The sequence below is a fragment of the Pipra filicauda genome, unplaced genomic scaffold (genome assembly GCF_003945595.2).
Source record: "Pipra filicauda isolate LSUMZ 115617 unplaced genomic scaffold, ASM394559v2 scaffold490_size440907_pilon, whole genome shotgun sequence".
In the NCBI taxonomy this organism is placed as follows: Eukaryota; Metazoa; Chordata; class Aves; order Passeriformes; family Pipridae; genus Pipra; species Pipra filicauda.
In genome coordinates this window covers 158,841-294,452 of record NW_024104632.1, presented here as the reverse complement: position 1 = coordinate 294,452, position 135,612 = coordinate 158,841, and the positions used below count along the sequence as shown (strand labels likewise).

Below are 135,612 nucleotides of genomic sequence, written 5' to 3'. Positions count from 1 at the left end.
CGCCTCCTCATAAAAAGCAACACACCAATCACAACCCCTACCAATATTAATCTTTCATTAATACTATCAAAATAACCACAGAGACAAGTCAGGTAGAGAAGCCATTAAAGCCAAAAGTCTGTTACTTTTTTAAAGTTCATATTGAATTTGTCCACCCCTCTGCTCCTCTCTTGTGAGACCCCACCTGGAGTACTGCATTCAGTTCTGGGGTCTCCAGCACAGGAGGGGCAGTGGCTTGTTGGAGTGAGTTCAGAGAAGGGACGCCAAGATTATTAGAGGGATGGAGCTCCTCTCCTGTGAGGAAAGGCTGAAAGAGTTGAGCTTGTTCAGCCTGGAGAAGAGAAGGCTTTGGCATGACCCAATTGCGGCCTCCCTGAAGGGAGCCGAAAAGAAAGATGAAGAGGGACTTTTTATAGGGGCATGTGACAGAGCAAGGGGGAATGGCGTCAAACTGAAAAAGAGTTGGTTTATATTGGGCATTAGAAAGAAATTCTTTACTGTGAGGATAGCGAGGCACTGGAACAGGTTGCCCAGAGAAGTTATAGAGTTGTGGATGCAGAGATGTTCTGGAAGTGTTCAAGGGCACGTAGGATGGGCCCTGAGCAACCTGGTCCAGTGGAAGGTATCCCTAACCATGGCAGGGACATTGGAATTAGATGACCTTCAAGGTCCCTTCCAGTCCAAATGATTCTATGAATTTCGAGGACAGCTCAAACAAGGGAACAAAGAAAAGAGAAACCATTTAACTAATACTTTAATACTTCCATAAAAATTGCAGGAATGATCACTTATGTGAGCAGCCAAGTCAGTTCAGTGTTGGTTCTTCCAATTTTAATCTCAGATAATGTTACTTTTGATGCTGTAAATGAAATTTGAGTTTGATGGATAAGGCACAGATTTTTTTTTTTTAAAAAGTACATATTCTTATCCAAAGTCTTTGAAGCCTTTATTCTTTCTTACTCACACTAGTACATCTTTGCCTAATTATAGCACAGACAGTTATCTAGCAAATACCCACCCTCTGCTCTTTCTTTTCTCCAAACTGACTGCAACAACTAACAGTTTCTCAGCAGCTGCCTGTCCCCACATCAGATCCTCAAGCACATCTGCCGCTCCAATCAGAAAGGCTGATTCCACTTCCCCTATTCCCCACATACTAAAAAGCAAACATTAGTATTGTCAGAAGTCCTCAGTCACTCACTATTTCTAATCACTCTACTACTCATTACACGTTTTTTAACCTTGGCAAACCAGAGAGTGAACAAAACCATGTATATTTTTACCAGCTGTGGACATACTAATGGCCTGATAGGACCTTATCATGTATGCTTTATTTAAGCACAAGAGAAACAAACTTAAGATGCATACATCTTAATTAATAACCAAATGTATAAATCCCCTCCTATTGCTTTTACATGTTTTTCTAAACATCTGCTTCTACCTTCATTGTTAGACAAAGCTGAGCTCTTCTACAGCTCAGCTGGGGAACTTATTTCTCTCTCTCTCTCAGAATGCAATTATTTCATGTCAAATTTCTTAATTGGAAACAAGCTTAACTCATTTCCCAATTACAGCTCCAGCTTATTAGAACAAACAAACTCTCAAACCTCCTTTAATAAAATAAAACAAAAAGCACCCCCAAAGAACAAACCTAAACTTTGGTAACAAGACATTCAAAAGAGGACTGAATAAAAGAGCTCTGATAAATGAAAGAATGAGGAAGCTGGTGCAGGGACACGAGGAGATAGTGTGTGTCCAGCTGGCTTGGTCTCTGACACAGCATTCCTGTAATTCTGTTTACTGGCAGCTCACAGAGGGAGCACTCTACAGCTTTTACTCATTTCATGTACTTTTCTCCCCTCACATACCAAGGTGTACCTGTCAAAACTAAAAACCAGAGACAGATGCACCTTTGTTTTGCCACTGCTGAGCATTTTGATGGCCCAACTTTTTTTTTATAGTTGGAACCAGGTTCTCTCTGTCTCCTTCTTCTCACACTGGCCCCAGACTTTAAGTGTCACGTTCAAATAGACCTGAATGTAATACCTATTGCCAAAGGCAAAAAGCCTAAAGAGAAAAAAGGAATCCAGTGACGAGAGGGCCAAAACACCTGTTACTACTACGAATTATGGCTCAGATAGCTGTGCTTCTTCACATGGCCTTCATTCTTTTGCTTACACATTTTTTTGTTACAGTGTCAAATGCACCAAATTTAGAGTTTCCCACACCACACATATCCTTTATTACACATGTGTGAAGACAAATAGATTTCAAGCATTCTATTTGGCTTCCCATGGATGTCATCAGTTTTTTGAGAGGCACTCACCTTTTATGCACACACTGCATACTAGCCTAAGAAGCTATGTGTAGAAATTATTCCACACATTATGCTATCTACTTGCACAGAGCACAGGATATATGGGTCAAATATTTAGTTTACAAAGTTGTAATATTCTTGCCCACCTACAGCATTTGCCAGGTACTGATCCAATGATGAATATTTCCCCCTTGCCAATATCGCATGTTCAGAAATATTGATTATGATGCTACTTTGGTTTTGTTGTTTTCTGGTATTGTCAACATTTCTCTAAACAATTTATATGGTTGTTTTTGAGAAACAAAGAAAACTCAAAACTACACTTTGAGATTCACTGCTCCAATACCTTAGTATTTAATCAACTTGTAATATAATATTGATTACAAACACCCTGGAGACAAGAGATTGGTACTTGTGTTTGGAGAAAATACTTCATATAGCTCTTTATTGCAGTAAGAGCCTTTCAAATGTTTTGCTACCAAATATCCATCTGGCCCACAGGCTTGCACACTTTTGCAGTCAGAATTTTATCATTGTTCCTGGCAGAAGGGAGATGGGACTCCTGAAAGACAATACAGGTTAACTGTTTGATCACCAGCATGAAGTGCAGCAGAGGACAAAGGGACTCGGATTATAGATGTTGCTCTTGTGGACTATGAAATAAAAGAAAACACACTGAAACAAAGATCTCTGGCAGGAAGACCACAACATATAAAACATTGTGCCAAACATTCAGCATTTTATGTTATTGCCCATTAAAAATTACCTTGCAAAACTGAAACAAAAGCTTCATTGTATGTCAGCTGAGACATCATCAAAACCTGTCAGCTCTCTGCCTTCTCTCTCTCAATTCCTCTCCACTGGAAGGTCACATCCCTCCTGCAGGCAGTGCTTGTTTTGCTCCAGGTCTGCCAACCCCTCCTGCATAAACAGCCGCCAGACCAACTGCACCAAAGCTGAACTGCAAACTTTATTTCATTCAGCTCTTGTTCTTGCATCTCCTTTCTTTTATCCTCTGGGTAACCTACATACATTCATAAACATTTACACTCTATACTAACTATTTTATATATATATGAAGCTGTTATGATGATGATTACTCAGTCTTACCATCTTACTCTTTCTTGTCTTTTGAAACCCCGATGGGTACTGAGCCTATGCTCTGATTTACCCTGCAAGTGCGAATGGACTATTTGCATTTCACTGATATAGGTAGTTCTGGGCACTCATTAGGTACCTTTTAATCATTGGTAAATTCCAGAAGAGCTTTTCTATATGTGCAGTACTGTCAGCACAAGTTAGTCCTGTTATTGCCAGAGCTAATATGGTGATGAAGTGAGAAATTACAAACTCTGGAAGATATTTTGATTACTCAAGGGAAAACACTTTCCACTTAGACTCCCTTCTCACTGCCCAGTCTCTTTGGGACAGCAGTAAGAGACCACCAGAACTAAGCAAGATTCATACCCTATTTATTCAAGTCTTGGACAAAGATTCAAACTCTGATCAGTCTGAACTGTCATTTGAAAAAACACTTCCACACTTGTGAAGATATGCTGATATGCTCCAGGTATGAGAGTTCATACTTGTGACAAAATTATCAAAGGTACTGTTAAGCATGTCTATCCCAGTCCTCAAAAACGCGGCTGCTTTACTGCATTAGAGTTCTCATCTATTTCCTGTGGTAACTTTAAGTAATGTGCTATGAAGTCAGAACAAGAATACTTAGAGAAAGAAGGTTTGGAGACAACTCAAAACCAGGAATATACTCTAGGCATTAACTGTGTTAATGAACCCATATTCACAAACTTGCTCCACCGGAGGGGATGGCTACAGTGCTCACTTCTTTGAAATCAGCTCCATACAAGTGTACTAGTGTATCTCTCTGCAATAAATGACAAAATTATGTTCTGCTTAATTACCTATTATGTTCTGGATTAATGCAATACCCTACTTTGTTGCCAGTGATTCTGCACCTGTAGGAGAATGCTTGTCTAATCAGATGTTAGTTGCCATGTCATGGTTTTATGATGTTAGCTTTGTTCTGTTGTACGGTAATTATATTTAAGTTGCACTAGACTGCACAGTTTAAATGAATAAATGACACTTTGGCATATATTGGTTGTAAAAGGTCTTGGAATTAGCTTGTTTAGAGGAAAGGAGGAAAAGGAAATTAAGTCCTCAGTCTCCTCTTACAGTGGGTGTAGAGATCACTGCATCTGTGAAGAGTGACAGAGCAAGCCAAAGAATAATTTACTGTGCTATCAAAGAGGAAGAAATACTGATGGGACCAAATACTTAGTGTTACTGAAACATTTATAGCACCATCATACGAGCTATTCTGCACTTGAACGGCCTAAAACACACATATTTAGGTGTTGAGGTTCTTTCTGTTACAGGTAATTCAAACTCAATAGTCACTTTTAAAAAAAAATGTTTTTGTCAAGGAAAAAAAGGCCAAACTTCTTGTGTTTTCTCATATTTACTTCTATATATGCTAGAAAAAAATGAGTCTGCCAAGTATAGAGACACACTTTGTGACTCAGACTTGTTGATAATTCTATGGAGACAATGTGAATTTGTATTTTGAGCTTCCTTATCTCTGGCTGAATTGAAAGACTAGATTCTTAATTTAAAGTGGTTATTTATTTTTAAAATAATTTTAGACACTCTAAAAGAAAAATTCCATCAGGGAAGCACTAGCAGTCTTTTTAACTAGAGTGGAACAAATAGTATCTTTATAATGTGGTGCCTATTGTACTTAAGGCTTGAGCTACAATAGGCACAATGCTCCTTCCAATTCCCCCATCTAAAAGAAAGGTGGTTTTCTTTATTCAAGCCTCTTGAACAAAGAAAGAAAAGGAGAGGAGATAGATACAGCTCTTTGTAGTACTGCTTAGATGTAAAGGTTAATCATAAAGTGCGGTGCTGTTTTTAAATGTTTCAAAATGTAAAACAGATGAATTCAGACCTTCCTCATAAATTGACCATTCTAGTTAAAACTTCGAGAAATGAATTCCTAGCTCTGCTTCTTTTTACTGAGAAAGAAAACACAGTGGCCTTCTGGGGCAAGATCTTTAAAGATTTTCAATGAGATTTATGTGGCAGAAAGAGCTCTCAGAGACAAATCGATATAACTAAGTACAGCGCTCTCATACAATCACGCTGATCAGGAAAACTGGCTGCATCATCAGAGGGCTGTCATTTTCTCACTTGCACTGTGTGAGATTGTCTGAGGTTTCTCACAACATTGAAATCAAACCCTCCGGTTGACAGCAGCCAGTGACAACAGGGGTTTCAGGGCAAAGGAACTGCATCTTCTTGAGCTCGTGGGTTGTTAACCACATTTCTTTTTCTGACAGACTCGAGATTCTCATTCCCTGGCATCGTATTACCTGCACAGACACATTCTTAGACTGCAGCTGTCCTTCTAATAGATAATCTTTATAAAGAAATGTGAGGCCAGAGAGTGCACTTTTTATACATCCAACCTCTTTCTTTATTTGGGAGTATTTTTAATCAGTCTACTTGCAAAGAACAGAAAGACAACGCCTCTTCTTGAATTGCTAAGGTATTTCTGATCCTCATTGCTTCGCTCTCTTGTTATCAGATGAACCAATTGCATGGAATCTTTTTACTTGGCTCCTTGTACTTCATATTAATTCCCACTGCACGTACCCTCGGTATTGCTCTGGTTTTGTTCTGCTGCTGTTGGGCACTGTCAGGTTTGTGCTGCTGAGGAACTGGTCAGAGCACGGCTCTGCTGTTCTCAGTACTGCATGGAGAAAATTCCCATGGCAGCAAACTTTCACAGAATAGGTAGCAAATATCTGAAGGAATTCATGTGTAAACCAGTAACATCAGGAAATGAAGAACTCAGCCCGCCTAGTCACTTCTGAAAATCCTGTTAGACAACTACACATAGGTCAATGTACTTAAATATATCTGTAAACCTGGACAGGCATCCAAAAAGCATCCAAAGGAGGACATGCCAGCTGAATGCCATTCCTATGTTTCTTAGCTGAGAACAAACTGCGTGTTTGTTTAAGTGTACATAGCGGTTTCACTTATGCACCACAAGTTATGCAGAACCTGTGCAAGTCTGGACAGTCTGAAAATAAGATATGCACCAGTGAGATATTAAGAAATGGGAATATAAAGTCCTACTTGAAAAAATGAAGGCTAGAGATACTTATTTGTGTGTGTGTGTGTGTGTGTGTGTGTGTGTGTGTGTGTGTGTGTGTGTGTGTGTGTGTAACTGTGGCAGCTGGCTTAGCAATACAAGTTTGCTGCTGATGGACATTAAAATCATGAAGCACTGTGAAAAAGATATTAGGCAGTATTTTTATGGAAATATCCCTCACAGCTTTTTAAGGTCAGTTCTGCTACTTAACTATTAATCTTAAATATATGAGAAAAAAAAACCACATGAAAAATTAGTCAAAATGTTAGCTCTACTGGTAGTAAGAGATGGGGAGCATATAAATTAGGGAGAGAGAGGGAAAAACAGAGGAACTGAAAAGATCGACACAGGGGAAAAGAGAAACCTCAGGAAGAAAATGAAGATACCCTGTAAATATCTTCAAGGTAACAATGTAAATGAAAGCAGGAAATTACAACAAGTCTCAGAAGAAAACAGAGAAGTAATGGCCATAAGCAAAGAAAGAAAAAGTTTAGGTTAAACATGAGCAAAAAACTAAGAGTAATGAGGTTAGTGAAAAAGTTAAAGATAGCTGAGGTGCAATTAATGCACATATTCAAGAACACTGGACCAAAAATGAAATGATGAAGAGAACAAATCTGTAAAATTTAAGTTTTGAGAGGAAACAAAGAAGAAAGTCTTTCCTGGCACCCCATATGTGATTTTTCTCCACAATGATCTGATCAGCTTCAGGTTGTCACTGTGTTCAAATTGTTAGTTGCAACATACCTGTTTTCTCATTACATCTCCTTGTTCGTAGTTTTTTTTCTTTTGTGACAGCTGACATCAGTCCTAGTCTTTATTCTTTTTATCTTATTTGACATCTCATCAGTTTACTTCAGCCACCACATGTCCTCATCTCATCATTTTGTTCCCTTTCCATCCAGCTCCTCTAATAAAGTATATAGACACATTGCTTTTACAGTGAGCACTGATTTGACTGTATGCTCCTTCAGTTGCATTTGCCTCAAGCATTTTGAATTCTCTCATGTTCTAAAAGAGCCTGTAGCTGTTCAGGTGTAGGTGACTGTTAAAAACTGTGCAAATGGATGACCCTTGTTCAACATTGGGCAGGTTTTCTATAGGCCTTTTCCTTCAAGAGACATCTCTGTTTCACTAAGTACATTATGATTAAGACGCAGTATAGATGCTGTTTCATCTTGATATTTTGACAAGCTGTAAATTTATATTTTTAAAGTCTCAGTAACCTGCATGCCAAATTTTCATTTCGAGGTTCAACTTTCAGCTCAATAGACACTTATTAAAGTCAAGGGAGAGACCCTACTGACTCAGATGAGTTTAGAATGAGACCTTACACTTTATTCAAGCTTAAGTAACCCAGGACAAAAACTCGTCATTTGGATCCTTTACTGTGCAGCCTGTAAAATAGCCTCCAATTCTGCTATCATAGATGGCATTCCAATTCCACAGTCTGTTTTAAGTCCTGACACAACTCTCCATACGTTCGTATGCAAGTGTTCAAAACCCCGTAAGAGACTTACCCTTCCAATAGTACAATGTCAAGAAGTGCTATTTTCCACTTTTGCAAATGGACAATTGACTCTTATTTAAAAAGGAGCAGGGCACCTACCTAACCTTGGTGACCTGTGCCAAAAGGACCTAGTAGCTCTTCAGTTTTCCCTGGAAAAATCACTGGAATCCAAGTTTCCTAGTGGGTGGTTGTAACAAAAAAGAAAGCTGGGTGGAAACGCAGCACTACTGTGGATACAAGGGCAGCTTGGCTCAGCAGTAAGGAACTTGTGCCAGCCCAGGGACACTGACAGGAGACAAAGGGAAAGAAAGAAAGAAAAGAAAAAGTTCGCAGTCCCTTAACATTTTTCTCCTCATTTTGCCATTCTAAAGTTGCCCTTGCTGGGGTTAATTAACAGCTATGAATTCCAGTGCTAGAGGAACAAAGTAGATTGTAGTTTTTACCCCTCTCCCGCATTTTCCATAGCTGTGACCAGACCTCGGGATGTAACCTCTGTAAATGCTCCCTCATTACTTTCTTACTAATTAGTCTCATTTCATTTATGAGGTATATTATCTGGGGATTTTATATGGTTTAACACATTAAAAAATAAAGCTTCTTGACATTTGAAAATACTCTCACTTCGGAGAAACTGTCACTCCTCCTCACATCTGCACATAAGGGGATGGTTGAAAGAGTCATCTGGGGATAAGAAAGTGTTCTCCTCACAGCAATGGCTATGTGAAGTGTTAAGGAGGCCATGCCATGCTGGCTTAATGTGAGCACTTGTGTCTTATTATAGCTATATGACACAAATGTTTAAAGCCTAGATTCAACTCATTTATGGGCATTAGAATGTTCAGAAATATAAAAGAGTTGTCACCCTTTGGTTCTCAGACAAGAGGGGTGATTCATCCTGCCTAAGCCATGAAGCAGTCTCTGGAGATGTGGCTGTCTCTCCCCACTTATCACAGCAGGGAGTTAGAGGGGGCCATACCTATGACTTAGTGTCTGCTACTTGGTAGGAGACATTTCAGCCTTAGAGTTTAGTATGATAAATGAACTTGCCAGATTACACCTTTTCCTATAGGTCCAACTGACTGCAAGTTCTAACTTCAAACATGGTCCTTAAAAGCTTGTTGTACCAGCCTATGACCAGCCTATGCTTCCTTCCACCGCTCTGTATGCTTACATGCATGCAAGCTGAAGGAAAATATTACTGCAAATTCATCCTAGAGCAGCAGAAGTCAAATCAGCATACTTCCCCCCTATGTTGGCTAAGATACTTGAAAAATCAGAGGCTATTCTACAGAGCCAAGTACATTCACAGGTCGCTGGTATTCACCTCTAGCAGCATAACAGCCTGTTCTCCACTATCACCTCCTTGGAAATGTGAGAGAGATTACTGAGGATTAAACTTCTGAAAGTGCCATGCCAGAAGTCAAAAGAGGACCCTCTTTATCTTTGTTCACTGGAACCTCTTCTGATGGGGTATCTCCTCCAGATTTGCCTTCCCTACACATGTCACCTTGTAGAAAAAAAATTGCTGAACAAAAGAAACTGAGTAAGGTGAACAACTTGAGTTGTATTACAAGTTTTAAGACATAAGGATGTGATCCATTCTGAAAATCCCTGATGATTTATTTAGTGGGCATATTTTTACATTGTTTCCTTTAACATCAGAGAAAATGTGCCTTTGGAGAGGCATGGCTTTTATCTCATCTCCTTTAAAATTGCACCACAGATCTCAAAAGAAAGGCTTTGCCGTGTCAGAATTTAAAACATTCACCTTATGGCTGTCACCCAAAGTAGATGAAATATGTGCCACAGAGTTTTAAACGACTGCTTATGCTGCCAGTCATAGTCAGATTTTGAATTGAATGATATAAGTTCCCTCTGTTCCCCTGAAAGTGATGAAGTTGAATCTTTTTACACCATAAAAGGATTTGGTCCTTAAGTTTCAGTGTCTTCCGAATCCAAAATAATTTTATCCACTTGAATAATTTATCATCATAACCTATTTTTCATTAATTTGACTATGCTCTCATTCCTCTCGGGCTTGGTACTTATAACGTAGCTCTAGTGTGAAAAACAACAATGTGAAATTAGCACTTTCTTACTCAGCAGATCCTTTTCCTGTGTGAAGTCAGAAAGAGTGTTGTTTAACTTACCATAAAGAGTACTAAAATCTCCCTTTTCCCCCTTCCCTGCTTTTCATCCAACAGGACCGGTGCAGCAGGGGGGAAGCAAACAGGACAGGATTTTTGGCTTTCGTATTTATGTGACTATCAACTGAACTCTAGGGCCACCTGGGCAGCATGTGGGTCTCTGGGCTGTGACCAGCATGACCCTCCCGCTGCAGACAGCGGAGGGCTGTAGCTTCCAGCAGACCTTGCAAAGCTGCTGCCACTGATGACATGCAAGTCAAAACAATCCGATTTCCCACTTCCAGCAAATGTGCTCAACTCAACAGAGACAGTTGCAAGTTTAAAATTAATCTTTGGCATAAGAATTGCAAGACAATGGCCACTAAGATTCTAGGGACTGGAAACCAGATGAAGCTGTTCCTTGATGTGCTGTAAAACATGTCAGGTTTGAATCCTTCTGTGCTAATCCTGAGGGATTTGCTTAGCTAAAATAGATTGTGGAATCAAACTGAGGCACCCAAAATCAAATAAGATTTGGGGACAATTTCTTAAGAAACTGATTGTTCATTCAGAGACATAAGATCTCTTGTGGAAGACAATACAGTTTGAGGCAAGGCTCCCACCAGTGTATCCAAATTAATTTTTTTCTGCTTTTCAAGGAAAGTCCTTTCTAAAACTTCATACTGCAAATTCAAGATTTGTTTCTCCCAAGAAAGTACATGCAATATGTAATAAAAATAGGAACTTTCAAAACAATTTTGAATTTTTCTTTGCCATAGGATATCATTTATTTCCAGAATATTCTTCAAATTTAGACAGCCTCTAACATATGACTAAGTCTGAAGTCACTTTGTCTGTCAAAAGATAAAGGGCAAATGAGTTATAAGGGCAGCTGGGTCATCAGAAGTCATTCTCTTTGGACCCAATGTAGCAAAAAATATGCTCAGTCTTCCAAACAACTAAAGTCCCAAAAGGCTACAAATCTGAGCTTTGCAACAGGCCAACCTATTCAACACCAAAGGTCAGCATCATTAAACAGAATAAGAAACCAATCCTATAGCCAGAAATGACAGATCTGCCTAGGAGGCGAAGGAGTCATGCAGCTGTCTCTCTGGGCCTCCTTCACTCCCACACTTGCACAGTCCCAAACTTCTTTGTATGCACGCTCTTCTCTGTTTAACTCCATATACATGTATGCCTACATATGCCTGTACAATATGTGCATGTGTGGGACCAGACAAAAATCCCTCAAAACATGTGAATCCACAAGATCAGCCATTACCAAACAGTATGGAAGCAGCAGCTGGTGGAACTGAGCTCTTCTGCACATCTACTGTCCTCTGGAGTTCCTCTTACTCCTCATTGCTTTGCAGGAAATAATGTTTTCATCAGAGGTTAACCACAGCTTGTAAAATGAAGGACCAGTTTCTACTTTTAGCTCTCACTACCATCTCAACAGTTTCTGCCAGTCAAGGCCAGGCTAAACCCCATGCTCATTCCTCTGCCTGCCTTCTAATCACCTGAAAACGCACTGGATGCGTTCCCACGAGCCTGCCTCGGCATCAGCACACAATGCCCGCAGCCCAGGATAATACTCAAGCTGCCATCTCCACCTTCCCATTACTGCCATGGGAGCTGGCAGCCACTAACCCTCCTGCAGCAACAAGCATGCATGGCAGCACAAGACTAAGAAGAGAAGACGTTCTTTTCTTTTTGTGATGTCAACCCATGGCCCCCTCTACCTATCTGTGGCCATTTCTGGAAGGTTTTCATTCTTTTCAGGAGACCACGGAAATAGCTTAGGCACTTCGAAGCCAAGTACTTTTCATAAACAGAGAGTACAGCTGTTCATCTACTTATTCCCTTTTGTCACCATGCTGGAAGTATATCATATGTGCTTAGAGTCATACTAACCTCTAATGGATTTGGTGAGGATACAATCAGGCTTAAAAAAAACAACAGCCATTAACACCGAGCTGTGAATCCAGAGGAGAAACCTGCCTTCTCCTGCCTGTGTATAACAGGACCAAGCTCAGCTCTGATGCAGCATGGCAACGCAGCTTGTTACTACCTGAGTGACGCTTGTCACACACACTGCAGAGACGTGCTGAGCAGTGGACCTTGAAGCTCCGAGTTTGAGCTGCCGCAGCAGGAATTCAACAGCAAAGGCAAGCAAAGGCAAACGTGGAGGCTCACACCATGCAGGGCCAGCGACTTGAATTTTTTTTCACTTTTTAAAATCACTTTTATAACCTTTCAGTATGAAAGAGATTAGGTAAACTCCCATTCTAGGCTGCTGTGCATGAAATTTAAAATACCCATATTAATGCAGAAATAAACTAACTACAACATCTAAAGCTAAATGCTGTAAATAAGTAGCTATGCAGTATGAAGAGAGGACAAATCTCAGCTGAGACTTGACAGATTCAGGTTTTGTTCTCATTTCTACCCTTGACCTGTTTGGTGACTTTGAGTAAGTCGCTGCTTCCTTTCTATTTCTTTCTGGGTCAGGAACTGCCTATTATTTTGTGTTTGTAGTGGCTGGCATGAAAAGACCCAGTCCTAGGGAAGATCTCTGGACACTGCTTCAATATAAACAATCTCTAAATACCTGTTAAATAATAAGCACAGAGAGAAGACTTCTTTTTTTATCCTTGGTAAAGAAAGTATCACACTGCGGTGAGTGAAAACTTCAGATATTTCATAAGTAAATACATACATACATACATACATACATATCTGCATTTACACGAAACACACATATTCAAATATGTTCCTAATTAAAATCTAAAAACCTATCACAGCTTTGCTAGATTACTTCCCCCCTCTGTATCTCTAAGATATGAAATTTTTATTGCCTCACTTGTAATAAGTATAGATTTGTTATATCTTACCTTTAAGATTTATTTTCTAGCTTTGCATAAAACTAAACTCTGAATTCATTTTTTTAAATCTATCATTATCTCAAGTACATGGCACAGACTTGTATTTATGTTACAATGAAACCCCATATTTTTCAGTCTGCATTTGAAAGTAGTTAACATTTTTCTATCCCAATCAATCTGTTTCTCGGCAGTCAGTGTTGAAATAAGCCTTTTTGTAGTGTTTCAGGCATCTGCTTTGCCTTTTCTTAACCTTTCTCTCCTTGCTTACATGTATAAATGTCCATTTATAAGCTGTCAGCTGAAATAGATGCCAAATTTATTCCAAATGCATAAATTCACAACATAAGCTGGAAAAAGTACATCACTACGTGCCTGAAGAACTCAGAGTCTCTCTTAAAACGAAAGATTCAGTACTTTACTTCCACGGGTGTGCAGTGAGGCTTTCGCTCTTGCTGTGGGCACTTGATTTCTGATATAACTGTTGAGGTATGGCTTGCAAGGGCAAAGAGTTCAAGGTCATTTATATTCTAGTCTCACAGTGAGCAAGCAATTGATACCATATCTGCTAAGCAAAAGTAAGGATCAGGGAACCTTGAAATAGGAGGCAGTAGTGCTTCAGACCAAATTAAAACCAAATAAACAAGCAATGAAAACATTAAATAATAATAATAACAGTAGTAGTGGTAATAATAATAATAAAAGCATTGGGAGCAAAAGGAATGGGAAGTTTTGACAACCTGTTTCTGAAAGTTTTGAGGGCTTACAAGGTTGGCACTGTCCCACCGTTTTGGATGTCTGGTCAAGCCCTGGTTCAAAAACCAGTAAGCAGTAACACATAGATTGATTTTGGTTGTTAATGTACAGACACCAATTGAGATGGGATATTGGCTGCAATATCTGACATATTACGACAGGTGAAACATATTTAAAACACTTTGTTTGTTTTTTGGAAGAAGGAAGAAGACAACAGCATCAAATGACAGGGAATTGGAACATCAAAGACAAGGAAAAAATGGTTTTTTTCCTTTGGATGGTATGATATTTATTTTTTCACAAGTTAAAAGACTCGTGTATTCGACAATGTTTTTTATCACAAGAGCAGAAGGTAAGAGCAGTAATTTTGGATGACTTATCCAATGAGATCACTAAAAATTCTTATCTTACAGAATTTTAAATATTTTTTTTTATAAAGAAGAAATTTATAATTGGATATTGAATAACACTAGCATTTTCAAATGTTGCTGATTGAGAAATTGCTTTTTGTTTGCCAGTTCAAGTATCCCTCTGGATACAGAGCTGCAATATTTGAATTGTAATTCCAGTTGGCAGCAAAAACTAGTCACCATGTCAGAACTGTTCTGACACAGTAAATGACCGAAGTAATGACAGGAGGAAATCTGTAGGGAAGTAACTTTATTTTTTTCAGAAATGTTGGCTGAGTTTGCATCAGTGGGGTCCCATGGGCTCCCACGACCACCATCTCCATCCTTAAATAAGTAACAAGCTACGTCCAGTGACAAACACTTACCCATCACTGCTGCATCACTTCTGGACCACTGATGTACGAGTTGCTTCTGCCTCCAGTGAAAGTTCAAAATTTGTCAGCTCAAGACTCTGTCCTTTGCTAATGGATTACTTTTGAAATGTCTGCTCTAAGCAGAAGGTTTTATTTATTTATTTACTTTTTCTAAAAACAGGTACAGGCAACCAACCCACTGTTTGGGCTTTGGCTTCTCATAGGAGACTCACCAGTTCTATAGATCTTGATCATTGTTTTCCAATCCTCCACAGCAAAAGGGGATGAGGGGGACAGTGCCTGCACGGCCAAGTTCTTTTTACTCCCTCACAGACCCTCTAAGGCATGTCAAGAGGAACACAGCAGACCTGCAAAGATACTAAAGACACAGACTAAGGCATCCACTGGATGAGACATCATTGCCCTACTACAGATATCGTAAGGCCTGGACCCAAGGGAATATTTCATCCTAGTTTTCATCCCTGAGCAATAGAATAAACAGTCCCTTATTCCCTCCACAAAGGTGCTGTGAAGAGCTTGAGGCATTCAGGTATGATTGTACTGTAAGTCACAGGTATATGACATACACTTATTCATGAAAGACTTTGAAATCCTTTTGAGAAATGCAGTGAGGATTTAGAAAAAGAGAAATATACCTAGTTAGCAAGATTTTGGGAGTAAGTTGGTGCTCCCTTTGTTACCTGCAGCAGGCAGGTGAAGAAAAGGGCCTCTAAGGTAAACCTGCTCCCTGATGGATAGGGAAATATGCATAGCTGGAGCATCTGACCTATTTAATCTTAGGGTTTGAGAAAGAACATGAATCTGTGAAGTGTAGGGTTGGATAGGAAGGGGGAGAAGCACGGTAGGATTTATGGGTCACAGAAATTTGTTGCAATGCTATCCTCATCAAAGACAACACAATGGTAAATGATATAGATGAACAATTCCCTAAGCTCTTACAGGGCTTTACAAACTTCCACCAAACAAACTTTTCACAAGTGAACCGCTTACTTCATTTAAATATGCAGCCTGTATAATCAGAGTCTTTGAAGTAGGGAGACAGATGATCAGGATTTGCCTTTTGATCTTTCCAAATTGTTTTAGCAAGTAACAACTATGCCTGAAGTCTTTTCTGGGAAACTTTATTAGCAACGATGTTTACAACAGTCTTAGAGACCACGGTTCTCTTAGTATCGCTGTTAAATAATCCTCCAAAAACTGAAATCTTACAAAGTAAACTTAGGGTCTACAAATAACAATCATGAACTTTATGTAAATTCAATTAAAATCCCTAATCAAATCAGCTACAATTCTATTAAATGCTCTGTACATATTTACATTAAAAATAAAATAAAAAAAAAAGTGCTTTCACAGGATCTGTTGGATTCATGAAGCTCTCAGTCTTGTTCTCCATTCATCTACTTGTATCCAAACCAAGTCAATGGTTCTGGCATGAGAACCTCTAGAGCAGAACAGATCAGGCCCTGGAGCAAACAAAAAAGGACCTGACTTTATCAGTAAACCAGAAACCCCTTCACATTTACAAAAAGCAGCCCAAGTTGCCTAGTTAAAAGCTACAGCTGTCCCACTGATTAACATGAGAAAAATAATAATTTTTATCAAAGGCTTCCTCTCCTTGGTGTCTGTTATAAAGGACTGTGCTCACTTTACACAATCTATGCATCTCCTGAAATTCACAGAAACATTCATAGCCACTGTTTTTAGACAGTGCATACACAGAAAGACACTGCAGTTTTAACACAAACAAAAGGAACATGAATTTTTTTACCTTGTGTTTTCTGTCCTCAAGACAAGGAAAACAAAATTGCTTCAGACAATTTTCCTAGCCCGCGCTTATACAATGAAAAAAGGGAAGATAGCCTGCTTGTGAAAACATGGTTATCATCCACATTTTGAAGAAGTCCTAACATTCATTAACTGCAGTAACTGGAATGCAGAAATTGTTTTAGAAGTTCATTTTTTTCAGGCAATTTCTGGGTCAAAGAAGAAAAAAGAACAGTTCTGGGTTCCTCCCCCCAAAGACCCTATCTGATAAATTCAATCTGTTTTTATGAAAATGTTTATGAATAAGCTTACAGTCTTCTTACAGCCGAAAAGTGAAATGTTGTATAGGACAAATTACAGTAATGTTAAACTATGAGCTGAGAATTCCACTGGGGTACTTTGGTGATATCAGATATGCTGAGAGGCATTTGCTAAGAAACCATACACCTGAAAATGAAGTCACTGCACTCTCTAATTGTTAAATACATAAAACTGGTCACAGGTAAGAAGGAAAGATATAATAATGGTATGCACAGTAACATTTAACCCTCACCACCACACCATTTCGACCGCTAGAAGCAGATGAGTGATTTTACAAAAGCACTTGGAATACAAAAGACTTAAGGACAGGGGAGTTGCTGCTGCTTTTCAAGCTTGCTACTAGTGAGAAGCATTTCAGCTTTTTATTTACAGACTGAAGCTATAAGAAGTTACAATCACTTCTCAAAAGTCAAATGGCAGCAGCATTCAGCAGAGAGCAGTTCTTTGCCTTCATCTCATTGTTTTTATCTCCTCCTTTATGTTTTAATGGTTTATTATCACTCTCTAAATTACAGAATGTGTTTTTTTCTTTTCTCATCCTCTGAAATGGATTTAAAGCACCAATCCATTAAGAAAAGGCAATCACAGAGATTGGGAGAAGTGAGGTAGTGCTGTGGGTTCAGGTTTTAAACTCCCCTCCACATTTAAGTGCATCTCACATTGCATGTGTACAAAAATGTGCGTATTAAAATACAAACTGATTAGCTCAGAAGTGAAACTTTGGGAAGACATTTGGGTAGTCTGAATTTTTCAGCTTCATTTGTGTCTACTTTGGCACCCGCAACAAAGTGCTTTTGTGGATGCCCATCACACACCTACAGAAACACACTTCAGACAATTGCCAAATTAGTTGCTTGGCGTAGTGTGGACGTTGGGCAAAAGTTTTCTTTCATGACTCCCTTTGAATTCTTTGGGCCAGACTCGTGCATCCATGCTCACAAAGCTGCCCAGTATCTTAACACGTAATTCTATATTACACCAAAAAAGATGCATAAATGACTCGCCAAAAAGGATCTGAACCAGGAAGAAAACGCACAGTTAAGGAAAATAAGGATTGCATCTGTTTCAGTTATCAGAAAAGAAAGATAAAAAATGACTACACAATATGTACGAAGGGACCATTTTAACTGAGAACTGAGGATAATGGGAATGAATGGCTCGAAGCAGGCAAATTTAAAGTAAAAAAAATGCACCAACAGCTACAGTGAAGCTGGTAACCAGTGGGAAAAACTACCAACAGATTTTCATTTCTGGTGCCACTTAGCTTTTATAGAAGAAACATCTGTCTAATACAAGCCACAGACACCAAAAATTCAAGGAAACTGTGTGACTTCAAACTGTACACCACCTTTGAACTACACTTCGGGGACAAATTCTGTCCTCCTTTTAATAAAAACCATTTTCAATGAACCTATCTGGAACAGCACCTGTAAAGAGTTTCTAATACACTATTTCACAGTTATGGTCATACTGGTATCTTCTCGACAAATTAATCCATTAGACAGCAGCCTCATAGAGCAAGAAGCCAAGAAAGAAATTAAACTTGTAACTGTAAACTCAGTACATTCTCTGCAAAAACAATTGCCATTCTCTTGCTTCATAATTATCTTTTTCTTCAAGTTTTATGACACTGATTTAGAAACAAAAACCCTCATGCTTCCACACACACCTGTGTCACGTTCCAGTGGATTCCAGATGTGGAATCCACTGTTTAAAGCAAAACTTATCTCTTTTGCTTAAAGTACTGTACCATTTTCTGTAAAAGGACCTGTAGTTTACAGGTCTGATTTAGCAGAATCAAGCAGTAAATTTAGCTGCAAAACTTAAGTTACATACGTGCTTAAGTGCTCAGCTGAATTAGTTTCTCATGACTTTCCTCCTCCACAGCAGAATTCATGCAATAACTTTGTTGGTCACTGACAAAACAGCATTTAGACATAGGAGACAACTGCTAAACAGCTTTTCCTCCTACAAGATTTTGAAATTAATACTTTATTACTTCATACAACACAGTAAAAATAATAAAAATAATCCAACAACTTTTCATAAAAATTAAAAAGATTTAAAACTAAATCTTATTAAAAAGCCACACTTAAAACCAAATGAAAGAAACACTATGTGTGCACACACTTTTTAAAGAAGAGATTACAATTTTCTTTTTGATATCAACAGGCACTCTTCATTCACCATCTGCAAGAAAGTAGGTTAGGTCTCCATAGGCCACAGTCAGAGTTATTAAGTAAGTAAATATGCCACTGCTGCTGTGCCCTCCTTTTATTTCCTTGCTTCTTCAGTCTCCTCTGGCTCTCTCTCTTGATGCTCTCTTTCCCACCTCAATTCTTTCAACTCTTGTCTGTACTTCCGTTCAATGAACCGTTTCTGATGGGCCATCTGGGGAAAGTTATCTGATACAAGGAGAAATATTTTACATTAATAAACAAACTGGTAACACAGAAAGTCTCAGCTCTTTTTCTTTTTTAACTTTGATGAGATTAGAGGCAAGGGAGAATAATGTTATTACCATTTTCACTCATTTATTTCTAATAATACATAGTAAACCAAGACTGTGTCATAGGACTTTGGTTTCTTTATGATTTCTTTACATCTGTTTCTCCGGCTACAAAGCACTGCCAAATCTAATACACTCACAAAAATAAAATATAAAATTCTGGTATAGCAACATAGCCAGGTATTACCTGGATTTTACATTCTGTTCCCTTAGCAACAGGTGGTCAATACTGAAAAACAAATGTGAAACTACTGTCAATGCTGTCAGGGTTTTTTGTCTTGTTCTCTCTCCAAAAAGTATGAGCCACCAGTTCCAAGCATTGTACAGATGTTTCCATTATTTTTATTATTATTTTAGACCGCACAGCATCGACTTGACGCCCCATATTGTGGCAGCGATCCTAATGGGAAAGTAATAGTGTAGCAAGATGGAATGCAGTAAAATCTGTTCCTGAAGAAGTTAATATTTGGCTGTGTGCCAGAAGACAGCCTTAGCATAACTGAAGAGCAGGGATGAGTGAAGACTGGCTAGAACAGACTGGACAAGGTTGAGGTGATAGAGGAATAGCTGGGGAGGTGTATGCTTCTGCTTTCGGGCATTTGTCTATTGGTTGCTACGTATGTACATGTTAGAACCAGGACTGTAAAAACAGCTTATGTAATTGAACAGAATTGCTCTAAATTTAGTGCACTGCTCACAGAATATGATATTTTCTGCATGACCAGGGTGCTGACATTCATATGTGTCTGTGCTGCAGAGACCTGCGCCCTCCAGCAAGTCAGAAAGCAAAGAGGTGACACAGGACGTGACAGGTTGCAGTAGCTGGTAAATCCTGCTGGGATTACACAGAGTTCTGGGATCAGCAGTGGCTACCTATCTGTGAGATGAATGTAAAAGGTTACTACACTGACCTTTAAAGCCATAAACAAATTTGGTAGATGCATTGGCAAAGGACTGCTCTCTCTCTAGCTGGCTACTGAGAAAGAATTCAGTTGAGGCTCCTCAGGGAAGAGTACCTTGGCACCAAGCTTTTTACTCCTTTTGTTGGGTCCCAGGCAGCACAGATTTGTTCAGGTGGAGAATATGGGGCAGAAGCCATATAAACTGCAGAAGTTTGCTGTAGAGCAGAATAACTTTCTACTGCTTTGTTTTATTGGCCAGTGAAATTTGTGCCTTTTATTATATATACTACAGGAATAAAAGGTTTATTTATCAGTTATTTACAACTTGGGCTTAGGAGGGTATATTTATTTAAACCAGAAAGCAATCTAAATAAAATTGTTTTTCAATTGCTGTTGCTTTAAAAATACTAGTGCTTTGTTTAATGGAGTTCTGGGATATTTTGTTGCTCATGTGCACCACAAAATGAAAATCAGATTTCCATCACTGTGCCTGTAACATGATTCTTGAAGAACTCAGGTCGGTAGCAACCTGTTTGTTCTAATCTGTTTAGGATGGTAAGAAGGAATTCATATAATAAATTCATCATAGCTATCATATATAAAAAAAGGTATATGAAAACTACTTGAAGTTAACTATTTATGCATTAAAAAACATGACAAACAAACCAAATCAAACAAAAAAAACTCCATTCCACAAGCATATACAAAACAAAACAGGTGCCCTTAAAGGTTGTATAACCTCCACCCCTAAAGACAGTCAAAACTTGACTGGCAAGGCACTGAGAAACTAACTTGAAAGCTGGTTCTGTTTTGAGGGGTAGCTGGAGCACAGACCTCTAGAGATTTATGGCATTTAAACAAACATATATGTCAGAAGAGAGCTGTGAAGTCCTTGGACTGATAGGCCATGAAGCTCACAGGTCTCTGAGTGGTGATACTGTCAAAAGAAAATGCACTCAAAGAAAACTCCAGTAACATTTTGCAAATATTCAGCAGAGAAGGGAAGTTATATTTTTCTATTTGTCAAATTTACTGATGGTGAGAAGTATATGCCTAGCAGATGTATATAAAAACATTTCTAAATTACACAGATTCATTGTTTTCTGAAATTCTTAAGCCCTTGAATTTCCAGATCCAGAAATAACAGATTAAAAGCCTCTGGCATCTGAGGAACTGCATGTCTTTCCTTTGAATCAAATGCAAAAAATGGCCCCTCCATGTTCTTCTCAATAGAGAGCTTCTGCTGCACAAAATGCTTGTAATCTATTTGCTTACAGCACATCCACACCTGGCACTTTAACCCAACTGACCAAAGTTAATTCATATAAGAAGCTTGCATACATTCATATCTCAGACTCCATTTCAATGAAGGACTGCTCCCATGCTGGCTATCTAGCACAGAATTTAGAGAGATGTATACACAGATCCCTGGATCTTTGGCTGATATTACCCCTTCTTCATGGATAAATATCAATTTAAATTGGTTGAGAATCTGCCTGTTAGATTTTAACCTAGTTAACTGATAATCTGAGATCAAATTTTATTTTCTAAAGTATTATTTTCCTCCTCCCCTAAATTAAAGGGTGAGACAACCACAGTGTCTGGGACTATGCAGTCTTTTTCTGCTGCATACTTAAGCACAGAAAATCTCTATGAATCTTCACTGCACAGGGTTCCCTCAAAGTTGCATCCTCTAGAGCTGATCAGCTCTCTTTTATCTTCTGTAGCTGAGCAATTCTCTTTAACAAGTACCTGTTGGTATCGTATTAACTTCAACTGTTACAAATCTGTCTTGAAAGTACTAAAAGGGAAACCTGGTGCTTAGAAGCTGTCAGCATTTAGCATGTGTTCTGTTCAAAACTTATCCCCCACAAAACCTGCACCTTGCCTCACTAAAGAATGACAAAGTAAATTATAAATTATTTTCTTTGCTATCCAAATATCTTACATTTTTCAAGTGCATCCATTGCAGCTCCCATTTCTGCTTGCTGAATACTGTGAAAACCAAACAAAAACATGTTACATGAGATCAAAGCTGTATAGAATTAACTTAAGTTTCTGACAAGGTGGAACACTAGCTACTTGTGTAATGAAACTCTGTGGATAACCAGCAGCTAGTAATTTCCACAGTGTATGATATATCAGCCTTTCCATAAATATGTGAGAAATAGTACTACAATGCAGTTAGAATATTTTTTAAACTTAGATCAATAACACTAACAAAATATTCTAGTCCATTCTTCACTAAAGCATTTACTTTTATAATTGAGAGAAAAAAAAGGAACAAAATCACAAATGTGTGAATGCTAAAAAGCCAGTGATATTTTTATAACAACCACCACTAGATTTGGTAGCAGAAAATAACGTGAGGTCTTTGAGGTTCATGGTCTTTGCACACTTAGAACCATTCCAAAATGCCTAGAAGTAATAACATAAGAAAAAAAAATCCATGATAGTGTTGCACTTAAATTGCCAGCATAAGCTGCACAGTAATCCAGTAGCAAATCCAAAGGTAGCCACTGTTTCCTGGAAGCTGCTCTGCAATTTCTAGTCTGAGAGCCATAAATCGGTTAGCATTGCTAGCCACCTTGAAGGCAAGTTCACAAAAAAAAAAAAAAAAAAAAAAAAAAGCAGCTTAAGACTCAAAATTATACAGACATTGAACCCTTCAGGTACTCCTGAAGCAGAATAGTTTGAAGAAGGCTCTACAGCTTTCCTTTTCTAAGGCAAACCACACACTTGTCATCTCCATGGCTAGTCATTTTGTATACCACCACACTCTAATACCATGTGATTAATTTTTCAATATACCTTGGACCTTTACCACATCCTATTCTTTCCCCTTTGAAGTACACAGCTACCGTGTATGTCCTGGCATGAGAAGGTCCCACTGTCTGCAAAGTCCTGAAAGAAGAAATATTTTATTAAAGCAGGAAGTATCAAAACCCATAATCTGTTTGTGGCACATACATCACCAAACTTTCAGTCTGGTCAATATATATAGTTCAATTGTGCAAAACGTAGAGCAAGGGTTGAAGGATGCCTGTATAGATTACCAGAATGGTGTTTATATCAATCACATTTATTCCTCCCTGGAATAAGGAGCACCATATGAAAATTAAAACTTAATTTAACCTATAAGCAAAAATGCAAACTTATAACATGATATGTTTAAAAACAGTGAAAAGACTTGTAATAAAACAATAAATTATGTTTAGCTGTGCAACTGCAAATAAACACACCAACATGATTATGTGTGCACTAAAATTTTAGTTACTAAGAGTTTGGCAGTTAGCAAGGTTTTACAAGGCCTTTCTGTTAGACATGGTAGCTCCCTACACACTGAATTATCACAGTATAAAGAAATTTTCATTTAGCTTTGAAAAGTTAGTCACAAAACAAACTTTCCATTTGAGCTAAAGTCTAGAACATGCATCAACAACCATCTAAAGAGGAAAAGATAATCCCCTAGACGTGCAATGAATTGCTTCTTTCGCAGTTTCTTCCTGTTGTCCAAAATCTCTCCCCACTTTCAGATCGAGTTCTTTCTACTACCTTGTTTCTCTTTAGATGGAGCACGAATTTCACAACAATTTTTAAAGTATCTAAATAAAGTACTCTATTTTCTGTGCACTGTGACAAGAGCAAATAAAACCCACCCTGAATTTAAAACCAGTAGTACTGACTACAGTGAAACAGATAAGAAGAAAAGGAATTTAACAAGATAATAGGAAGATAACAGTGTATTACTAGGTCTAAGCTGTACTATAAAAATCAATTTATCATCACAGCAAAACAAAACAAAGATTTGGTACTTGATACTAAGTGGTTTTTACAAAAACTGGGTGTTGTTTTTATTGTATTCATGTCCCTCACTCAAAGAACCCTCATAGAGAGACACTGAGGAGTCAGGTCTGCAGGGCACTGGTTGCAGTATTAAAGCAACAGCACTTCTGAAGTGCACTGTTTGTCACTATAACTGAACTGCTACATTTCACTGAAAACCTTACTTCAGTAAATGTGACAAATACACTTAGACTATCATTCTTCCTATCTTTTTAATATAATAATCACAACACAAACCTTGAACTTCATGGATAGCCTTTATCTCTTCTTTTGGGGGCTAACATTCTACATTAATTGAATGGATATGGATGCCATATACAGTTTTAGGTTTATTATTGTCTCTTTGAAGCAGTTATTACACTGTTTTACAACTGAAAGAGAGAATGGAGATCCATCCCATCCAGCTTCAGGCATCTAACTGAGATGTACAAGTTAAAAGGTTCACTGCTCTGAGCTCTATCACTGAACAGGAGAACATATGTGGGATGAATTGCACACCAAAAACGTCCAAAACCTGTGTTGCCCTTCAGTGCCTGACTGTGGATTAGAAACTGTAGAAGGTAAAATGCTTACTAATTCTTCCTCGTAATGGCTTAAAACACCTAAAGCCTAAAAAACACTGGTTCAACAATTTCCATCTTCAGACAGAGACTAGAGGGCTTGGATAACTACAACAAAACCAAACTATGGGAAAAATGTAGGGTGACTGATCACATCTTCCTCCATATACAAGAAAGACTTATAATTAGCTGGTATCCATAAGATGCCTGCTCTTACTTGTAAAGAGGAATATCTGGCTCTTTTCCTTCTGTCCTGAGAGTCAAGCAGCACTGTTGAAGCTGAGATTTAGGATCATTCCAATCTTGATTTAAAATAAACTCCTGTAAGAAGTTCACAGAGATGTTTTATGATTGAGAGACCGCGGTAGGAGTCTCAAATGCAATAATGTGTTAAAACATAGTGGCAGAAAAGTAGGAATCTGACTGATCTTACCTTTAGCCGTGGAAAAAAGCATACATTCATGAAAGTGTGAACGTATTCCAAATCTTTATCAATGTACAGGGCAGCAATAAAGGCTGGGGGGGGAAAAAAGGTACTGTCACTCATCTAAGGAGAACATTAGTGGCTTGCACTTTCAGAAACAAGTATCTCTGAGTACTTTAAAGCCATATTCAATTATGTTTCACAGCAGTGATCCAATGAGGGTATTATCCTGCATACTCAGGAAAAAATCAAGTTGACCAAGAGATTAAGTGATTTACCCAAATCCACCCAGTCATTTAAAGTGCTAGAAACAACGCTCAGCTCCTAATCTCACATTTTAACCAGCAGACCATGGATACTTACAAATAAATCTCTATTGGGTACCATTAAAAAATCTAGATATAAATCACTCCTGTTTGTATGCTATTTTCTTTTGCTTAGAGGATTTGGCAAAAGCCAAGTGGTCTGAATGCATCACAAAATATATCAAAATATATAAGATAGAGATTAACTTTCTTAGCAGAATATTTATCACTGTTTCCACTTTCTTTGGAAAGAAGGTAGCACAAACTTAAAAAATGGACTAAAAAGAATTTAATTTCCACATAGCCTTCCCTCTTGTGGAATGATTGTTTTAAAACTTCCCAAAATGCAGACAAATGAACCACAGCAATATTCACCTGCTGAACGAACTACTTTGTCTTCCAACAGTGACAAGAACATATTAATTAAACACTGAAACTGCTAAATAGCTCAACTCAGACTACAAACTTTAATTTTCAAGACTTGCTTTTGACCTGGTCACCGTGACCCCTCAGTTTCTAAGTCTTCAGCTTTCTATCTGCAATTATGCCTCTTTCTGCTTTCATATAGACTTGAAAAAACTATGCTAGTGTTCAAAAATCTGGCTTTCAGAGGTATAGGCATAATTCACATGAGAACGTGAACACACATTTTTAGAAGTGGTTTGGGTGATTTCTCATGGCTTTCTTAAGCCCCAAGGAAAAGGAAGTCACTAAGTTGTTATAACCAAATTAACTCACATTCCAAGAGATCAGCCAAAGTCTTAGTTCGAAGAGTTACAGGTCTTTTTGTCTTGTCATTAGTGATGGCAAATTCTTGCATACCCAGCTCTTCTGCCACCTTGGCCTGTGTCCTGTTGTTCACCAAAGAACTTCTCAACAGCTGAAACAGAAAGAAGTTTCATTCAATGGTAACAATTACAAATAGCAAACTATGAAAGGTAGGGAGAGCTGGGGAGAAAAAGTTCCTTTTATCCTTACAGTCAGTCACTTTTCTCAGTTTATTGACATTTTGTTTCAGGACACCTCGAGTGATTTACATAAACACACACGCTGTCATTCTTTCTACTGCTGATTTTTCCTTCTGTTTCAATTCTTCTTACCAATCTTTATTCTATGAACACATTACTTCTGGATGTATGTCTTGCATTTAAAATGCCTGCTTGTGAGCTTCTTTACAATTATATACCATCTCTTCAGGAGTCCTGTACTTTTTCAGCTAACGTGCAGTTTTCTAATTTAAGTAATACACAGTTATATACATTTTTTCACATAAAATGTAAGTAAACAATGTTCTGGAGTCTATGGAGCAGCCCTGGTGTCCACCAAATAAGAAATAAATAGGCAGCAATTAAAACAAATACATACACTGCAAGACAGTTCAGTGTTTCAGAATAAGCAGATGAGGAAGCTTCTCCATTCCTTTGGCCTGAGAAAAAGTACATACTTGGACAGCCTGCATGTACTATTTGCTCTACTAAAAGGTAGCACAGCTGAGCCAATGCATCCCTCACAAGGATCGCCTGTAACATTTTCAATGTATGAAAATGTCAGGGATGCCTAGTTCTCTAGCAGGGTGCCCCAAAATGCTTAACCTTGGCTTCTAGGCAGATTGCTTAAACATAAAGCTCTGCCACAGATATAATCCCATACAGCTTAAAAGAGTATTTTGGAATTTTAGGGGTTTATACAATTTTCTGAACCCCTGGCAAGGTGAGCTTTTTTCCGTTTGTTTGCTTCTTTGCTTTAAATGAAACAGCATTAATTTAAGAAGTTAGAGGTATTATAGGAGGGGGGGTGAGAAGTAAAGAACGTCTTTCTTTTCCACTGTTTATGTGTAATCTAGAGTTGAGACTCTGCATACACATTTTTTCTCTCTTTGTCTTCCATATCACATTTGTTCATCTTATTAGATTCAACTTATATTCTACCTGGCTCCAGCCTGTCGACTGAGCTTATGAAAAATCAAGATTTATTTGCTGTACTTGATACTTCATCTCTCACAACAGATAAATAAAGAACAGTATGTTCATAATTTGTTTGGCAATGATGTATGAAGCAGATACCCACAACTTGATCTTCATAAACTAGGCAGACCATAGATAGGATTATCACCTGCCTCCCTAACCTCTGCTTAAACTTGTTTTCTACTTGTTTTTTTCCAAAATTCCCAAGCACCATATGTAACCCGCGAGACAGAAATGCAGTGTCCCATGACAAAAATCTGTTTCTTGTAACAGGATTTCTTTTGTTGCGTTTACAGAGTATTTATTTTGATGGGATCCATAATCATGATTAGTAGTATCATAAAACAAAGAGCAACATATACACTACACAGTGAATTAGAGATGGAAAAAAACACCCAGTTATCCTTTTAGCACTGTGGTTATTAACTTGCTCTGTATTAGCATTTGCCTCCTCTACAAGTGTGATCCAGCAAGAAACTCAATTCCCCTTAATGATATGGAGAAGACATAGTACCTGTGCCTTTCCAGCAGCTTTTTTAGAGCTAGTCTCCACTCTGGCAACAAACAGCCTGCATCACTGCAGATGCTGTAACATGTGACAGATGCTCAGCTGGAGCTTAACTGTAATTACAAAGCAATTTTTAAAAAACTTTTTAATTCTTTCATCTTCAAATAGCATACTACTACCAGTGACTGTACCAGAAGAACCCATAAGCCAGTAGTGGAGAAGCTGTATCTTCCAACATTCAATAAAATGTTAACTTCTTTTTGGCACATTACTTGGTTATCTCAAAGTATGTAGATAAGACTATGTTCTCCTTTCTTTTTTTAAAATATAGTTAATTTACAGACGTGTCTCCACAAGCAATCACTCCACTCTGGGAAGCCACTGCATTGCCAGTCGAGTGGAATCCTTGGCCAAAATCACCCTCAATGCACCAGACACCAACCAGCTGATGTTTCATTATTCTCTCAAATTTAAGTATGGTCCCAGATGACAGGAGAAAGAGCTCAGTGTTTTCTGTTTCTCTTCAGATTCCACATTATCAGTCTCCTTTCTCACATGTCTCCTTTCACTTGCCCTCAAAATTAAAAACATTTTAAGATAATTTTCTTTTTCTCTGCATGCGCATTCTCAGATTTCAAATTTTATTCTAGGCATTGTCTGCTTCAGCATCCATTTCACTCCAACTTTGTAGTTTCACCTACAAACTTGAACTGTGCAACTTGTACTTGCCAACTCACTAATCATTAAATTAAGCAACACACAGATGTTCTGATCATCGTTCTGAGTATTTATATCCATTAATAGCAACACTTCATATCCTTCTGTCCAAATAGTTCTTGCAAGATTTATCTTACTATAACACCACTAATGCCTACATAAAGTCATGTATAAAACAAAAAATCCCACCAGGCTTTATATCCACTGTCTCCTGAATCCATACATATGTAACTGAAACTTATGAAGTAGTGAAGAAAAATTGAAGTTACTTTTAGTCAGAGCACATATTTTCTTTCTTGTAAACAGCTTTAGCCCCAAAGACCCAAGAATGATATTCTTGACAACACATTGCCTGCTAGAGACCTAGTATTGCCATCTCTCTGTTGATCTGAGGAAACCACTCTAAAATTAGGCTACTTCCTAATTTTAACTAGAAAACTTGACTCACACTCCTGATACATGTATTCCTTTTTTTGTTCTAATTAAGACTTTTAAACTAAGAAAAAAGTTAGTAAGTCCAAGAAAATTTCTTACTTGCAAACAAAGCCACCTGTTCAGTTGCAGTACTAAATGAATCAATCAGGAAAAAAACTACATATACTATTACGCTATGTTTAAAGTCCTGTAAATTGTTGAAACATCCCTAAACTGAGTTTTCAGAGCCCAGATAAGAGAGGCTAAAAGACTACAGCAATCAACAACAGGTGAGTATAGCAATAGTAACATTAAATTCAAAAGTTACCACAGGAGCTCCAGATTGAAGACAACAGGAAAACCAGACTAAAACAGATCGTATAAACTTTTTATCAGGAAGTATAACCCTGTCGGGTTGCAAGTTAAACAGACCAGAAGTTATGAATAAAAAAAAGTCATGTGATACACCTATTTAAATAAATGGCGTAAGACACCCAACTTTAAACAAGAACAATGTCCCAATTTCATCGCTGACATCATTAAAATTATTGATCCGTTTCACAGACTGAACAGAAATTATTGAAATTATTGCACTGGGCTCATAAATCACCATTTCTTATTCACTGCAGTGCTCATGACTTAAAATTAACAAAGCCTTATTAAGAGCAGCGGTTGCTGAGGCTTCTTTTATTAATCAAACTCAGAATAATTCACTAGTTGTTCCCATAATTTCAGTCTCCATCCCACTCTTGCTCTTATGGAGAGTATGATTGATGGCCATCTCACCGTTAAGTGCCCTTCATGATGATCGGGGAAATGTATGAATAAATACTCGGTGGCTACCAACTGCATTATGGAGTCACCCAGGAATTCCATCCTCTGGTTGTGGCCTCTGAAAAATGAGACATCAACGCAGCAAAATCAATAAGCACTCAGGGAGGAAAAAAAACCAAAACCAGCATGCACACACAAATTAAAATAAAGAGTGATCTGAAAGTGAGCCTTGCTCATTTCTGAACACATTTAAGACAATTTTCCATTGTTAATCAGGTGAGATGAAAACATAGTTCATTACTGTTGTAACACCAACTTTCAGGCAAAAAGCAGATGAGGATAGATACATACAAACACAATCATTAGATCACAGATCTGGGACTAATTCAAGGAGAAGAGCAGTTGTCATCAAATTTGTAACAGGATAAGGTCTCTATCTGAAACTTCTGGTAAGAAAGTGAACTAATGAATGCAACAACTTCAACAGAGAAAAAGGTCTGTCCATTCATAAGAAAGAAAAGGATCGGGGTTTCAACTCACAGGAGATCCTGGAGTGGGTAACCACTGATATGAAGTTTAACAAGGGCAAGTGCTAGATTCTGCACTTGGGACAGGGCAAGCCTGGTTGTGTGTATAGACTAGGGAATGAGGCTGGAGAGCAGCCTGGTCAATGGCAAGTTGAATATGAGTCAGCAGTGCCCTGGCAGCCAGGAGGGTATCAGGCTGTGCCCTCTGTGTCCCGGGGGCATCAGGCAAAGCATTGCCAGTCGGTTGAGGGAGGTGATTCTCCTGCTCTGCTCTGCACTGGGGCCGCCTCACCTTGATTATTGTGTGCAGTTTTTTGCACAAAACAGTATTGTGTGAAGGGTCTGGAGGGGAAGCTGTAGGAGGGGTGGCTGAGGTTACTTGGTCTGTTCGGCCTGGAGAGGAGGGGACTGAGAGGAGACCTCATTCTGGTCCACAATATCCTCATGAGGGGAAGCAGATGGGCAGGTACTGATCACTCTAGTGACCAGTGACAGGACTCAAGGAAACAGCATGAAGCTGAGTCAGAGGAAATTTAGTTTGGATCAGGAAAAGGTTTTTTACCCAGAGGGTGCTTGAGCACTGGAAAAAGATCCCCAGGGAAGTGGTCACAGCAACAACCCTGTCTGAGTTCAAGAAGCATTTGAACGATGTTCTCAGGTACATGGTGTGATTTTTGGGATGTCCTGTGCAGAGCTAGGAGTTGGACTCGATGATCCTGATGGGTCCCTTTCAACTCAACATATCCTATGATACTGTTTCCTTGAAACAGTATCTTTGCTTACAACAGAAGAGGGTTACACTTGGACCAAAAAGCATGATTTTACTTCCTTCCTCTGTCCAAATGTACCTCCAGGTATGTTTTCCTACTGCCTCAGGAGTGATGTGCAAATATCAGCGATGCAGAAAACTCCAGATAAACACCAGGACAGGTCTCCAACATCTTCTACAGTCTTTCCCAAGGTATCCACTACTGACTACTGTCAGAGATGGAATACTGAGCCAGGGAGGCTTGTGAACATAGTTGCTCTATTCGCTTCCAAAAAACAGATATAACATACTTTGTTTACAAATAAGGTACTCTGGGATATATAATGGAAGGGACAACAACAACAGAGCTATGTAAGGACTCTTGCTATGTACTCACAGAGTCAGATGGTTAAAGCCTACTGTCCTCAGAGTGAACGCACGTGCTAGAAGCCGAACGTGAGTGAAGGTGACTCCAATTGCCTCTTCAAACTCCGTAAGCTTTTGAAGAACTGGAGAGGTCTCAATGAGTTGCCTGTCAGTATTGGACTCCTGCAGCTGCAAGAAAAATGAAGTGAGAGTAATGATAAACTGACACTGCTGCAGAACTTTTCAGAGAAAAGCAAGCCTTCTGTAAATCAAGGACAAAGAATACAATGGACAAGTTGTTCCATGGACAGTTGAACCAAGAAAACCAGGCTTCCTCTGCTTTTTGGTCTTGGGTAACTACCACGCAAAGAAGACGTGAGCTCAGGTGTACGCTTTTTTAACAGTTGAGGCATTTAAACACATCACATACACGTCTCTATGTGTGGACAGCATGGAATATTTAGTTTCAAAAAACATGTACAATTGTACATGTCTGCATTTTACAGTATTGTCATATTATTTGTAACTGAGCAAAAGATTCAAAAATTATTAGAATAGGGCTGGCAGACTGACAGCTTGTCAAGAGAGACAAAACCCAAATCAATTTCTCCCACTTTCCATTACTATCAAAAATCAAGAATAAATACTTTGTATATGAAATTCAAAAGGGCACAATAACACAACAAAATTAAAATTATTGCTTTGGGTCAGTATCTTTTGTTATCACTTTCTTGTCTGATGTCCTTGAGATGTGGTGACAGGTTTAAATGCCTTTGTGGAGCTGGGAAATGGCTTAAGCATTTCCTCCAGCCACTCTGGGCATCTCTTTTGTATAGTAATGCCTTACAGGAGGAATCATCCAGAAGAGGATGCCGAAAAGAAAAGTAAGAATAGCCACAGCTTTTTAAAGAGGTATTCACATCATTTTTGGTTTGTTGTCTGTCCATATTCTATTAATTGATTACATTCAAAATTGTCTTTGTTCTTAAACAGTAGTGAGATTTTGGCTCACATTTTCATAGAACTACATATCCTTGCACAAAAATCTCACACTTGGGTGATAACGGTCAGTTCAGACCGTTGCATGTGGAACTGAGACCGCTTTTTTCTTCCTCAGGTACAGCCCTTTCTAGTTACCTACACAGAATTTTGTTTGCTCTTTTAACTCCACAGTTAGTCACTCTTGCGTTCTCACAACTGGACTGAAATTCTTCAGTATGCTGTTGTCCCTGCTACCCTGAAGAATTTGGTATTGTCAATGAACTGCCACCTCACTGTTCATCCTCTTCCCTAAGCTGCTGATGTGAACAGCCTGTACTCCAGCAAAGATCTCTACAGAAATCTGCCAGTGATCACCATCCCTTGTAAAATGCAATCATTTCATTCCTGTTCTCCATTTCTTATGTTTCAGCCATTCCTTTAAATCTTGTAAGGACTGACAGTATTCACTGGGGCTGCATTTTTATTGCTTTAAAAAAAAAAAACCAACAACATTTTTAAAAGCCTTTCCTGAGTGTCTTTCTAACAGCTTCTCAGTAAATCCAGCAGACAGTATCATCTGCATTATTGCATGCTTTTTTGTCTCCTATTCATTTGGAAGTAGGACTTGTCTTCACATGTCTTTAGAAAGAGTCCATAAATATCCATGTGACCACTAATTATTTTCTCATTACCATTTCTACAGACCTGGCTACTGCCAAATAACAGGGTTACAGATCTTCAGTTGTGTGCATCTTACCCAGAGCTTTTTTTTTTTTAACTGTGATCTCATTTGGTGTACTTTTAAAATGCTATTTTTCAGGCTAGCTGTGCCCAAAGGCCAACCTGAGCAGCCTGTGTTTAACCTACTGGCAAAACTACCTAGGATGGTTTTTGGGACATGGAAGAAAATTTTCATCACACAACTTAAGGTAGTAGCAAAAAATTACAAGCTTCATACACTGACTCTCTCCAATCTCTAAGTCTTTGTGAAAGCAGAGACTAAAAGGTTAAAATAAAGTAAGAGAAAAGAAAGAAATTCACAATAAGAAAAATCTTCTCGGGAATTTGTGCCACCGTGCAGGATAGCTGGTGGAGTCTCAAAAGTTTATCTTCCCATTAAGAATTTTTTCTATTTACACTCAGAAAGAGATGGTTGTAAAAAACACATTTGTTGCTGAAGATTTTGGCTATGCACCCATTGCTGTTCTTGCAGCACTCCTGCACACTCCTGTTTCCAGTGAAGACAAGGAGCTACAGTGCAAAGAGGCTCTGAGACTTGATCTAGGTCTCCCCCAAAACCGAGTCATGGAAAAAGGACTAGGAAACCATTGTCCCAACTTCCAGCCTCATAAACTGACAACTTGTGAAGTTGTATCCTTCAATATATGGAGAATAAGTTAGCCTTCAGACACCTTCACAATTTTAGTGCTTATTTGGTATTAAAGTTACTGGCATCACTGAAACAACCATAATATCATTGCACACACACAAACACACACATATACATCAGAAACAGAATCAAATTAAAACTCTTATTCCACTCCACTAATGTGCCTTCCTACTATTAAGGTTTCAGTCCTAACTTCAGGTTAAGAAAATATGTACACAGTGTTTGCACCCTTTTTCCCCAACTTTGAGAAGACGAACAAGAAGCTGTCAAAATGTTATCTCTCACTGGATTTATTTTATAGGCACAGTTATATAACAAATGTGAGTCAAGGAAAAGCGAATGACTAATCCTCAGAGAGACAGAGACTAATTTATTAAAAAAACCCACAAAACCCCCATATCTCAAACCAAACACAAAGGCAAACATATATATATATTCCTTTGGCTACTTTTTAGCACAATTTCTGAGACGCCATCACAATGGAAACCTACAGAAAAGCATCCCTAAAAATAAAAGAGAGCTATGAAATTTATTATAGAAAGGGATACACTTACTTGAAGTGGGTGTAGTGGATAATTAAGCCATACATCCCGCAGGTCCTGCAAACATTGAAAGATGTCTTTAATGCTCAAGGGAGTCATTTAACAAATTCCACAGTACTAAATAAAATGTCATTACTTGAAATACTGAACTATTTCAGATGCTGACTCTGCTTATTGCAAATTCAATAGTGCTGGCAAACTAATTTTTAAAATCGTGTATTTGCTGTTCAAACTGCCTGTAGTTCTCCCAATTAGCTTGTGACAAAGAGGTGGAAAAATCCTTGAAACATATAAAACATGGTTAAAGGAAGAAAAAGATTTGTTTAAGCCTCAGGACTAACTTTATTTGCAAGTACTCCTCAGTATCAAGTTTGATTTCAACAAGGGCAAGGACTGAAAAAGAAAAAGAAACCCACTTATTTTCTATTTCTTATAGGCTTCCTTCACTACAACCACTGAGCAGGAAATAAACACTGAGTTACAATAAGCTTCAAAACACTTCTATTTCTAATAAGCTTTGTCGTTTCAGACTCAGAGGAAGGAGAATTCTGTACAGTTCATCTGCTCACTGCTGCCACACGTTGTCCTCAGCAGTATGTATTTTCCTTCACCATTATATGGTATATATTTGCACTAAAAATCATCTAAGATACAGTATGCAAGAACAGATCAGACTTGAATTATGCAATTGTGTAGATGCTGGATGAAATGCCCTCTTCTTTTTTTTCCCCAAGCTTTTAGGGGTGGGATGATGCAACCGATGAAACAGGAATAGTTGCTCTACATGTACATCATTCCTCAAAGCCTGCCAGCTGAATCCACAGCACGTATTTCTGTTGTTAGAGCAGCCCTTTGAATTGAAGCCTGTAGGTTTCCCATGTCACTCTTCCCTAATTCAGCCATTCAACTTGCAGCACACCAGAGGAAACACCATAATTTTTTTGCGCGAACCAGTAGAGCTTGCTGCCCTAAACACATTATATTTTATTCAATCTCCAGGAACTACGCACAACACATGTAGTATTCCTGTTCATTTGTGATCCTCAAGTAAAACAATGGACAAGAAAGCACGTCTTAAGTTATTTTTAAAATGGAAATCAAATCATATAAATACCTTTTCATTGAAGAGCAAACGTCCAAATAATTGCTTTGCCTCTTCTAGGCTCCCCTCTAGATAAACAGCTCCTACATGAGGGGACCAATATGCCAAAGGTCAATAATGCAATTAGTATTTAGAAAATTACTAAGCACAGGAAAGTCAAAGATCTTTGCCTTCTTCATCTCTAACACATTTATTTTTAAAAGCATGCTTTCTGTAGCAATACCTGTTTTGGAGAAATTTAAAGCACGTTAAACACCAACATAAATCAATTGTCATAAAATGCACAGAAAAACCTGAAATAATTATATCAGTGATAGAAAATGATACATCCAAAGAGCAAAGTTTAAACAAACTAGCCCAGAAGCAATACATTTCTAAAAGTACTTTCCAGTAAACAGCTAACTATACAATATATGCACATAGGGAAACCCATGAAATATGTTTCAATAGCTAGCAAATAATTGCATTTATTCTGTACTTCCAGCAACATTATATTCTGCATATAAATGATGTATCAGGAATATTACAAACCTCAAGGCCTTCTCAATATCACAATAAGACACTGTGATACAACAATACATTGGAAACCGCACCTTTGCATCTCTCACTTTTTGGAGAGTATGGTATTTATTTATTTATTTTAAACTTCACATACAGCCCTCACTAGCCCCCTCCACATGCCTGTCAGTAACAAGCTCTGCAAAACTTGTGCTATCATGTTATATTTCTGGGTGTACTCCATACACTCTGTATCTCCACAAGCACTTCATAAATTCAGTATCAACATTTTGTCCTTCAATATGCTTTACAGTAGGGTTTCTAAAAATCTCCAGCTTGTTCTTGTAAGCATATCTGCATAAAAGCAAATGGAATACACAGTTATCTCAAGAACACAGAGAAAAGGAGTCCATGTTCCCACACACAGGAAGACTGCCTTGCTGTCTTTCCCTCCCTCTTTCCTTTTTAATTCCTCACTAGGTCAACTACTTTCTTTGGACTCTTTGGAGAACAGTTTGGGGTTTACAAGACTATCTTGCAGAGGTATATTATGAGAGCACAGAATTTCAAACATGTCCTAGGCAGCCTGCTTATACTTCTCATTTTTATTTTTGTCACAGGGAATAAGCACCAGACTTTGTAAAAGAGTCTCAAGTAGGAGCTTCAGACCCCACATACACTTTTATAAACCCTTAACAAGCTCCCAGATTTTAGCTATGGCCCTAGCAAAATCTTATTGCTCAATTACCTTTCTGAATAACTTTGTATTAGAGGTTAAACAGCAAGCCTGCTCTCTCAGCTCATCTCAATGCTTGCCAAATAATTCTCATCGCTATATCCTAGACAAGCTGAAGCCTATGAACAAAGACACAGATACATATCTAGTGTTCCTCTTCTGTTTGTTTTTTATTTTTAAATTAAAGATCAAAGCATTTATGGAAAGCAAAATAGAGTTAAAAAGAAAACTCTTATTTCTTGATAAGAGGAAACACAATCTGGCCCAAGGCAGAACGCACAGAACTGTTGACATCTAAGCCAACTATGATCTATTTTTCAAAGCAGGACAAAATGCTTTAGGAGCTTGTGTAGTACATAAAGACCTGGATCAGGGCTAAACCATGTCCATAGCTAATATCCTGTACAGTACATTTGGATGAATATGAAGTCAAACCAGTGAGATTTAGCTTGCTTTGTGTACTCAAACAAGTTCATAAAAATATGCTATTTAAAACAGAGCTTGTGTAGATGTAGCCAATGAGACTTCTGCCTTACTGCCTGTTTATTCGGCAACTGTGGTCAGGTCCTGATTTCTTCTCCAGCATAAATCTATGGACTAGTGCAGCCAGTCACTAATCAGCATCTTAGTGTCCAACCGCAAATTTGACACAACTGTCCTTCACCCTCAGCTAGAGGGTTTTGGTAGCTTTATTACACCAGCATGTTGCCGTGCTTTTTATTTGTAAGAAAAATGCAAAGACTAAAAAATATTTACTTGGCAAATGTCACATTTAATTCACGGAAGGCTAGCAGGGCACAGAGGAAGTAGGCTGGTGACTTGATTGGGAGTGCCTTCTGCGTTCAGAAAGCAAGCTGCAGTTTAAAATTCAGGGCTCAGGTTGTAGATCTGTTCAAATACTTTTGGAAGCAGTGAACCTGCCCTTCTTCTGCCAGGCCACGGTGACTGAACTGCTCCCCTCAGACCAGGGGCAGGTGGCAGGCCATGGTGGGCATGAGAGGTGAAGTTCGGCAGTGGCAGACTCAAGTGCTGCGCCACAACAGTATGAAACAGCTCCAACTTCAGTGTGTGGGAGGCAGGATAAGGAAGGTGAAATTTTCATTGTAATACCACACACTCATGTTTTAATGCGGCATACGTGCAGGAGATGGGAAGAGACAAAGAAGAAGCAAGAAGCTTTACCACTGCCTACTCATACTAGCACTACTCAACAGACTCACATCTCCTCCGTCACAGTCAACATGGCACATAGACACACATAAAACATAACTGTCTGCACACACAAACACTTTACCTATTAGGGCTTCAAAGCAGTTGGCCATGGCATGACGGAGATCTGATTCCCTGCAAAGGTCTGGACCATGAGCATAAAGCATAAATCGTTCTAGTTCCAGCTTCTGCAGAATACGAGAAAATAGTTAAAACCACTAAACCTCAATTACACGGTTATCATGCAGCAACTAAGTTTGAACAGTGAGGGAACTGTGGACCTTTTCTCCATAGTTTCAGTTCAAACACAGGCTCAAATTAGAAAACTTCCTATTATTTTATTAAAGGCAAGCAACTACAGTGTGATACCATGGAAAAATTACGAATTATCAAATCAGATTGTCAAAGGAAGCAAGATCAAAACATGTTATTGGTAAGTTTTAGGAATGAATTCAAGAGAAGGGCTGAGAGTGTGACAGAAAAACAGCCTGATAGTGGCTGGATGGTGTAATATGCTGTGCTTCTTGCTGGTAGTTTGCCCTTGTATAATTAGCCTTCAGAAATGCCAAAGGTACATTCAAAAGGAGAGGAGCTAGCACTGAGGAAAAATATTTTGCCAACAAGAACAGTGAGGAATAGGAAATCTGGTAGACACAATCCATTGAACATATGGTTTTTTCCTCTAAGACTGTCAACAGGTGGTAGTAACAAAAGCCTCTGGGCACTGCAAGCAGAAGGTTGATATTATAATGCACAGTGCCACCTAGCTTCCTTCTTCCCTTCAAATGTGCATCATTAATATTCATCTGTTGCCTGAACTACAGTTCTGCTTGCCAGTCAGAATCCCAGGTAGTGAGTCAGATATCTTCTATAATATATGATAATTTTGCTATAGAAATGCGAGCAAGAGCTACTAAATTCTCTTTCTATATTCATCTTTTTGACACAAAACCATTATTGGGAGTTTTACAGAGATTTGTGCATCTTGCAAAGTTTGTATGAGAATAGGTTCTTCCCAACTGGGTGTAAATTTCTACTGATTAATTTCTCATTAACTTTCAACTTCATCCTCATGGATTATATTTAAGAGGTAAAGTTGGAGACTAAGTTGTTTGAGGTGCATTGTGTAGATGTGTTTCAGTTGGAAAAAAGTTTTCCACTATTCACTGCTCCAGAACACAGTGAATTACCCCTTACAATGTTCCATCACACTTTATAATGCATGGTGAGCGTTCCGTAGAGTCAACATAAGAGTAGAGTAATAATTGTCTTATATAAAATTTAAACTTCTTATATCATTTGTTCATGTTGACAGGTATTGTTTGTGTGTTAGTGCATCTCCCCTACCTCCAATGTCTTACACATTTTCAGATCTTGCATACAGCCTTTTTTGCATAGGTTTTCGCTTCTCATTTTTTGACCACAATACATTTCAGATTCTTTTCAAAATTTCTGCTACAATGTCCCTTAAAAGCTACAGAAACTGTTTGATCCTCAATTAAAACAGCATTCCACAAGCTCAAGAAAATTGAGAAGCTGAGAATTATATTAAGTAAACTGAATGCAACACAACACTGCAGTGGGTGAAACCAGGAACATCATATAAGACACATGAAACTTGGTATATGCAGATATCTGATATTTACAGTTGTATCTAATATAATTACAATTTTTAAAATGTTGCAATAAAAATTTTCAAAAATTGTCCATGTACAGTGGTAAAGGCTGTGAACAGACCTTAAGAATATATGATGCAGGTTTAAAAATAGTATCATGAATTCAAATGTCAGGCACCTCAATACCACATTTGTGAACAAAACTATGATTTGAAATGATTCAATGCTTACCTAAATCAGTAAAGAAAGCTTTGGAGAAAAATGACTGTGTTCACTCCCTAGCCTATGCCTCTCCTGAGAGCTGAGCAAAAAGATGACGTTAGAAATCATGCTTTTTTTTGGCAAAATCTCAAGATCGGATATGCTTGTTTAAGTTACTGTGTGATTACAGACAGGGAAGACTAAAAGAGCAACTTGAAAACTATCAGTAGTACAAAGTGGATGTGTGTGTGCATGTGTAGCTTAACCAATCGCACCAGTAAGTCTGTTTAAAAAAAAAAAAAAGCTAACAAAATCAAGAATGAATAAGGGAATACCTATCTATGAATAGAGACTTTCTATATGATAGTACCACACCTCAGTATCATATAGAAATATAAGAAATTCTGTCATTTACAGAATTAAATGAAATAAAATTCTGAGGCATCTCAACTTTTCCCATGAGATAACAGAACTCTTCTCCAAAAGCATTTCTAACATATTTCGTTTTCACAGTTCACAGTGAATCTGAAAATGACTGCATAGGTTACGGAGCAGATATAGTGATTTTTTCCCCCATTTTCTCTACCACCCGCTGCCATCTTCTCCCTACATATTCTATCAGAAAGTCCTTTTATAAACATCGAGTTTGTTTCTTTTTCTTCACAAAATTTCTACTATCAGTTTCATTGCCTATGCAAATTAAAGGTAAATATAGACATACCATCAACATAAGCTAGAAACTTACCCTTCTGCCTGCAAAAATTCCTATTCTCAAAAACATGTTTTGGAGAAAACACTAAATCCTACTTTATCTTTAAAATCTACTTTCAAACTGAAAAGAGTTCCTGTATTCCAAATCTTGTACTCAAAACACAGTAAAGAAACTGATGTTCAAAGCAGACAGATCCCTCAAGAAGCAACCCACACATCAATAGCATTCTAAACACGGGTGTCAAGTACAGAGACACATAAAACTATACCTTAGCCAGCATGGCCAGGTGTTGGTTCTGTACGATGGCAGTGCGGTACGTAGCTAATCCTCCTTCCTCCAGAGTGGGAAACAGGTAGTATAAGTGGACACTGGCAAAACAAAAAACAAATCAGATGCTGTCAGCATTTGATTAAAGATGAACCACATATACCTCTAGACAACTGTGACCTTCCCTCAGACCCTAGCTGATAAAATGGGTCCCTTCCCAAGGTGGAAATTCACCCTGAAGTAAGGTGAAGAAACAATGCCCAATGCTATTTGATGGGTTAGCACTGCCAGGAGGGGTGGAAGAGTGCTGTGTCTCTACTGGACAGCACATAATATCAAATCCCTGCCAAGACCTCCAGTTTCCTCATCTGAGGTTTCTATCTATCAGCAGCGGTGGGTTCAGCAAGATTGACACCTAGAGGATGCTGAGGAGTAAAGCACAAAGGAACCCTCAGACTTGAGAAACTCCACACTGCAGGTCGGTGCTTTCAGTGCTGCTGCTAATTCAGGCCAGACCAACAGCATAAGTTTCTTAGAGTACTTTTAAGAGATGTTAATGGAGACAAAGAACAGAACTCAACAACTCGTATTTATCAAATGTATGAAGTCATTAATGCCACAGAGGAAAAAAGAGTAAAAATCACAGGTTTTCAGAAACTTTTAATGGTATTTCTCATCATGCAAGTAAGATAATTCATAGAACTGAAACAAAACAAGTAATTCAGCAATCCAAACAAGATCTGAATAATGAATCAATGATTTTGAACACCTTCATATTCCACGTTGAAAAAAAGTTAACACATAGAGGGCTTTCAACATCCCACAATTAAAGCAGTGTATGGCACTAATTATTACAATATTTTATTAACTTGGTACACAGGGAGGAAAATGCAGACGGATAAAGATTATTTAAGACAAAAACTGCTACAAAACTTAGAGACAATCTAATCAAGCATCATAATTCACAACAGCAGACACCTAAAGCCAAAAGAGGCAGAAAAAAAAAATCTGACTTAAATAGGTGCTTACATGTTCTATTGAACTGAAATGGAGCTCGTTTTTTTTCTGAATAGAGACTAAAGTTAGCTCAGAAAGTGAACTGATGGTTGATGAACAATGACAATGAAAAATGCAAGACATTTTAATCAGCAAGTCTTCCATTTTATCAACCTGTACTGCTGTAAGAGGGAAAAGGCCATGAGTTCTAAGGGCAGTGGAGACCTTTACAGGCTAATAGTTTTTAATATCACGTAGCTAATGGCTAGTAGAGACTAGCAGAGAATAGAGACAACAAAGGCAGTTTTGTAGTTCAAATAACAACCTGGCTTAAAGAGCAGTTCACTAGTAAACAAGATTACTCCCCTATTAAAAACAGTAGAACAAAGCAGCTGAAAATGGATTATAATCTTTATTTAGTGTAACCTACATGCCTGCCTCTGCTACTCAGGTAAGATAGACCAATGGAGATAACAGGTAATATCCCTGTATTATTAACTGATTTCAGAATACTCAGACCAGAACTGAAGCAACCTCTGATGAACCTGGCTTTTTTTCATTACTTCTAAATAAATGACATTTGCACTCAACTATTTTATTTACATACAGCCCTAATAACTAGAAATAAAAAGAACACATTCAATATTAGCAATAAGTGTTTCTCCCTTGCAACTCGAGAAAAAGCATCTATGGAAACAAAATGGCATGCTAAGAAAAATATCTCTTTTTCAAAAAGGGTACAAAGTTCAACTTGTCTGTAGCTGACTAATCTCTAACCCAAATCAACCTGAAATCGCACTCCATGAAACATAAAGTCTAGCTTTTAATTTTGTAATCTTTCTTGTTTTATCATCAGCACTGAAGGAATTTTCAACAGTTGTGTGCAGATGTGCAAGTCTAAATATCAGGCAGGACTGCAAACATACACAGTCATAAAGCAGACACTGAAAAGCTTAATAAACCCAACAGTATGATAATACTATACAAAGGTGAGAACTACTGAAGAATTCCCTATTTACCTTGTTAAGAACTCCACCACAGCATCTCCCAGAAATTCTAAACGCTCATTGTGGTTAATCCTGAAAAAGACATTTTATGGTTTACTATCAGCTAGTAACACATGCTGGTTATTTTCACAATACAATTAAATTAGAAAAAATCAGAGTTGATTGCTAATTAGCCATGACAGTCATTCTGGCAGCCTCTCCCACCCTCTCCGGGTTACTGTCCTTTCCAAAAACAACTATATGAATTATGAAACTCAGAACTGACATCACTGTCTTTGAAATTTCCTTATGTTCTATTCTGAGCTATTGTCAGAGCTTCACAAATGGAGAAAGAAATAGTACCACTGACTGGCCCTGAGGTCGGGTTTCTTTGTCCATCAGAGGGCACCAGGGGATTGAAACAAACACCCTGTCCTCAACCTTGTGGATGCAACTAGGCAGCTGTACTAATTAACATCAACACCTGCAGGGTGGGATGACTGCAACAGATTGTTGGTGTGGCAGAGCTGTGAGGCAGTAAGTACTTTCAGTTTTCATAGCACCTTTAAATGCCTTGTTTCCTGTAAGCTCAAAAGAAAAAATGGCTGTACAAGAAGATGCATCCAAAGATGCCATTAAAAGCTAGTAGAATCTTTTATTTCCTGTGTTCTCTTGTCTTGCATTCATTTCCTCCAAGCTCTTTGCCTGCTTATATAACAAAGAACTAACAGGACACAACAGCTGATAAAGAATGCCAGTCTGTCTTCGAATATATACAAATTTCTGATCTATACATCAAAGCACTTAAGCAGCACTGTTTTTGACTTGATGTGTGATTGTAACAGAATCAAGGCCATTGCCATAGGAATGTATTTATTTACTTTTTTTAATCCAGAAGATCCTTCTCAAGTGTTTGGCAGCTTTTATTGTAATTTGCACTCCCCCAACAATTTTACAGTTAGTGTAATTTCTGAAATAGCAGGCTTTTGTTATGGGCTGAAAGAATTCAAGTACCTCTGCTGGGTAAAACAATGTATGAGCAAATCTACAATTCCTCCGTGTAGCAACACAGCAGAAAACACAGGTCACTCAGAAGTGGGACTTTATATTTGTGTGTTATTTCACAAGAATTAATGCAATTTAGCCTTATCTCATGTTATGTTAAAAGGGCTGAAATAAGCTTGAAAAGAAAAGGGCATGGTCTTGCTGAAACAGCATTTGGGGAACAATGCAACTACTATTTATGCAAAATTCAACTTCTCTTATTTCAGAGATTTCTCTAAAATTATGGCTCTTAAAAGGCACAGCACTAGTTAACTAAAATACACTCAGCCATCTAGTTCATGCATTTAGGAGATTTCACATGCAACTGCTTCTTACGTTAGCCCTTTGGGTTTCGTTTATTCAGCTTTATCTTAATATGGTGCCTGTGGCTATAAACAACATCTTAAATATTATTCATTTGCACAGAATTCTTAGTGGCCATTTAAGGATTATTGCATTACAACATTAATGATTTTTGCATCTGTCAAAATTAGACCAGTAAATCAGTGAAGCCCATGTTCAGCATCACGCTCATGTTAACAAGGTTCCAGGCCAGGAAGGTACTACTCTGAGAAAATATGATGGAGGATCCAATTTATAGCAATGATAACAACAACAAATCTTATTTTTTATTCTGCAGAAAGCACCAAGGTAGCCTTTTAGTCCTCCTCATTTCAGGGATCAACAAAAATGATAACATTATCTGTTAAAACCTTCCTCAGGAGTTTTCTGCGGGCATGACCAAACATTTAGTATGTCACTGCTAATGGAGGTTCAGCACATCTTCATAATATAAAAGTCAATTCAAAATTACTTTTCATTTCTACTATTTGCCAAAGCTGTTGCTGACAGTAAGTTGGTTGTTTCTATTAAATATCTCTCTCTGCAACAGCTTTCCTACCTGCAAACAACTATTTTCATTACCTGGAAGGAGCTGGATCATCCTGTCCCAAACGGGACATAATATTTATCAGGGTGTTTATCCCTAGAAATATAAACAATGCACTATTAAATAAACATCCACTAATTCAATTTGAATACACATAGAAAATAATTACTCAAAATGTTATTTTGTAATTGTTGTACAGAAGATTATTCTGTTATTCACAGGGTTTGTTACAGCAAATATAATCCTTATAGATGCTTTCTGCCTAAGTGACCACAGTCCCATTACAACACTATTGTATTTTTGCATTTAGAGAGCCAGATAAAAATACCACCTTTGCATGAAAAAGACATTCCAAATATTAGATAAACAATAAACAATTTACTTCATTACAACTGAATATACTTGTAAGGGGTAAGGAATATTCTGCAGCAGACAGACCACATGTTCACATTAATAAGACATTTTTACAAAATATCCTCCAGTTTGCTCACCATGTTGACCAACAAATTAGGAAAACAACACTAGCCAAAAATCAAAGAACATACATCGTCCCATTTATTATCCTTGCTTTTTCTCAGCTCTTTATCTGCTGAATTATTTGCAAAATCCAGTCTTTTAGAAAGATCTCACTGATATCTGTGTATAACCATTGAAATCCTTCACTGAAGGGATCTCTCAAAAGAACAATGGCCAACAAAATGATAATGGACAAAGGGTGTTCATACTGATTAAGTGTGAAGTAAATGAAAAATGTTAGTGGTGTAACAGCATACCTTTTTTTCTCATGTGTATATGGTGAACTTTTCTATCTCCATACTTTGGCTGTCGAATCCCACAGTTGGATAAGGAATTTCTGGCATGATCTGGATTCATTCCAAAATTTAAGTGATGGCTTGGATGAGTCATGGCAAGCTATAGTGTAACACATACAGGGAAAAAAAAAGTCTTAGATGTATTTTTGCAAATGGAAGAAAAACATTATATAAGAATGACAGCTACTAATTGTTATTTTTCAGTTTGAAGAAAGGTTACAGAGTGATGTAGTCAATCAGTACCTTGGTTCCAGCAATTTAAATGTAGGATGTCCTATTTCAGATCTCAGAAAGAAGCAACATTTCTACCCAATCATCACTTTAACTAATTAACTTTCAACTTTTTTTTCCTTTAAAGAAAAATTAGTTGAGAAGAGAAAAAGCATGAACTGTCAATTTGCCCTAAGACTTTTGCTTACCAGCTTTGCTGACCTGATTTCAATATATTTGCTTATTTAAACATATATTCTCTCTAACATTGAAGTATAAATATTCATATCAAAAATACAAGCAATTAAAAGAGCTTCTCAACCATCCACATTTGCATTATTTAAGTATCTATAATGCTTTCCTAGTTCAAAAAAATCAAACAACAAGTATATTACTCCTGGCACAGTTATTCACAGAAGAACTCTTTCCCTCATGACTAACAGGGCTCACTATTCAGTTGGAAGTAAAGAGCAATGGCAGCATTCTGTTTTACATTTGTACCACCTGGCATTATCGAAAGCTTACTCTGCTGCTGACACCACCACTACAAAAATGGCAGCAGTAAACAGAACTTCAGCTTGCTCTCAGAACTTCATCCTGCAAACTCACACCTTTTCTCCTTCTTTACACATACACAGCTCAAAATGTTCTTCATGTACAAAAGTATGTGAACACAAAACTTGTATATAAAAAAGAGATACACTGGCAAATTCAAGCTGTAGAAAGTTACTTCTGACATACTTGCAGGACTGGTGCTGCAGACTATGAGCAAAGACATTTAGTAATTCATTCAAGCGTTCTCTCTTGTTTTCTAAACATAAGACTTACAGAGTAAAATCAGATTTAATCAACAATAAGAACTTTCTCCAAGTCCTTTTAAATTCCTTATTAATATTAGTAAGTTTGCCGTAATTGCACATTCTCAAATTCTGTTCCATCTGAACTGGATGGCACATTACAGCTTCTCTGAATAGATAAATTAGTGTAATCTTTTTTTTTCCTGTCTGTACTTTAAAAAGAATATACTATGATAAAGCAGGTAAAAATCAATGCAAAATTATACAACTAACATCGCCTATGCTTAAGTAGGTTACTGATGCTATATATATATATTTCTTAAAGTTCTTTCTCTTCTGGAAAATGTTTGTGGTTTTCAATATATCTGTGCAGGGATCAAGTATTAAAAAGCACATTTGTTATAACCAAACATGACTAATGCTTATACACTTGATTTTTATGCTTTCATCTCTTTTCAACTGGAATTTGCTTTTTGGTTTCTGTGTTTGGTTTCAACATTTTGAACATTTCCATCACTGCATTTTTATCTTTCACATTAAAACAAAGGCAGCCTGGCAACAACCAAACCCTAGAAGACGCTCAATGTTTGATGTAACTTTCAGCAGGAAAGGTCTGGAAAACAACTTCAAGAAAACAGAAGAGCTACAAGAAAAAATATCTCTGTAAACCTCTGCTTAAATATACACAGAAACTGCCATGTTTGAACTTGGTTCAGTCAGTGCAGAGAGATGATGCTTATTTCAGGAGAAATCCCAAAGAGAAGTCCCCATTTGTCTTCACTAACTTCAGAAAAAGCCTAAGAGGAAAGGAGCAACCATGACAAGCATCAGTCTGAGAGGTGATCGATTCCAAATATGTGCTAACATAAAAGACTGGTTATGTGACACAGATGCATTTAAAACAAATAAGAAACTCTCCTCTCCGGTTCCTACTCCTGCTTGTTAATGCAAAAATTTCATCATATACTTGCAGAAATCAAGTGCTGAACAGAAATTCGCAAATTTCTACTCACTAGCTATGAATGAAAAACAAAAAGGCAACACTTTAATTATTCTTTCTTGCAAGAACAGACTATAAAAAGAAGTAGCAGGGCATATACACTCATCTGCAGAATAACACTGTATTTTCCATCAATATCTAAAAAAATAACTTAGATGGAAATAATGCATACTTGACAGTCTTTTCAGTAAGCATCTTTTTGTCTTTCTACACATTACAAGCAAGTCCAGAATTACCACGGTAGCAAAGGTAGGTGTATATCTACATGTCCAACAGACATTTCTATCTAGAAGTCTCTTGGGAAAACTGAAACTTTTGAAAGATCTGCAGTGGAAATAATCAGGCACATGCAAGCTGTGGCAATGCAGCACATTTCTCAAGTTTGTACAGCAGGCAGGGTTAAGGATAAACTGAGGAATATTATAAAGACAAACCATCAAGCAGTTGTTTGGTTTTTTTTTAATATCTTACCTGCAGCAAACACCTATCTCGAAAAGTGTAGCCTATCAATTTGTCCAAATGCATCAGACACTGATGGTAGCGGACATGGTGAGTGAGGACAGGAAGCATCATTGCATGCTAAAAAACAGTTGGAATAAGGAAAAACATTGAAGTTCAGTGTACAGGGTACTCAGTTGACTAAGTTATAAAGACGAACACTTTCCATTTGTCACAACACTGAGTTTTAGTGTTTTGGTTTAAATGAGGAAAAAAAAATATCTATGGTTTCCCATCCTTCATTATCAGAGCACTTACGTAATTGTACTGGTTCATCTGCACAGCTTTAACCACTTCTTAACCCCTTTTAAACAAATTTAATCAGCTTTCACCAAACAACATTTGGCTACTCACAGCCACTCCATTTTCAAGCACAGTTATTAGTACTTTTCTTCATTTCCTTTTGAGGAAGAATTAAGGGATTTTTGAAATGCTGTAGTCTGGCATTTTTTGGCCCTAAGTGCTAAAGAAATATCAGAAAGGCTGCTGGTTGATCATCTAGGAAACAGACAATATTTTTCTGTTGGGGAAAACGTCAATAAAATTGAAAAAAACCCAACAACCCTACCTCGTAACAACAGGAGTCTCCCTCTTTAAGTATTTAAAAGCAGAAATTCTATGCTAATATTGACTTTGGATGCATCTGGTTGAAATAAGCAAGTAGTACAGTTTAGCGGTACAGTAGTACAGCAAGTATGATATCAACATCACAAATCTTCCATAAGAATGAAAAGAGATAGAGAAGAAATGCAGGATTTAAAGACTTTTGTGCATGTGACTTTTTGTGACACTTTAATTTCTTCTAATCATTCCTATTAGTGACATGACATGAATATATTCAAAAGAATGGTGTGTTTTAAGGGCATCAAAATATGATGGCTATCACAATTAATTTCAGAAAAAGGATTGTGTGTGATTACAGGAAATGAGTATATAGCATGGAGAGAACCAAGAAAAACAAGCACACAAAGTAGATGATGTATAATTTACAGAATAAATGACATTACAGATTTCTGCAGGTCACTAAAGACAGAACAGCAGAAGATACAGACTTGAGTGTCACAAGATCAAGAAATTAAGACTAACCAATGGCACTACTTTCTGTTTAAGTAAAAGACTGTGAAATTCTTGAGAACTGAATGCAGAGCTGAAATGTAATCACAGAATCATTTAGAGTGAAAAAGACCTTTAAGATCATCAAGTTCAACTGCTAAACTAACACTGCCAACTACACCAACTAAACCACATCCCAAACGTCTTTATAAATACCTCCAGGGATGGTAACTCTGCCACTTCCTGGGGCAGCCTGTTCCAGTGCTCGATAACCCCTTCAGTGGAGAAATTTTCCCTAATACCCAATTTTAAGCTCCCAATTTTATTTCCTCGTGTCCTGTCACTTATTACCTGGGAGAAAAGGGTGACCTCCACCTCTCTACAGCCTCCTTTCAGGTAATGGTAGAGGGCAATAAGATCCTCCTTGAGCCTCCTTTTCTCCAGGCTAAACAACCCCAGCTCCCTCAGCTGCTCCAGACTTGTGCTCCAGACCCTTCACCAGCTCCATTGCTTTTCTCTGGGTTTGCTCCAGCATCTGTCTTATAGTGAGGGTTCCAAATCTGAAACCAAGATTCGAGGTGTGGTTTCACCAGTGCCGAGTACAGGGTGACAATCACTGTCCTGGTCCTGTTGGCCATATTATTATTGATACAATCCAGGATGCCATTGGCCTTCCTGGCCACCTGGGCACACTGCTGGCTCCTGTTCAGCCAGCTGTCAACCAGCACCTCCTAGTCTCTGTTTCTGTTGGATGGAAATAACCAGATAACAGCAAGAAAAAGACTCCCTGGATTCCTGAAAGGCAGAAAAATGCAAAACCACTCCAAGCAAACTAAGAAAGTGTAAATGAAGTTTTATTTTGTTACCACATCACTAATTTAGAGTTTTCTCAGGGTAATTTATAAGAACATTCCCTGTTATTGCTATATAAACTGTAAAGGTGTGCTTTATATGTGTTCCTTCAGAGAAGGAGTTAATGGAAAACCCCAAAATAACTCAACCCAAAACTGTTTCACAGGACAGTTCTGCATCCCTGCCTGTATGCTCCACTGTACTAGACAGAAAGAGTCGCTCAACAAAGGTTTAACATTCTTTGTAGCAATACATGTGGTCCTACCTTTGAGGACTGAAATACAAAGTTTTAGAGTTTTATCAGCTCTAGTGCAGTGAACAAAGTATTGACAGATCCCTGGGAGCACACAGAAGGACTTTAATTTGACTCTTGCAATCATATTGACAAAGTGCTACTTTGATGGTACTAACTACTTGACTGATTGAATTAATAGCTGTCATCTTGGATTATAACTATTTGACGTTTCTGATGTTTTATGTATTTATGTCTTTAGAAAAAAATAAAATATATCTTTTAAAAATTTTATCAGGCTAAAGATTGGCTAGTGATTAAAAAGAGTCTTCTGAAACCATATAGCCACAGGAGTTATTCCATAACCTTGGTACCTGCATCTGGCTATAAACATACAGGTTATTGCTTTTCTGTTTTTAAATAGATACAATTTTAAATATTCTAGGTGTCTTTTTCTTGCTGTAGCTGACATGGCAAGGCAGAGACTCTCTCAGGTGCCCTCAGCTAGTGCTACCATCCCCCAGGATGGCAGATGCTCCTGATCTGAAGCTACTAAGAGGAAGCAGGTGACCTTAAATATTTTCAAATGTATGATGTTCATGCTGAACACTTAACACTGCTACTGAGGGCATACCAGCAGCAATACAAGCGACAATTGGGTGGAGTGGGGAGACGGAGATATCTTCTCAGCATGGTCCCATCTTATCAGACTTTATAATAAGTGCTGCCCAGCTTAGTGGCCAAATACGGCACTTGATCGACTGGGTAACTTCAAGTGAGCCTGTCAGAACACAGCCATTTTAAATTTTTTTGAACATTCCACTCACCATTTTTCCTCCCTTTTCAAGCGGTTCATTACTGAGACTGCAAAGACTGTCATTACTGCGATGTGGAACTTAGAGTAACTATAATCTATCAAGAGTGACTTAGAAGACTTTCAATCTTCTAAACTCTAATGCTTTTAAAAGCAGTAATTTTAAATCGCTGCACTTTAGCTCTGCCCCCAGAGTTGATTTATGCGTATTTAGTTTTAGTCTTCTTTAATCTGGGAAAAAGCATGTAGCAACAGCAGCAATCTTTCATTTCACAGACATACAGTTGCCTATTCTTGGCCTCTCAAAGAAATCAAATCAAAGGACCTTCATACCAGAACTGGCTGATTTAGATGTTATGGCTGCAGATGGGCAGAAAAACTGTGAAACAGCTTTACTTTCATCATTCTTTGGTGTTTTGCTGTCCTTCAACAACAAACGAAAAGGAATATCCAAGACATTAAGAGATGAATCACAAGATATTCCCAGTAACACAGACGTGTTACAAAGCTCCTAAATTGGAAATTTACACTGTTTACTTAAGCTGTAAAAATAGATACAGTTCACAACAAAAAATTAGGAAAGGGCTGTAATTTTCCTCAGCTATGTGAGAAGATACTGTCCCACTATTCTCTTTCTTCCACTTCAGAAGCACTAGTAGAAGCACAAGAAATGTTTCAGGTAGAAAAAAAGCAATTTAAGTTATTAGCATTTCTTTCCCTCTAGAATTTCCCCTTTGGTCTTATCAGACTTACAACAGGATTTCTACCTACACCTTTGCCTAGCAACCCTCCAAGTTTATACTTCACACTGTTAAGTTAATATTAAGTTGCGTACATTTAATTCTTGAATAACATCTCCAGAAAAACAGCTAAAAAAATAATGCAAGTATCCATCTAGAATAATTATTTGGCTGTTACAACTACCTGAACTTTACTATTACAATATTGTATAAAAATTGCATAATTTTTCCTTTTCACAAAGCTGGTGGCTGTCAACTGCTTCAGAATAGGATCTGACAGATATCCTACTCCTTGGAGATCTTTCCTTGGAGATGTCACGAATATGAAATATAGTATCTGAAAGATATCTTTCTACTGAGGCTTACCTGCTTTAATCCAAAAGTTAGTTATGGTGGGTTTTTGGTTTTTTAACTTTCTTTTAAGTAAATGATATTTCTTCATGCTTCCGTGTAAAACTTGTTTTTTTTAAACTATCTAAATAGAAAAATACAATAAAATTAAAATATCTAAACCCAACCTAGTTGGTGGATTAAGAAGACCTTAGAGGTCCGCAGTAGACTCAACATCCAGCCTCAGGCTGGACATTCATAACCCCTCTCCCCTGCGTTAATCAACCAATGGCAAGCAAATAAAAATTATAAAATATCTTTTTTTTTGTGTATGAAGGGAGTGGACAGGACACTAGAATAGTTCCCTAAATCAACAGATCTTACTGAGCTGATTCATTACTTACTGATTCATTTCCATTTGGTTCTTCAGTCTAGAACTGCAGCAAAACTTTGCAAGAGGTAAATGGCAGCTATCAAGAAAGAAAACAAACCAGACATCTCTGCAGTTTAGTCACCTGGCAGACGTCAGAGCGTATCCCAGTTTTCCAGAATCCCTGGCTGCTCAACTCGACGGTCACTTCACGTCTCATTGTGTTCTTCTGACGAATTTTTTGCAGTGCTTCCTAAACAGGGAGAGAACAGAACTCCTATGAAGAACTTTCTACAACAAAGCAGTATCAATGTGCACACGAGTGCGCTCACAAAACCCATTTAAGGTTCACTTTTAGTGTGCAGTTTCTAAGGCTCGTACAAGTCTGTTAAATGCTAATCACAGACTGTGGCAGAGGTGTTAGAATACAGTGTAAACAGAGGATTTTGGTAGACTAAGAACAGAACAGAGTTACTATATTTTTTACTGCAAATTACAGAACAAATCAGTCCAACTCATACATCCAATATGATAAATAAGAAAGTTCAAGTGCTTATAATGAAAGCACCTTATTTATCCCATGTACAAAACAACCTCTTCATTCAAGTCCATCACCATGAGTACTCTTGGCTTGAAGCATTCAGTAGGAGTAAAACAGACTAAATAAAAGAAAGGCCTTGGTTTTGTGATCTTGACTACTTTGCAATAGTTTCTGTTGAACAATGTTAGTACACCCAGTCTGGAAAAGGGGTCAGCAGTCGCTGGTCTTGGAGACTATGATGATGAAATCTACCAATATTATTTCAATTAAAATATGTAAAAAATATCTGTTTTGCCTTGACCACTGCTGTTTGCTGTTGTGCAAACAGTTTATTTGTCTCTAGAAACTACGAAAGGGTCAGTATCATTAAAAATTTTGACAGAATCATTAAAAGAAAATCTTTTCAGTAACAATGGAACGAAAGAAAACCAGATAAAACAAATCATCCCTGGATCAAGATCTCCTGGTTCCAATGCTATAAAGGCCTGGGGTTGGAAGCTCTCCACACAGCATGAACTAACAGTAAAGACTCCCTCAGTGCTCTTCCTTCTTCAGAACATAAAACTCTTCAAAGCTGCAACCTATCCCGTCTCTCCTTCTCCTTTTCACTACAGGGCACTTGCTCAAAGCTGTCTCTCCCCAGCTTCCACACTGAAGCCTGTGAGCATATCTGGGCAGGAACAGGCTCTGTTTTCTGTTCTGCAGAGACTCCCAGAGTAGTTCCAAGAGGTGCATCTGTCCAGACACAGATTCATCAAACCTCAGACACCTCAGTGCAGAGGCGTCTAGGGTAGGAGGCTGGTTAGCCCTGGCTCCTTTTATATTCAATGAAGGGGGATAAATGGCTTCAAAATGCATTTCTCCCTCCACTGACTTCAAAGTGAGCCTTCAGGTCCCAATTTATGCACCTGCTGTAAACGCTCAAAGTTAGGTTAGAGGAACAAAGCCCCCAGGCATGACCTTGTCACAAATAATACCATTGCACAACCTCAGAGTAATGGATGACTGACGGTAAAGGGAATAGAGATGCTTACAGCACTGCACCCCCTTGTGCATTACTGAAAGTTATGTCATTGAGTTTTTCCTGAGATAGGTGCTACAGTATTTGCTACACCTAACTGTATTTCAGTTTGACTGGCTCATAATATATGATTCATAATCTTTAAAAGCCCATGTACCAGTTAGGTACAGTCCTACAGCTCCTTGTGAGTTACTGACACTTCCACTGGAAAATACATAAGTTATCCTCACATAAAGCTTCTGCTTCAGCCCTGTATGCCTCTCTGATGGCAAACTACTGGAAAAACTTGTTATCATAGATAATACAGTCTAGAAACAAAAATCAGCAGTAAGTCCTAAATACAAAAAGAACATTTTATTTTTTGAAGCAAAATATGATCACTCCCTTAAAAACAATCCAATAGAATTTTACAAATGAGTCATCCATTACCCCCTAATGAAAAGATGCCCACACAACAATGCTCTTCCCTTCTACTTGCTCCGAGTAGTTGTGGCAAACAAAATCATCTCCTGTAGGGATGAAATTTTTTTCCCCTTACAACTGTAGCACAGTTAAGACACAATGTTATGGGTTTTTTCTTATTTACGAGTAAGGAAGCCAAGGGTTTATTTAACATCAGCAAGAATGAAATATTAACTAAGATTCTTGCTCATGCAACAGCATATTACATTTTGCAGCAATAATAGAAATCAGGTGCAATGTCAAAAGTATCAAACGGTTGCAGCCAAAGGTACACAATAAACTGGGGAAGTCTCAAGAATTAGACTCCCTGATTCTCATGGATCCTTCCCCACTCAGGGTAGTCTATTATTTTAAGAATAATTAGTATTTCTAATCAATAAATAGAAATACAACACCATTTAATTAAATACCATCCAGTTAACCCAAGAAGTTAATTTCTCTTCTATGTACGCTTCACTCTCTACAGAGTGCCTGACTGACAGGCACCAAAAAAATTCAAAGCTTCAGTTCAAGATTTTAAAAACAATAGATACCTAAGAGCTGTTTTAGTCTAGATTTGGGGGTCTTTGTTTTTCTGATTTTAATTCCCAATTAATTGAGCGTTTACATTTTGGAAATGCTTATTGCTCATCACTTTTGTGGGGGAAAAAAAAAAGAGAAAAATGCACAGCAATCGCACAATTTCAAGTCAAACATCTTAAGCAATGTCACTAAGATTACCTAATAAATTATGGTTTAAAACCAAACACAAGGATGGCAGTTCTTATCTCAGAAGAGAAATGCCTAAAATTATGAGCCAGTTAAAAGTACTTTGTGAAATAAAAAGTCCTTCTCTATGCTAATTCTTGAAACCATTAATGGCAACAGCTATAAAGACATTATGGTTCCATAATGATTATTTCTATCATTGGGTAAAAAACTTGCAGTAGTTTGACAGCTGAAAAAAGGAAAAAAACCCATCTAATAACAAGTATAGATAAAAATAAAATCTCTGTTAACAGCCTGAAAAGAAAATCTTTTGTGAAAGATTTCTATTGTTTCCATAAACAGGGCAGTCACATGGCTTTATTCCATCCTGAATTACAGTGCTCAATTATCAATTCTAGGAAGGCCCAGCATACCTCTCTTTGTGATAATTTCTGTTTATCAGCCTGTTTGACTTTGGGACTATTAGCCAGTAGGTGACGCAGCTTCACATAACTTTTCCACAGCTTTTGGTATCTGAATGACAAAATCAGAAAACAAGTATTTTGGTCAATACAACGAAAGTCTCTCACTGTCATTATGAACACACCAGTTGCTAATAATGCACACAACGTACACAGACTGTCTACAAGCATCTTTTTGCTCCAGAATAAAAATAATCCCAAAGCATTTTCTAAGAGAGGTGACAGTGACCCTGCAGTTGCTCCAGCAGGGTGAACAAAGTAGTGTGCAGTGTGAGGTAAAGAACAGCAAAGCTCAAGGCAGACCCCAGGTCTCCCAGATACCTGCCAATCCTCTCCAAAGGGCCACCTCCACATGCTGAAAAGACTTGCTCGCAATATAACAAATCAATTCAAGCAGGTGAAAACTCCCTCTTCTCCACATGGTTTGCCTATCCCTCACTGAAAAGCAGTAGTAACCTTTCCCAGGAAGTGTCTGTCCTTATATTTCCTCAAACATGAGGAAGAGGTCTAAAGGTCATGCACAACATTAAGTTATTCTGTGAACAGCGAAATGAAAGTTTCATTCCCTATGGGTTTGTGCTGAATGGAAACAGCAATTCAAGTTTTCTCTGTGGTTAGCACATACTTAAGGTTTCTGGTTTCCTCCAACCATCTAGCATTTTCTTATTTTGGGGGTGTCTAATTACATGAGTCTCAATAATAGAACTTTTTTCTCGGTGAGAGTCTTTCAGCAATCTAGCACAAGCTTACACGAAACTTACTCCATTTGTAGACAACATCCCACATCCCACCATTATATTTAGCTGCAATTGACCAACAGGTTCAAAAGTTACAATGGGAGGAGCAACCAAGAGAATCATGGCAAGGACCTTGTGTCCTGAGGAAACAATGCTATCTTCAAAATATCACATCTGTAGAGTTTTTTCAAGAGAACCCATATAATCAGACTTTGAATAGGAAGCAGGGAATTAGAGGACAGAGGGAAGTTTACCCAAGTTATTTATCTTTTTTCTTATATTTGCAGTTTAAAAGTAGATCCTCCTCAGCACCAACTTGGAACAGTGGTTTTATTAGGAATTTTTAACATTAGTGGTTTAGCAACAAACGAAGCAGCAGCTCTTTTACTGTTTCACAGTCTTACCAGGATCCCACATTCACAGGCAGATAAACAGATCTTTTCCTATTGGCATTTTTTCCATAGCTATTTCTCTGCAGCATGCTTGAATGTATACTTTCTGCCTCTAGAGATGCTGGTATTTTTTCAGACTATGAACACATCTGAAATGGTCAATCCATAGATTTTTCTCATGCTCCGTTCTCTGCACTTTTGCAATTTGCAGAATAGCACATCTATTTCTGACAAATCACCATCCAAAGAAGAAAAGTGAGTACATGAACAATCAACCAAAAAGAAAAAAACAAATGCCACAAAGAGGTTTCAACCCTAAAACAAGAACCTGAAACCATGATCTACAATACACATTTTTCTGTTAGTATTGATAAGGGTGAAACAAGCTTTGTCATTGCAATTAAGTTTGAGAATTAATAAGCATATTACCATTACCAAAAAATTGCATATTAGAAAAACATAAAAGACACATTAGAGGAAAATCTCCTCTGTGTATTACCAATTTCACACTTACACCAGAGTTAAAGCTGAGACTTATGATGGCACCTCTGAGTTCTTTCACAAAAACTGCTTTGTTACTTTAACAAAAAGAAGCATACCTACATTCTGTAAGCAGCTTTGAGGTGGAAAAAAAAAAAAAAAAACAAACCAAAAACAAACCCACAAGGAAATTTTAAAGAAAGTTAAGATAAAAAAATGTGGGAAGAATGATGTTTGCATCTTTATACTGATTTCAACGGAAAGTACTAGAACTTCACAAATATTAATAAATTCAACATCAAAGTAGAGGTCATTCTTATATGTTTGAGTCTAATTATTTCCTTTTGAGGGACAAGAAAACTAAAAAAAGAAAAGTGTTCTTATCTGGATAACAACTCTTTATTCCCACTTCCTACCATGTTAAATCTAAAATTCTCAGCAAGTAGTTGTAAAACAATATGACTGTCATATATGCATATGAGTGTTTGGACCTCAAAACTGCAGTTGAAATACAACATCCTTAAAAGACACCAGAGGAAAATGCACGAGGAAAAGACAACCTTAACTATACATACACCAGAGACAGACTCTATACTGTCAGTGTGCAGAAAACAGATTTCCCAAACATTGGAAGAGTTCCCTGAAATTGTCAGAACTAAAAAAAAGAATTGGGAACAAAATCCAATGGTCACTTGTACATCCCTTTATGAATCCACAGTGAAACAGTATTTCTTGCTCCACCTGAAGTCCTGATTCCCTCTCCGCTCTTTCTCAACATTCCTCCCAAAATCTATCAGGATACAGAAGGTACAGAGAAAAGTAGCATGGATGCAACAGCTTCCAGGCTAGGAAACACTATGTAGACTTGATCTTTCAAGGTACAGAAAGAGACGATGAAGTAGGATATGGCAGTATGCGAGAAACATAAATGTCATGAAGAAAGCAAACAGAAAATGGCTGTATTCTTCCTTATTAGATGTGAGACTCGAAGTGCATCTAATTAAACAATTAAGTAGCAGCTCTGAAACAAAAGTCAGTCCTTTTTCATATGACGCACAACAGTACTGGGGAAGTGATTACCCAGACTCTTCTCCCTGTCAGTAGCATAAAATGATTCAAATAGTGATTTGAGAAATTTAAAGAGGAAAGAACTCAGGGCTGTTAAACAAAATGACATAAATATATCTTCTAGCTGAGAAGTCTGTATGCTACAGACATTAGGAAGCTTGGGTAAGTATTTCTCCGTCTGTGCTTTCCTGTTTCGCTGTTCTCTCTCTTAAAACCTGCCACTGGCCTCTCAGAGAAATAACATGGAGCTTGAGGAACTTTTCATCTGACACAGAAGAGCTGTTCTCAGGTTAAGAAATTTCATACTGCACATGCATGCATAATTCAGCATATTCTGAAGTATGCCAGAAAAAAGTTATATCTTATATTCTCTAATTTACAAGAGCTTGTGTCCAATGTCATAAGCACTAAGCTTTATATCAGGCTCAACTAAGCACATAAACAAGCCCTATTTAAGCCAGAAATAACAACAGTAGTGAGTTCCTGAACAAAAGATGGAAGGAAAAGCATCTTACTGAGGATCTCCAGCATAACTGAGTTGAGCAGGTCGTATCCCGAAGTGCACAATAATAGGGAAAGTAATTACATCAGGATTGAACTGTTCACGGTCCAGTTGATCAATACGAACTGAGCTGGGTTTCTAGGAGAAAAACACAAAATACAACTAATTGACAACAGCTTCATGGAAAACTTTTTGCCTCTAGCCCACACTATCCAGGAACCATGACACAGCAATATTCCAAGCTTAATAAGATGCAAATGAACTAACAATTAATACTGTAATAAACATTTGGCAACTACAATGACTGAAACAAAGCTACTTGACCTAACACTTAAAGAGAAAATAAAAGCACATTTTAATTTTACAAGTCTGGAAATTTGCAGTTTGACTATTTCCAAGAACGTAAAACAACTTTCTCTGGTCAAGCATCACACCAGAAATAAAAATCGGGATTAGCATTCTGGCATCTAACCTCCCATGTGCCTGAGCAGTTTGCTAAGGTCAGGTTACTTCTCTAATTTTAGTTCTGTTCCTCATTTCCCAAAGCAAATGAAGGCACTATCAGGTCCATTCAATCACACTGACTAAACAGCATCAAAAAAAATTGTGTCATGCTACTCTTACAAAAGGCTCCTGGGTTGAAATGTACAATGAGGAAGACAGTCTTGTATAATGGGGAGACTTTTGCCCCTTTTACAGATCAAAACAGAAGTTCTTTTTATTGTTAAAATGGACAGTGTAAAAGGAGGCAACTTTTGCTTCAGCTTTCTAAATGCAGAAAATAAGTAATTGCACATCGCTGTAGCAGACATGCTCCTTACAGAGCTCTTGATCTAACATGTTTAAAAACTCATCTGAAGGTGCACAGTTTGTCTCCAAATAAACATCATCTCCATTACCTGTCAAGCTGCTTTGTTATGTGCCTGCTTACTCCTCTCTTTGCAATCAGCTGGATGAGGCCAGTATATTTTGCTTGTCTTAGGTTTCAGAAAGAGGGCATTACTTCTAGTTACCTGCATCTCAAAACTTCTCATTTAGCACTGTGAATTTCTCAAAGATGAGTTTCAGTGTTAGAGAAACAGCTCCCACCATTCTCTTCACAAAACAATAAAAACTGTGTCAAGAACAAAGCTTTCACCCTTCAAAGCACCTTGGTAGAACTGTTCACAGGAATAATTTTCTGCATGGATAAGCAAATCCAATTCTATATACAAAGGTCAGCCTCATCAGGTGGCCATAATTCTAATATATTCTAGAAAAACAAAAACTTACTTAAAAATTTGCCTTTCAAATATAGAAATATTTTCCAGGGGAAAAATACTTCTCAGCTTCCCTTTGGATAAGATGACTGAACATAAAGTTACATCTCCCCAGTCAAAAAATTAGGTTGAAAAAAATTTAGTTAAAATTTAACTACCTTAGTTAAAGCTGTCAGGTTTACCAAAAAAAAAAAAAAAAAAAAAAAAAAAAAAAAAAAAAAAAGAAAAGAAAAATAAATAAGAGAAAAAGTTTTCCTCACAGCACTTCTTACAACAAGGGATTAGAACAAAAATACCTAAAGAAAAACATGGGAAGGATTTGTAGCAGACAGAATGCTGTTCCTTGAACCAGAGCTGAAATTTATATGCCTTTGTGGGGTTTGCAGAAAGCCCATTTGAAAAGTTCATGTCTTCTCATAAGTTGTTTGTTGGTTCTCCCCACTCTTAACATTAAAAATGAGAATTTCTGCCATCCCTGCCCTCCTTAAAAAAGCAGCCTTGATACACCATTCCTCTGATAGCCAGGTCGGCAAAATATGATTAACAAAATACGAAACAATAATTATACTCAATACACCAATTATAATCAATGCCTTTTTGAAAATTACAGACAATATTTTTCTATTCTAATGTTTCCCATTTTAGGTACTTCAACAGAAGTAATGTGATCCTCAAAAATGGGAAAAAGAGAGCCTTCAGTATGCCTATAGCAGGGTCTGTATTAAACATATGATCTCAGGACCACTCAAAACCAGATTCCTGTTTATTTGTATGACACTGCCTTCAGTTTCACCACCCAGTTACACAGCTGTTCACAGGTGGCTGATAACAACCAGGACAAAAGAAGTTCTCCAAGACCTAATCACAATTGCTCCCTCACTGACAGTTATGAGAGGGGGGTAGCTGGGCTACGCCTTTTCATTTCATGATGAACACCAGCCTCCTCTCTGGTGCCATTTCTGAACGTTAAATGAACAAACAGCAACGTACAGAAACACGGAGTATAAACAGGCGCACCAGCAGACAGGATGGAAGCAAATTAGATTATACTCTTTCAGAGTTTTATCCCTGTATTCTTTTAGAAGTGCTGTGATAGACCATCTAATAATGACAACCTTGCCATTAAAATCACATCAAACCCAAAGAAATTCTAACAGAATAGAGGCCTGTTATCTTTGTTTCCTACTCCAAATCTTATCAACCAATCTAATGCTGACATTAGAATATATAATGAGATAGCATGCAGATGTATTACAGAAGCATTTTAAAATACATATATATATATATGTACTAGTGAGAATATCAGCAATACTTTAGGAGGAGTGAAGTATTAAAAGATGACTAAAATTTGTGAATTTTTAAATCTATTCCAACACAAAGTTTCATCGAACTAATGAAACATCATGAATAAATTACATAGTTTTAAATAATGCTGAACTATTGTTCGTTAAGTGGGATTTATCTGCCTATTGTAGTTTTTTTCCCCCTCCTCCATCATGCATATATATACACTTAGAATTTTAAAAAATTAAAATACATATGTATATAAAACCTAGATTTGATCACAAGAGGAATTATTATTTCTGAAGAGATGTTGTGGAAGAAAAGAGCAAAATAAAATTTAGTGGGTTTACTTTGTTGTGTCAAGTGGATAAAATTGAATTGAAGAGCTGTCATTTTCTAAAACAGTTTCACATTGTCTTTCCAACAGAACTGTTTTATCTTCTAATGTTGTAAAATGCACAGATAATACTTTCACACTGTTTTTCCCTTGCTCAATACAATAGTACAGCAATGTACAAGAAAAATCCACAAACTAAGAAGAAAATCATTGCAATCTTGAAAGAAAAAACATGTTCTAATGATGCCATTATAACATGACATTTCAAAGTGCTACATATTTCTTTTATGCTTACATATTTTGATGTCCACATGCATCTCTAAACACATTGCCTCGTAGAATGCAAAGTTTGCCAGTAAAAAATCACACGAAATCTCAGTATTAACAATCCCACTCACAAAGAGCACTGACTTGTGTATAATACAGACATTTACAGTTCAGTGACACAAGGAACAAGCATATATGCATTCCTTCATGCTAAAAAAAAAAAAGCAAGTTGTCAGATAGCTGAAAACAGCATATCTTCAGCAAAATCACTGAAGTTATGTCAGTGTATACCATTCAGACGTTGACAATTTGTGGACCAGCATGTACCTTGTACCGCAGAAACCACAGACAAGTTAAGGTTGTTAAGGCTGTCTAACAATTTCTATTATGGCATCCTGGTTTAGCAGTCATTTGAAGAAGCTGAGGTAGATTTTTCCACAGTAAGAGTTCACATGTATTTTTGTATTTCATGTTCCCAGAAACAGTCCTATTTTCTTTTATAGAAACTTCTAGAGAGTTTTAGCCAGAACAAAAGCACTCAGAGTGAAATCAAGGGAAAAATTATCCTGCCCATGTTACTTATTATTACCTTACCGAGTAATTTACTAAATGTAATGCTGCCATACTTAAAAATATGAGCTGGAAAAGAATATTTAGCAGGTTGCCTTTGCTATGGGGACAGGTTTTTTGGTTGACAAACAAAATCTCTCCTTAGGCATGATATCAAGACACACTTTTTCTTCAGAAACTAAGTTGAACTACAAGCAAAGGAGGAAAATGAAGTCAGAAAAAGAAAGATATTACAAATGAGAATGCTGCATATTAGGTCCAAAACACATCTCCACTACCAAGACACCACTCTGCGATACCGACCAAACCACGCAAATAGAACCCTGAAGTCCGTGGGTCCTGAATGCAGGACATTCATCTATTCTTTTGACCCACATTCTTCAACAGTGAAAGTCAGAAAAACGGGCTGAATTCACATTAACACCAGATTTGAAAGGAGCTGTATTCAGAGAACACGTGCTTTAAAATACTAATTGTTCCAAAAATAATAAGGCCATAGGGGTTTCAAACTATGCACTGAAAATTAATACATGCATTAATTAATGTACACAAAATTCCTCAGTGTGAGTGAGAGCAACACAGAAACAATGTTGAAAAAACTACGTAGGTAGAAAAACACTTCTTCCATATTCAGGGCATTATTTGAACAGCACATATTAAATAGAGCTGTCAATAGGGGGTCAAAAGAGAAAGAGGAAAGTAAATAGTAAATAGTTATTATTTCTGTGGTCCTGTGTCAGGGAAAAGAGAATGAAATCACGAACATAAAGACTGCCTGAGAAAATAGGAAAGTTTTACACACATAAAATACTGCCATTCCTTTTAACATGCACATTGAAAAAGCACCCCTCTGGAAATCCACCCTTCAGTAGAGCAGCAGAGGGTATAAGTCTTCTCAGGGTTGGAACAAGTCAATAAGCTGTTCCTATAGCAATCTGCAACTGCCACTGGTCATCTTTTCCCTTTTCAATTTAGCCTGTAACAAACTGTCTGAAACAAGACATGTACATGTCATTGGATTGCTCATAAATGACAATTATTCGCTTTACCATGCCAGGGCTGGTAACAATCATCCCTTTGCATTCTTCTGCATATTTCTGCCATTCCAGTTCTTCCCACTGAAGCATGTTGGCAATCTCCTCTTCAGGCACCAGAGCTTTACTGCATCGTAACAAGTACAGAAGAATCTGATGCATTGACAGTACTTCTTTTCCTCCATCTTAAAACCATAAATAAATAAAATACATTTCAGAGATCCACTCTAAAAGCATGACCATAAGACACAATATGCAGAACACAAATTATTTGTATGAGTAAAATAAAATGCAAAATGCTTAAGCGATCTGACAAATATGATGGCAAATGTTTTATTGATGAATACCGCACATGCATAAACACTTGGCTAAACTAAAGCAGTAACAGTAATGGTAGCGAGAGTAACAGTTTTATTGTACTGTAAAGCTAAAGTTTCTAACTTGCCTGACAAAACTTTAAAGTGAGTAGGCAGAACAATGAGTTACGTTGTCCAGTTATATCTTCCTTTTCACGATTTTATCATTCTTTTTACAACAGTAGTTAAAAAGCCCTTAGGCGTTATGCAGCTTTTTTTAAGACACTCAAAATTTTACGGGATACTTCTGGATGAATGTAGAAAGCTATCCCTGCACTTTAAAATCATCTGTACTGCTTATATGCTGTAACTGCAGTAATGAAGGCTAAAGAGCCTCATGCTGTCTCCTGTCACTAAATGAATCAAGGGCATGTGAAAATTGCTAAATAATTCTGAGACTTCAGGAAAAATGCACAGCAAAGGTTGCTTGTAACAAAAGAAGACAGTATAATCTGACTGGCTTCAGGTTGCCAGCTACAGATGTGAATATGCAAACAGGAAAGACAAGTGATGGTTCTGACAGATCACCACCACTCAGAAGACACGACTATTCAACTTCAGTATGTCCGCTCACACGAGTGAAAAGATACTACATGTTACTAAAATGCTTTAATCTTGACATACATCTCTCCAATTCCCTCCTTCAATAACACGGTATTAATCTGTAGGTATGGAGGAATCTTCAAGTTTCATCCCCACAGAGCATGAACGCTGATTTAGTTCCTCAGGAAGTAGAAACACTCTGGTCCTGCCATTGAGTATATTCTTTCTATCACTACACTCACAAAAAAGTAATGCTGAAGCCTTAGAGCAATATGGGGGATGATGCCACAGCACAAGGAATATGATGCCAGGTACACTGGAAAATCCTTGCAGAACTGCTGCATAACAGCAGCGCTGTGTAAGATGATGTCCTCTACAAGACACGCGAAGGAACAAGCACTTCTCTTACTTCAGCTGGGACTACAGTACTATCATAGAGAAAAGATGAAAGGGAATGGTGTAACCTGGCCTCTTAGAACAGTCAACTCACTTAAACTCCAAGAGGGAATCTTAAATGGGGAAAATATACCACAAGCCTCACTGGAAATAGAAAATACTTCTAAATAGCTACAGGGACAGACTTTTAAATGTGCAAAATTTTCCTTCAAATTAAAGGGGGACTCCATTTACTAGACTTGTTTTTCTTTGTCAACAAACTAGATTATACTGTTATGCAAGAGGTAGCCCACATCCAACAATCATTAAAATAAAAGTGTATCCTTACCCTCTGAAGACGTGTACAGAAAGGTATGGGCTGCTATAGATCGTCAAAGCTGGAGACCCTTTCTGGGTCAGAACATGCAGTACTTGGGACCTCAAATGTGTTTTCTCAGTCTTTTACTCTCCGACTATATTTATCAACATAAAAACCTATGACAACCAATACAATACAGCAACTATTCCACATGCTATGCATCTCTGACACTCAGTACACCTGGTACGTCTAGTTCGAAGCTCAGAGCTACCCCCCAAGGCCTGTCTCTAAGTAAATCCACACTGAAAACCTGACATCCCCAACCTCATTATTTTTAGACTATGTTGGAAAAATAAGAAAGAAAGAAAGAAAGAAAAGTAGAGGGGATAGGATATCAGCAATTCATTTCTATCTTTACAGAGACAGCTGATGGATGTGTGGAGATCTGATGCACCAACATATTCTTTGATTAGACATAAGACATGTTCTGCAAACATACCTGAAGAAAATAGATTCCCATTATCTAAAAATTAAAAATCTCAAAGGATATCTCAAAAAAAAATCAATAAAAAATGAAAACTTGATTAAAAAATACCTGTCAAAAAGATGCTAAAAGGCAACTATATATGCAGAAATATCAGAAAAAAGACATTTTTAAAAAGAGTTAGAAGGCTGGGAACCTTAAAGAAGAAGCAGCACACAGGAATAACATATTATAGAGACTTATCTCTCTCTATCACTAAACAATCCAACAGCACAGAAAGAGCTGACTTCTAAATTAAAATAAAAAAAGAAGAATCAGAATATAAAAACCCTGAACAGGAAAACACCCTCAAGCTACACAAACCAGGCAGGTCAAACTTGTTCTCATCTTTTGATGAGGTCAAGTTAATCAGCCACATGTGGCTTGATAGCTTATTTTGTAAATTGCTTCAGCAAAACCAAATCAATGTTTGCTAGCAAGCCTCAGAGCTCTGCTTCTGATTGAACAGTGCTGTGTATCCAGGAAGGAACAACAATTAGAAATATAGTCATCTAACCATCAGTACTCTCTATGGTAACGAGCCAAACCTCATTTTGCTGCAGCTATAATTAATATCCCAACTAAATTTCAAAGCACAGAGCACCTCCAGGCCACAGCCCTCTTGATGAATATTGTTCCATGTTTCATGTGCACCCTCAGTCCAGCAGCTGAAACACATCCTTCTGTCCACGCAACCCTTCTGGAGTAATCACTGGCAGGACCACAGCAGGACACATTTTCAATGGAGCCGTGACATTTACATCAACTGAAAGTCTGTCCTAGTATCTTAGGATGTGTTACATGTCTACAAAAGCTGTTCACCCAAAATGAGCTCCACACTGAAGCTCGTCATTGGATGGCAGGCTGGGTTGAATTGTATTGGAACAGTGGGTTTTGTCTTTCACGATTTGCTACAAGGTCTCAGCTTGCATTAAGATAAAGAAACAATCAGAAAAACATGTGCTCAGGGGTGCCAATCGTGTTGACCTTCAAAATTGCACATCAAGATTTTTAACATAATCACACCCTGAAGAGGACAGGGGACATGAAATAGGCGAGATCAGGTAACAGCACTCCTCAAATGCCACAGCTCCACCACAGAGCAGGACAAGGATGACCCAGCACTGCCTAAAATGACAACAGAAATGAAAGCTGGAAGCGAGACTTAGCCTGCCCATCTGAATTCCAGTTCTGAGTAAACCATCCACACTGCCAGCAAGCACAGAATCGCAGAATATGGTCAGCTGGAAGGGACCCACAAGGATCATGCAGTCCAGTTCCCAGCCCTGCACAGGACCATACCCAAGAATCAGGCCATGTGCCCGGGAGTATTGCACTAAAGACTTCAGGTAGAAGCACGAGATCTCTGTGCTGACTGAACCATGGGACTTGCAATAAGGGTTTTTTTTTGTAGAGGTTTTTTTCGGGGGATTTTTTTGGAAGGTTTTTTAAATCTAATTTCTATAAAGTTATGTAATACAAACATTACCTGGAAGAAATCTCACAAATCGTGGCATGAAGTGATATCTGGGACAGGAAACAGAATCATTTTCAAGTGAAGGACCTTAAATATGAAAAAAAATACAGAAAATTTATGAACAGAAACATATTTGCCAAAGAAGAAAAAGAGCAACTTTGCTGCAAACGAAATCATTGAATGGTGATTACATTTGATAGGGCCCAAGTCGCAATTCGAAATGTAACGAAACGCACAGCAGAAAGGAACAGAGAGAATTTGCAGTGAAAGCTTTCACATGGACAATTTAAAAGAAATCTACAATAATTTCAAAATAAAAAGAACCAAACAAAACCCCCAGTACTTTTATGTAAAACAGTAATACAAAAAGACTGGTTTATATAATCAATTACTTATTTCACTTAAGCCTTACAGATACAAGCACTGGTTTATTAGCTCCTCCCAATTAGCACAGTGCTTTTTGTTTACAATAACAAAGAAAATTTCCATGGTACTATTTTGTGCGGGTATTTTTCATTTCCTATTCATCACATAAAGCTTTACATAAAAACAAAAACTAAACCAGTAAGTACTTAGTGTTAAAAAAGAACTATCAGAAGTGGTGATATGAAAGACAACCTGATAACCTGATATTAGAATATATTTAGCATCACACCAAAGACTACACAAAATGTATTAAACCTGAGTGCTCCTCTGCTTAACTGCAGTGAGTGTAGAGTGCATCTCCACAAAGTCAAGACACTAAGACCTACAGATACTGAAATATAATTCCTTTGATGCATTCCTTTTTCTTTAAGACCATGGGAAGTATCATCCATGAAATTCTCCTTTGCTGCAGTCTTCATAGAAACAAGTATTTTCATCTTGTCAAGTCAAAAAACATTCAGCTCTAATGATACGTTATCCCTCCACAGATGTCTGTATGACACTGCTTTGCAAGTTGACTGTAGAGAAATATGGTATGAGTAACTTGTTTGTTAGCTTGTAAAAATAAGAGAATAGTTGACTTGACACTTTGGCTTTCAAAACACCATGCCTATGATACTCTGAAATATTAAATGTACCGTAATATTTACTGTTTGATTAAAAAGAACAGTTTTGGATTAAAGCAGAAATTTAGTTTATCTGTGAGAATACAGAGCCAACTTTGTGCATTTTCATTGCTAAAGAGTTCACACTATTGAACTCTAATATATTTCATCTTCCTGAACAATAAAGTGTTTGTCCCTCTCACATAAAACTGCATTTACATTGCTATTTTGAGGACCCTTTCAAAGGCAAAGTTACCTTTAAGATTCCAGTCATACAGCTCCAAAATATCTTTGAATAGATATGAAGAGAACAGCTCAAGACCTCTCACACAAAAATTCTGGAAAAAACAAAGCAATAAACCAAAATTATAATCATATAATACTGTAATACAAATAATGCCACTCATGTATAAATAGAACAATAAAAAACCCCAGTGTCTTCATATTTGCCAACCATTAGATACTGGGTTTTGGAAACAGTATTGATATCTCTGTGATCATCTACTGTAACATAGCACAGTGGTCTCTTCAGAAAGCATTGTCAAGAAAGAATGGTATTGAAGACTCTTTATTGAATGCTCAAATCAACACTTGAGGCAGAAGTTATGAATCTGCAATAATGTGCCAAGCACTAAAACCATTTTCACCTGAGCAAGCTAAGCAGACGACATATTTCTGAGAAGTATCTTTTTCATAATTCATTTTTCCTACATACTCATATTAAAAGTTTATAAATCACCACCTGTGGTATCATTACCACTTCCATAGCAACATATCAGTGCAACACAAATTGAGGATTATGACCTCAACAGCCAACAGAAGAGGAGGAAAAAAGACAAAAGGGCTAAAAAAAAACAACATTCTTTTCATCAAGTACGCTAGTCCAGTGAAGGAACTTATAAACCTTCCTGAACAAACGAAGTCAGGCTGGGTTGATATAAATTGTGCATGTATAATATCAGCCATAAATTTCAAACCCAACACCACAATCTCTCTCACAAGAAATCATCAGTACAGATGGTCCACGAATAACACTGTAGCCATTTGACCAGAAGTCCCCAAAACGGTCACTTCCCTATTTCGCTTGGTGGCCATTTGTTGTTTCAGATCAAGATTTGCAAACAACACGGCAGATTCCCTAACAAGAAATGGATTGCTTTGATCACATTATTCTTTCTGAGGAATTTCAGGGCTGTTGCATATATTTAGATGCTGCTGAGCAACAGAAAAAGAGATAACTAGAAAGAAAAATGCAAATATATGTGACTAAATTAAACACCGATCCTATCTTTGTAGTTAATATGCAGGGGTGTTTCTGTACCTACACACGCTGTTCCACAGTAGCAATTTACTTCACAAACTGGCTTCACCAGGGATTAGTTTGTGATAGAAAAACCCACCATAAACAGATTATGAACTGAATGTGCTTTGTTTGTATCCACAGGAAATTTGTTTTGGCAACAGCTTATATTAAGTACCGATAAGCAATCTTCAGAGCTTCAAACTTACAATTAAGTTTCAGCTCTGCCACTGACTTATGTTGTCCTGGCCAACAGGTACCTCCACATACGCCTTATTTTTGTCATCCGTAAGAGAAGGCTAATACCTACCTCAGCTTACAAATAAGAGTACCTGACATATATTGTATATAACTTAAAATGAAAGGAACCTATGGATATAAGCACTTCTTACTATTTGATTTTGATATATGATAGCCTAGGTAGATGGATTTACACTAGTACCTGTGAGTGCAAGTTCCTCTTCAGCCATTAACTCAGAACTCAATCAGTCTCTTAGAGACTTCACAAGATGGGATACTGAAGAGCTTAATCCATTAAGCACATCAACAATTCTTAACCCACTCTAACTTTTAGACTAATTATCCTTCTTACCTCAGGCATCATCTCCTCAATAAAGTGAATTGTATAGTCAATGTTAAATCTGATTACTTTACACAGAGGAATCTGGAAGGAAAATAGAAATTCAGCATGAAGAACTATACAGCATCAAATATATAGTTAATACAATTTTGTATGCAAAGGTATTACTGTCTACTGAAAAGGGCACTTACTAAAACACCTACTCTGGAGGATCGTGGAAAGAGACAGGGACACAAGCATGTGTGAAGGAAGCACCAGTTCTAACCTCCACCTCGGTAATAACGCAATGCTGACAGGAGGGATGGTAAAGGAAGGTTAAATATTGCCATCTACTGGAAATGAAATTTTCTTCAGAAGCAAAAGTAAACCCGTAAACCTCAGTAAACCTGTATCTTCTCACTTGTATATTTGGAAGTGAATTTGTTGTTGGTGACACAAGTCAGATTGATACAGTGGTCTGAAAGCAAGATGTTTTTAGCACACTGCCAATTCTGTTAGCTATACTGTCTTAAAATGTGGTTTTAAAGCAACACCACATAAGAACTTCAGGATAAACTTACAGCTTTATACCAGTTTCATCCAATAAGTACTCTGAGAAGTCCATTCAACTAACTAGCAAGACAAACATCTAATTCCTTTTTTTCATCTTTGAAGAAGGTTTCTTTGTGGTCACAGTTTGAAGATGCTGCTTACCACAATTAGTCAAGACAAAACCTGAGACTCACTAGCAGAACTGTCTTTCTCCTGTCCACAGTGCTGGCAAGATGTTCCTAACACACATGTATTGTTGTTTTAGAGAAGTTTGGCTTCAGGGCAGAAATAGCATACCTTCTAAACAAACCCCAAGACGTAGCAATGAACATACTTACGTTTGTTAGTGGAGCATGTGCAAACATTGAGAACCCTTCAAAGATATATTCATGGTCATCATACTCAATAACAGTAGGTCTGTCTGTCTTAAAAAAGCAAACAAAACCACCACAGAGTAAGCAAGAAGTACTACCACTTTTGTCACTGAAAACAAAATTAGAGTCCTAGTTAGAATTATTTATGAAGTACTTACTAAGAAGTTTGTGGGAGGCGACACAGTAATTCGGTAGTGGTATAGTCTTCCAGCATTATTGGTCATGGGGCGACACGGTTTAATGGGCTTAAAGAAAGAGATAAGTAGAACTATATGTAGAGTCAAGGTAAATTTAGATTAAAAGAGAGAATAAAGCATTTCTAATAGCCATGAAATATGAATTAGGAAAAATTAAATAAAAGCAGGTAGTCACAATTAATCATTCTGGGGAGAGGGAAAGTGTGGCCTTATCTACACTTTCACTTTCAGAAATACTTTTAATGCTACTCAAAGGCAAAAAAAGGTGAAAAATATTGCTGTATTTTTTTCATTTTCCATTTGACTCTCCACCTTTCTTACACACCGCAGTTAGTTGTTTACAAGCCAGGCTAATTTCCTCTTCTGTACAAATTTGTTGCAGGAAACATATTTTTAAAAGGTTACAGAGGAACCTGGACTTCACATGGTAAGGTCTTAAGGTACATTAATTATCAAAACAGACAGGTATCAGCTCATCTGCTTGGGGCAAATCTGAGACCTGAAGAGAAGGGACTACTCTATCACCACAGAGGCAGCTCCAGTAACCCCGTTCTGTTTCCCAGGTTGTCATGCCTGACTATAAGGTACAAAGGTAGCCAGCTCTCCATGCACTCTGGTGCAACACCAGACACCTGGGATTCTTGTTTCCTGACTTTTTCTGAAGCAGTTCTGTATAAAGACCTAAAACTCCTCAACAGTCAGACAAAAACCGTTTTTCATATGCCCTACATCCATTTTGTTGCAGTTTGGAGGCTGCCACCAGCCTGTTCAGAATACATCTGTCTGCATAGGAAAAAAAAACAAAACTACTGCAGTGAGCAGGGTACTACTCTAAACAGTGCTACAAAAGTTAGCCTGATGGCAATGGCAAGACAGTTATACCACTAGGCTGCTCTGGACACTTGGAAAAACCCATCCAGTAAGTAGGGCGATTACACAGGCTGTTCAACCCCAAAGTAAGCTTCTCACTGCTGCAAAACAACAGTTACACACCAGCTAGTTTAAAGTTAGGCAGTTTCTTCTGCAGGACAATGTAAAAATCACTATATGCTGGAGATTTTCTGAAACCTCAGATTCCCCGATGGTCTTGCTCCAGGGAGCAGCTGCCTTCATGCAACAAGTTTTATTTTTATATATATATATTCAAATATATTTTTTATATTTTTTTTCTCCTCCTTTTATCCCTCCTTCTCTCTAAGAAACACACTAGAGATAATGAGTTGAGGAACTGATCCTGAACTAGAGTGATTTCTAGTAAGCTTCAGACCAAAGCCATTTTTCCAAACTCGATAATTTCACAGAAACATGCATAACTCCTTTAGCTGCAGAGAAATAAAAGACTGTTTCAGTAAATATATGTAAGAAGGCCTACCAAAAAATAAATGCTTCAAGAAAATGTACAACAATAAATTGTAAAATCTACATGCTAAGGCAAGAAAACCTCCTGACAATCTTTGTGCTCCTTTCAACAGCAGAATTACTATTTAGTTTTCCTTTTAAAGTAATCACTTCACAAAGCAGGCCCTTCACAACCTACTCATACACCTGAAGATATTAGAACTTAAATCACAAGATCTTTTTTATTAAAGCAATTGTGTTTCAGAAACTTAAAAAACCCCCAAACATAGAACTAAACAAACACAGGCAAAAGTTTTCCCTAGTTTTTAGGTGGATTTCATTACCAGTATTGCATTTTAAATATGAGGTTACACAACTAAGTGATTTAAAGTTGCACAGGAGTTTTTTACTTAGCCTGTAAATCATGGGGAAAAAACTCAAATCAACCCAATTAGGAATTTACAGCAGTAAGTTTGTATTCATAATTGCAATTCTTAGAATTACTAATACCTCTTCTCCAGGATAAATGCCATGTCTTATTCCCGTTCGTCGAGCTTTAGCACTGCACTTGCACAAAGGTCCATCATTCATCTGTCAAAAACAAAATAGGATTCTGTTTTCTTGAAAGTGGTTTTGGAAAAGTATGTTGGTTTTAATGCCCAGAGTGCTCATGCTTCTAAAAGCCTGTCATGCTTAGATTAAGTGGATGTTCTTAAGCCAATAAAACTGAAAACAGTATAGACTAATGTAAGAGAACTGCACAATAGCATTAGAACTTTATCACTGTTTCAGAAGCACAAGATGGAAACCAACTCTTTCAGCAGAATTCTACCTCTCTGCTATCACATACATCTTTTCCATTTCCTATACATACAAACAGCATGCTGCCTGTCTAAAATAAAATTCAGGTCCTAAACATGCATGTGCCAATATTTACATGCTGAAATCTCAACACTGGAACAGTTCCACTAAACTCACTGACTGAAAATCCATCTCCAATTAAGCCCTCTGCCATGGGACAAGGCAGAGGGTACTTTAAAGAACTAATGGGAACACTTCAAATCCAAACTGTGAACAGATCAGTAAAAAAGATAAAGGGGGAAAAATACCACTTCAGTATTCTATATGGGTGCATCAAGTAGCTATACCAAAAAGAGCCAATGCACATATTATAAAGCTAGTGTCTTTCTTTTTGCTTTTATGACCAAGATCAATGCATACTATCAATTACTGCAACACCCTAAAGCTTTCTGCTTTTAACATTACGTTCGCTGCAGAAATACAACAAAAGATGCCAAGAACCAAACCAGAGAAACAAATTAAGTTCCCAACCCCAGGTTTTAATCCAAGTTTGAATCTAAGAACTTGAACTTTTTTCAACTTAGGGGAAAAAAAAGCCAATAACCCTGCAATGCAATACAAAAACCGCAGAACTTTTCATACTTTTACAAGCAGTCTGAAAACATAAATATCACCCATGGTGGGGCTAAATAACATCATCACACAACAGATATAATGTGAAGACACCACAGGAAGCAAGAACCACCGAACTGCTGCTAATGTTAGTTTTAGGCAGTTAGGATAGGGACAGAAGTTTTTAGTTCTGATGTTAATTCTCTGAATGTTCACCTCAGTTTAGTTTCTTAAGACTGGTATGTACAAAGGAATGGAAGAAACAGGGCACTTTGACACCTTAAGTCACACAGTCTTAACAATGCAGTGACATGAGAGCTTGTTGTTCACTCTTTTTTTCCCTGCACTCTGAGACCCTTGAGGAAAGTACAGGCTCAAAGAAAGTGAAGCATGCTTACAGGTAAAAGCGTACTTCCTCATTGGCTTAGACAGCCACAAAAGAGAAGAGAGTTAAAAATGCAGTCAACAGTTAAGTGCTCATCAGTCCTCCAAAACAAAGGGCCTACAGAGGCTATTTAAATAATCATCACTTATTTTCAAAAATCTCATCCTTATTTCTTAGAATTGTTCAGCACTAATATTGCCTCTGTTATATTAAATGCACAGACCAAAGTTGAGAGATATATGAAGTACTTGTAAGGCCCAGGACTTGAGAAGCAAGTCAGATACATATATACCTTGTCCCTCATGACACTGCTCATGGAAAAAAACCACGGAAGAGTAATCATGAAGTGATGATAAAATGATGGTGAAAGATCACAAATTTACACAGGCAATGCCTTCTAACTTTCTCTGACCAACAGGGCAGCAAAGACAAGCAGATAATGCTTGCAACGAAAAGGTCACTGTAGTGGGATTGGATTTAACAATTTATTTTCTGGCAACTGGCAGCATTGCTGGAGATTATCCAAAATGACAAACAAACTTCTCAGACTGAAGGGTTGGCAAGATGCATCCTACATATCTAGTTCTATGCCAGACAGAGTACTTGTACAAGTCAGTGCATTCCCGTTTTATTTTGTCGTAGCTAGAAAGCATTTTGGCATACTAGATAAATACCTATGCAAATTTCAAATGTTTTCAAATAAAATCTACTCAGAAGTAATACAGCACTGACAAGCTCACCATGATCCAATTTCAGCCCTTTCAAGAAAGATGAAGAGGTAATCTCAAGAAAGTTTTTGGGAAAGAGTTTTTGAGCAGGAAACTCATATACTAAACATTCCTGAATCTATTCATTCTACAGTTATTTCACTTTTTTTTTTAGCTAATATTCTGCTTAGAACATTACTTTGAAGTGTGCCCAAGAGCTACGCCATTTTTATAGTTAAATATCTAAACAGTTCGCTACTTTTGTTTTCCATACAAATAAAAATAGCTAGCTACGCTCAATCAATTTTTTTTTTTAACTAGAAGCATAAATACGAATCTGTAATAGAATATTCAACAGACCTTTGAATTACCACAGTGGCAATATGCATTGCAGTATCTCTTCACATTATGATTTGTTGCACACTAAACTCATGCATCATACAAAGTGCCAGAAAAATAAATTTACTGAGATGCCACTTGACAAGGAGAGAATAGACTGTAAAATATTTATCTAAGAAAGATGAAGATGGTGAATTTGCAAACAAAAGCTAGTCTTCTGTGCAATGTTCAAAACAACACTTCATGAGCTCAGCAATTACGTTTAACGAGAACTACAATCTCCACGCAATTACAAAAGAACCACTACACAAGAAATTAGAACCATTAACTGCATATTTAAAACATTATTTATTATTACAAGCTGAGAGCTTCAAGGTGAATTTATAAAGGACATAAACATGTTGCCTTTTCTCCATCACAGAATTCATTTGTATACCTTTATCTCAGGGCTAAGAGGACAACATTAGCACACTGTTAGCAATTCAGGCTTTATTAACACTGTCAGACATGATTCCAACTGAATAATCCCCATGATTAATTAGTTGGAACCATACTCTTGAAATCAAAAGTGAAGTGCTTTGAAGATGAGAGAGAAAAGGGAAAAGGGGGTAAAGAAAGCATTTTGAAATAGATGCCACCTGGCATGTTTGACAACAAGGCAGAATTTTCGGTCTATGGGGAGAATGACTTTTGGACACACAGCACTTTTTCCTCTCACCGTACCTGCCCTGGATCGTTGTACCACAGTTCTTCATGGAGACGATCAGGGTGTGCTTTTTTACGCTTAATTTCTGCAATGACGTCAATAACATCTGAATCCGAACTGCTAGAGCAGCTGCTGTCATCTTCAGAGTCACACTCTGACTCACTGGAGCTCTCTGGTTCACACAGTAGAAATAAAGACAGCTGAAAAACACTTACACATGCTCCAATCTCTGTAGCAATGCACTCTCTCTCTTCTCTGCAGCAATGCACTCTCTAACATGACATATCTAACCGTGGCATACTCAAAGTTGTGAATGACACTCGCACTAAGAAAAAGATGGACAGCAACTCCATTTTTAATTAAAAATGACAAAAAATGCTATAGATATTAAATACCTATAAGAAGAGCACCTGTTTGGACACATGAGAGAATGTTGTTTGGCTGCCCAGGAGCACCACTGATCAGTCACAGAAAACCAATTTCAATTACTTGATGTTAAAGATTTTAGAGCTATAACCAACACAAGTATTACTGTAAAGTTAAAAAAAGCACATACAAAAAAAAAAAAGAAAAAAGAGAAAGAAAAAAGAGAAACAAACACACATAAGGTCACTAGCACAAGCTAAGCAGAACCTCTTGTTTAGAAGTTAATTCTTCTTGCTATGAGCAAAATGCTTATGTCTAGTTTCATTTTACCTAAAAATGGTCCTATCTGTAACAGGATATTGTCTGTTTAAGTGTTTTTGAAACAACACATATGTATAGAACTATTACAGAATATGTACTGTCAGACTCATTTTTTCAAAATCAATTCTTTCTAATAAATCCATTAACACATATTAGAAACCACAGGCAAGAAGAAAACCCGGAATTTTAATAATTTAAATAAATGCTTTCATAGCAAACGTATATACTAGGATGCAAGAAAGGTTTATTATTCTTGCAATAAAACACAACATTTCTTCCATTTCTAAGTTTCGACTTAAGAAAAAATATATTATTACAGTCAGTGCTTTGAAATACTGTGAAACTACAGTTTAAAATACCCGTACTTACTGAATACAAGACTCTCCTTAGTTAAAAGAAAAAGGAGAGAGAAAAAATGAGAGAATACTACTAGTAAAATATTTCCCTTTTTTTTTTTTTTAAGATGCATTTTTACACAGTTCATAATTTGGCACAAAGTGTTATTAAAATATGTCCTTGGAATGTATGGTCAGATATACTCAGCTGAAATTGAGTTTTCTCTAAACGTGTGCATGCGCGTATCACTACAAATATTCACAAAGACTTCAATGTTAAAAGTTCTCTGATATACAACTGGTTATTGTTTGTCTAATTTCAGGTGCAAAATAAGCACAGGACCTGTGAGACTAAGCTGGAGTTCTGAAAGACCAACGCAGAACTTCTGGATTTCACATACTGAAATCACAGAGTCATAGAATGATTTGGGTTGGAAGGGACCTTAAAGATCATCTAGTTCCAAACCCTCTGCCATGGGCAGGGACAGCTCCCACTAGATCAGCTTGCTCAATGTCCCACTCAAGCTGGCCTTGAACACTGCCAGGGATGGGACATTCACAAGTTCTGTGGGCAGCCTGTTCCAGTGCCTCACCACCCTCACAGTAAAGAATTTCTTCCGTAATCAGCCTTTCATGATCTAAAAGTGTTCCTGGAGCGCATTGCTATCTCACTACAATACACAATTACTGCTAACACGAGGCAGAACAGAGACAGCATTTACTGAAGTACAAAATAAGACAAACTACAGAAGCACGGCTGTAGGAGAAGCTGGCACAGAAACCGAGTCATCCAAGGGGACCAGTGAAGACATAGAGCTTTCAGGTCCTCCAAAAATACTGGAAAAAGAAACACAAAGAAATTGCTCTTGGCCCAATCATCCATTTTAGCCTGGAGCAGCAGGCTTTCTTCCTGCAGAGATCTGAGAAAGTGAGGACTTTACACAGGTATGTTGAAGTTAGCAGTTTTGTACTTGATTCATCTACATGAAAAAACACCTCCTAAAACCCCCTACAGTTAACTTTTCTAGTGATTCTTGAATGAATTCAAATATATGCAAATTTTCTGTTCAAAAAAAAGTTAAAAAAATGGTTTTCTTTACAAAAGTGAATTCACATTTTATTTCATCAGTGTTTATTTTTTCTCATCTTGACTGTATCCTTTTACACCATCAGCATGTATTTAACTATGCCATTATGTCGGTATTTCAACTTAAAAAGTTACATATAAAAAATTCTAAAGAGTTACTAAGCTGAGATATGAGAGTCTGAAGCAGCTCACCTGGCAAACACAAAGCATCAGTTAAGAAGCAAGTCCAACAGAGTATCTAAATTACTGTATCTACGAATTTCCTGAACTAAAGCAACTGACTAAAAACACACTATGAAACACTGAAATGCTGGAAGTATGAAAGGAAAACTAAAAAGAAAAAAAACTAAATAAGAAAAATAGCTTTCACTGACTTCTGAGTAGACGAATTGATATAAAAATCTATGTCCAGCTAATTCAATCACTATTTCCCCAATAAATGATGCTGCTAGCAGATGTATTTCACTGCAAGATGATCCATATGGGTGGCACATGACAATGCAGATAAAGTATGTTATGTAAACAGATGCGTAAGTCTGATAATAGTAAGGAGAGCTGCACAACAAAGTACAATCCAGAAGAAAGATTCGGTGACATAAAAAGCAGACCTATGAGTTTATCATCACTACTCTTTCTTAGTTTTTAGAAATATAAGACCAGGAGCTCCTCAAAGCCTCTCATGTACCATTCTTTGGACTATCTGATCATGCTCAGGGTGCTTTTATGCCATGGAAGAAACCAGCATACAGTACTGCTGGATACTCTCCATTTTCCCCTAAGCTTTCTGGGTAAAGAATCTAGCTCTACTTCAGTCAAAAGCTAGAATTAAATTCCCATGGATACGCAACACAAAGGAGGGATTTTAAAAACACAGATTAACCTACCAACTTTATTAAATACACACAACTACCAAAACAGGTTAACTAGAGATTACTCCGTTTCTCCTGAGCTTTGTCATCATTTCAGCCTACCTAAATCTTCATCCAGCTTGGTCTTTGGTGGCTCCCATGGTGGCCTGGCTGCTTTGGCCTTTGCCTGTCGCTTTCCTAACTCCTCATCAAATTTTTCATACAGATCTCGGAGCTTGCTTGTTCCTACCACAGTAGAGTCCCCCTGTCAATAAAAAAAATCAGAGCAACAACAAAACAAAACAATACAGTGTTGAAACAGCACATGAACACAACATGTAGCAGCATTTCTGAAAAAAAGCAAGGGGGGGGAAAGACAGATCTATGTAGTTCAATGAAACATGGAAATACCTATTAAGGTTTCAGCATACCATTACATTGCTTCACTAAGTGAACTAGCAGGGAAATTACCTCCTTTGCTAGTATAACATTTCTCCAAGATTGTGGGAATACGTGGTGCTTGAGGTATCTTTGCTCAAACACAGGTACAATGGGGAAAAAAAAATCTTTCCCTCCTGGACACAAAAAAAAGTAGCCCTGTTCCATGTACCACTAATCTGAATGCTAACAGATAGAAGAAACTGAGGAAAATAGAGAATAGCACCAACATATAAAGCCCCTAACAGGGTTAAAAGACTGAGATGACTGGGGGAAGAGAAGAATTAAATTACATAAAACATGATCGTGATGAAGGGTTCATATTAATCAAATAATCAATAACGGACCATGTACAGTAATTTTAAAGTTCTCACAAACATACCACTTGATCCATGGGGTCATTGGAATAATAGCTTTCAGAATGGGTGCAGCGAACCCAGACTGGCTTAAGTAACTCCTCGTCTTCCTCTTCATTTTTCTCAGATGCATTCTCTTCTGATTCTTTGTCTTTGACAGCAGTATAACTTTTCTCTTTGCTGGAGCTCTGGTTCTCAGACCACCTTTCTCTGTCCTCCTCCCATCGCGGTCTCTTTCTCTCTCTGCTTGGAGATCGGCTTAATGGGAGAAAGCAAGCAAAAGCAATTCTCTTTATTATTTTAACAGTGATAGTTTTATAATGAAAAACAGTTTGCTTCAGATCAGTAGATCATTCTATCATACAAGTTGCAGCAAAATCTAGTTGCCTTTCCTGCTTTTAACTTGCACCATAAAGAGTAGAAGAGCACTTTGTAGTCCTGATGTACTGTAAAAATTACTTAAAATTCGAAGTGCTTTTTTATTTTAAATCTTACTCAAGAATAATATATAATAATAATAATATATATGAAAATATATATGCTATCTTAGATTAAAATACTTACTAGTGTTCTAGGTGAATTTATTTTAATTTTGTTCCAAAGTTAGAAACTCATCAGTAAAAACTAAAAGTCACATCACTTACAACTAAAAGTTACAGTAAGAACTTTTAATACATAGTCCACAAAATATTTGCATGACAAAAGACTTGGGGTTTTATTAGAAGGATTATACAGAAGGCACACTTCTGTTACTCTAACACTCTGCATCCCTGTGAACAACACAATTTGTGACAGTTCTTATGTATTGCAAGAGTAATGCTTTCAAAAGATGAATTAGGAAAAATACCTACTATTTTTTTCATCTCCTCTACCTATAAAACCAATAATGTTGCACTGATTTCAGCTATCCAGCATTCAGGAGCACCAAGAAAAACCCCTAAAAGATAATCTAAAGATAGAATGACTTTAAATAATTATGGTACTTTACAGACTGGAAAGAGATGTAAGAGGAAGTCTTTAGGACACAGTAGTGAAAGTCTCTCTCCAGAGATAAATCCTGTTTCTAACTCTACAAGGTCTTGAGATAGCTGACATTTGCCTGTATAAATAGATGGTTATAAATTTAAGACACTCAGGTTTTCTGAGTTTAAAAGCAGGCACATATGCATACACAAAACCGCACGAGTGGATGCACAGAGCCTCAAATACTCAAGAGACCATACGCAACCTCCCTTACCTTCCTGCTCTCTTGTAATCTTTTTTGTAGGATCTGTCTGGTGATGGTGATCTTCTGCTGTCACGGTGCCTATGCCTCTCTCTCTCCCGTTCCCTTAGAAAGTACGAAAAATAAGTTAAATGAGAAATCTGGAATTTCATACGTTCCATAACTGAAATGTGCACAAAAGCAGCCTGAGATCACGTTACGAAAAATGATATCCACATGCTGACTGCTAAAAACGCAGATATTCTTGACGCTGACGAGCAAGAAATTTGCAAAGGACGGTCACCTATCCATCTCCTCTGCCTTAATTAATTCATATTATGCAGAGGCAACTTCTATGAATTCACCACAGGTCTTGTTACCATCTTCCTCTTCTCCGGTTATGAATTTTGTATGGCCAGTCTTCGCGAGCGAAGATTTGGGAAAGGTCATTAACCCTTCGAGCCCGCGCAGTGGATTTTTTAGGTGAGACACAGTGTGTGCTGAGCTGAGCCCACCCTTTAATCCTGAGGTTCATCTGCTGGGGCCGAGCAAGCTTGGACAGTGGCAGTGAGGTCCTCAGGACGTAGGTTTGTTTAGACTGACCTTCTCTTAGATGGATGGCCTTACAGGGCTGACAAGCTCCATCTGCCCTGGGGGGTTTTTTCCCTGGCCGGGAATTGAACTCGGGTCGCAGCGGTGAGAGTGCTGCAACCTAACCACTAGGCCACCAGAGGCCACCAGGGGCCCCCCCTCTGGTTATGAATGGAAAAGGGTAAGATACTGCATCTTTAACCATTCCAAAAACCTCAAGAAAGGGACAAAAAAACCCATCCCATGCACAATAGCTTTGTAAGCACAGCAGTCACGCAAGTGTTTGAGGCAAGCCCTCTCTTCTTTACAGCCAACTCAAGCATACACAAAAAATGGACAGATACAGACAATCTGCATGATGCCAAAACTATGACTCTCATCTACAAGACTCAGCTTGCACATATGCATAAAGTATTTGATAACACAAACATACTTTTGGGGCAAAAGAGCTTTAAATTAACTCAAGGCTTGAGGAAGAGTGGTTGGAAAGCTGCACAGTGGAACAGGAGATGAGGATGTTGGTCACAGGCAGCTGAACATGAGCCAGCAGTGTGCCCAGGTGGCCAAGAAGGCCAATAGAATCCTGGTTTGTATTATAAATAGTGTGGCCAGCAGGACTGGGGCAGTGACTATCCCCCCGTACTCGGCACTGGTGATGCCACATCTTGAGTTCTGTGTCCAGTTTGGGCCTCTCGCTACAAGAAAGACATTGAGGAGCTGCAGCATGTTCAGAGCAGAGCAACAGAGCTGGTGAAGGGTGTGGAGCACAAGCCATATGACGAGTGGCTGAGGGAGGTGGGGTTGTTTAGCCTGAAGAAAAGGAGGCTCAGGGAGGATTTTACTGCTCTCTACAACTACCTGACAGTAAGTTGCAGTAAGGTAGGGGTCAGTCTCTTCTCCCAAGTAACAAGTGACAATGAAAGGAAACAACCTCAAGTTGCAGCAGGAGAGATTTCATTTGGATATTAGGAAAAATTTCTCCACTGAAAGGGTTGTTGAGCACTGGAACAGGCTTCCCAGGGAAGTGGTGGTATCACCAGCCCTGAAGGCATTTAAAAGAGATGTAGATGTGGCACTTAGCAACACAGTTAAGTGGTGGAGTTGGCAGCATTAGTAAAGGGTTGGACTTGATGACTCTAAGGATGTTTTCCAAGCTAAATGATTCTATGAAATTATTGTATACATTAGGCAGGAAAGATCACACAGGCAGTTTTCATACTCTGCTAACAGCTGACAACTTGTTAGTCCACCCAACTGTGGATCTATTGTGGGACAGAAACTTCATGATAAATCCCACAATAAGCAGTGCACACTCATCCATCTGAATGACGTCGACACAGCCTACAACTGTCCCACTTCCTTTAACAGGTTTATGGTAATGTTCACTTCAGTCCTCTCTCGAGATCACAGGCTGGCTTGCTGAGGTCTTCACCCTGAACAGAATCACACAGGCAGGTCTTTCCATCAGACCTGAGTACTGACTACCTCCTGAGCTAGAGGGAAAACCAAGGGTGAGGGAAGAACATTGATGCAAACAAATACTATGAGGCAACGATGACATCTCTCCCCCTGCAGGTAGAAAATACCTCAAGTTACCTGTTTCGCTCGTAACTTCTGTGATGAGGCGATATCCTTCCTCTGTCATAATCTGTCCGGTGCCGACTGCTCTCCTGCCTCCTCCTATCTGGACTCCGGCCTCGATCCCGACGATCCCCATGGTTAGCAGACCGATGCCTGTCCCCGTGGATGTGACCGTGTTCGCGATGTCGGTGCTCATCATAGTGCTTGCTCCTGTCTGGAGACCGCCGATCACTTTGAGGCTTCTCTCCCTGGTACTGACCCGTGTGCCGAAAATGGCTGCTGCCACCACTGCTGTTGGCAGTGCTGCTCTGGAAGGAGCCGGAGTTGTGCTGATAGCTGTTGAAGCTAGGTGGTGGGAACGATTGCTGGGAGTATCCCGTGGAGTACACAGGCTGGTAGTTGACCTGCTGTGGCATGACTGGTGGGGGAGGAGGGTGCGGCACTGTGGGAGGAGGCATCATGTATGGAAAGGTGCTTTGTCCAGCAGGAGTTCCTGGCACAGGGGTGTTGCTAGGATTTGGCACTGGTGGCGGAGCAGGAGGGAAACATGGAGGCACTGGGAAGCTCTGCCTCATCTGATGGTTCGGAAATGGTGGCCTCATGGGACACTGGCTGATGGGATTTTGTGTGGAAGGGGGCACTGGAGGAGGATAGGGCACAAAGTCTGGCCTGGGAGGCATGTAACCAGTGGCTGGAGGGTTTGAATAGGTTGTTGGAGGGGCAGTTTGCTGGTCATACTGGTACTGTATGGAGGGCTGCTGCGGATGAAGCTGCCGTAGGTTCTGAGGGCGGTAGGTCTGCGTTGAAGTTCTTGCTCCTGGTCCCCCTTGACCACGGGGACATCCTCGTCCAGAATGGAAAGACATGGCTCACCTTTAATGAGGAAAGTAAAAGTCCAGTGTCACACAATTTTTGTAAGATGTCCTTACTGCATTTGCAGGAACTAATCCTAAAATGCTGAAACTATAGTTTTTGCAGTTTCCTTTAACAGAAGCAGTAAACAATGTCCACCAACTTTCACTGGGAGCTTTGTGCTCCTCAGACCTCTAGTACAGGTCATTTATGTCCCTTTGATTCCTTTAAGCCTCTAATCCATGAATGCACTCTACAGTCTTTCTACCAAAGCTGGACCATGCTTTCTGACTTAGGGCAATGTTAATTTCAAAAAACTATTGATATGATGACTGGTCAAGGATTCAAGCACCTCTACTAGTACTTAGAAACTCTGACATAAAAACCTCAGATACTCCACACTGAAGAAACCACTCATTATTAATAATTGCAGTTGTCATCCAAAGTTGCATAAAAAGGAGTTCTTTGTAGAACACAATTCTAAACTTTGGGCAGAATGACGTGACTAACGCTCCATTGCAAGTTACCCGGTCCAACAAATCATGTAAACTTTAAATGAGATAGTAGTACTTTACATTCACAACTGAGTCCCCAATTTACTAAAGGACTAAATTCAACAGACCCTTCAAAAAATTTTAAGTGAGATAGGTATATTTTTGTTGAATGTTAATCTTACAGGTTACAGAAAACAATTTTGTGTAGTCTATGCTATTCCTTCATTTTCATTGAAATAAATGGTTCCCAAGAAATCCCTCAGCTGCCTTCTTGGCCTTGTTACCTTTCAGCAATTGCCACTGCTTCAAGTAGGCTTAAGTGTTGCTCAGAGCTACGCATGTATTTAAGGCATTGTATTAATGTTTATAAATGAAAACCACCGTGCTTCATCAGTTAAAATTGATTCTTTAATTACAATGTTAAGTTTCAAAAACTGAAAAAAGGGGGGAAAAAACCACTTTATGGCTGGAATAGAGGGAGAGGGAAAAAAATTAGCTAAGCACCCACAGAACTGAAATCCTGTTTTCCATAAAGGGAAGTGAGAGAAAGAAAGGGAAGACACAGACAACTGGAAAGATCACCAGAAACACAAAGCAAAGCCTCCCTTTTAATGAGGCTTTCCTGATGGTCAAGTACATGCACAGAACATTCTCCCACCTGCTATAGTGCAACATGGCCAACCTGGACTGCTCAGAGCACTACTCTCAGTTGCACTTCGGTGCCACTGCAGCAAAAGATGTAGCTCTTGCTGAGAGAAAGCAGACAACTTCTGGTGAACTGCAGGGAGAAAGGAAAAGAGAGGAAAAGTACTGACATCAAAGAGGAGGAATCAAGAGGACCCTAACACTCTCCTTACACATGCAAGGCTTATTGGAAGCCTCTGGAATTGGTGGCAGTGATATTCATTCCCTCTCCAGAACAATCAAATGCCAAAGGGAGAATCCCACATTTCTAGGAAGCAGCAGCCACAATGGTATAAAGTCATTTGTTCCTTTCAGTCAGCCTGTACCTGCTCAGTACCCTCCAACTTTGTAAAGGTTCTCAAAAAAAAAAAAACAAACAACAGGGGGAAATAAGAAAGTCAACTTCCATTATTTCATACAGCAATAGTACAACCTTTTGTTAATAATAATTCCGTTGCATTATGCCGTGGTCCGAACGGGGGGAGGGGAACGGGGCCGCGACACAGCACGGATCCCAGACACAAAGGTGGGGTGCAGGTAGAATCTCTATTCCAGAGCGCACGCGGGGTTTTTATCCAGAGGGAAAGGGTCAGAACATAGGGTGGAGCAGGAGACAGACAGGCGGGGGGACAAACCAGGATTGAGCCATGGGCAAAAGGGGGGGAGAGCGCAGGAGGGACCGGGGAGGAAAGGGCGAATGGGGGCTGTCTCCTGCCGCAGCTTCTCCAGCCAATCGGCAGAGAAGACAGAGGAGCAGGGAGGTGAGCAGGCCGGGACGTGCCCAGAAGATACAAATTCTGGGGGAACACACAATGTGTACATGTACAACAACTATAAAGTCCAAATCATAAAGTCCGTTCTATCACTGTACATATTTTTCCATTTCCGGAATCGTTCCCATTCCGATTCCTGGTCCTCGACATCTCACCCCCTCTGTTGTTTAAATCAGGCACAGCTAAAAAGATATTTTTTGTGATGGTCTTCTTGCAGCATGCTGTGACACAAGAAATAGTAACAAAACAAACAGAGAAAGCAAAATTTCAAAGCAAGTGGACAGCTGCATTTGCTGAGTGACTCCCCCCCTAAAAATTGTTTCCAGCCCGAGATGCCACTGCTCCATGGTGTCTAAAAGCTTAGTGACAGTGGTCTTCTGTGGACTATGAGATCCTGGAAAGTAAGCAGAATACGTTAGAAGGGAGAATTTAGGATTGGGATCACATGACAGGGGCATAACTTGCATAATCAGTTCATCTGATTTAAGTTGAACTGCAGGGATTGTTGTGGTTTCCTGGCACTTGCTGAAGGGATGGGCTACGCAGGATGGAACGCGGTTGAGGGGGTGCTGCCTTGTTTCTTGACAGTTCACAGGTGCACTGTTTAAGATCTGGCATTGAATTAAAAGTCACTTTTCTTCTCAAGTCTGGTGACTTTTTCGGAGGCAGCAGCTGTCCATAAATGTTAGTAAGGGAGCGGCAATCTTTAGTCCAGTGTCTGCCTTTCCCACATCATTTGCACGGCGTCTTTGGAAGCTCAGTCTTTGTAGTTAATTGTGGGCAGTTCTTTTTAATATGTCTTGTCTCTCCACAGTGAAAACAGGTTTGTGGCCCGGCCAAAGCGTCAGCTGTTAACCTTGCTTTGTGAGAATCAGACCCCACATTCTTACAAGCTTCTATCATCTCCAGGAGTGTGGGATCTTTTAGCATTTTTAAGGCTTGTTGGCAATCCTCGTTAGCCTTTTCAATCACAAGTTTATTAAACAGAATGTCTTGGCTTTCCTTTTGCTGGACTTACCGTGCTATAGCTTCCCTTAGCCGGGTTATAAAGTCCACAAAAGGTTCTGTTGAGCCCTGATGAATTAGGGTGAAGGAGGGTGTTTGGACATATGCATCAGCAACCTTTTTAAAGGCCTCCATTGCCAGATCTTTTGTAATATCCAGGTATTTTAAATCCACAAGAGCCTGGTCTTGTCGGTTCGCATAGTTGCTCTCTCCATACAGCATATCAATAGCATTGCTTACAGGAATACCACGCCTCTCCATCTTTTCATTGACATATTTAACTATAAGACGTTTCCATTCCGCTTCAAAAATGGATGCCTGCACAGTCGATAACAGTCCATTAATTACCGCTTTGATATCATAAGGTATTAAATGGCAGGCGAGAAAAAACGATTCAAAAAGTCCAACAGTATAGGGTGAGCCTAAACCGTACTCTACAATCGCTTTTTTGATGTCCTTTAACATAGGATAAGACACCGGACGCCACTCGGGGGCACGACCTTCCTCTAGGTAAATTGGAAAAGCTTTTAAAAACTCGGCGTCGTTAGCCTGTGCGGCTTCTGTCCGGAAAGCTTTCCAAATATCGTTGCATGGAAGAGAGGCATTTGCCATCCTGCAACTGCCGGGAGCCTCGGTAACAAAGGCTTCATGGGCGCGGCCATCTTTCCGGGTGTTATCGTCGGAAGAGGCCCTGGCCCTGCTCCTTAGTTTCCATTGACCCCAGGAGGGTCATGACATGGTTATAGAGGTGACGCTGGAGGGAGAGGGCGTTCTGGTGGGAGGGTCCGTGGGCGTGCCGGGGGCGTAGGGGGGCAGGCGCGAAGGTGGGCTGGAGGGTGGTGTCGACGGAGTCCTCGCGGGCGGGCTAGGGGGTGGGACCGACGGCGCACGCGCGAAAAGTTTGCGCGCCGTGCTGCCACGCGGCGTGCGTTCCCGCCATCTTCCCCCGTGTGCTTCGGCCCCGTGCGCGTGCAAGCGCCCTTCCCCCCCCCCCGTCGCCATGTTGCCAAGACCGCGTGTTCCCCACGCCGCTTTTTTCCCTCCCGCCGTGCTCGTCTTTCCGGGGCTTGTCCTTTGTCGGGGATTTTGAATTGGAATTTTTATATTTTCGTGGTGATTCCCTGAGATTTTCATTGGAACTCATCAACTGATGCTGTAGCATCATCAGAATCAATCTCCAGGCGATTAATGCCTCAGTAGCGGTTTTGTCTCCCCTCTCTTTCGCTCTCCAGATATTGTATCCAATTTTCTCCCAGTCTTTTAGAGACATGCTGTCGGAGACTGCTTCCCCTCCCTTTTCAAGCCATTTAGCAAGGGCTTTTGCAGATTTTTTGTCTAAGGGGTGTTCGTTTTCCAAAATAAAGTCTTTAAGCTTGCGGTACACGAATTTTTGAGAGGTAGATAGCGAGAGGCCCATATTTTTGGAGTTACTTAGGCTTCTGTTAGTCTGCAGTTTGTTTTTTTTTAAATTTTGTGACGGTGGGAGATGGGATTAGGGGTTTTCCCAGTGCTCACCTTTTCTTGGTGCGGTGGCCACCTTGCCGTGATTCTGGAGTTCAGCCGGGAAGGACCAGCGGGACGAAAACGCCTCTCTCCGCGTCGTCTGAGCCCTCGTGGCGTGTGGGAGGTTTTTTAAGATAAAAACCTCTACCTTCGCTGCACGTTGGGAGCCATATGCCGCGGTCCGAACGGGGGGAGGGGAACGGGGCCGCGACACAGCACGGATCCCAGACACAAAGGTGGGGTGCAAGTAGAATCTCTATTCCAGAGCGCACGCGGGGTTTTTATCCGGAGGGAAAGGGCCAGAACATAGGGTGGAGCAGGAGACAGACAGGCGGGGGGACAAACCAGGATTGGGCCATGGGCAAAAGGGGGGGGAGCGCAGGAGGGACCAGGGGAGGAAAGGGTAAATGGGGGCTGTCTCCTGCCGCAGCTTCTCCAGCCAATCGGCAGAGAAGACAGAGGAGCAGGGAGGTGAGCAGGCCGGGACGTGCCCAGAAGATACAAATTCTGGGGGAACACACAATGTGTACATGCACAACAACTATAAAGTCCAAATCATAAAGTCCGTTCTATCGCTGTACATATTTTTCCATTTCCGGAATCGTTCCCATTCCGATTCCTGGTCCTTGACAACATATTGAATCAATTTTGCTTTAGTTCTCTTGTCATGCTCTTACACAGCTCATGCTTGTAACAGTAAACTGTTTCAGACTTTGCTAACATTTACATACATATTTTATTTAAACAGGCTAAGCTAAACCCTTAATTAAAGCAAAGGTCACTGTACCACAGTGCCTTGTCTTTAAGTGTGTTTCTTTTTAATATGTCATAGCATTCAAAGAACGGGTTTTCTTTATCAGCTCTCTTAAATAGGCTCTAAGATCTCCTCAACACCAGAGAACTACTTTGCTTCTACCACCTTAATTTCACTCCTTCAGAATGCACAGAATCACAGTTGGAAAAAGAAATTCAAAAAACACAAGAAACTATTTTAAATTACTGAATTAAAGATCCCTCCGCTGCAAACTCTATTCACATGCAATTTTTATTTAAAGTTAGGTAAGTACAAAAACACCAAAAAGCACAAACTCCCCTTTTCCTGTCACCTAGAAGAGGAAATGTACTGCACTGGTGGGGGCCGTTGCACATTAAAGCAACACTGGTTCCCTAAAAAAGACCAAACAAACTCGCTTCTCCCTGAAGACACACCTCTGACAGCAACAGGGCACTGACACATCTTGAGCAGACTGAGAGGGGACCTCAGCAATGCCTCTACGTATCTAAAACGGGGGTGTCAAGAGGATGGAGCCAGGCTCTTCTCGGTGGTGCCAAGCAACAGGACAAGAAGCAATGGGCAGAAACTGATGGACAGGAAGTTCCACCTGAACACGAGGAAGAACTTCTTTACTGTGCAGTGACCGAGCACTGGAACGGATTGCCCAGGAGAGCTTGTGGAACCTCCCCAATGGAGATATTCAAGAACCATCTAGACGCAATCCTGTGCCATGTGCTCTAGGACGACCCTGCTTGAGCAGGGAGCTTGGACCAGATGACCCACTGTGATCCCTTCAAACCTGATCCATCCTGTGACTCTGTGACACCCGGCCTCCCGACTGCCCCCGGAGGGGTGGCAGCACGGAGACCGCCCGGCGCTGAGCCGACACCCGGCCAGGCCCTGCTGCCCGCACCAAGAGCTCTTGCCCGCCACCCCGACCCCCGCCAGCACCGCGGAGTCGCCGTGCCCGCTCTCCTGAGAACCTGCGCGCCCCCCCATCCCGGCGACCGCGGATACCCGCGGCACCAGAGCAACGCGGAGTGGCCCCGGGGAGCCCCCGCCCGCCCCGCCGAGGGCAGCCGGACACGCCGAGCCCACCTGGCCCTGCCGCCGCCACCGCCGCCGCTGCCCAGGCCAGCCCGGCCCGCAGTGCTCCGGCTCCGGAACAGGAAAGCGATGGGAGGTCCTGCGGGCGGAAGCACCGCCTGCCAGGAGGGAGGGAGAGAGGGAGGGAGCGGCGGCATGAGCGGTGGGAAGCAGGAGGCCGGCGGTGGGGGTGGGCCCCGCGGGGGCTGCCTGCGGGAGTACCCGGCGCTGCCGGTGTGGGTGGTGGAGGACCACCAGGACGTGAGTGCCCGGCGCTGGGCTGCCGTGGGATGGGCCATCCCTCCGGTGGTGTATGGGGAGTGGCTTTGTTTGTTTGTTTGTTTGTTTGTCCGCGGCGCGGAGGCTCGGTCTGACTGGTGGGTCCCCTGTGCCGGCGCTGACGGCTTCTCGGGGGGATGCGCTTTCCCGCCATGTATCCGGGTTCTGCCCGCTCCAGGCGCTTCCCTGGGAACAGCCCTCCCCTCTATAGCCATGCACAAACATTAAAACTGCCTTCCCTTCTACTGCTGAAACATAAATGAAGTTCAGGGCCCAGGAGATCTGATTTTCCTTTCCCATTCACCGATTAACTTAATTATTTCCATGATCGAATTTTGACATCTTTTTAAGCAATTGTTGCTGTCTTTTTTCTTTTTTGGGTCATAGTTGCTATAGTTAAAAAGAAATTATACTTGCATTACACCGCTGTTATAATTTGCTGGCCATTAGAGCAGTACTTGGAAACTCAACCCAACCTAGTGTCCGACAGCAGGTATAATCACATTCCAAGGAGCAGATTGACAGCCAGTTGATAAGAAATGTTAAATGTGGAGCTTTGCTTTCTTGGTTAAGTCATTGAAAAAGGGAGTGAAGAAGGAATTGCTTTTGAACTGCTGTTTCTGGTTTCTCATGTTTTGTTGGTTTTTTTTATAGTAGCATAAGTTGAGGCCTTCATCCTAAGTAACAGATTATTTACTAGATTCTTTGCAAACAGAAAGTTTTAGTGTAGTAAAGTCCATTACAGAAAATAATGAAATTGTAAGTAAATAGTTTAATGCAGTTCATTTTTGCTAAGACTCACTGAAATATATGATACTGTGATATATGGTACTGTGATAGCTGATTTTACATCGTAACCAAGGACTTAGAGCGTCGCTGTGATAGTAGTACTGATATAATCCCAGTTAATGATCCTTCTTCTTTATTTTAGTCTCTATACTTATGTTTTCAATTAACTTAAAGTCTTTTTATACTAAATGTATACACTGCATTTTCAGGATGTGAATGTAGATGCACAAAATGCAAATGGCTTTTTATTCCAAGTGTAAGAACTTCACAGAAAATTTAAATAATCCTTTGCTGACAGTGATGTTCCTCTAGGACAAGTTATCAGTAAATGCATCATGCATTGATTAATAATAACAGCTGGCATAAAGGAAATTTTGTTCTTAATTGCAAGGTTAGAGACCTCAGTCTCTCGTGTCTCTTGCAACCTGTAGTTACCCTTACCTGAGTGAAGCTTCAATTTTAATTGCAAAGATTGTAGGTTTTTCAGGTAGGCCAGATTATTTCTTTTTTCCAAAGACGTAGAAGTCATGGATCAGGGAACCCTTGTTATTTTTAACCTAGTTTTACCTACTGTTGCAATAGTATACTTATATTTTATGGTTATGCCCATGCAATATGCCAGATCTGTCATCTTAATCAGTTTTATGCCAAGAAAAGTAGCTCAGGTGCAGTTGTAATGTAGAGGTCACATGTAATTTTTGTTGCTTCTTTACAGTCTTCACATTCCCTGTATGATAGGGCTGCGATTCACAATCCCTGTTGGATTTGCTCTGGCAGCCAAGGCAGTTGATGTCCCCTAACTGTGAGAAAGACTCCATGTACTGCAGTTCAGTGTAAGAGGTATCATGAATCAGCCATCAGTTTTCTCATTTTTACCACCCTGTACTATTGCACTTCAGTGGTTTTCTATGCTGTAAATTGGTGAGTTGCCTCACCTTCTGTTTTTCGCACCTTTGAGTGAAGACCTTCAGCGGGGGATAAGGTTGGAGAGTTGAGAAAGGTTATATGTTTATTGCAGCCACTAAGTCATTAGGAATTAATTTTTCAAGAGGAATAGGTTTAATGATCAGCTAAAGTCTAAATCATGGTGGGGTCAGTTTTCATTCCATATCAGTTAACTTATAAACCTCGAGTAAAAAAATGTTTTTGTGCTCCACAGCACCCATGCATGGTGAGGAGTGTATGGGGAAGGAAATACAGGGGCAATGTTCTGCAGAAGAGGAAAGGCAGTTCTGGGGTTTAGTTGTAAATGAAAAAAAAGCCCTAGGAATTGAGTTGAATCATTAGTAAGAAGCTACTGCAAACAAGACTTCCTATAAAGAAGGAAAAAGGGAGTAAGGCTGTGATTCTTTAGCAGTTTCCCATGTGGAATGCTTAGGCTTATAATGATTACAGTTCACGAGTTATCTTGCCTCTGGAGTTATTTCCCCTTTGTATTGTTTTCTGTCTCCTCCTCCCTCTAATCTAAATTCTAAAGGAATAAGAGGGAGACTAGTGTTTTTGCTGTTAAAGTGGTCACATTTTTCAGCCTACTGGTTATTATTAAAATGTTTTTATTCATATTGCTTTAGGTGCTGCCTTTCATCTATCGTGCCATTGGTTCAAAGCATCTTCCTGCCAGTAACATCAGTTTTGTTCATCTTGATTCCCATCCAGACCTTCTTATTCCTGTTAATATGCCTGCAGATACTGTATTTGACAAAGAAACTCTTTTTAGGTAAGTCCCGGGTACTGCCTCAGAGTACTTTAAATCTACTTCTTGCTGCCTTTGATTCACAGTGAATATTGGTACAACTGAGTAGGAAACATGAACAAAGGAGGTATAATTCAGGTTCAGGTTGTATCTTCCATCTTTTCACTTTTGCTGAAACTTTATTTTTTTAATGGAAAAAGTTACGTTTGTGTTTTATGAATGTGGCCAAATGTTTATGTGGTACATCAAGCAATTTAAGATGTATGAATTTGCTTTGTTTAGTTGTTCAGTAGTATATTATGATATTAGCCCCAGTAGTTCCTCTGGGTAACAGGAAAACACTCTAAGTTGATGCTTTGTCTGAAGAGCTGTAGTTTTAAATCAGTCTTTCTTTCTTCACACTGAAAAATTGACTTCGAGATTGAAATAGCATATCATTTGTTGGCATGGTGAGTATGTGAAATTAAACAAGATTTTCATATTAGAATCATAAAGACCAATATTTTCTACCACCATCTGAGGTAGGTAGGGAATAAGCCACAGGGTGATCTCTGCTATTGTCTTTCTCTTCTTGTTTTAAAATAAATATTGATTGCTTCAGTATTATGGTGATTTACAGCAATTACAAGCTAATGCAATTGTGTAAATACTTGGATCGTCCTACCCATAGTGAATATTTTATTCTCTTTTTTTGACTAATAAGTTTTGTGGACTCTATCTTAGAATCTTTGAATGATTTGGATTGGAATGGACCTTAAAGATCATCTAGTTCCAACTCCCCTGCCAATGGCAGGGACATTTTCCATTAGACAAGGTTGCTCAAAGCCCCACGCAACCTGGCTTTGAACACTGCCAAGCATGGGTCATTCATGACTTCTCTGGAGAACCTGTTCCAATGCTTCACCACCCTCACAGTGAAGAATTTCTTTCTAATATCTAATCTAAACCCACCCTCTTTCAGTTTAAAGCCTTCCCCCTTGTCTTATCACTGCATGCCCTTGTAAAAAGTCCCTTTCCAGCTTTCTTCCCTTTTAGGTACTGGATGGTTCTATAGGTCTCCCTGCAGCCTCCAGGCTGAACAACCCCAATTCCCTCAGCTTGTCCTCACAGGAGAGGTATTCTAGCCCTCTGATCATCTTCATGGCCTCCTCTGGACCTGGTTCAACAGGACCATGCCCTTCTTATGTTGAGAGCCCCAGAGCTGCATGCAGTATTCTGGGTGGGGTCTCACAAGAGTGGAGTGGAGGGGCATAATCACTTCCCTCAACCTGCTTGTCATGCTTCTTTTGATGTGACCCAGGATACAGTTGACATCATACATGTAATTAAATAGGGTCTTGATAATGAGGAAAGATGCTAATCTTGCAGTTGTGGAGTGACTCACTTTAATTACTGGGATGATATTTAAAATCTACCTAGAGCAGTTTACAATAAAACGCTCTCATGAGGTCAGTCTGAAGTTATTTAGAACGATGTTGTGTCCTTGCTTGCACTTTCCTCTATCTGATGTATCAAGAGAAAAAGGATGTAGAATCACAGAATTGTTAAGGTTGGAAAAGACCTCTATGGTTATCAAGTCCAACCAGTAACCTAACACTGCCATGTCCACCACTAAGTAGTTTATCAAAGCACCGTACTAAGAGTGAAGCTGATTGCACTCTATGTCTGAACTTTTTTAAATTACTACAGACATTATAGATTTCCCTCTTTTTCTTTCTTTGATGATGTTACCCTTACACAGAGTACTAATTTTAGATGATTTGCCTGGAGGTTTTAAAGATGTGGAAGATGGTTGTGGTGTTCTTGACCATATTTTATTTATAAGGAAAGTAACATTGTTACCTCCTGTCTTTCTCTGTTGATTACAGTGAATTAAGTATTGAGAACTGGATTATGCCTGCTGTTTATGCTGGCCATATTTCTCAAGTAGTATGGCTTCACCCACCCTGGGCTCATCAGATCTCAGAAGGAAAACACAGTTTTCTTGTTGGGAAAGATGTATCAACAACGACAATCAGGTAAATTGTCTGCTGTCATAATGCTAGTAATATAAAAGTTGTCTCTGTAGCTTTTCACTGGCATTTTTTGGGGTTCTTGGATAAAGATGAAAATTTAATTTGTAATTTGTATTTGTAATTTCCTTAGGAAATACCTAATGCAGTTCAACTTATATCTATTTACTCTTTGGTCTGTCTAGTAAAATTTTTATTTGGTGTCAGCCATGATTCTATTTTTCTGGTGTGGGAGTGGTTTTTTTGCTTGTTTTGTTTTTTGGGTTTTTTTAAGTTAGTCTACTACTTAAACACTGAAACAGGTACTCAGGTGGTGAATTCTCCATCCTTTGATAAAGGATGATTGATCTGGGCAGCCTCATCTACCTGGAAGTTAGTTCTGCTTTGATCAGATGATTGACTAGAGACTTCCAGATGTCTCTTCCAATCTTAATCATTCTGTGATTCAAGTTCTGATCAGAGCCCCTCATCATTCTGCAGGATGCAATCCATGATAATTTTGCATTCACTATATTCACTACGTTGTGATTTTGTACAGTTTTAATGGGCACTTACAAATCATGTCTCTTATCAGCATATTGAAGTAAATATTTTGAAGCAAGTTTAACAGAAGACAGCAAAGAAATGCCTTGTTTTACCACCTTAAATAAAATGCTAAAGCTCTACAATTCTGAATCTGAAGCCTACAGTTAACCTAAATAATAATAATAATAAATTATAACTATGATAATGATGATAATAATTATAAAGCAGCTAGTAGTTTCAATTGCATTTAATCATTTAACCAAGATATAGAAATACTTCATAATGGCTGAATAGCTCTCTCACTGGTGGCCTTAGCTGTCACAAAAACAACATTTCAGGCTTCTTTTTGAACACTGTCAGGTACCTTCACTTCAGATTCCAGGCTTACCAAATCCGTGAAGGAAAAAAGGGAAAGAGTCCTCAGAAGTACAAACTTGCTTAAAGTTTTGTTGACAACAGATGAATAGGCAATAGATACCTTAGTTAGTGTCCACTAAGGAAAAGGCTGTAGTATGAGCTCATGTTGAACCCTGCAGAATTTCTGAGAAGAGGTCCTGGGAATGCCCCGTCAACAAGATGAAGTTGTGATCCAGCCTCTCATCTTGGCAAGCTCAGGCTAATCCATCCACAAGACACTGGGGAACTGAGCTTCAAATGTCTCCTGCGTATGAAATTATTTGTCTTTGTGGCTGATTGATGGTGATACCCTGTAATCAAACGAGGCTTTAACAGGCATGAGCGGAAGTTCACACTTAAGCTTATCTTTAGTCTGAGTTTATGATGCTTAAGGCTTAATGTACTGAAATATGGCTTAAAAATTCCATTCTTTATATAAGCAGAGGTTTTAGTACTGTCGCTCTTGTTGAATTAGTTGTTTTGGTTTTTTTTATATAAGTGGATTCAACTGATACCTAGCTATTTATCCTCTAGTTACCATCTCTCTCACTTAGAGCAGGGAATCTATGTCAGTGGTAAAAGAAGTTAAATTCTACCTATTAATTAATAATATTTTACTTTTACTAAATCAATATTTATGCATTTCAGGGCATTTCTCAAACCCAACCAACATAATTTTCCTGGAAAATTAGAAAAGACAAAATATCTATAGCTTTGCAATCTTATATGCTACAATATTGACAATATCTTGTTCAATTCTGGATGTTGTCTTTAAAATGCAATTTAATGGCAAATTAATCATAGTAGCGCATAATGTAGAATCTTTTTTCTTATCCATTAAAACCTTGTAGGACTATCATAAAAAGTGTAGGATGAATTTATATATATTTATTTCACAATAAAGAAGTGGAAAAAATTTTAATTTAAAAACCTGAGGATTGAAATTTTGTCTACACAGTTTTATTGCTTTCGTTACCCATCAAACGTCTGTTTATTCTTCTCTGGATCTTTAAAGTATAAAATGCTTTTTCCTAAGCTCTTTGCCAAGATGTATATTAACTGAGTTACTGTCAATTGTAGGGTTACAGGCACAGATCATTACTTTTTAAGTGATGGTCTTTATGTTCCTGCTGATCAGCTAGAAAACCAGAAGTCCTTAAATTTACACGTCATTCTCATCAACCCTATTGAATGGCCTAATGGCCATGAAGAAAATGGTGAAGTAGCATCTGCTAAAAGACTGAAGCTGAATACAGATGACACAGCAAGCGCCACTTCTGCCTCTTCATCAATGGGTCTTGGTGACCTTGATAACAGCACCCCAAGTGTGAAGCAAAAGGAAGTACCAAATGCAAGTGCCCTGAATAGGGCAGGAACCTCGCCAGAGTGCTCAGCTTCAAGCTGTCTCAAAAACAGTGAATGCCCAATAAAGGAAGTTGTTAAAGATATCTGCCAAGTGCTGCAGAAAGGTGATGCATATGTTTTGGACATTGACTTAGATTTTTTTTCAGTTAAAAATCCATTCAAAGAAATGTACACACAGGTAAGCATAACAATTGAATGGCCTCATACCATTCACAAGAGTCATAGTCTTAGTATTTATGTCTATGGAGAAACTTTCACCTAAGCTTAATCAGCAGAGTAGCTGATCACGTTTAATGATTCATGGTCATATTTTAAAGAGAGACATTCTAGTGGAGTGTACGTGATAAAAATTTACAACCGCCAAATAGGGGGAGATTCTTACATTTGATAATGGTATGGAGCGTACATTCAAGCTCAGAGGTATATGGCTCACTTGTGCTTGTTGCTTGGGACATAAAAGCTATGCTTGGGTTTCCACAGGTAACCTTCCAAATACTCACAGCAAGAGTCATCAAGGAGGAATCATAGAATGGTGGATTGTGTCATTTTTTACCCTTCATGACATGGTATTAGAAAACCACAGTGGTATCAAGAGACTGCCTTTCAAAAGGCATGGTGGTGTTGATTGTCCAAAGAGTGGTAGCTTGTCCTGATGAGAGGCTGTTATGCTCATTATTGTCTGCAGTACTAGAGTAGGGGAATGATCTTGGTAATCACATTATTTTTTTGAAGAAGGAAAGCTTTGAAGATTTGGTTTGTCATTTGAAGAGTCTAATCTTTTTCCTCTTTTTTGTCTAAGACAGAATATGGGCTCTTGCAAGAGTTGTACAATTTCAAGAAACCGCACAAAAATGCAACAGAGGTATGATATTTCCTTGTGGGATGTAGAGGGAATGATTCTTTTTATTTACCCAATAAAAATGAGTTACGCCAACAGGAAGGAACCTATCAAAGGTGCTTAATGAAGTGGTCTCAAATTAAGCTATGTGGCACACTGAATGCTAATCAGCAGAATCTTAGAAATTCTTTCCTATTAAATGTTTTGATTAAATGAGTGAATTGCATAAATATTTAGCATGAGTGTGAAAATTAATTTCTGTAAACAAATGGTAATTGACAAGGAAGGAATGAAAACATTGTAAGTCATCTGCAATGTTCTTTTTGTGACTCGACAGGACTTTGGATTGGTGAGGTTTCTTCTTTTTTTTTTTAACCCCTCCAGGCTCTCCCCTTCTTTGCCCTAGTTGCTCTTGCTTGATAGCCAGAGTTGTGATGAATGTCTAATCGGTATTTTACCTGTCTGTTTAGATGTGGAAAGGATGGTATTATGCCACTGTAATGTATTTTTTCATTTTATGTGCTCTCTGCTTCTCATAGGAAATGTAAGCTTTCATAATCTCATCTGGACACTGTTAGAGAGATTCAACATATATAATTAGCACAAATTAATGAAATCTAATTTATATATAAAGAAATAGAGATATGTGGAATATTGGCAAACTGATTTTCATATCTCTTAGTAAATCAGCAGTAAAAACAGGTACATATTTAGAAGGTGACTTTTTAAAAATTGTTTTTGGAAAGACAGAGCAAAGTGAGATGATTTATTCTGAAAGTATAACAGCTTCTACAGACATTCACTGTGATCCTCTTAAATTGATGTGCCATAGTAATGAAACAGTTGTTTCAGATTCCCCACTTCCAGTAGATCAGTCATTACCGAGTTTAAATCATAAGGTAAGCTGTGATATTCTTACTTCATTTTTTTACTAACATACTGTTATATATGCTTATCTAAAGGAAGGCTTGCTGGATTGTGTTGAAAACCGTGTTCATCAGCTGGAAGATCTGGAAGCAGCATTTGCAGATTTGTGTGACAGTGATGATGAAGAAACCCTCCAGAAATGGGCTTCATATCCTGGGTATGAGAATTATAAATGGCTTAAAATGGAAACAGAAGTTTTGGAACTGATATACCCCAGCACTTTGATAACAGAGAAAGATAGGATCTATGCAAGGATACTGTTTTTCCTTTAGTTCTAGAGGAGAAAGAGTCAGACAAAATAAAAGGAAAGTCAGTCTGCTGTCTTCAGCACCACCGTAAGCCTTTGAAGTTCAGTCTTCTCCAGCTTCGTGCAAACTCTGTTGCCTATGGATGGAGGCATTTTGTTGACTAAAAACTTAGTCATCAGTGTGTATCAGAGTTCTCAAAAAAACAACAAACCAAGGAGGACATGGAGAAGCAATGCTTTGGTGCTCCCGAAGGGTCAGCTTTCTGTGGAAAAATGGAAATGAGTGAAAAATTGTATCTGAGCAACAGTCTCCACTAAACATCTGAACTGTACCAGCCCCGTCGCCCACTGTGCTGTTAAAGTAAATGTTTTCAGCTGAAAAGAGACACTGAAAATCTGAGCTTTTCCTTGATGGGAAAATCATTTATTTTCCACATCAAATGCAGCAATTACTGTCAGACCTCTGTAATAGTGACAACAAATATTTCCTGTAAAAGTTGATACGACTCGACCTTTGCAGGTCTGCCCTAAAAGAAGCACAAAAAGGACTTGCCAGAGGCAGCTAAGAGTATAAGAACTTTATAAGAAAGAAACAGTACAATAGTACTGGTAATTGTACTGGTGAAACAGTACAATAGTACTGATAATTTCCATTTTTTCAGGTGCAAGATGACAAAGAGAGGCAAATTTCATTTTCAAATCCTAGACCATAATAACTTCTACTTTCCTCTTTTTTTTTTCTCTTCTTTTTTTTCTTTTTATTTGTTTTATTTTGTTTTGTTTTAACTCCAGAATGAAGCCACTTGTTCAACTAGTTCACAGTTTGAAAACCAGGATGGAAAGCCCAGACTATGAAATGGTAGGTGGCAAGGTAAAAGAGCAGAAAGTAGATGAATTTCAAAAGCATAGCTTCAACAGACAGGGAAAATTCATACTTCCTTTCAGATTTGCTTCTTGATTCAGGACTTTGTGAGAGTTTGTTACTTTTCCTGGGTTTTTATGTCTCATTACTTATGCCAGCTTTTCTTTTTAAAGCTGCTAAAATTCTTCTCTGCTTGTCTATATTTAGGCAACATTAGTGTGATCTTTCAGGACTGTGATATCTTGAGCCACATTCTATGAAGGGAGGTTTTGTTTCACCAGGGTCTGTTGATCTTCTTTATAGAATTTAAGATAAGATACCTATTTATAAAGCATCAGAGCTATCATCTTCAAGGACTGCAGCACACTCTGAATTTATAGAAAAGGTGCAGTGTACTGGAGATAATGAAACAATCCATACAACCTCCAGATTTTTATTTGTTTCGTTTAAAGAACAAGCTGGGGCAGAAAATCCCACAACTCTTACTGTCTGAAGAGGTGTAAGTTGTCTACTGGGCTAGGGATGGTATGCTAGAGACCTTCTACACAGGTAAGCTGTCTCAACAGTTCATCAACAGAAATTAAATTTCTGTTTAATTTACCTGTAGGTACATCAGGCTGGTTTAACCTGTGATTATATAGAGCTTCCTCACCATGTTAGCACTGAAGACGAGATCGAAGGCCTCATACAATCCATTAAAGTTCTGCTAAAAGATATGCCCAAACCCACGCTTGTGACTGTTGCTCGGTAAGACTATGTGGACACTTTTAGTTTAAAAAGCTCTGACTGTACTCATGAAGATAAATGATTTTATCAGTATAGCACTGGTTGGTGCATCTTAAGTCCCGTCTTAAAGTGGAAGCCTTATAGTATAGTAAACATTGACATTTGGAAATACTGATCATAAAGCAGTGACAGAATCTACACAGATAAGGGAAGACTCTGCACTGATGGCCAGTTTTACTGGGCTTTAAAGTAACTGGCACAGATTTCAAAAGCTGTGAAAACATGATGACTTAATCTGCTTCAGCATAAGTTATATAAAGTCTATAATGAGGCCTTGTGTATGTTGGGATTGATAGCTGTCACTGGAGTTCATGCATCTTCACTACTTCCGTTACTTGTGCTAATTAGAGCAAAGCTAGGACAAGCCTGCCTGGGCTGACATCCCACGTTTCTTCTTCTCTTGCTCTAGGGTATTGTACTATAGATAGGATTTCTGTTTTCAGTGAAACTTCTGCTGGAACTGGTTTTCGTCTAATAGGCTGAAAGCAACCTATATTCTTTAAGGCTCTAGTAAAGCTTTGTTATGGAGTAAAAGTTATGTTTCCAGGACTGTAAGAGTATTATTTAGGAGAAAAGGATGGAGCTTGAGACCAGGGACCTGGGAGAACCAGGGATCTCCAAACCTAATTTGGAGGCCACAGTGTTATCTGTTTTCAAATTGTTGCAATTTAATCATTCAGAAATACCAAGTGTGCCCTTAAAAGGGCAGGCAACAATAGCAGAAGCTGACATGAAACTGGCTTTGTCAATAAGAAATAGTATGGGTAATCCCTACAATAAAAGAAAACTATATTCCCTGTGCCAGCTGCAGGATTGTCATCCAGTGTTGCAGAGAAAACAGAATCATCTCTCTAAATCTTGACAGATAAAAATTCAAGAAGTGTCAGCTCTGCTAGTATTGGTTTGCAGTTCATTAATAGGTACTGTAAAAAATGTTATATCCCAGGGATTGTGAAGATGTTTTTCAAGTTTTTCTACCTACTTTACTAGTAGCATTTGAATTTTTCAATTTTAACTTAACATGTGTCCTCTAATTAGATCGTTTGCTTGAACTTTGTCTGCCAGCATATTCTGTGTCAGATTCAGGAAGAGAGTAAAATTAGAAAGAAGATTAGGTCACATTCCTGATCTGCTGCAGACTTTCTATTCAGCTTAAAAAGTAGTGAGGAGATCCACAGCACTACACTTTGAAGGAATACTGGGAGGCAGAACTTGCCAAAGTTTGAAAGTAGCTTCAGCCTAGCCACAGAGCCTTACAAAAATACACAATGTTGTCATGCTGGTGATATCTGTATTCTCTCATGCCTTTTTCAATTCCTTGTTACAGATCAAGTTTGGATGACTATTGCCCTTCGGAGCAGGTTGACATGATTCAAGAGAAGGTTCTCAATTTACTCGGTTCGGTTTATGGCTCTCTGAATGTGCACTTAGACTACTCAAGCACTTCATCTTCTTTGTGACCTTGCTTCATGTATTGCTGTCTAATGCAGTGGATTAATTTAAATTGCATATTAGCTATGGTTGCAAGGGGAAAACTACTGTTATTTCACCAGATGGCACTAGAACCCAAGCTGACCCAGAGCTAGTTTTGAGTTGCATTACTTTCTCTAAGTCAGGTACATCTGAACTGTTTGGCTTTGTTTAGATTAGTTCTGTGATTATTATTTTTATTGTCTGTCTTCTTAAAATTGGTGCAAGAGAAATGACTTTTTGTCTGTAAAATGACACTTTTTGTGTGATTTCTTTGTATCTGTAAAAAACCCATAAAATATATGATTTTTTAAAATAAATAGATATCTTTTATGTAATTAAACTTTTTTTTTTAACTGAGTTTGGTGAGTAACAGAATTTTTTCCTGAGTTGCATTATATCTTTTAAAAACCTATCTGAATAATGCCCTTAAGACTGTAGGTTTACATAGTGATCTCTTGTAATTTTTGTACTTGAGATGAACCTCTCATTTCTATAGAGCAGCTTATGGCTTCTGCCCTATCCACAGAATATCATTTATATTTATACTCTCTTTCATTAATATTGTCTTATTTTGCCTTAGTAGTTCATTGGTGACTCATATGATGTCCTTAATGTACAGACATTGGCTTGATATTTTCACTTTTACATAATTTTGAGGATAAAAAGTATGTTTACATGTGCATGCTTTTATCTTTGGAATCCTGTAAGGAATTGAATTGATGGTTTCTTCAGAAACAAAGATTTAGCTTCATTGAAGTCAGCAGCAAAATCTTCTGTACCAGTTTTTTGCTCATTTCTGTATGCTATTTGGAAAATAACAGTTTTAGAAATGTTTAATTTAGAAATCAATGTAGTTATAGAGAAAACTGCCACTTTCAGAGATAAAAACCCCACAGGATTTATTTGGGAATGAAAATGAAATGGGAAAGAAAAAAATGCCACCTAGAATATTGTTATTTGTTATGAATATATTTTGCGTGTAATTTCTTCTGAAATAGTTAGGTTCATTTGCTAACATTACTCTTTACTCTACCATGACTTTGTGCACTTTTACGGTTTTTTATTGCTTCTGCTGTTGATATAAATTACTGTATTATAGATTGTAAATATATAATCATTCAAAAATATTTCTTCCAGTAGAATAAATTCCATGACCATGGACCCACCTTCATTGTGTTTTTGTGACACATCTGTCACAAAGACATGCCTAGCCTTGGACCCAGTTTCCTTAATACTTCATAAATTATGAACAACCATACATTACATATAGAAATGGAGTGCAGTCAGATCATATGCTGATTGTGTAAAGATTGGGTTTTTTTTAAAGTTAGAGATGCTTCTTGCTGGGCTTTGCATAAGGTTGTAGAAAACAAAAAAACCCAAACGTAGGGCACAGCTGAGCCCCTCAGCCACGGGCGGGTGGGCGAGAGCCCTGGGGAAAGCTTGGGCAAGGGAGATCAAAACACTGCCCGGCAGCCAGGGCTGAGGGATCCAACTGGGAGAACCTTTAGCATGGACCAAACTCAGCAATGTTTGCATCTCTGCCTGGGTGCTGCTTTGGGGATTCCTTGGTTGGTGAGGTAACAAAAATAAATTTACTCTTTTGCATTTTGTCTGTGGTTTTATGGTTGTTCCTGTGCCCTGCCTGTGCTGGCTTACACACACATGTTCACTGTGGCTCTGCAGAATTAAACTAGCATCATGAATCGTCTATTCGGTATCCAAGTTATTTAAGAAATGTTCCTTTCAAGCACAGTTTTTGTTTATGAATGTCAAATTGTTATCTTCTGAAATGTATGACTAACACAAACTCTATAATACACTCCAGAAAATGCCAGTCTCACCTAATTATAGAGACATTAATTTCTACATTAAGGACATTTGCAAGGTTGTTTTTTACTTTGGCAAAAAGTAATCAAGCCAAACCAGAAAGAGGTATCTCTATTTCTCACTTCTATATATGGCTTATTTATTAACCACACATACAAAATCCTCCATTCCCTATGTCTGCCTCAATGTCCTCTCAGCTTATTTCAATATCTATTATGCAGAACAACACAATGAAATCATACTGCCCAACTCCTCTAATCAGTGCTATAAGGATGAGACATGAAGGCCCATTAGAAATAAATTCACTTGAGGATATTAACATAGCAGCACCATATAAGACAGCAGCTTCATATTGTCTCTTGTACCTAGGTGTCCTTGCCAGCTCTGCTGCTCCTTTTGGCACCACTTAGGAGTGAGGATGCCCACTTGGGAGGGCATTTGCAGATATTTGCAGATGGATCTCAGCAGTAGAGATATGCAGGGATAGTTCTGTCATAATTGTGGCTCAGCTTCCAAGATGGACCATCAACCTGAGCATAAACAGTAAAACTATCACACATTTCCATACAGTATGAAATAGAGCCTGTGCATCACCAGCTCTGCAGCCCAGCCACACTGCAGTTTCCCAGCTTGTCACTGCGGAACAAAATTAGCTTTTTCAAGAAAAATGAACGGAGGGTGAGTCAGATGGCTGAGGTTATGTCCTTTGTTACCATTTCTTCCTCTCCTTGAGGCTTCTGTCTCTGACAGCTCTGTCCCTTCCCTTCCTCTGGTAACTGTACTGTGAGTTAATCACCCTAGTCTCAGGCAGAGCTGGACTATGGGGTTTGAAGAGTCAACTGCATAAATATTTCTTCCTGCTGCTATTGTGGAAGAAGAAAATAGTTATCCAACAAGTTCAGTCTTAGGGGAAGAGTCCCTTCCTTGGAGGTACTTAAAAGATGGATGAATGGATGGATGGATGTGGCATTTAGGGACATGGCTTAGTGGTGAACATGACCATGCTGGGTTGACAGTTGGACTCAATGACCTTAAAGGTCTTTTCCAACCTAAACAGTTCTATGATTCTGTTTCTAGGACACCCAGGATATGGGTCCTCTCTCCTTATGCATCCACTGGACAGCACCTGGAAGGGGCCCTCCTGTCCTGCTTGATGGCCCCTATTGTCCCCATGAGTGCCACAAACCATATCCTATCCTCCATCAGGAGGGAGGATGTAAACACCAGTTTAGTTTACACCAGTGTGTAAACACTTTAGTTTTTCAGTGTCTCTTGCAGGAGGAAATCCTCTGTGCCCACAGCAGAGGTGCAGCTCCCACACCCCAATGTAGATGGCAAGTCAGGGACCTAACAAACCCAGTCCCAGCTCCTGCCTTGGCACAGACTTCCTCCCTCACTGTCATCAGGTTCAGCCACAGGCCTATCTTGGGAGAGAGGCAGTCTGGCTAGGTCTACACTGGCCCCAATGGAGGATCATAGCACCACCACAAAGGTATATTAATTCCTTCCCTGTCTTTGAGGCTCTGGGCCACTAGCTGTCCTGCTTCTCTGTCACAAGCAGAGCTCATGAAGGTGCTGGATCCATTCACTAGTGCTCACCTCCCTGCAGACTTACAGGGACGCTCATCTTCCTCCTCTCTCAGTAACTCTCTTCTGCAAAGGAAAGCTGTTGCTCACCATATCCCCAAATATTCAAGAAATGGCTCTGATCTGAATTTTTGTCTAGTTCTGTATTGTGGCTGGGTACTTTTTTACAGTTTAATTGCAATTTACTTTGAGCATACACAATTTCAAATAGGGATACTTGGCCCTCTCAAGGAAGCAGACATCTCACTGGAGAGAGACAAATCATTCCAACCTTCCCTTGCTAAATGCAAGTTAAATATATTCATTGGTTTCCCTAAATGTCCTGATGGTTTTGCACATCTCCTACCACAGGGGACTGCATTGTCTGCTAGGGAGCTTTCCTGTGGGATTGCATACCTTTAGCAGAATTGTTGTCATATATTTTTACTTAAGGCCCTTGACAAAACAAATATTATGTTTGTGTTCATCCTTCACTACTTTACAGAATGAAGTGCATTATGTGCAAATTTAGGGCTAGATCTCCCAAAACACGTTTGACATATGACCCTTTGTTACCTGCCCTAAGCAATACTAAATCTCAGATTTATTCAACGTGCTGTCAGCCAGTCAAGAAATATCTCCCAGCAGAGTTTTTAATATGGAGCTGAGATACTATGCTGAATATCACTGTACTACATTCTTTTCTAATGGTTATGTCTTTTGTGCTCTGTTTGCTACCCAGCATCTCTTCCAGCCATCCTTATAATAAACATGACTTTAATAAGATTCCAAGGTGCACAAAAGCCTTCTGGAACACTCTGCCCTGCACCAGGTGATCCTTCCCCGCTACTTGATTTTGCTCAGCACTGAACACTAACGGCCAGGCTAACTCAAATGCCTGACTTAAATGTATCAAAGCCTGCCTTACGGCTTTCTTCTCTTTACTTCAGCTTTACTTATTTTATCACCTTAAAGTAGTACAGGTCACCAGCTACCCAATTCCCATTAACACTGAGTTTCTGCTATCATTTTTGTAATTCCAGTTGCCCGAACTCAGATGCCCCGTTTTTTCTGTAAGACTAGCTTCTCTGAGTTACTCCCTACCTTGGCTCTAGGCCAGTCATTAAACTGGAACGTGACTGGTCTTCTCAGTCAGGACATAGTGCTAATTCTTCTCCAAAGGCAATACTGATGTGGTAAACTCAGTCCTTCCTCAAACCCTGAATTTGTTCCTTTTTTTTAAGTGCAGCATTTTGTGAATGCCTGTAACTAAAATCAGAACATGGATGGATTTTGTTTCCACGCTATTTTATTTCAAGTAAATATGGGTCTGCTCAAAGCTAGCTCACTAAAGTTCCTGAGAAATGAAAGTCAAAAATGTGATGCATTAGTGACTTCCATTTCCCTGGTAGTCCAAAAGTTTCAAAGCAGGTCAATATTATAGCTCACTAATAGTGAACAGAAATAGTTCACTAATTTTGGCTTCTTTGTTTATAAATTGCAATAATAGAAATATGTTTATAAAAATATATATATAGTATACTGGTTTTCATAGGAAATTAGACAGAGTAAAACCTGTGGATTAAAATTTCTGCCTTTGATGAGGTTACAAATGCCTCTCCTTTTCTAACAAGTCACTCTATGTATCATTAGACAGTGAAGAAGAATAGAAGTAGTTCCCTTTTTTCCTATTTCTCAGATTTCAAGGAGGCAAACAATCCTAGTAACACCACTTCTCTTCCTTCCCCTCCCACTGACTCATCCTTATTTTTTTAATCTACTTCCTTTGCCTTATTTGTCTCCTTTTTGTTTCTAAGCTTTTAATTCATTTGATATTTTCTGACTCTAGACAACAATCCAATATTCAGCCTTAAAAATACATAAGGCATGAGACACCTCTAATCCCAGAATGCTGTAGTATTAAATATTCTACTTTAACCACCTCTAATGCCAGTATTATGGATCCTACTTTAAGTTATAACCTTGAGCACAATGCAGAGCAAGTAACACTAAGATCATCAAACTAGACATCATAATAAAGAGCTCGTAATACAGTCATACTGCTTAAGCCTGTTGCCAAAATGTCCTTGTAATTAGGTCCAACAGCTGAAAAGAAGGACCATTCAGTGAACAAAATGCCTGGGACTGGCCCCATGGAGAAAAAGTACTTTTAAAGCACTGAATGCTATTGGGGATGAATTCCCACTAATATGTTTATTTTTGCTGCTGCCTGTGATTCTTCAGGTTTTTGAGGAAACTCTGGTAAATGCTGACACAGGCCAATAAGCTTTTGAAAAGTGACTTGAAACCAAAGAGAGTCTGCTTACTTAAAAGTATTTTTAGGACAAAATTCCAGATATAAATGTGCTGTATTATCCCCTTCTTTTGTGTCTTACATCCTTCCTCCCTTCTCTCTCCCAAAAATGCTCTCTCCAATTTCTGTTTCTCCCTTTTGTGTTTTATTGTCTAATTTTTGATGCCTAATTTTATAATTCATAATAGGTAATTAAAAAAAATTCACCTCTCCTTTTTTTCACTGGCAATAACAACTTTTATCGGTAATTTTACTAGTCTGTAAAAATTTTTCATACAGAGTTGTTCAACATTGCTTATGTTTTAATGTGTTTAATATGTTTGCTTCAATGTGTAGTCTTTTAAATTTTTTTAAGATTAAGGAAATTTATGAATACAAGTAATTTCATCTGAAAAACTGAATATATTAATTGAATAAGATCAAAATATTCCAACTTACATATTTAGGAAGAAAAATACATTTTTTATTAAAAAAACTAAATTTACTAACAGTAACTAAGAACAAGTAAAATATTGTCAAGCAGGATGCTAAAATACTGTATAAAACTTAACGATTGTGGGTTGGTGATTTATTGTACTTAATTTCTTCTGTATTTTTCTTCTGGAAGCAGTCCTTGTCATATTTTATATCCCATTGTATAATGTGAAAGAAAAAAAAATTAAAATATCCACCACAGTAGTCTGCAAGTCACAGCAGGTTCCAAGTCCACTTCCTAGAGCTCCCTTTTAGTGACGTCCCCAGTTCCACAGGAGTAATCAATAAAAGTGATGAAAGGGCTTTAACGATAGAATATTTATTGTATATAATTTATTTACTACCTTTAGCTTTCTTCCCTGTTAGTAAAAAGCATAACATACTTCTGGATCTTACAAATTGGTTTACAATGTGCGATTGTTTGATTTTTTTCATGAACGAAAAGGAGCTTTCCAGAACTTTTGAGGTTTTTTGCACCAAAGAGTTTATTTATTCCTGATAATATTTATACTATTTTTGCTTGAAAACTTTTTTCCACTATTTGTGCCTATTTCTTAGCTTTGGTGAGTTTTCAAATCAGGCCAGTACTTATTTAATCCCAAAAGAAATTTTTTTTTCATATTATCCTGGGTTTGCCTGGGATAGAGCTAATATTTTCTTACTAGCTGTTTTGGATTCAGTAAAGAATAATGTTGATAACACACTGATGCTAAGTGGTGCTTACTCTAAGTCAAGGACTTTTCACCATCTCATGTTCTGCCGATGAGGAGCTGCACAAGAAGCCAGGAGGGAACATGGCCACGAAAAGCTGACCTGAACTGGCCAAAGTGCTATTCCATACCATAGAATGTCGTGCCCGGTATAGAAACTGGGGGAGTTACTCAGAAGGGAGTCCGATTGATGCTGAGGGACAGGCTGGGTATCAGGTGGTGAGCAATTGGATTGTGTACAATTTGTTTCTATTGGGTTTTATCTTTCTCTCTTCCTCTATTATTCTTCTTGTTGTTGTGATCATCATTATTATTATTATTATCACTATCATTATATATTACCTTGTTTTAATTATTAAACTGTTCCTATCTCAACTCAGGAGTTTTAATTCTTTTTTGCAGATTCTTCTCCCCATCCTACCATGGGTGCATGGCAGCATGGTACTGACTTAGTTACCAGCTGGGGTTAAACCACAACACTTATGAATATGACCATCCTATGTTCAGTTTCTTACCTAGGTATAAAAAGAAAGTGATTGTTTTATTGATAACACTTTGCAACATGGCATATTAGGAATCACTTAAGGCAAGTAAATATGAGATTGAACTTGGAAACATAGGGCAGGTACGAATGAGTATGTCATCATTGTCTTTAGGGATTTGCCAGTAGAAAGCATTATAAAAAATTATAAACAGCTTATTGGTCTCTGGTCTTAGAAGAACTTGTAGCTAAATTCTATAGCTGGAATATGTACAATGCAATCCCTCACATGTACATTAGTGCATACCTGTAACTGTACACACAATCTGTAATGATATAGTGCATAGTAGTTCATCTTTTACTAAGACTTTTTTAAACATACATTAATCTTTATCAACCTACTCTTCACTGAACCTTCACAACCACAGTGAGTGTTCTACTGAGTAAAGGAGAAAAGGAAGAAGGAAATGTTATTCCATCATTTGTCATGTTTGTTACTGCAAATTTTTTATGTCTCTGATTCTTTGTGTATTTGTGATTTAGCAGTGAAAACACAGGATCTAGTAAGTTGTTTATGAGAGAGTGACTACTAAGTACCTTTGACATGATCTCAAATACGTTTATTCTCTGAGAGTTCTCCCTATGGCCAGCAGGACTAATGCTGTGGCTATGTTTTGATGATATAATTTTGATTTTCAGAATTATGTCTTTCCTAAGGCTGGAATAACATTAGATATGATCTGTCTGCTGGTAAAGGTCAAGTTGTATATATTCTTTTCAAACAATAATAGCTACAGAGAGGAAAAACATTTTTTTTTCCACTGAAAATAAGAATGTAGAATGTAACTCACAAGGAAAATAATGTATTGTTTGTATTTGGCACATTTGGAAAATTGATCTTCCAGTTGCAAAACATAAACCTGAGAAGCAATTTAAGGAGAAAACAATTTTCTATTTTTTTCCCAGAAGCAGGAATCGCATGCAGTCACACACACAAATTACATGGGTATTCGATAGGGCAGAACAATAATCCCAGCTATGGTTTAGAAGCTTTAATTACTTCATAAATTAAGGAAGATTTCAGGACAGCAAAGGATGCTGGTGATGATTGTCCAGTCATGGAAGGAAAAGACAGTGACAATCCTACTTATCCTGCACTATGTAATAAGCTATCATGCAAAAGGAGGTGAATTAACACTTTAAACCATATCCATCTGTAGAGGGAAGACAGAGAAACAATTTGCCCTGGAGGGGAGCTGGAGAAGTTCTCAAAAGTGTGTAGCCTCCTAAAGAAATGAGACATCTATCACCATGATATGGGAGTGAGTGTGACTGTTGTCCTCCGTCTTTCATTTCCCCAGATAATTGATGGCTCTGTTGGTCTTCTTCAAGCAAACTCTGCAGTGGATTAGCATCTCAGACTTTTCAGCCTCACACTTTCACAAGCTCTGTGTAAAGAGAAAACCAGGAAATAGGAAGAGACATTACAATTTCTCCCAGTGAGGCAGCAGCCTGAACTGACCAGAGAGTACACAGACAGAGATGCTCAGTCCCTCTGATATGATGGCATCACACACAAGGCAAGAAGCCTCATTAATTCTGGTCTATCTGAATCTCTTTGATCTTCACACAGACTGCCACAGCCTGGGATAAAGCTCTTTATCCTAGAGGTTGCTTCCTGTGTGTCTAGAGTCAAACACAGCAAGTGGACACAACACACACAATGCAGCAGAGATGAAGGGCAAACGCACGGGTCAGCAAATCAGGAGTATGGAACCAAAGACAGCTCCAGAACACCTACACCAGGAAAACAGAGCTAAGATCAAGGTCAGCAACTCCATATGCAATGCATACAGCTATTCTCTGCACTGCACTTTGCCCAAGGTAAGAGACTCCTGTGCAACACTGAGCCTGTGAGAAAGACGCACTTTGATGACACTTATCTGTGAATATACTTTTACTAGGTTTGGACGTTTTTCTAACAGTGGGATAGTGGGATGCTAGAAGGAAATATGGGCTCTTACACAATGTTTGTCAGATAATATGAAATTGATGAGTTTCACAGTGCTGGAGATTGAGAATAAATTGTCTGACAGTCTGAGGAGAATCAAGAAAGTATGCATCTTGGGCAATCACAACAGCAGCAGCAAAGGCAAAAGCATCTGAATCGGCCCCTTACCATAAACAAGATATTCCCTTTTCTATGGGTTAAATGAAGGTTATAACCATTTTGACCCTTTTGCAGGTTGAGCCATTTTCATACTTTAGAAGGCTTTCTTACTGGAAAATAAAACAGCTGCTAAACGTTGTCTCACCTTGCAAAGTGAAAAATGCTACTTCCAGACATTTAAAAGGGCTGGACATTACCTCCTATGAAATTAAGTAATCAATAATATATATGTACAGCAGATTTCATTCCTACTCGTCTTTAACTGCATACTGAGACATGAGACTCAGGAATTAATCACAAAAATTATAAAATCCTCATGTGTTTTTTTGTTTCTTTCCTGAAGTATTAAATTGTTGTGGTAGTTTATCTCATGCCTTTACTGACCGGCTTTCTTCGTTCAGTCATCTGTAACGTTCTAGACCTGTGGTGGTGTGAGGGACATAAAAGGCCTTGACACTGTGTAAGCACTACTTAGATGCCCCATACCTGGAAACATTCAAGGTCAGACTGGGGCTCTGAGCAACTCGATCTAGTTGAAGGTGCCCTGGTCTTTCCAGGGCGGTTGAACTAGAAGACCTTTAAAAGTCCCTTCCATCCCAAAGTATTCTATTATTCTATTCTATAAGTGGAATTAACATTAGATTGTTTCAGAAAAGCTTTTTTCATGTATTTGATAGTTAAGACACTTGATGTCGTCTACCATTAAATTCCTTGTAAAAAGGAAAATTGAGCTATTGTTTGCTAAATGTGTGCATTGTGCCCTTGTCACTGAGATCTTCCTAATATTAACTGTGAGGTTTTATTTCCTGTAATACTTCAGCATTGATGGTCATAAATTACTCTGCCTGCTTTTCATGTCCTTAATCAATGGCATATACTCTTCACTTTTACTGCTCACTATTAGTTAGGGGCAGGCCAGTATTCCTAAAGTAAGAGAACTTTAATAATGTAAAGCCTTTGCGTGTAAAAGCTTCTGATTTCTGATGAGGTAAAATGGTACTTAATGTCTGTCTTCTCAGGCAGAAGGTTTTTAGTGTATAGGTTACACTAGGGTAACACAGTCTGAAAGCCCAGTGTGACTCCAGCATCTCGCTGCAGGAGCCTTGGATTCAGGAACAGACACAGGACAGAAAGAATCAAGTTGTTTTGCTGACCTCCAAAAGAGTTGAGGGAGAACTGTTAGGTCCTCTAATCCAACATTTCTTGGAGAACTAGTCTACTACTAATAAGAGTTGTGGTCAATGTCCCAATGTCCAGCTCAATGTCCAAGTGAAGAGCAGTGACAAATGGCATTCCTCAAGGGCAGGTATTGGGACCAGCAGTTTTTAACATCTTTCTCTACGGCATGAACAATGGAACTGAATGAAGCCTCCACAAGTTTGCTGACAACACCAAATTGTGTGGTACAGTTGACATGCTGGAGGGAAGGGATGCCATCCAGAGGGACCTTGGCAGGCTTGAAAGGTGGGCCCATGCAAACCTTGTGAAGTTCAACAAGGCCTAGTGCAAGGTCCTGCACCTGGGTTGGGGCAATTCCAAGAGCAAATACAGGCTGGGTGGAGAATGGATGGAGAGGAGCCCAGGAAAAGGGCTTGGGGTGTTTGTGGACTAAAAGTTAAACAGGACCCAGCAATGTACACTTGCAGCCCAGAAAGTCAACTCTATCCTGGCTGCATCAAAAGCAGTGTGACCAGCAGATAGACGGGGTGATTCTGCCCCTCCACTCTGCTCTGGCAAGACCCCAGCTGGAATACTGTCTCCAGTTCTGGGGCCCTCAACACAAGGGAGATGTTGACGTGCTGGAACAAGTCCAGAAAAGGGACACCAAGTTGGTCAGAGGACTGGAACACCTTTCCTATCAAGACAGACTGAGAGTTGGTGTTGTTCATCCTGGAGAAGAGAAGGTTTCAGGGAGACCTTGTAGCACCTTCGAGTACCCAAAGGGGCTTACAAGAAGGCTGGAGAGGGACTTGTTACAAGGACATGTAGTGACAGGACAAGGGAGATGGTTTTAAGCTGAAAGAAAGTAGGTTTAGATTAGATACCAGGAAAAGGTTCTTTGCTATAAGGGTGGTGAGGCACTGAAACAGGTTGTTCAGAGAGGTTGTGGACTTCCCATACCTCAAAGTGTTCAAAATCAGGTAGAATGCAGCTTTGAGCAACCTGTAGTAGTAGGTGTACTAGTAGAATTAGTCCCTGCCCATAGCAGGGGCGGTTGGAACTAGATATTTAGGGTCTTTCTTTAAGGTGTCTTCCAACCCATGCCATTCAATGATCCTATGATTCTAGCCTAACTCCTTGACTGACTGTGTTGATTCTCTTGGTTATCAAAGCCAAATGGCCCTTACCTGATGATTCTCTAGCCGTTCATGGGAAATCCAGGTTGTATCTACATCAACAAAGTAGATGGAATCTGCTCTAGTCTACCTTTGGGAACAGCTAATAAACAGGTATGTCTGTTATACAGCCTCTCTTCTACCTGTACACTTCTTAGGCAAAAGTTTCTTTGTTAAACATGAAGAATTAGCATTCCTTGTGAAGGACTGGAATAAAATGACTCCTGCAATTTTTATCCAGATGTTTTGACGTTCTAATTTCCTAGAATGATGTTGGCTCCACTGTGGGCAGAAGGCAACTGCCACCTGTTGAGTCACTGTCACAGCAGTCATTAGAATAATTTTCAGGCATTGTCTTCAGAGGAGCCTCAGGGTTCTTTCAGTCCTGCTGCTCTTCTAAAATCATGTAATGATTAAAACAACATCTAGATTCTGTTTTGGTCCTTGTAAGAGAATAGGTCTTGCAAAAAGCAAGCAAATTTGATTCTGCTTCCTTCTGTAAAAAACAGTGGGAAAGTAGACTGTCCCTGCCTGTCCCTTTGTGATGTTTTCATCTTACATCTTTACTTGATCACTTCAAAGTGGTGTCCTACTCAACAACAAAGTACAGCTGGCATGATCATGGGTCCTATGCTTGAAAGTACTTTAAGCTTTGGAAAACTTCCACATTAACAAACTTCAAATCTGTCTTGTATGAAGCCCAAAGAATTACTGTCCTATTAGCAGACATCCTTGATCTGTGAGCTCCTGACTGTTGTCATTCCCTAGCTTAAGGGTTGAGTCACTGAGAATGAAAGGGATATAGTGAATGAGAATTAGTGAGTGGCATTCATGAGATGGAATTTATAGTAAAGACAAAGAAAATTTTAATTAAAATAAATTTCACTTCACATTGATCTATAATGCATATTTTGTGCAACAAAGATGCCTATTGAAGTAATATGTCAGTATGAGTTAAATAGAGTTTATTCTGGTATTTCCAAGTGAGTGTTCATAAAAGGAAGCCTAAATATTATTCATTTTTTCACATAGCCACTGACTGATGTTTCCTCCTTATTTTGTACTTGGAATAGTAACTGTTTCTCTGACTAAAGATCTTCTCTTGCAGACTAACTTATAAATGTTTGCCAGAAATGTGCTGAGCTGTTCAAAGCTAAACACATTCTCTTCCATTACCATAATACTGTATAAGCACATACTGTCAAGAGGAAGTATATACTGTTGTTGCTACTTTTTCTTTGCACGGGTATCCACCTCCCTCCTCCCTATCCATTGAGAAAGTTGGTCTTCAGCTGGAAAAGAACCTTCCTTCAGGCTACTTGTCTCTGTAGTTGTGCCTCTTTTTCTTGCAACTCAGCCTTGAGAGAGGATACCAGATACACATGGAGGTAATTTTCCTTGTATCTGATGCATAAGATCCTAAGCTTTTCTTATACTAAACAAGCTTTGGTGCTGCCTGGAACATCTCGATGCTTACTTTCCATTGATAAGCCACAGAAATGGGTCTTGGTCACTTTTCTGTCTCATGTTTTGCAACCAAAAGTACCTTATTGGGAGGACAGGTACTTCAGCTTTCACAAGAGTAACTAAAAGGCTTTAAAAATTTTCAAGATGTCACAGGCGTTACATGAAAGAGGTGAGGGTAAAACTGGGGAAGGAAAGAGCTGGTGACTTCTACTCTGAATGAAGCTACTTATCTGGGATCTGTTCACTGCTTTTGAACAGTGAGACTCAAAAGAAGGGTCAGAGGGCATGAATGCTTGAGTATTCATCCTGCAGACTTCACAAACCTGAAAGTAATCAACTCCTAATCCTTGTGAAGTTTTGATTGAGTCAAGTTTTTAAGTAGGACAACATTAGCAAACCATTTTTGTAAAAGTTCAGACTTAGGAATTTGTCACCTTGCATGACAAGAGTTGAGCACAAGCTATCGACTTCAGCTGAATCCTTCAGAAACAAATCGTAAGTTAAAATTTCTCTTTTGCTACTTACTATGCCTTTACGATTTGAGTCAGTCTTTTATATGAAAAATGAGTATTTATTTTTCTGTGCCTTGAACCAAGGAAGTGTTCTGCCTGGAGAATTACAGTCTCCGTAAAGGCTTACAATCTCTGCGTTAAGTTTAAGGATCTGCGAATGTAAGCCAGGTTGTCTCCAGGTGCATTCCTGGCACAGGACCTGCCACAAAATTAGGAAAAACAGAATAATAGAATGTCTGAGGTGGGGAGGGACTTCTGGAGGTCATGTAGTCTGAGTCCCCTGCTCAAGCAGGACCACCTACAGCCGGTTTTCCAGGACCATGTGCAGATGGCTTTTGAATATTTCCAAGGATGGAGACTCCACAGCTCAACTGGGTAACTTGTGTCAGTACTTTGTCATCCTCTCAGTTTCCTGATATTCAGAGAGATCCTCTTGTATTTCAGTTTGCACCCATTGCCTCTAGGCCTGTCAAAAACATCTGTCTGGAGACTTAGAAAGAGTGCACATAGACTGATATACCACATAAAATAATTTTGTCCGTTTTCTTAGCAGGACCTAAGTTTTCTTTGGGAAAAGGCCAATTTTGTGCTGTCCCCTACTAAAGTTTCTTGTTAATATTAGCCTTTAATAGACTACAATGCTCTGTTTAGGGAACATCCCAGGTAAGTTCCATGTCTTACTTCTCTCTGCTGACACCTCTCTAAGAGGTTCTCCTAAGCTGTGGATTGAAATGCCAGTGAAGTGACCAGAGTGGGGTTAAGAATATCTATTTCAAATCAGACACCTCCACAGATTTGTGAAAATGTTGCACTGTCAAGTCTTTACTTACTAGATCTTATAATATAGGCTTTTCTACTGGACTTGGAATTTAATTTCTTGAACATTAGGATGCTTTCCTTGAGACAATGTATATTCATCCTGTTTTCTCATATTGCTCAAGTTTCCCTCTAGATGTGAATGCCAGTGTAGTACATTCAAGGGAAAGTATTCTGAGTAAAACTTCAGGATGTTTTTAGAAAGCATTTTCTCTCACTATGTAGATAAGAGATCTTTAAAAGATCCCAGAAGATGCCTCATTGTCTCAAGAAATTTTGTCTTGTACTAATTCATCCTGATCCATCTAGTGTAAAGTGTTGTAACTTTGAGAGCTTTAAACCCATCAAAACAGACAAGGAAACTCACCAAGAAAGATGGTGGCTTTCTTACTGATTCAGACTGTGTTCAGCTGAAATAGCTCAAGAATTGGCAAAGAACTGTCGTGACATAAAAACATTTTGCTAGGAAACATTTCTTATGGTACCTACTTATTGTTCCCTCAGGAGGGAATTGTGTCTTCAGACACAATTTTAATATTCCAGGTTAAACAGCTCTTATTATCTTCGTTCACTGCTCAAGAGCTTCTGGTCTGAATTCTTAAGACAATGAAATTATACTAGAATAACTGCATCAAATTGCATTCAAATAGGAATGTGAAGAGTGTAGTAGCTTGAGATTGCACATAGAAGGTGAACTGCTCTTTAACATTCATTTCATTGTCTTTGCTGTTTTGAAATCCATCTGTACTGAATCTCTCCTGTGGAGACAAGTTGAATGAAGCTGACATTTCTCAATTCTACTGTTACCAACCTATTCTCTTTTCCAAGATAAATTATTCTCCAGGATGAAGATGAAGCTGCCTTTAATACTTACCAATTATTATTCAGTTTGAAGTTAAAGCAATTTAAAAATATCTGTACATTATGATTTTCTGAAACAGGACAAGTATGAAAATGCCAGTGTAATCTATAAACTTGACAGAGTAGAATTAGACTTTCCGAGAGAAAGACAAATGTAGACCTGTATTGCTGGTTTGAAAGTTTATAATATCCAGCAAGAGCCTATGGGGATTAGAAGAGTAAAAATAGAGTTTGTTTTTTTTTTTTTCAGAAAGATATGGAAAGGAAGAACATTCTGAAGATGTGCTTTTACTCTGTAGAAATAGAGGGGAGTGTACTGCAGAGAAAAATTTAAAATGGACTATTGCCCTTTCTTCTTGTAAAAACTGATGTTGTATGTAATTGTCAAGCTATTGGCATTAAATTCAACAGTGAACTTTGATTTCTCCAAGGCATAAATTAGTGTGGTTCTTGTCCTGGAAAAAATAGCTTTATGGATTGTGTTCTTTCTGTATGTAGTTGTACAGGCTGTCTCAAAATGTGATATGCTTTCTGAGGTTTGGAGCAGGACAGCAAGTAGGAGCAATGTTGTCTAAATCAGAATTCAGTACCATATGGACAAAAGTTGGCTCTAGGAATAGTTTGCTTAGCTTCAGAGGAAAGCAGTTAAGCATACTGGAGCTGAAGGCTATTTCCCAGGCGAGATGCAGTTTCCAAGCCCCATGCTGGAGAGTGTTAAACCCTCAGGTGGTCCTGGTCTGTATCCTTGCACCTCAAATGAGGTTAATGATTTCCAATCTGGGGATTCTTGTTTCATGAAACAAAAAACAAAATGAAGGAGGGTGAAAACAAAATCTTTTGAAGTTGATTCTGTCTTCCTGTGCCCAAGGGCAAGTTTTTCAAGAAAATCCCTGTTCAGGCTCAGATCTCTCAGCATCCAATCTGTCAGTAGGGTTATGATAACTGGCTGCAGTTATCTTTTGTGAACAGGGTTTTCTTCATTACTTTCTGCTTAAAAAGTTCTTTTTCAAAATATATCTGTCCTCTGTTGCGTATCCATGAAAAATCTGTGATAAACATTATCGCAGATTTAACAATTATGCAGTAACTGCTGCTCTTGAAGATAACATGGTATATATATCTGGAATCTGAACATTTCTGTGCATGCCCTTTCCTTAATGCAAATATCTTCCTCCTTCAAATCTATGGGGTTTCTCTCTTCAGTCAGCATTCCTTCTTCATTTTAGGAGTTGGACTTAATTATCCTTATTTGTCCATTCCAACTCAGGATATTTGTGATTCTTTTATAAGTAATGAAAAAATATGGAGCTCAGAAAACTCTGTCACTACTAGCTCAAACCCTGAGCTTGGCTGTGCAGATCTCTGGCATACAATTAGATACAGTGTCACATCAGTTCATCTAATTTTATCTTGTGTCAACAAGGAGCTACTCTATAGAGGCTTATCTTGAAGTGAAACTGTGCCTGTCGTACCTTTCCATTTAAAAACTTCTTTGCAAATTATCATCTCCCTACTCATACTTCTGGGAATTTTATTTTTTCTGAGTAATTTGTAGAAAAATGTTCAGCCATTTCTAATGCTCCTCCTTACAGTAAAGCATATGGTTCATCAGCATAAAAAACATTCTGCACTTCAAGCTGCATCTCAATCTGCCTTTCTTATCCCCAAGTGCATTTTTTTTTAAATGTGGGCTCTATGCAGGTTAAGATGTCCTTACAAACATAAAAAAGCAAGACAAACAGCCACAGGTGTACCAACTGCAATATGCAGGACTGAAAGAAGATAAAAATGGTAAAATGGTAAAATTGCTTATATGAAAGTGAAAGCAAACATAGCCTTGACTGTCTCTAACCATCACTCTCACTATGGCAGCATAATCATTGTTTTGGTTATCGCATAGAACTTAAATCTCAAAGTCAGTGAGGTAGGCAGTATGTGTGCTGAACTTAGGAATGTAATATATGTGGCATTAACAGTGGCCTATCAGTGGGCTCATTAAAAAATTACTAGGTATGAAATGGATTGTTTGTTCTCTCTTAGGTATAACGTTCAAGTCCTATTAGCATTTACTTTGGAGGACAAGACATGACTCAAAAGTTAATTGACTGTTTACTAGCCCGTCACATTTGAAGATCTGAAATGAACTTTCCCTCACACTTAATGAGCTAGAGCTTTTTTAATTTGAAAAATATTTGTTGTAGTGCTCCAGCTGTTAATATTATAAATGCTTAGGGCTTCCTCTAGCTTAATTTGTTATGCTCTCATTTAAAGTTCACCACAATGCATTTTAAATTGTAGTATCTGAACCAGAGGGAAAATTGATCACCTCTTGCAGAAGATTTTTCAAAGACTGAACAAAACCATGCTGCAAGCCCTGACAAAGCTATAAAGCAGACATTAAGAGCAGAGTGTTGTTTATGGTGGGGTACAGGTCTCATGTCAGAGAGAAACACCACAGTTTGGAAAATGTTATTTATGCTATACAGAATTCATCTGAATAGGGATCTTCTTGCAACTGAGAATGTATCTCTGAGATACTGCAGTTGTTATTAGGTTGGAAGGGGCAAGAGGAAAAAAACAGTCAATGTATTTCAGTTATAATCCTAAGACATGCCCTTGCTTCTGTTGCTCTTGTAAAATAAAAATATCTTCAAAATTTATTTTTTCTTTATCTTAACTTTGCAAATGTTCCATCAGGGTTTAAACCTGAGGGTAGCTAAAATATATGTGAAATGGTATTGGAAGGAATTGATTTTTGCCATGTCTTTTCCAGTTCTTTCCATGCATCAGGAAATTATGTACAAGCATACATCAAAAGTTCCCTCGCCTAGGAGAGGCACCTATGATTGAAAATTATTTCCCATTTTTGGCTCTGCATAAAAGTAATGGTATAATTAGAGAAATAATCAAAGTTGTCAAAGCTCTAATTCATCTAAATTTGTGAATTGTTCTTCATAACTAGAAACTGCAGAACAGAATTTCTTAATGTCATTGGGGATTTACTTGATCACAAAGAGCATAAAAATGTATGGGTTTTTCTAAATATTAATGTTGTAATTCAACACATATGCTTGCAGCAGTTAAGAAAACATCTAAATCTTTAAGTCTCCGTATCTTGTTTTATGCCTACCTGTGCTTTTAAAGGAAAGAAAATCACTAGTCATGGTGTACATTTAAGGAGGAGTGACAGTGTTACTCTCTTGAGTAGAAACCCCAAACCAAATAAGTCCAAGACTGCCACAGAAGTGTTGATTCTGTAACTGAGATCTAGGTCAAGGACTACCATTGGTTCCAAAATTTTCACAGTCGAGGAAGGAAAATAGTCCTCTGTGCACAGACAGAGAAAGTAGGGGGTAAGGCTGCTGCCAGAACAACTTAAGGCTTCAAGGACGGGTGATACTACTTCCTTATTGCTCCTGTAGCAGAGCGACTGCATTTATTGGTGTACAAATGGCTGCTACACTGGGAATATGAGGTACCTCTAGGACTGGAGTGAGGAAGAGGCATCTGGGGAAGGAACTGTATTCTAAGGTGTTGGCTAATAAGATTTCGAGTATATCAAGCTTACAAATTCCCTTCCTAGAAGTCCTTACGAGAAAGGCTGGGAACAGGGTAGAGAGTTTGGGAGGAACATTTCAAGATATGTGAGCTGAAGGTACTGAGGGATAGGAGTTAGAGAAAGGAGCACTGGGGTAAAACATGCTTTGCTTTCACAGAAGGTCTGTCAGTGTGTGGAAGGGCCAGCACAAAGGTGATGCGGACGGGCAGCCAAGCTTCTGTGAGATCTGTGGGAAGACTGTGATGACATGGAGGGTAGCCCATTATCTTCAAAAAGTGACTTCAAAAGAGAAGGCTGTAGACTACAATTCTGCTACAGCTACACCATCTCCTCCAAAGAGAGCCATAAGAACATACTGATTAAAAAGATACCCCATGTATTTGCAGTTTCTGTCAACAACACAGTAACACTGTGTACCCATCCATGGGCCTGATAACATTATAAACTTTCTGACTGAGTTGGTACGTGCAGTGAAGAGACTGCATAAGCCTAGTCCTTCTACTGCCTTAATCTGCCCCATGGAAGTGTTTGAGCAGCAAACATGCATGTGATTTTGGTGAGCTGGAGTATGGGTGCTTCAGCACACTTTAAATTCAGATGATCAGATACTTAATTTCAATAAAAAAGAATATTAAATAACAGAGCATCTGTCTTACAAGTTATGCATTCCCTTTAAAATTACTGTGCTTTGTAATGCTTTGCTTTAAGCGGTTCAGTTGTGTACTTAGCATCATTAGTTGCTTTGGAGGGAGTAGAACTCCAGCCTTCAAGTCTGCCTGAGGCTGATTCCATCAAATGGTACTTCGAACCTCCAGGCAGAAGAAGTGACACCATTTTGTAGCCAGCACATTCCTTTGAAATACGCAGGTCATCCTTCAATTGTCATGCGGTGCTATCCTTTGATTTATAGCAGAATCACATATACCCATCAGAAACAAAATTAGCAATAATTCTCAAAGGCAGATGAGTACAAACTTGTAACTTGTTTTTTTTTTTCTTTTTTCTTTTGGGAAGGTGGTGTTGTAGGTTTAAGAGCCTGTTTTCAGCAAATAATAAATTGATCAAGGTACTTATGCATAATGGAACATAATTTTTCACCCATCATCCTTGACAGAAGAAGTTGTGTTGTCTTTACTGAGTCAGATGTCACAAGCCTAAAGCAAGAAATTCTAATTTACGTTGGTACAATTGATTCATTCACAAGACTCTACATTATAGTAATTCAGTGGGAAGAGACTGAGACAGGTCATGTCATTGATTTGTGTTTTTTAATGGAGAAGTAATAACTGTAGGTCAATATACTTCAGCAATGGATGAGCTGACTTCTTACTGAAAGAAACTACTTAGGAATAAGAACCTGAGGCTTGTACTTGTACCTGAGGCTCTGCAACCTATTTATTATTTCTGCAGGAAAATACAGGCCTCTTGCAGTTGCATTAAATGTTCTGTATTGGATGATTTGTCAGTTGATGACAACTGCTTAGCACTTATGGGATCATCAGATGTAATATATATATTTCGTCATTGCACACAATCTGCATTGATAAGGAAATGGTGTTATTACAATGCATTTAGCATGTCCAATTTCAGGCAAACCAAATTATTTGGAGCATACTTGCTTCCACTTATAATGTAATTTTGCAGCTCCTCTGGGTATATACTGGAAAGTGTCATTAAGAGGAAAGGGAAGAAACTGTTCAGTTCTAACCAGATTCTCACATTTCAAACTGCCTGTTTCTAGAACACAGGGAAGGCTTGTGATAAGGGCTTTGCAAATCGAACTGAAGAAAACCCCACCTTGACAAGATTGCTTAAATAAATAATACACTGTAAATACATTTAGACATAACACTGCTTGGCATAAAAACACAGAAAACTGCAGCAAAGAGCAGATACAAACAAAAACTATGAACTGATGTAAAACATAACAGAAATCATAAATGATATCTAAAATGTGGATTGCCAGAGATAAAAGTTAGATATATTAGAGCTTCTTTTCAATGACGTATGGTACTTGGAATTAATAGTATCCCTTGTTGGTCTCTGAGAATCTGAAATTCTGCAAATCCCACAGCATAGTGACTGGATGATGTAACCAGAAGAAATTATGATGATTGTCAAAATGTCACAGTGGAGTTTAAAATTTATTGTCTGACAGGGGAGGTACATCAGACCTTGAAAAGAAGTAAAGATGTGTTTGGACAGATAGCTTAACAGCTCAGTTACCTAATATTTTCAATATTAAAAGGTTGTTGCAGTCTTTTCTAAGTGTATTCACATGGTGGCTGTGGTCAGCAAGGGACAAAAGCTTACCCCAAAAGGTCTATTCATCAAGTATCTCAAATGTACTGAGACAGGGGATCATAATTATTGTTTCTAACTTCCTGGCTGAACTCCTGAGATATGTGTCAGTGCGTCAAATGACTAAACTGCAATTTGGTTCATGTTGTCAACATAACAATATCCAAAAGCACTAGGAATTTCTAAAGTCTCTTGGAACACAGAAAAGTCCTATGTTGATATCTCCTTAACTCTATTGCCAAACACTTCTATCTAGTGATTTTTCTGCCTGAGCTGAATGAAGTTCCCCTCCAAGGCTGACAAACAAGAGCACGACTGAGAATTGACCCTATGATCCATTAAACATGGAAAGGTCCATCATTCTGTCCTTTGTATTCACAGGTTTCTGAGCAGAGGTGATAGAAATGAAGCCATACCTGGCTGTATTCTTCTTACTCACCAAGAACTTCAAAATAAAGCCTTTAAGAACCATAACTGACATTTTAAAAGTAATTTTTACTGTTACTGTCTTTGGCAACTAGTTCTTCTTTTAAACAAACTGTACATGTCCATACCATACTTCTAAGGGTCCATGGTCAAAACATGATTGCAATGGAACTTTCAAGTGAGAGAGGAGGTTATACTTCTGCATTAGAAGGGGTAACCACTGAGTGGCTGAAAGGAGAATATAGATGCTTCTCATACACCCTGAAAACTCTTCACTGGTAGTATCAAGTCCATTTCTGTGTAGGGCTGCAAAAGAAGGATGTGTACCTTCCATCACTAGAAGATAGCAGCACTGTGAGTGTGTTCGGGGTTCTGCACTTCAGAAAAGTCTGGGATTCTTCTCTGCACAAACTTCTGACAAATCAAGGCTAAATAGTCATAAGAGCCTAGTGACTAGACTTCTGAAGAAAAGCACATGATATGATTAAACTACCAGAGGCTTGAATTGCTGTAAAAGGTAACTCATCAAAAGTGTTCCTCTGTTTTCTTTGCATTGCTAAAGATGTAGCTGTAATGATGAGGAAGAGAGATTCTAAAGGCTCACTTTTCTTCTGCATATTACCCTTGCAGCTCTGAAAACTGGCAGTAAAATGCTCTCTGTTAACATCTCAGGTCTTCATCAGTTCCATTAATGAACAGAATGTCTACTTTGCAAATAATGGTCACTTAAGAATCAATTGCGCTTCATAGTGAAGCGTTGTGCTGCTGCAAATTCTACCAGTCAAGAGATTTTGGGCAGCTCTAGCCTGAAAATCTGGATATCTTTGCAGGTCTTTCTTGACAGAAAGAAAGTGAAAGGTAGCCAGATCTTAAGAATTGTTTAAATGTCACACCTCTGTACAGGAAGTTAGAAGCCAAATGAAACTGGATATAGATCTGTCAATTTACCACAAGAAATAGCTTCTGTTAAGACTTATCTTTGCTGTTAAGACCCAGTTCAACTATAGACCACAATATTTCTTACCCACAAATTGATATAATGGGTTCAAATTCAGCTAAATCTGTGTGCTGATACATTGGAATACACCTTCTGAACAGTTGTAAGAATCTATTTTTTTTGATTTTAGTAGAATTAGGTTATCATGTTTATTTTCTGTGTACACTTTACCTTTATATGTGCCTGATAGGTAGATTTAAAAAAACTCTTCCAAAATTACTTCACTGACAAAAGATGAATGCATAATAGTCTAACAAATCAGTAAATGTTACACAGTTTATGTCCTGTAATTACAACCCCCCACGTCTTCAGTTCAAAGAGTTTTTTTAGTACGTGAAGTTAACCCTTACTGAGAAGACCACGTAAAGACTGTTAGATTAGTGACCTAGAATACCTAACATCAATTAAAGGAACTTAGTGTTAATTCTAGTGAAACCACATTTTTAATGATGAAGGATATGATAACAAGCGCAGTGACAAACCTAGTTAAGTGCTCAAGTAGTGACAATAACACAGAAAGCAAAAACTGGCAAAAGATGATAAGCAATGCTGTATAATGCAAACTAGATTCAACTGTATTGAAGATTTATGGCTTTCGTTAAATACTATTTCTCAAGGACAGAGGCACTCAGTTGCATGGTAACAGGGGAGCCAGTGACTTTTAGGACTTTTGTGGAGCATGATGGCAAGTAGCACAGGGCTGAGGAAAACACTTTATACTCAAACTTCAAACACCACTCTGAATGCAAAGCTATAAGAATTTTCTTCAAACATCTACCACATTTGGGCTAGCCAATTATCTAATAGATTCATTAGAATTGTCTAACTATGGCTTACACATGCTGAGCTGAGATACCAAGTATCCCATTCCTCTCAGACTGGATAAGGAGTGTATCTGGGAATTTTTCAAACCCATGAAAAAGATTTTGGCATGTCAAGCAAGCACAAAACTCTTTCAGAATGAATAAAAATGAAACTCATTCCGGAACAGACCAGTTCTGGAAATGCAGCTGTTTCTGAGAAGGTATAAAATCAGAAAGCCTGCATTACATGGGGAAGAAATGATGTGCAAGTGAGATGAACTTAATTTTAAAGTCTGGATGATCAAAGGTAAAAATGGTGTTGGTCCTCCAAGTTAGAGCTACAAATTTACCTTGAATAGATGTTCTAGGTGAACCTTCAGTAAATTTGGGTTACCGATTAGTTAAAATAGAGGAGTGGAGACCCAGCCTGTATTTCACCTTTCAGTCTCTGCAAAAGATGTTATTTCTTGGGTGAGTTATAACGATGTTTTAGTAAACATGAAGATCTAGGAACAAAAGCTGCCTTTACTAACCATCACCTTTGTTACTGTGCATCTTCATTGCACTGCAGCATGGGTAATTCCAACTACTTTTTTCTTTCTGGCAGTCAAAATTAATCTGACTGCTGTTGACAAACTGTGGTGATGGTTGTGAACTCTCATTAACACCAACATTTGCTGAAGTTTAGTACTACCAGCTAAATCCTCTTGTCTGCATTATAGTTAGAATCTGTATACCTGTTCACATGGCAACAGGTCAGTTCACAAAAGCTAATTATTTCAGATTCAGTGACTCTGAGATGTCAATAGTCATTAAAGGTTGCAGGTGATTTACTCCTTATCATATAGGTCAAAAATCAGGAGGAAAGATTAAAATGAATACATCAGCAACTGAATTGATAAGTTCTTCTGAAGTGTCACCCAGAAGCTACAAATAAATCTGAAATGTTGATCTTGTTGTGAGACTTTGCATTTTCTTCCTGTCCCAGAGGCATCACTGGAGCCTTCACACAAGTCAATTGTCCAGTGGCTGCTGAGGCTCTGTGCAGGCTACCCAAATCTCCAATGGATTTTGTGGCAATAAGCTTGTCAACAAAGTTAGCGGCTGAAGTGCCCATGTTTTCCAAACTGTTTAGCTTAAAATTATCAGTTATCTCAGCAAACAGAAATAGAGATAGAGCCTGTGCTTAAAAAAGGAAGGAGATTTTTTGGGGTGTTTTTTTCTTGTTGTTGTTGGGGTATTTTTTGTTTGTTTGGGGGTTTTTTTGTGGCAGTTTAGATTAACAGGCCTTGTTTGAACACTGTGCTTTATGTCAAGATGCAGTGCTGGCTACAGCCATACCCATGATGCGCAAGGCCATAGCCTGGTATTTCCAGCTGGTGCTTCAGCCCAGAGTTGCAGAACTACAGCATATCCCAGGAGACGACAAGACATCCATAGCAGGAGAAGACCCACTTGTCTCCATCTGGCATTGTTCTGGATGTGCTCCCTTGCCTTGTGTCTGTTACAGGGTGGCAAGTACAGGTCTGGCTAATGTGCTACAAACTGCAGTACTCTGTGACACCTGCTGAACAGCTTTTTCAAGCCTGTTTTCTTTAGGTTCTTAGTTAAATATAAAACTATTCCTCCTTTGTCTCAGTCCCTTGGAGCAAGTGTTTAATGCTTTAGCCAGACACAAGGCATGGTTTTACGAATTACACAGTACCATCACATTTATTTTCCCTTGCTGAGCTGCACACTCGGAACTCCTGCAGGCACTCATTCTGCAGGGACCAGCAGCAAGATGGAGGTGACTGCAGCATTCGTTGGACTTCCTGAAGCAGGGAAGGACCCTCACCTCATGCTCGGGAGCTGCCTTGGAGCTACAGCCCTGGTCCTGCTCCAGTCACTGGTCTCCCTGACTGCCAAGCCTGGCCTAGAACTCATTTCACGGTCACCTTGCATATAGGATTGCACACTGGGCCCCCTGCATATAGGAAAGGCCAACGTGATCGGTGTATGGGAAGAGGTGCTGAACTGCATCCCAGCGGAAAAGATTTTAAGGAGAAAGAAAGTCTCCTTTTTTTCCCGACACACCTTCCACTCTCAGCAGGTGGGAGTTTATTGAGTCTTTCTAAGCAAGTCAGCTGTCCTAGCTCATCATCTTTTCCCTTCTCCTGCCTGGATAATACTCACAAAGACCGTGATATGCAACTCATCATTCCACTGGAAAAACACACTCAGATGGCTGTGGTTCCTGTTGTGTTTCTTTATCAATGACTTCAGTGAGTGTTCATCGCCTATACATGTGAGTTGTCTTTTCAAATTAATTGCAGTCACTGAAAACACACACACATACACAAGTAGAAGATTGAAAAAAAATATTTTTTTCAACTACTGGCCAATGAATTATGTAAATGCTGTGGCTGGCACATGTTGCTGCAAGCTGAAAAAAACCCAGACTGTTTTACAGTAGCAGAGGAAAAAGGCCAGTAATTACACTTCCCAAATGAAGTGCTGTCTACCCAAGTTACAACTTTGCAGCTCTTCCAAAATCTTCTGATTCAAATTTCCAGATGCAATTGACCTTTTGACACTCCAAGCCTGCATTTCAGAATGCCTGAACTGCTGGAAAATAATTGTTCTGCTTCTAAACTGTCTCATTCCTGAACTGGCTGTGAACAAAAACCACTCTAATAAAACCCCTGCTTCTAGTATTTGGTATCATCACATAGTTCAAATGAGAAAGCAACTAGAGGATGGATATTAAAGAGCTACTACTTTGCATGGAGATATTGAGAAGTACTCTGAGATCAGGTTCTATCAATTCCATGTTCCACTATGAGAAAAATAGGCCTGATTGACTATCTTTCTTGTTGCTTTCCTACCAGTAAGTTTTAAGGATCTCTTAAAAGACTGATTTTTCAAGCCTAGTGATCAGAAAGTCAAGCATCACTTTCCATAGCAAATAAGTAGAAATCTGATGGATTGCCATCTCTGATGTTCCAGTAAATATTCTTTGGAAAACTTTGTCCATTTTTTCCCCGGTCTCTCAAAATTTTTTTGTAAAAGAGGTACTTGAAGAGACAGATCTGTTGGAGTTGTTCCTTAAAAAAACATTGCATATTGAAATTTGATTTTACAAATGGCATTAATGGATGCTTGTAATATTTCAGTCTGGATGAGCAAAATTAACTTCTGCAAAATGATGACAAGAATACACTGAAGTTACTTTTGTCATTTATAGACTCATAGAACAGTTTTGTTTATACATTCCTTTTGCTTTGTTTTTGCTTTTAATTTACATGTATTTAGGATCACTGCACTACCACAATGACACTATGAGACAATTCTAGAACTTCCAACTCCTATTACTGATAAGCTTCCAAGTTTCTTGACACTTCTGACACTTTGCTGGTCAGAAATGTGTAAAATTTTAAATTTCTTGCTTCTCTTCTTATTCCATCTACTTTTGCGTATTATGTCAAAAGGCTCTGGAAACTACAATGTCTTCTCTTGGGCCTGAAATGGTATTTTTGGAGTGCTGCTGCTGGAGGAAAGGTTGAGAAGGAGGAAAGAGGGAAGAGAGAGGGGAGAAATTAAACATATTTTTGTCCTTACTGGAATTCATAATGACTTTCCAAGGATAATTTTGCTTTCATTTATTAAGCACTTTTGTACAGTTGACACAGACTCACCTACAGCGAATGGATATATCCTTTTTTTTTATCATAAGCATACAATTTTAAGTGACCAAATAAATGGAAGGGCAGGAACAAGAATTAATCAAAGCTGTAAAAATGAAAAAAGCATGTGTGTGATGCATTTTTGTTCATTTTTAGGTAGTTACTTTTTGATATGGTTATAATAATTCTAAATTGTCCTGGAAAATTCAATTACTTCTACCAAAGATCATGAAAATTCGTTACTAGTATCATGTACCAAGAGTCTGAAAAATTGCTTTTCTGTTGCTCTTAAATATGTTTGAAATTAGTTAACTTTGGAATTGTAATGCTTGATCTCAGATTGTTGAAGAAGGCAATATATGGCTAACTGAAATTAAGGGATTGGAGGACACTGATTCTTTAAATGAATGGACTTGAGAATCTACTAGTAGTTTGTAAGGCTACATGTAGAAAAACTGTTGACTGTACGGTCCCATTTAACATTATAGTTACTACTGTTCATAGAAAAAATGACTATGATATATACAGCCTTTTTTCAATGATACCGAAACATGAAAATGAAGAGAAAGATCACTTGCTGATAAAAACACGGGTCCCATTTACTGAAACTTTGCGAAAACACTGTCCTACATCTTTTATTACCATCATTTAATCTTTACTGGATTGGATATGAGACTTTTTTTAAAGGTACAGATGCTTCTGTCAACCATCTTGGAATCTTTCATAATCTTTTTCTCTAATCTTCCATCCTTTTTCAGTTACATTGTAAAAATGAAGGAATAAGCTACCATATCAGTTTCAAAGGATGGCAAATATCCATTTCTACAAGTTGTAAACTGAAGTTAGCTCAGTAAAAACCTTTGTTTATTCCCATATGCTAGGTCAGAAATAAAATTTTCTTTTTTATGCAATTCTTTTACCGTCTAAAGCTAAGTTGAACCTACATGTTATTACAAGTTTTACATTTCAATATGATTCTTTTCATTGTTTTCACTCATCAAAATGTATCTTTAATAAACTGTATCATACAGAACTTTGTCACATAGGTCTAAACTGTTTACATACAAAGCATCTTCAGTAGCAAACATAATGGTGAAGAATGACTTCAGGTTGAACATATCAACATTTTACTATAAAGAAAGACTCTCACAGGGCTCCACAATTCCACTTTCCCAACCACAGGAGCAGAGAACCTGACTCCCCCAAGATGTTGACAGAGAACAAAGCACATGAACAGCAGTATGAGTGGCAATAACTTAATTGTCAGCTCCTTCCAGTCACTGTCAATGGAATGCTGAACATGATAAAGCATTAGCAATTTTCATCTGCTAGCATATCTAGCATTTCATTCATAATCTCTGTTTGGGGAGAGGAAATGCACTGGAAATTTTCTAGCATTTGCTATTTGGCTTGCTACACATGCAACTATCTGATTTACACTCAGACTGCCTGCAAACAGAAATGGTCAATTAAGTGTATGTCTCATCAGTTTGCAAATGTGACCCTTAGCTATGAATTTACTTGCAGATTAATGCCACACTGATGTAGTGGAAAATGTTCATGCAGCCCAAAGCTTAACTTCTCAGGCTAGGACATTACAACAGCTATTTGAAAGGTAGTCTTTGCAACCAAAACAGACAAGTGGTTTTCCCTTTCAAACTTAACATATTAAGAAGTGACAAGATTTATGTAACATTAGGCGTTTATAAATTGAGTAGCAAAAATCAGGTTGTCCATGCATATGAAATTAATCTTTATTTATACTTTTTAAAAGAAACAGTTCAAATCCTACTTTCATTGGGACCACAGGCTTGTTATACTCTTGGTTAGAATATGACAAAGGGAGTGGCAGTGGAAAAAAATCTGTTGGTAGCAGTTCCTCTTTGATGCTTATTTTGGAATCTATCTACAGTAAGGCAAGAAGAAAAAAGTTTTGGTTTTGTTTGTTTGGGGTTTTTTTGTTTTGTTTTGGTTTGTTTTGTTTTTTTTAAGAGGCTGCTAAATGTCCCTCTGGAGATTCTCATTCTGCAGCAGAGTTCCTACAAGGAGTTGGGAAATTTCTTCAAGAATAATCACTTAATAGCATGTTCCCCATATTCTACATGACTAAACTGATCTAGCTACATTAATGCCAACCTAAGGTTCTTCAGAATTAAGAAGCTTTTGAGCAATGCCCAAAACCACATTTTGCATAATACAAATGTTCATAACAGTACTGCAAAAGTAGTTCCTTAGTTGCAAGGCAGCTGCAATTGAGCATAGACTCCACCTAAAAAGCCTGTTAAATAAATAAAATGTGCAAGTAGGATAACAAATTAGATTTTTCACCCAGGGATAAAACTTCTATCCAGTTATTTCTGGATGTTTTACATCAGCGTTGATGGATGCTCAAGGATAGACCACACAGAATATTCTGATTTCAATAGCAAAATCATATAGTTCACTTATTATCAAAGCTATGCAACAAAGAACTTATGGATGTCCTCCCAGTAAAAAGGAACAACTCTGATGTGAACAACAAGATGTTGGCTGAAATTTTCCACAAATGCTGATATCAGAAGGTGCTTTAACATCTGATTGTGCACAGCACTGACAATACCAAGAGCTTCTTTTTTCAAGATATTATCCACCTACTCAACTGCTGCCCCTCCCCTGGAATATTTACTAAATTTGTTAAACAAATCTACTATAAAGTATGAATTATCCTCGTTTCCCTTAGAGTATTTACCTTTAAGTCTTAATTCATTAGATTTTTTTTTTTTTCAATACTAGTCTCTTTTGTACAGTAATCCTTTTTAAAATACTACTTAAAACAGAAGATAATTGGAAACAGATCAGGAAGGAAAAGTAACACAAAGACTGCCAAATATTATTTCTATTATGTGCTACTAGGATCTCAGTTAAGACTCAGTGCAGAACATTAGCAACTGGAAAGCTAAACTTCTGAGATTAACTTCACCATTGCAGTAGCTGCGTGTATGTTACCATGGAAGCATATTTGAGAGGGAAAACGCAGCTGCAGAGAGGGAATTAACTCCTCAGTATAGCTGAAAATAACTTTTACAATGCTGATCTTCTTCTATGAAACTCTTTGCAAGACTATAAATCCAGACCAATAACCATTTTGTGATTAGCCCCAGTAGTGAGGGCAATAATCCACCAGCTGTCTATAGAATTGAGCTCATTCTATAAAATGGATCCCAGACAAAAGGCTCACATTTAGGCCAGACAGGAAAAACCACTCTAGAAGAAAAGTGCAATGCCAAATCATACAGAGAAAACAGCATGAAATGACAATTTAATTGGCAAAGTATTCAGGGAAGGTGTGGGTGGACAACATATGTACAAGAGAAGAGTAGAAGGTGCTTTTGTCATTTGATTCTGTCTCTTCATGACTTCAGTTGGCTTTGATCTTGGAATATTTCATATCTATAGTTCAGTATATTTCAGTGGTGTCTTAATGTTCTGGGGATCTAATATTCGAGATAAATTAAAGTTAACTTGAAAATAAAGAATATCATATAGTCAAGGTGCAGAAGTATATTTGGCATATTTTCTTCAAAAATACAGTAAGAGTTAGGCTTCTAGGTGCTTTGAGATAACTCCACTGGGGTTACTGGGGAACTCTGAAAATATTTAAGACACACTTAAATTATTACTCCATAAAAATGTTGCTGAAAAAGGCAGAGTTCATTCATGCTGATGTACCACATTTCTCATGTGTCATTTACAAAATTTACTCAATATTCATTTATCTTTGGGAGGTGCTGAGTATATTTGCTTTAGCATTGCTATTTTAGCTGGTAATCCTGACTACTGCTAATCTCTCATCATATAATTCATTATCTGAGCACTTGATTGTGGGGTTTGAAAATGACCCTTACTCATTGGAAACTATTTACTCTTAACAAGTGTTATCCAATACAGTCCTGTTGTTTGGAAGGTGCAAAGGAAGTCCGTCTGTGATTCACTATGTGTATTAACCTACAGAATGTGTCGAACATGTTTTAAGTCTATTTACTGTTTCAGTGCTGATTCAGTTTCTTGTATTCTCTCTTGTCCCAAGTTTCTGTCTGATGAGTGCATTCCCTTTGACTTCAGTGAGATGAATGTGACAATGGTATGTCAGGGCTGAAATTGAACTAAATGATGAGGAATTTATGGGAAAGGGCAGAAGTGCAATTTCCATGAAATAATCCAGACTGTATATAGTATTAGCCTATGCTAATGGAGACAGAGCTACGTTCCCCAGTAAATCCATTCACACATCCTATATAAAAAAAAAAACAAACTTTTTTTCTTCTCCTGTCTATAACTTATATCACAATGTGTTTGCTTGCCTGATCTGAAAACAAGACAGAGCTTAAATCGTTACAAAGAATTGTTTAATAACCGTAACAGCTTCATCAAGAGTAACCAAGCTAGGCAGCCTATTGGCAAAGAGAAACTAATCACCAGCCAAAACTTCAAAGACCTAAACCAATGAATTAAAAAAAAAAAAAAGATAAATTTCTCTCCCTACCTATAATAAATATGAGAGTGAATAGCTGACAAAGTTTTGAGATGTTTGGTAACTCAAATATTGGCATATCTTTCTACCTTAATTATTCTCTCTGTTCTGATGTTTCATTCCATTCATGCCAAGTCTATCACTAAAGCTGAATTGAGGGTCCTTGTGGCTCACAGCATTATCTTCTCCCTAGGAATAGAAAATGAAAATAGAAAAATTAGCTGGGGGCTGATGCTGGCATAGCTTAACCAAATCTCAGGTCACAAACTGAGTGCTGGAGGTTGTCTAGATCAACCTCCTGCTCAAAGTCAGGGCTACTGATGAGTCTGGATCATCTGTGGTTATGTCTAGCCAGGTCTTCCAGATGTCAAACAAATGAGATGCTTCAGTGAATGGCCCATACAAGGATCAAATCCACAATCTTGGTGTTTTTAGCACCATGCTTTAACCAACCCAGCTAATCTCAGGGTGTGAACCCCTGAAGGAACAATTTGTGACTGCTACTTCCTAATGCATCATTTGGCACTGCCGGGAGGCATTTGGCCCCATAACCTTGGTCCAGCTCTTTAAATAGTTATACGTGCCAGTTCCCTCTCAACAAATTTAACCAGTTCAGCTCCCTCCACCTGCCACTGCAGGGCACCTGCCCACAGCCTCTGTCCATCATACTTGTTCTCTGCAGGACCTTTTCTGATTTCTCCACATCCCTTTCCAACAGGGAGGCACAGGACTGGTTACAGTACGCCAGGGCAGTCTCACCAGTGCTAAGCAGAGTGGGAATAAAAGCTTTCCTAAGCCTGCTGGTCATCTTTCTCTTAATAGAGCCTGGTGTTGGTTTGCACAATACATATGCAATGAGTGCCTAATGTAACAAATAGTAGACTGCATAGATTCAGAAGAAGTTGGATATAGTTAACAAGAAAAGACCTCTAAGCAGCTGAGTGAACAACAACTGGGTTAACAGTTTGAGGACAAGAGATGGGTTGGCAGGAGTTTCAGCCAGATGAAATAAGAGTGGCATCTGTGCTTAGAAGGCTACAGAGGTAAGGAAGGTATGAAACAGAAGTGAAGAGACTAAGAAATTCACTGAGATAGGTTATTAGTGCTCTTTTGATCAAAATTTGCACAAGGCAACTATTTAATTTCAATAACTCCTGTTCAAATCATGAAAGTGTAAGCAAAAAACCTAGGTTAGCCAAAACATTCTTATATTGACAAGTCAGTACAGGAGGTTCAGCTTTTTTTACCTGAAGACAAATTGCTAGAATAAATGCATTTAATATTTCGCCATCCTGTAAGGCCACCAACTACATGATAAGCTGGTTTTAAGTAGGGCTCCATTTTGATGCCTTCTATTCTTGTATTCTCCTGTGAGGTGGTTTGAAATAAGGACAAGGAGAGACCACTCACCAGTTACCATCAGGGGTAAAACAGACTCAACTTGGGGAAATTAATTTAATTTATTACCAATTAAATCAGAGTAGGAATAAAAACTAAATTTTAAAACACCTTCCCCCTCGAACCCTCTTTGCTTCCTGAACTCAAGTGCACTCATGATTTTCTTTATCTTCTTCTCCCCAGCAGCACAGAGGGATGTGGAATGGTGGCTGTGGTCAGTTCAT

General features: G+C 38.5%; 2 protein-coding genes across 5 annotated transcripts; one reads left to right on the top strand and one right to left on the bottom strand.

Annotated features, from left to right (window-relative positions):
• Positions 1–15,663: 15,663 nt before the first annotated feature.
• Positions 15,664–90,085, bottom strand: DROSHA (drosha ribonuclease III). Of its 2 annotated transcripts, none has more exons than XM_027731140.2 (33): positions 90,013–90,085; positions 84,833–84,952; positions 82,844–83,701; positions 80,690–80,782; positions 79,479–79,710; positions 78,782–78,923; positions 75,719–75,873; positions 72,662–72,742; positions 70,775–70,861; positions 70,581–70,667; positions 69,724–69,795; positions 68,088–68,169; positions 66,813–66,887; positions 63,223–63,392; positions 58,470–58,594; positions 55,230–55,329; positions 52,230–52,337; positions 47,667–47,774; positions 45,150–45,288; positions 44,412–44,472; positions 42,477–42,536; positions 40,463–40,562; positions 37,751–37,853; positions 35,235–35,305; positions 34,133–34,177; positions 31,239–31,396; positions 29,579–29,684; positions 25,928–26,069; positions 24,894–24,976; positions 24,678–24,781; positions 22,866–22,958; positions 22,003–22,049; positions 15,664–19,048 (listed from the first exon to the last, which is right to left on the bottom strand). In XM_027731140.2, the coding sequence occupies exons 3-33, from the start codon at positions 83,692–83,694 to the stop codon at positions 18,918–18,920; spliced, it is 4,011 nt and encodes a 1,336-aa protein (XP_027586941.2). In that variant the 5' UTR covers positions 83,695–83,701; positions 84,833–84,952; positions 90,013–90,085; the 3' UTR covers positions 15,664–18,917. The 2 variants fall into 2 exon arrangements, with proteins under 2 accessions (XP_027586941.2, XP_039242496.1); XM_039386562.1 differs by lacking the exon at positions 90,013–90,085 and adding an exon at positions 88,152–88,382 and having other exon boundaries at positions 18,602–19,048.
• A 71-nt stretch (positions 90,086–90,156) lies between these two features.
• Positions 90,157–103,800, top strand: CUNH5orf22 (chromosome unknown C5orf22 homolog). 3 transcript variants are annotated; one of them, XM_027731142.2, is made up of 9 exons: positions 90,157–90,261; positions 92,640–92,785; positions 94,630–94,779; positions 96,775–97,237; positions 97,859–97,921; positions 98,860–98,981; positions 99,864–99,930; positions 100,541–100,680; positions 102,047–103,800. In XM_027731142.2, exons 1-9 carry the CDS (start codon positions 90,157–90,159, stop codon positions 102,177–102,179), a joined length of 1,389 nt encoding a protein of 462 aa, XP_027586943.2. In that variant the 3' UTR covers positions 102,180–103,800. The 3 variants fall into 3 exon arrangements, with proteins under 3 accessions (XP_027586943.2, XP_039242497.1, XP_039242498.1); XM_039386563.1 differs by having other exon boundaries at positions 90,247–90,316; XM_039386564.1 differs by lacking the exon at positions 90,157–90,261 and adding an exon at positions 90,357–91,908.
• The last annotated feature ends 31,812 nt before the right edge of the window (positions 103,801–135,612 follow it).

Coding starts and splice junctions, on each gene's coding strand:
- DROSHA (XM_027731140.2), bottom strand. CDS start 83,694: ATGTCTTTCCATTCTGGACGAGGATGTCCCCGTGGTCAAGGGGGACCA. Junction 75,874..78,781: donor CAAGCTGGATGAAGATTTAG/GTAGGCTGAAAT, acceptor TGTGTGAACCAG/AGAGCTCCAGTGAGTCAGAG. Junction 37,854..40,462: donor ACCTGGCCATGCTGGCTAAG/GTATAGTTTTAT, acceptor CGTATTCTGCAG/AAGCTGGAACTAGAACGATT.
- CUNH5orf22 (XM_027731142.2), top strand. CDS start 90,157: ATGAGCGGTGGGAAGCAGGAGGCCGGCGGTGGGGGTGGGCCCCGCGGG. Junction 97,238..97,858: donor TCAAAGAAATGTACACACAG/GTAAGCATAACA, acceptor TTTTTGTCTAAG/ACAGAATATGGGCTCTTGCA. Junction 98,982..99,863: donor AAATGGGCTTCATATCCTGG/GTATGAGAATTA, acceptor TTTTAACTCCAG/AATGAAGCCACTTGTTCAAC.